We start from the raw sequence: 144,179 nt of genomic DNA, 5'->3' as shown, positions 1-144,179 counted from the left end.
CATATATTATGGGCAGTCTGAGCGGCAAGAAGATAGCGTACGTTTCTGCTTATCATTATTCTATTTCTGATCATTTGAAGAGACGCGATACTAAAATGATAAACAAATCATTTTAGACTTTGCATCAAGGTACATGTACATGTACAAGTACATGTATACATTCTATATACTATTCAAAGCTTTACAGCTAGGTACATGCACACATTCTATAATTATTAAACACATATTTCCAAGCGTTGTCCCAAAGTGCAAGGCATTTGCAACAAGCCCGACCTTCAATTATAGACGAAAATAGGCATATTTTTATATCGCATGAGTAATATATTTTAAATTTTTCCGAAAAAGTGACATATTGGCATTGTTCACTGACTATATAAAGGAGCAGTTGTTATAATACCGTAGAATGTCACTCCAGATTTTACCTACGATAAAAATGAAGTAGCCGAGGACGCATGCTTATCTTCTATGCCGATGCCGCAGTAAATGATCTTTGATACTTTAATGTCTATAGCTCTCGCAGACTGCTTTTCAATATCACGGAAGACCGGATCTCGGATAATTGTTTTTTATTTTCCAAAATTCCCGGCGGAACAGCCAAGGCACTTGATGCCAAATGCAATATGAATAACATATTTAACCATATAAAAACAGTAGGCGCATGACATACAGGCTATCGCCCAATGTTGTGTCATTTAAAAGGATATTCGGAAGAATGAAACCCCACGGGAATCCAGCCTAAACAAAACTTCCAGATATCATTATAGATTAACAAAAAATGACATATAAAGTTATGTATATCTTGACCGACAATGTCATTACAATTTTTTCAAATTATGGATGACAAAATAGATTATATCAGTCAACTATGATAGACAATGAAAATCGAAGTTAGACATTATAAAATACATGGTATATATCCTACAAATGCAAAACCTATTATCAGTTTTAAAGTCATACAAATAGATCTTAACTAAAAGATTCTGTAGACAAGGAGAGAAGTCCAATAGAAACTGCCATATTCAATAAAACAAGACGTGAAATAACTTGATTTATTGGGTATAAAATTCCTGAAACCGATGTATCGACTTTTTCGGTGGGACTTTAATTTGCGGACAGATTTTAATGGTAAGCTTTATGAAAAATCTGAGATTTCGTTGGGGTTCAATTTTATGAGACGATGAGCCCACAAAATCCACAAATATATGTTTCCCCTACATCCCTTTCCTACTCTTCTATGAACGTAACTGATGTCACAGTATACGTGTTTCTTTGATATTTAATATTAATATAGAAAGACACAATATCTACAGGCCGAATTCATCTAAAATATAGATTAAACCTAGTTTCTTTTTCTTCATCATAGAAATTGGTTCGAGCTAAAAAATGCCTGATAAATAAATTGTTGATAAAGTCTGAAAGGTGTATGCTTTAATTGTATCCCATAATGATTTAATCATTGAATATACCATTCGTCTGTGTCCGACAATATCTTATAAATGTATTATCATTTCGTTATATCGTTATAATTCTTGGTATTTAATTGTGCCAATGACTGGTATGGCATGTGATTAGATTTGCATCTACCTTCGATGCCAAAATAAACTAATGCCAGTTAACATCTAAATACTTTTTGATTTCCAATTGGCATTTAAACATGCGTATTTCAATTTCCAATATGTGTGTTATCTCTCACATGGCTCTCTCACAACCCCTACATATTATTCCTTACAGTCAGTCTGGTAAATAAGTTTATGATGCGTAGATTGTGTCTCAAAATTTCATTCAGTTCAACTTCGTATATGTTCAACCTGAACTGATATAATCGGAATTTCCATTTAAACCTTCTTTATTTGATGTATATTGATTTGATATGTAAATATTATTGTTGTTATAGTTGTCAAACGTTACAATGAACTATACTATAACAGAATCATGGTTTTTCGTTCCAGATAATTTCTTAAACTTTGATATTTTTTAGATGAAAAAAAAATGCATAAACCCAGATTACTTTGAAGATTTAATCATTGAATAAACCATTTGTTTGTGTCCAACAATATTTAATAAAATTTATTATTATTTCGTTATAATGCTTGTTATGTAATTGTGTCACTGTATGGTATGTTTGTGATAAGATTTACATGTGCCAGCGATACCAAAATAACTAATGCCAGCTAACCTTTGAATACTTTTGAATTTCCGATTAGAATTTAAACATGCATAATTCTATATGCGTGTTTTCTCTCAATATAAATCTGCAACCTCTACATATTATTCCTCGCAGTCAAAACAATCCAGTAATGCGGAAAGTAGTTTATGATGCGTAGTACTGTCTCAAAGTTTCATTCAGTGTAACTTCGTATATGATAATCGGAATTGTCATTTAAAGCTTCTTTTTAAACGTCTATTGATTTGATATGTAAATATTATCGTCGTTATTGTTGCCAAACTTTATGGCGAAATATACTATAACAGCATCAAGGTATTACGCTCCACTCAAAAAAGATACTGGATTGCAGATCATTACCTAATCTCCGTTGATGATTTTAAAGTTTAAAAGATGAATACAGATTACTTTGAGGATTTATCCCTTCAATAATCCCATTCGTCTGTGTCCAACAATGGTGTAGAATGTGATTAGATTTACATCTGGCTGCAATCCAACAGGAAAAAATATCCTTCTAAGAACGCAGTGTACGAAATATCAATCCACTTGGGAAAAAGACTGGTTAGGCACATGTATATATTAACATAAATAAATGCAACTGTAAACAACCGTAAATAATAGGCATAAAGAAGGAACACAGCATGGAACGGCAGTGTAAGCTAGCTTACTGGCACCCAAATCTTACTGTTTAATCCCCACCATGTTCGTATATTAAAAGACAGTAAAGTGTCACCCTTATATGTCATTTGTGCAATTGATATTAATGCAAGGCATTTACCATGCCATTTCTCAGCATGAGTGAATAGGCGTGTGCGATTAAAGTCTGATGCAGTTGTAAATAATCAGTTTAGCCGCAAAGAAATTAAATACCATAAGTTGATATAATGAGATATTTGGCCTTCAGTTTTGTCTGAAACAGACGCTGCGTACCAATCAGTTTAAGAAACGTCAAAGAACCAGTATAACCATTTCAAACTTTACCAGAATTGATTAATGGTTTGTGAAGAAACAGACGCTGCGTACCAATCAATTTAAGAAACGTCAAAGAACCAGAATAACTATTTCAAACTTTACCAGAATTGATTAATGGTTTGTGAAGAAACTCGTCTGACATCTACTGCGTTTAATACGGTACATTTCACAATGCATAGAATTAATTCTGATTACTTCAGTTTAATGTCAAGCAAAATAAGCCTTGAAATGATATGGATTTTTTTATTAACTGAATGAATTAAATAAAATATAAAGTAGTATGACTCTCAGAGGAGGAATATCACACTCAACAATTTCAACACATACAACGACAATGCATAAAATGTAGCTTTTAATTTGGCAATGACTTACAGCGGTATGCGCTGTAACATTTACGAAAGAGTTGTATAAGGCATCTACGTCTGAGATCTGGTGCTAGGGTCTTTAGGGCTGTTGAACTGTTCCTCTCGTGAAGAGACTATTTTATACCGAGTCTGCTATCGTTTTGCTCGGATGCGTTCTACGCATCTGAAAGACCTTTATATAGCTTATTTTCAGTTAGATGTACATGTTGAGGAAAATGCTGGACCAATATTTACTTTCATCTACATATCAAGTTTATCATTGGACACAGGCTTTCGTGTCGTGTTAGTTTGTACAAAGTTTCTCGTAGAATGAAATCACTATAATATTTCGTTCGATATTCGCTTAAGCCTGTGCTAGGGGGCGTGAGAGGTGTTGCACGTGTCATTACCTCTCATGAACAGACTCAGTCAAATCGAGTCTGCTATTATTCTTCTTTTTTTTTTTTTTTTTTGGTTGCATTCTATGATAATAGGAAAAAGCTTGTTTTACTTTACAACCGGAAAGATGTACATGAAACATGCTATCGAAAATCCATGCATGGAGTCCCAGACGTCAAGAAATGTTTCTTAAGTATTTTCAAAAGTTGACAGGCTGTCTAACATGTCAGGCAAATTTTGAACTGGTCTGAATGATGATTATCAATTACACTAACTAAATACAATTAAAAATGACAAAGGGAGGTTTTGATTGACAGGAAGTGTAACATGTTTTGACGACTTGTCAGTTTCTCTTAAGCATGCAGTCATAAACTGGTAAGTATGATATTATCATATTCTGGAATGATTTAAATCATGTAAATGTTGGTCGGACAAATCCTCAATCGGTCAGATAATAACTGAACGTTTTTCTACTGAATATCAGTCAAGTTGTCAGAAATTTCCGCGGAACATGTTAACTAAACATGTTTTGTAGTAATAAAGGTCAATGTCAGATCATAGCCCTCCTGTTAAATAATTTGTAGGCTCTGCTTTCAGGTTTAAGCTTTTACTGTTCGCCTTTCAGTATTATCTATTGACTTTCTAGTACAGAGAAAGATAGATAAAAAGGATGAACAAGAAATGCTTCTTTTATATTGAGTATATAAGTACTAAAGTACAATAATCGCCTGTTATATATACTAGTTATATTTTTATTTCTAAATTTAGAGTATCTCATAATGATTTGCTATTATATTTGATTCATATAATAGTTTTGATCGTGTACCATGCCATATTAAGTAAGACTATTATAATAAATATGTTGTACTGTATATCCGCCGCCTTGATAGCCTAAAGGTAGATGGGCCGCTACTGATACGATAGGTCCTGTGTTCGCTCATACCGAAGAGTAACAAAATGGTACTGGTAGCTTCCTCTTTTGGCGCAACGGAAATGAAAAACATAGTGTAAATGAAAACCTTTACATAAATCAAAAAGATTAGGCTTCTCATGGCATGCAAGCTATCGTGTCTTGTATTTTCAGACGTTTGAAACCTTCACCGACGTCAGTTCGATGTAACAATTTGTGATAGTGTGTGGGATAAACATAAATAAGGAATATTTTTTGTAGATCTTGACAGACAAAATCCATTACACTTTATTTAGATTGTGACAGTGACAAACAGTACAGTTATTATGATCAATAATGCTAGACAATATTTATTGAAAGCAGACAGATAAAACGAATGGATTCCTGCAATAACTTTAATACAAATGTTTCCACACGCAATGCTTTAATCAAATTTGAAATCGACTAATTTGGAATATGAGAACACAAACCGTTCAAAGCTTTTGGCTGTTTTGTATCTTTATGTATGCCAATTTTAAAGCATGATGTTTATAATATTTGTACTTATTTTTTTCCAAACTTATCAGCTCGAAATCATCTTCTTCTTGTTCCGGACAATATATATAATATATATAATAGGATTATAAAGCGGTTCCTTGATCTGGAATGTTTTCGGCTCGAGTGGACTTTGCAAGGACATGATCCCACAAGTTGCTTGCGCTTAGTTTGATCTGGTCTAGCAAAATTCACGATAGCAAAAAACATCATTGCAAATAAAGGCACGGCTTCAATTTACCCTTATATGCAGATACCTATTTCAAGTATCAATTATTCCAGCAAAAGTTGTCATTAATGTAAGAAAAGCATTCGGTTAAAATTACATTCATGGTCAAGGCATTTGCGCACTTAGCAAACAGATACTAGTAGACCTCAAAGCGCAAACAAAACTAAGGTAATGAAGATCAAAGACACGACGGACGTTTCGGTATCGACCAGTGACAACCAGAAAAAGGAAGTGCAGGAATTCGTATACCTTAGCAGCAAACAAATTACAAAACTGAAGGAGGAATATTTCAAGAAAGTTTGAAGATGTTTTTTCCAGAATAGTTAAGATAGTTGACAAATATGAATTTTTTAGATCAGTTCCCTCGAAACTCACCTCTATACATCAGAGTCTTTGAGATTAACATAGTCTGTATGCAAGAAAGAGTCAATTATTCAACAAGGAGTCACAGATGCATAGTTGGCCTTTAACATATTTAAAAGAGGCATAATACTATCTCACTCCCGCAAGAGTTTCAGCTAGTCTGACGTTGTACAGAGGATAGAGAAGGCAGCAATACTAAGAAGACAGGGGCAGTAAATTTGAAAATTCCACAAATCTGTGCTGATACCAGTGAGAAAAAAAATCATTAAAAATCAAATTTTGAAAAATTCTAGGGAAGTATTGAACGGATGTATTGCATATACTTAGCACTTCATCATTTGACATTTTCAGCCTGCCGATTCTGTTGTTTCTGTGATAAAAACGAGTAAACCTCCGGTTGAAGAACACTAAATTTTGAGGCAGAAATGGCCCAGAATGCACAACTTGCGCAACCTTTACCGTAGTATCTGCACATTACTGACCTAAAACATATATATATCTTTAAAGCATATGACCAGACGAAAATAATTGTGGGAAGAAAAGTGTCTCATAACCGTTTACTTTTTCCGCAAATTTGAGTTAATTCTAGATGGATGGATGACCGTTTCCGTTTCGTCTGACTTCCGTTACCTCAGGTACGATTTTAGACCCGGCCGTATACACGGAGCTAGGATAATCGATTCATGCATATATTTATAATTACTCGTATGCAGGAATCCTTTAGTTCTATAAACATCATAAATAACTAGTCGAATATAAATGCCTTTAACCTTCAGTCTGCTGGCGGCAATAGCATTTGCCTTTGCGGCCAGTGCAGACCAAGATGCAGACCAAGATCATCCTGCACATCTGTGCTGTGTGATCATGGTCTGCACTGCTCGCTATTCAGTCAGTAAATTTTCGGTGAACACCCCTTTGATAATCAAGTGGTACTGCCTAAATTGAATAATGGACCGATCCATTTTAGAAATTTAGCATGGTAAAGGTTAAACTACATCTACCTATTTTATTTTTTTTAAAAAAAACATACACGAGCAAAATACGAAACTAGCCCCTGCCACTTAAACAGACGGAGAAATGCAGCAAAGATTTTTGCTAATGACCTTCCGTAAGTCTAAGCAAGAAGTATTTAGTTACCTCGCTGTCTGACAGTTTTTTCAGATAAAATTCGTCTTTTGAGGAACATAACTAACCAAACAAATACAAGAGCAGAGTGTCTGAACATTAAATTAACCTACTGCATGGAGATTATTACAAGTCGAATGTTTTTCATTTTCCGTGATTACTTTATGCTTAGGTTTTATTTCAGCGCTCTGGACAGACGCTCTAACAGACGCATATTTATTGAAGAAAAGACTTGTACCTTCTTTCAACCAGATTACTTTAAAGTTTTTTTTGGTGATGTGAAAGATGTGAAAAAAAGAACTTATAAATAAATATCTACATCGGAAAAGGACACTTTCCGTAATTTAGCCGAGGTCAGTTTTTTGTGTGGAAAAAAACATTATGAATAATTTTGTCAGATTGTAATATTTCATTAATTACTTAATATTTAAGTGTAATAATTTTTGTGGATAAGCATATTATGTATAAATGTACGGGAAGGCTTAATAGAATAATGAATCTCCTTACAAGTTTGCGAAAGGGCCTAAATAATTCACGTAAGGATTATTCACCTGTTTTGATCGGTCAAAACATTCGGTATGGTAAACGGTGAGATGTTGCGTATTAGTAATAATTTTGCCCTACTCTGATTTGAAATATTTTAATATTTTTCTAGTACCATCGTACAATCTTCTGTGTGTGTATTTTTCAACAAGAACATTTTTGTTAAAGAAACGTCATTGTTACAATGCATCTCTGTATTGTGAAAGAAAGTGATATTTCCGTTTACATGATATAACATCACATATGTTGAATGAAAGTCAGAAGAATAGCAGATTTGAATTAACAGTGGTATTTGCATATTCAAAACAGTTGATAATTTCTTGTATAAAGAGAGGTATATATTTCAAATTCGTTCGGCAGACAAACATATTAAGATGAGATATTTTGCACTTAAAAAGCCATATTCTGTGTTCGTAATACAATGCTTTTAACAAACAGATATTAGCATGAATTGTCTGTGATGTGTTTCTTTCATGTTTCCTTAATTAACATTTTATTATCTCTAAAAGACAGTGATCCAAACATCTGTAATTAACTACAGAGCCTCAGAAATCCATGTTTCAATAGACACGAACTTGTCAATGACTTTTCTAGTTTTACAATGGTTGTTTAGTTGTACGGGTAGAACAATGCTTCAACGGATTTTATACTTTTTATTGTGATGAACATATTATTTTAGTAAACTATTATGCAAGTTAATTGCAACATTGGAACTTTTTTCTCTAGCAATGTTTGCGGCATACAAGGGGATCAAATTAACGTTCATAAGTTATGTATTTAACCATGCGATGTAGCCATTTGTTTGTACTTTGAAGTATGGTTTCATTTCATTAAAACACGAGTTTCTTTTATTTATTTCATAAGATCAAACATATTATAATATCTTACTTTGTTATTCCAGTGACATTTAATCAAAGTTCCAAAACACACCAGACACATATATTAGTTTTGTATAGATCTACCTGAAAAAGGAGACGCTTACAATCAGTTACAAAATACGACTTTAATTCCCGTGGAACAATAGATAAAACACGTGACTAAGACAATAGAAAATATATAGATATAAAGGAGTGGCTTCAAAATTAATGAATATGAGAATGGGAATGAAATCTTTCCTGAATTACAAAGTTCAGACTTTCAGACACATTAATGCGTTTAAAAAATGAAGACAGTGATAAGATAAATCCAAAAATATTAATCAGAGAACATGTGGGTTATAATTGACTGAAATAATTATGCAATAGAAAATCGCTTATTACTTCCTCCTTATATCACAGAAGGTTTATACAGGCGCGTACGTATAATCTTGCTGCAAACGTTTACGAAATTTCATTGTTTATTTCAGATATACAAGATATTATGGAGACAAGAAATTAGCTTGCATGGCCAATGATGAATATTTATTACATGTAAAGAAATGATAAAATTCATTTTTCATCGAAATTAAGATGAAATACTGTTGAAAAACGGCGATAAACCAAAAACAAACAAACACTGACACATTATTTTTGATTATTCGTCTGCTGTAGAAGGCTAATAGTCTTTTGAAAATAGAACATTATACATTTCAGCCGCGCCATGAGAAAGCGAACAGCGAACAGCATGGATCCTGACCAGAATGCGCGGATGCGCAGGCTGGTCTGGATACATGCTGGTCGCAAACGCACTATGTTGGTTTTCTCATGGCGCGGCTCATAAAACACTGAGTCAAAGTACGGGGCGACTTTTTACAGCCACCACACAACACTTAAAGACTGCTGTTGTGACCTTTAATAAAATATGTGAAAAGACTTTTTTGGAAACATAGAATGCAACCAATCTATATAAATAGCAGACAGTGATTGTGTCTGTTCATGTAACATGTTATGTTTATCTTTAATGTTTTCTCCACACCACACCCTGGGCACATCCTGTAGTTTACATCGAAACTTTCATAGATTCTTGTTTCCGAGCTGAGTGCGGATACCGCACAATTAAAATTTAGCCGATGCGGACTTACACTTTGAGTTAAGCCAGGTTCTGAGCTTCTGAGACCATTCTTTCTCTCCTGCTATTAACCACATTCAAGACATATAAAATCTGCACGTCTACAAAATTGTTTTCTTTTTTAAAAAGTCAATTCTTTATTACTGTAACAACAGCTTTGTGTCCAGAAATGCCCTGCATGTTTTAATTTGTAAACACAGTATGATCTTTTTTATTTTTGTTTCTATGATATTCTTGAAAGTAGCGACTTGTTCCTGCCAATCGTTTTAACCCTTACCATGCTGAACACAATTGATTCTGCTTTTGCGACCAATGTAGATCATGATCAGCCTGCAGTTTTTCAGTCAGTATATTTTTGTATGCACCCCTTTTAATAGTTAATGGTACTGTTCAAATTGGAAGATGGACAAGTTCATTATAGAAATTTAGCGTGGTAAGGGTTAAAAAGCCTCATTACAAATAATGGATTATCTTATGCAAATGAAAAAGAAACATTTAATCAAAGATGTAAGGTACATTATTAAAGGACAATGTATATTTCTTGCTTAGTTTATTTATTTTAGTTTTAAAACATAAGAATATTAAGGAAAGGAAAACAATAAACTTTAAACGCAATGTGGAAGTTAAGTTGTGTAATAAAACGTCTATTTAAAGTATTCAAAGTACTGAAGCAATGTTTTGTTTACGGATGATTTATTTATGGTATGTATTTATATTAATCTCACCAGTTTCTTGACCTGGTCCCCAGAAGCAGGCGCCACAGATAACTCCAACAATAATAGCTAAAATAAGAACAGAAGTTATCTCCCTTCGGTCATCATTTTTGAGCAGCTTTTATTGCGTCTAATTCGTAGTCATTAAAGATATTTGCTGTAGATTTTTCATGGATGCTAAGCTATTATTCATTCCTTTAAAAAAAAAGCAAAGTCTATTACATGTGAACGTTTTTCGAAGTTACAGAGATAAAAAAAAAGCATGTTTTTGTTAAAAAAAATCAAGACAAAACAGGAACACCTGCCTGAAAGTTGGGCCAAAATTCAATCGCTTATTTCTTTTTGCTGAATACGTCTTGTCTTTTTAGATAATTTGATTTGCGACATATTTGTAATCTTTACAATTAGCAGTAAATGACGTATTTCAGTTCTTACATTTTTAAAGATTACTAATCGTGTTCTCATTAGATTTCTACATTATAACATTTTGACGCACAAGACCTTCCAAAACTCGAGACATGACTTTTCAAAAACTAATTTAGTGCCACCAAAATAATGGACAAACACATTATATGAATATTGATACTTAAGGTAGACCATCCCTAATGCCAACAGCCTGTTTTGAAGCCATTTGGAATCCTTGGACTTTATTGGGCCTTAGCCCCGTGGTTAAGCATCCGCCTCATAAACTTGAGGTCGCTGGTTCAAACCCCACTCTGGGCAGAAGTTTTTTTTCTCTCTTTTTGTTTTTTATTACTTTTTGATGATACCTTATAGACCATAGAGGACTTTTTGAAATGTTTTAGAAATTATTACCAAAGTTTTAGTGAATTTTGTTGAAAAAACATGGCTGATTTATGGGGTTTTATCAACTACTTATATTGAAATATTGTAGAGCGGCTTGAGGAAAATTGTGGCAATTTCATGTCTGATATAATAATGAAAACCATTAAATTGTGAATTTTCAGTAAACAGATTTATATATTTATGACTCTTATTATAATTCTCCATTGTCTACAGAACATTTTGATACCAACTATGAATATATATATGCATATTCAATATAAATTATTTTCAGTTCACCTTTGGTGGGTAGGGTGAACAAAATCTGCATTTTCTAAAACGGGGGTGGTGCAAAGTTACTCAAAATAACTTTTTTTCCGGGCGGTGAAATTCCTTCAAAATTTGTAAATAGATGAGATAGAAGATGTACTTTAAGAAAATAGTAAGTTTATCTATGTTTGGAAAAGTGCCCATTAGGGGTGGTCTACCTTAATTCAAGTATTTTCACGTGGATGATATGACCCTCTGCAATTAACACCTTTGGCATACGGGACAGACGCGTGCATTATACATACATATCGGGAAGGTCTAATAAGTAGTGTCGTTTCAAATCAAATATAGTAAATATTGTCAAAATGTATTATCAAATACCGTAAACGCAGGAGAAAGGTTGGATTTTGAAAACGGGTTAAGCGTTAAATTATTGCTAGGTTATTCTCAGTACGTTAATGAGGAAGGTAGTGTGTTAGGTAGAACAAATTCTAATACTATTTTCTGAAGCTTTTATGTAAGCCGTCTGTCAGTCTAACAAATGTCAACTCTAAATAATGTGACTCGTGGCAAAAACAAGAAATGAAACCTATCTAAAGAAACAAATAAACTAGAAATTGCTTTTGTAAAAAAGCGCATGTCTCCCCCAATGCAAAGTCCTATAGGCAAGAAGTCAATAGGGGTCAGGAGCGAAAGTCAAAGAGACACTGATGGTTGGCTGCAATAGAGATCATCTACTTGGCATGTCCAGTCATCCGGTAAGTTTCAACACTCTTGGCCTAGTGGTTCTCAAGTCACTGTTCAGGCTCCTGTGACCTTGACCTTTGATCAAGTGACCCCAAAATAAATAGGGGTCATCTACTCTGCATGTCCAATCATCCTATTAAGTTTCAACATTCTAGGTCAAGTGGTTCTCAAGTTATTTCCCGGAAATGATTTTAAATGACCAGACCCCTGTGACATTGACCTAAAAAATAGACTGACCCAAAAATCAATAGGGGTCATCTACTCCGCATGTTCAATCATCCTATGAAGTTTCATCATTCTTGGTCAAGTGGTTCTCAAGTTATTGATCGGAAATTGTTTTCCATGTTCAGGCTCCTGTGAACTTGACCTTTAACAGAGTGACCCCAAAATCGATAGTGGTCATCTACTCTGCATGTTCCATCATTCTATGAAGTTTCAACATTATGATCAAGAGATTCTCAAGTTATTGATCGGAAATGGTTATCAATGTTCAGGCCCCTGTGACCTTGACCTTTAACGGAGTGACCCTAAAAACAATAGGGGTCATCTACTCTGCATGAACAATCATTCATTAAAGTTTCAACATTCTGGGTCGAGAGGATCTCAAGTTACTGATCGGAAACGGTTTTCGATGTTCAGGCCCCTGTGACCTTGACCTTTAACAAAGTGACCCCAAAATCAATAGGGATCATCTACTCTGCATGAACAATCATCCTATGAAGTTTCAACATTCTGGGTCGAGTGGTTCTCAAGTTACTGACCGAAAAATGTTTTCAATGTTCAGGCCCCTGTGAGCTTGACCTTTAACAGAGTGACCCCAAAATCAATTGGAGTCATCTACTCTGCATGTTCAATCATTCTATGAAGTTTCAACATTCTGGATAGAGTGGTCCTCAAGTTATTGATCGAAAATGGTTTTCTATGTTCAGGCCCCTGTGACCTTGACCTTTAACAGAGTGACACCAAAAACAACAGGGGCCATCTACTCTACATGACCAATCATTCTATAAAGTTTCAACATTCTGGGTCAAGTGGTTCTCTAGTTATTGATCGGAAATGGTTTTCAATGTTCAGGCCCCTGTGACCTTGACCTTTGACGGAGTGACCCCAGAAACAATAGGGGTCGTCTACTCTACCAGCCCTACATCTTTATGAAGTTTGAAGGTTCTAGACCAAATGTATCTCGAGTTATTGATCGGAAATGAAGTGTGACGTACGGACGGACGGACAGGGCTAAAACAATATGAGAGGGGGGAGACATAACTATAATAATGGAAATCTTATTTTCTAATCTCTCTGACTAACAAATGAAATGTTAAACTTAGGATTCGAAAAATGACTTTAGATCGAGCATAAAACGTTTTTTCAAAAAGAGTGAAGAATAAAAACATGTTGATATCATACGAACTTGTTTCTTTTCTCTTCAACGTAATGACATTTCACTGTAAAATATCATTTACATGTTCACTTTTACAAGTACAGAACAACACTCGAATGCGGAAGAATAATGGGAACTTATTTCCCGAATATACTTTTAAAAATATAGATACACCGATACATGGATAAAATTATACCGTTACGATTCACGCTTTCAAAACGTAAAAGAAATCTATAAATGTCAAACAAATATTGATTTAAAAACGTCATGACATTGTGACGTCTCGACGTAATATATTACACTGTGCGGGCAATATAGACATAACTGGATTAAAACCATTAAAATACATGAAATAAAAGTGTTTTTGTTTTTTTTTAGATGTATGATAGAAAACATTTCGCTCATGTTCACAATATTGTACAATACTGTATAAATATTGCATTCGTTGCCCGGTGAAAAATATTTCAGTTAACAAGGCGGCGGGCCGAGTTTTGACATGACTGGATTAAATGTTCTTAATACATATGTTACTATATATAGTAACAAAAATGAATGCGTTTTAGCACATTATTTCTTTCACGCACTGATTATCACTTATCGACCCGGAACAAAAACTTATAATCATAATCGGACCGGTGAACACATGCGCGAAAACTAATGACCACATATAACATCATCATGGTCTGTGCTCTTTCAACATGTCGGGCGAGCGGACGTTGGAGTCGTTAGCAAACCGTTTGTAAAACTTGAATGCTGTTACATGTATAAGCGTGTCGGAAATGGACAATATGATTTTATCGGATTATTAGAGAGGCGAACCATTTAATGAGCTTGATAGATACTGGTACATAAATACAAATTTATGTACATTTCACTCCTTACCATCAAGAAAGTATTAACGTCAGGAGTTGTAATTACTCCCCTGTAATGCAATCAAACATATGTATTAAAGACATTAAAACACGCCATAGGCGGGCCGGGAGGTGATAATCGGCCCAGAATTCAAAATGTCCCTCGGGCCATTATTCATTTTCCGGGCCGGTTATCACCTCCCGACCCGGCTCTGTCGTGTATTAACCTCTTAGTAATGAATTTGCCCAGTCTGTTTATTTCTATGTTGGCCTGTTTAGTCAAGTTCTAAGTCCAAGTCTGCGCCACTACCTTTCTCTCCGATTTTATCATGAATAATGCTAGTAATACAAGCATAAACTAATGCATCGCCTAGTTTATCTAATGATGTCTCGGCTGACACCATTGCTGTTCCAGAGGAGTTGAAAGCTGTCTTGGAAATGTTTTCTCTGGTCATTTCCGAGGCAATGTTGACTTTGGTCTCACTAGGTGAAATACCGGTACTAGTAAGTGAAATGCTATCTTTGTTGTTCCCAAATAAAGAACCTTCGTTAGACTTTGAATAGTTTTCTTTGATTCTTCCAAAAGAATCGCTGTATGTTACATCTGAAATGTTTTCGTCCGTCATTTCTTGTTCAGTGCCGCATTTTGAACGTTTGTCATTAAGTTTGCCTATGCTTACTGGGTGGGTTTCGCACTGATTTATCTGAAAATTCTTTTCTTGCAAATCTTCAATAGGATTTACTTCTTCATATTTCCGAACGAAAACTTTATTTAAAAAATTTACTGTCCGTTTTCGCAAACGTGGATTCCTCTTAACCGTTTCTGGTATCTGTAGCATGGCATCCTTCCTTGTGAGCTACCATCTGATTAAATTCCTCCGATTCATTCTTAAGAGTCGAGGAAGTATGTAAAAGAGCATTCTCTCCAAAGGAAATACTAGCAGTTACGACATCTTTACTTTAGTTTCTTTCCATGTTATCAAATGAGGCCTCGCCATATTTTTCGTGTTTATGTATACGATTTCTTGTGTCCTCACAAACGTCTCCATTTTTTGCATTGCTCTCAGGAGAGTTTGAAGAGTAGTTTTCCTCCTCACCACGTGCTGTCAAAGGGATAGTCTCTTTTGGGGCAGCCGTTCCTTTTATTGATCGACGTTTTCTTACCTTATCAAATAGAAATTATTAGCTGCATTAAAATCATAATCAAATGTTATTTCAGAACATTTTTTTTTGAGTTCTGTCTTCTGTAGATTTCACTCTCGAAAAGAGTTTTTTTTTTCGATTTCTGCCATGGCCACACATTGTTTTGAATTGTTCTGCTTTACGAAGAAATTCCTGTTGAAATGGGCAAACATTCTTTCAAGTCTTGAAATCTAAGCATCATGGGTGACAAAAAAAATCAAAATTAAATCTTGATGATATACATATCGTGTTACAACAGTAAGTACCTATTTCGTAAATCTGCTTGCAACTCAATAAGAAACAGTGGCAATTTAAATAGTTATCTATGCGTTTGGATATTGATATGACAATCTTTAAAAGAAATACAAAAAAAAAATAGATTTTTCCATTATTATAATGAAAGCATAAGTAGAATAATACAAATTGAAAACTTGTGAAAGATTTACCTTTCTCTTCTTAAGAATAGGCTGACCGTCATATGCTAGAAATAGTGCATCAGGTTCCTTGTACTCGTCACCGAATTTCTTTTTGATGTCTTGAACCAGGTTCCTCCTAGCATGATCAGCGTACAGTTGAAGCGTTTCATACTGTGGATGCCTCAACACAATGCAACGGTCCTCCGAGTAAAGAAAATAGAATTTTTCATTTCTATTTGTTTCAAACGTTTCCTTTTCACAAAAGTCCTTATAAAAAAGAGATAATACTTTCATTCTAGGCTCACCTGTTTGTTTTATAATGCATTCAATAGTGTGTTCTAAATACACATTATACTGCTTGGTTTGAAGAAGAATTTCTGTGAGCGGCAGGTACATCTTAGTCATTTCTATCATGCTTTGTTTCATTTCGTGCAATTCTGAGTCGGTTTCTGCTTTGTACCCATTCTTACTACGACCTTTTGTCTATTTCCATGGCAACTCTATTTTGTCTTTTTTCCTCTGTTTCCTTGGTGTTACTTGCATTTCATCATTTTGAATATCTCTTGTTGACATCAGTCTTTTCCTTTTCCTGTAGATATTTGGATCACTCGATGACACTATTGAATCTCTGTCAGATGAACGCACAGTGGAACTACTCTGAAAAGAGGAGGCGTCTGTATATTGCTCTTCCATTTCCTGTATGACAGGACCACTTGTTACCATTTGTCTTCTGTTCTCAAATGGCGGTACCGCGTATTGCGGTAAACTTGGTAGCATAAAGGTCGTATAATTCGGTTGTACAAGAGGAACATATTCTAACGCCTTGTTATCTAGATCAGGTAACAGATCCAAAGAAACTGTGGACTGGCATCTACTTTTGCTTGAGATTGATGGCATCAATGGTGGATTTTTGAAAATATGCACGTATACAACTTTTGAAATGTCCTTTACATTATATGACCCTTCGTGTCTGAGTACTTAAGGCCACCGACCTAAAATCACTTGCCCATCACCAAAGAGAGGTCAAAACCACGCTCTGGTGTAGCGTTCTTCATAAGACGAAGCCATCCGATCGGCTTTGGGAAGGTCGGTTGTTCTTCCCTGCTCTGAGGGGCAAATGTTTTCTTTACTCTCCATCAAAAGCCGGAAAACTGTTTCAATGGGATTCTAAACCCAACAAAACAATTAACATTGAAACGATACACATGCTATTTTTTTTAAAAAAGAAGAAAAAAAAGGATTAATTTCCGATAGGGGAAGTTTCTTTCCAATAATATGTACCCCAAAACCGCATTTTCTCAAACACGCAATGGTAACAGTATGCACACGTATTATATTAAGAATCAAACACGTAAAGTTTATAAACTCTAGGACTTTAAATAAAAAAACAATCTATGCATTTAAAATAATAATGATAAAAGAAAATTTTCGTAATGAATGTATCTTTGAAATATGCATAAAAATATAGTTATAAACATGATAAGGGTGATAGTTTGTCTGTGCTAAACGAAGCGTGACTACCGCTCATGAAACTCATATTTGGGTAAGTTTTGTTCGGACATATGGAGATTCGGTAGTCGTGGTCGGATAAGAATATTGAATACTAGTATCCGTTCAAGTCGTTTTATCTTTAAGGTAGTTCTGCACGTTTGGATCGAACTTTTTTCTACAATGTAGAATCTGATTAAACTCTGATTTTTCAAAACTTCAGAACATACCTAGAAAATTCAGCAAATAAAAAGGATAGAGTCGTGTGCTTGATTTTTTTGCTAGACTGATTTGAAAAATTTGGACCTCGTGCAATTTTTCAGAATGGGAGTCTATGGGAAAATAGCAACTTTCATAACATTTTCGCGAATAGAAAATTTTCCACAATGTAGGTTTTAATGAAACTTCTCACAGTCGTAAATAAACATATGGCCTATAATATAGTGAAATAAAATGTATAGGTCCGTGAGCTTATTTCTGAGATATGTGGCCATGATTAAAGTGAACCGCCTATTTGTAGCTAATTTTAAGACATTATTTTGAATTATTTAACGTGTCAGATGTTTTAATATCATATTTTAACTTTAAATAGATAGTAACTGTTACAATATAACAAATTTATTCAAAGGTTGCCATTAATTCATAAACTGATTTTTATTTCCGCACGCCGAATACAGGCTTTATTCTACGTTTTCCGGATAAATGACGTTATGCTGTCACTTCCGGTTTATTAAACGTGCAGAACTACCTTAAAAGATAAACAAATTGACCAGTCTGTCCAATGATAGAAGGATAAATTCATTTTTACGTTGTAACATGCGTAATTTAAACGTTCACGTGGTGGTGTCAAACGGGGAACCCTAGAGATGCAGCCTGTCAAGTATAATTTCAGCGACTCTCACACCCCAATAAAATGGGTGGTTTTTTGATATTTTCGCTTCATAACGTATCAATAACAGATTTTGAGAAACGCCTACTTTAGAGAAGAATAAATGTCAATACTGATTTTGATTAATAGATCATATAATGTTGATAAAAATATTATTCATGAGTTTGATATCAACTTTAACATGTAACAGCGTTACGTTTTTATTAATGAGCGCTTTGAATTTTGTATAATTAGAATAACAGCACGAGCTACACGTGTACAGGTGACAACGGCCATGCTTCAAATATTACATAAGAAACCACCGTATCGGATCAGATTTTATAAATGATAATATGTGAATATATAAATGCTTGACTCAGTGATATATGCTGTTAGAATGAAATAATTGCCATATATGGATTAGGCGTTATTAAAATCCTTTAGTAGCAGAATGCAGAGCATCAAGAGAATTGAGTTCCATATGAAGCAGGTTAGAAGAGAAGTTTGTTTGTTTGTTTGTTTGTTTTTGGTTGGATTTAACGTCGCACCGACACATGATAGGTCAAATGGCGACTTTCCAGCTTTAATGATTGAAGAAGACCCCAGGTGCCCCTCCGTGCATTATTTCATCACGGGCGGGCACCTGGGTAGAACCACCGACCTTCCGTAAGCCAGCTGGATGGCTTCCTCACATGAAGAATTCAACGCCCCGAGTGAGGCTCGAATCCACATCGATGAGGGGCAAGTGATTTGAAGTCAACGACCTTAACCACTCGGCCACGGAGGTCCCTAGAAGAGAAGTATCAAAGCAGGTCAGTCCAAGCGAGTTTTAAGAACTGTCTTATGTCTGCTATGGAACTTTCCACCTGTCAAAAATGAAAGCGTTGCGTCCAAAAAGCCTGAACACCAAAACGCAGTGTCTTAAAATATTCAGGTTATAACCTTTTTCAGTAAAACGTTTAATTATTTTACCAAACACAGTTGGAAGGGTTTTACCACATTTGTTAATAACGTACATATAAAATATCTTGCAGAAGTGTGTATCAATCACTTTTCAATTTTGAAAACGAAATCAAAATTATGATAAATAACATTTAGTGAAATAGTTTCGCACTTCGATTTATTGATACTATACTCATTATACCCAAAGTCTATATTTTTGTAAACAGTATAATGCCATCTAACTGGAGTTCTCAAAAGAAAGCCATAGGAAAAAAAATATTACCTCATGAATGTTCTAAAATCTGCCAAAGCAATATTATGTGACCTTTCCTCCAGTGCTTGTTCAATGCATGCAATGTTTACATCGGGGCCCATTAACTGTTTCCATGTTTTGAAAAGCTCAAACATCAGTGTTTCAATCCCTCCACCATTTCTACGGACATTGCTTTCAACCCGACCTATGTTGCTTCCAATATCTGTTCCTTCACTTAGTAAAAGGTGGCAGTTACCTATGAATTAATATATAGGCAAAGTAGTTACATTAGGTGACATAAAATATTACACCAATATGGTACAAAATTCGTATCCCTACTACCTAGCTTATCCTACATCATCAAAACAGGTGAAACAAGAGTGCCAGAATGTTACAATATACGCCCGTCACAGCAAATTAGCAAATAGCACCAGTCCTGTATTTGCAAATGGAATCTTAATTTTGTGGTTGTTTAGTAACTATTGTAATTCTTTTGTTTTTCTAAGTCCACAAAAAAGAACACCTTACCAGGTAGAGATACCTTAAAATACACCTAAAATTTGTAACATCTATGTTGTACCACAGAAAAGTGGTCTTGGTTTTTCCCTACGGTCAAGTATAAAGAAGTTAAAATATAGGTTATTTATAAAAACAGCTAAGGAAAGTTAATCTTATTAAAAAAATAAAAATTAAGAAAAAATGTAAGTCCACACAAAAATCCTTACCAGGTAGAGAGGTCAAAATACGCCTCATCATTGGATGTAATATGCATGTTGTACTACAGAAAAGTGGTCTCGATTTTTCCCTACGACTTGTAATGAAAAAGTTACAATATAAGCTATTTATAGTAACAACAAAGGAAAGCAATTCTAAAGAAGGGAGTTGCGCATTACCCTTCGTCTCATGATGGTGTACAATTGTGCCAAGTAACATCAAAATCCCTCCATGCATGGAGAAGATATGCTCCGGACAAAGTCATTCTTTTATAGGACCTTTGACCTCTAAGTGTGACCTTGACCTTAGACCTAGGGACCTGGTTCTTGCGCATGACACTCCACCTCATGATGGTGAACAATTGTGCCAAGTTTCATCAAAATCCCTCCATGCATGAAAAAAATGCTCCGGACAAAGTTTTCGTTCTTGATCTTCGACCTCCAAGTGCGACCTTGACCTTAGACCTACGGACCTGGTTCTTGCGCATGGCACTCCGTCTCATGATGGTGAACAATTGTGCCAAGTTAAATCAAAATCCCTCCATGCATGAAGAAGATATGCTCCGGACAAAGCCATTCTTTAATTTCACCTTTGACCTCTAAGTGTGACCTTGATCTTAGACCTAGGGATCTGGTTTTTGCGCAAGACACTCCGTCTCATAATGTTGAATAATTGTGCCAAGTTTCATCAAAATCCCTCCATGCATGAAGAAGATATGCTCCGGACAAAGTCTGTGGACGCCGCCCGCCCACCAGCCTGCCCAAGGTCCTTAATTAATGTTAACGTTTAAAATATTTTTGCAGTGGAAGGGCGTTAACATTCATGCATGGAGGGATTTTGATGAAACTTGGCACAATTATTCACCATTATGAGACGGAGTGTCGTGCGCAAAAACCAGGTCCCTAGGTCTAAGGTCAAGGCAGGTTAATTTTAAACTTCATCTGACTTTTTTCAAACGGGCGTATAAAATAATATCGCCTACATACTGCAAGCACAATACGTCTGTTGTCAAGCAAAATCATGTTAATGTTTTTATGCTTGATTAAAAACGAAGGACAGACAGATATCACTCTATCAAGCCAGTCATGCAATTAAGTGCAGCGTTTCGCATTGGATAAAGAGAGAAACTACCAACAATTCGTAGATATGAACCTCTATAACCTCTATAAAGACATATTATGCCTTCCACTGCAAAAATATTTTAAACGTCATCTGACTTTTTTCATGGAAGAATCATTATGCTTGCAATTATAATTCTTATAGATAACATTGAAATACAGTTAAGAAGCTGACACTGTGTACCTTAAGTAGACCAGTATCGACACCTTTGAACATAAGTATAGTTTTAATATTATTATCAGTACCAAATTATCAATGGAAACGGGAAAAATAGTTATCACAAATCAAACTACCTATAGAGTTTCAATCAAGTATCTGCATTTAAAGTTTGAAGACAGTAACATGCACGCAACTAAGTCCAAAATGGGGGCATAATTTGGCCAAAAGTGCATGTCAGAGTAATGGGACTTGATGCTGTTATCTAGTTTTATAACCCCAAAGACACATGTGACGATTCAATTCAATATCTGCTTTAGTTTTGGAGATAGTAACTCACATGTAAAACTTTTAACAGGATTTTCTAATTTAAAAAGTCCATAATCTGGCCAAAATACAAGTCATAGTTATTGAACATGACCGAATCAGATTAGTTATTGACCTAGAAAAAGAAAAAAAAAGAGAAAAAAAGAGTTTCCACGCTACATGCCTTCAAATGATAGCCATACATTATGTACTTGCATGCAAAACTTTAACCAATAAGGTGTGATATCGACGCCGACGCCAGGGTGAGTAGAATAACCAGACTATTCTTCGAGTAGTCGAGCTAACGGTTATAATGGCTGTTTTAAAATAGCTCAAATAAAATAATGTTCAGCATTATATATTCTCAAGATATACTATTCCTTTTGCGCGGGATTTGGCACGCATCGTCACAACATCGATAAATTCATTTTAACGCTGCGTTTCCGCGGTTATTTATTCATCATTTCAATATAATTAAACCATTAAGTATCGGATCGGAGACAGGTTAATATGATTGTACAGAAGAATATATTCAGTTTGTCGTAAATTCTCACTTTAGCTTCCGGTCGGGCACGCGCACATGCAAACGTTTAGAACTACCTTCCTAATTCTATTGTTGGTACAACTACATATGAGCCGCGCCATGAGAAAACCAACATAGTGGGTTTGCGACCAGCATGGATCCAGACCAGCCTGCGCATCCGCGCAGTCTGGTCAGGATCCATGCTGTTCGCTTTTAAAGCCTACTGCAATTAGAGAAACTGTTAGCGAACAGCATGGATCCTGACCAGACTGCGCAGATGCGCAGGCTGGTCTGGATCCATGCTGGTCGCAAACCCACTATGTTGGTTTTCTTATGGCGTGGCTCATGTATATTGGCTACGTTACTCACCATATAATATGTTAAAGAACAATTGCCAGTCAGACGGTGGTAAATTTTTAGCAAGGTATCTGAAAACTGCGTCCCAGTTCAAATGAGGAGGTGTAACATCTAAAATTGAAAAGTTTGTACTTCCAGTCTTATATATAAATTAAAAGTTGAATTTGAATAACGTGCATAAAAGATTTTAAAGTAAATGAGGATTAGACTGCCCCCAAACCCCCTTTCAGCAATCCAGTGAAGGAATGATCGTGATACAGGAACTGAACTAAAAGTGTTATAAAGAATTGTAGAGAACATTTTCTTATCATTGATCGGTAAAGGTTATAGTTATATGTTGGTATAATATGCAGTTTTTAACGACCATAAAATGTAATTCATAACTTAAAATATTGTCCATTTCAAGTATTACCTTCTTTTTTCTCTTCTGCTGGCGCCGCTAATGGCCTAACAATAAACAATTTCACATCGTTGTCCCAAACCTCTTCCCTTTCCTGATATAATGTTTGTTCTTGTGCTATGTCTACCTCTTTATCGTAATTAGATAGGGCAATTCCATACTTCTGAAGAGGAAAACCTCCAAAGGCAGGAGAGTCTGACGATGGTTCTGTTATTGTTGTTGTTGTTGTTGTTGTTAACGATTTGTCCCTTTTAAGATCTTGAAGATCTATTTAAATGGTTTTCGGATTATTTTTGTGTTTTTTTCTGAATACAAATTGTGAAATTTAGTATACTTGCATTAATCTGCCTCTCGAATATTCTAGTCATTTTTTTCAGATACTCTCATAAACTATTCTGAACCGAAAAAAAAAGAAACTTCCGATTTCTATACATACCTTATTCAGTGTAACTTTAAAGACATCAACATGTCAAATGGCCTAGATAAGTTCGGGCGAACGATTATGTGTCAAACAGAACCAATTATAAACGGATTGTACGCATTACAAAAATAACTTGAACTAGATTTCCTTTCGCATGCGCAGACCAGTATATTTGGAGTATATAAAATCAAACCTTTAATTCTGATTTTATAAAATTTGTTTTCAATAAGAAAAAGACGTTGAACAGAAACAAACTGAAATTTATTCAGTTTTCTTTATTTTTTATTTGCCTGAAAGTTCACCTAATATGTGAACGTGCCATGCTTAATGCTGGTATGGCGGCGAATGAGATTGCTAGTATTGTTGGCAGTTCTAGCCGTGCTATTCGAAACATTATGCAACGTTTTCAATCAACAGGGCGTAAGGAAGATTTACCAATTAGTGGACGTCAGCGCGTCACGACGCATGTGTAAGACCGCTACATCATGAACACCAACCTACGCAATCGTTTCCAAACAGCCAACGTCATTGCTACTAACATCCTTGGTGCATATAACAACCGAATATCTGACCAAACTGTACGCAATCGTCTGCATGAGAGTGGTGTACTAGGACGTCCTGACGTGTTACGACGCGACGTCACTAGGTAAATCGTGTTAAATGGGCATGTACACACTGTCGGCGGTTGAGGCAACAACTGAATAGCGTTCTTTTCTCCGACGAGTTTTTTTTTTTCATTCATCGAAGTTATAGCAGGGCTCGAGTATACCGTAAAAGAAATTAACTTTCAACCGACTGCTGTGTACTGGAACGAGATCGTTTGGGGGCGGAGGTTCCGTCTTGGTCTGGGTAGGCACTGCGCATGGTCATCGCACACCTATCGTCGTGACCGATGGGACTTTGAATGCCCAACGCTACCGAGATGAGATTCTTGCGAGGCACGTCATCCCACTGAAATCCCACTGTTTTCAACAGGATACCACAAGCCATACCGCTAGAGATATTGTGCATTTCCTCATGGGGAGTAACATTGCATTTATTAATTACTGGCCCGCCAAAAATCCAGGTCTGTATTCCATCGAACACCTGTGGGATGATTTGGAACAGCATGATAGACGTCTCCCTATTCCACCGTCGAACATCAATGAACACTTGTCTGTTCTATTCGCCAACGATACAAGGCAGGCCTCGATTCTCAAGGTTGACATTACCACAGACACTTGGGGGTCAGAACCTGTCCCCCCTCCCAATCCGCCCCTGCCAACCTTCAACCAATATATTTTCGCCTTTTAAATCAAACTGAGCACATGTCTCGGTCATACAACAACTTCTGTTACCATTTCATTATGTTTAAAAAATCTCCCATATATACTATCAATGCTCAGAGGGAATTTTTTAAACATGTTGAAATGGTAACAAAAGTCGTTGGATGATCGACACATGTGCTCAATTTGTTTAAAGAAACGAAAATATATTGACTAAGGGTTGTCAGGGGCGGCCTGGGAGGGAGAGGGGTGCTGATCCCCATGTGTCTGTGGACATACCCGGTAATAATGTGTGACTTTGGTGTACGACCCCAATCATTTAATCGAACATTTTATCAGCCGGTTTTCCGTTAACGTAGAGCGACTAAATTTTCCATACATATTCACATTTAAATACTCTTGCAATACATATTTGTAGGTTATTAGACTTGTACCAAGAAATCTATGCACAAGTTATGCACAAGTTCTCCAGTCGAAATATTTAGCGACTTTAGGAAGGCAATATTATTCCGCGAAAGAACGAATGCATAGATCTGATGCAAAGCTAATGATCTTTTATTACATATTTACGCATCTACGGTTTAAATCACTATATAGATCTAAATGATAAATTTTTTTACTAAGCCCGAGTAAAACTGAAAATATTGTCGTTAAAGAAATTTTTAACGCGGCGACATACATTAAACTGACGTCAAAAATTACGTCACACCCGGTGTAAAATATGGAAAAATATTGACGTTTCAGTTTCCATTGAAACTAAACGAAGTTATTAAATGAATATGTATATCTTCACCTAAACACAGCGGAAGCCACTTATTTTGTTCAGTATATACTTAAATGTTTGCGGGCACTCATAAACGTTTTGCACACAATGTACTAAAGACTTTTGTTTTATAACGTACACCTTTAACGCTGGCAAAACTGTATCACACTCTATAACGTAATAACACGACACCACAAGACAACATGACACCGGATCGGACAACGTGACACTTTTCCGAGATTGTTTTCGTTTTGCAGTAAGTATTTTCAATTCTGTCTTTACACAATGTGAATTCCTGAAAACCAAACTCCTATCAGGTTTCGAGGATAGAAAGTGACATCTAAAGAAATGTTTTCTGAATCAAAACGACCACCAAAAAATCACACAGATGACTGATCAACGGCTAGATTTTCATTGTTTTGGATATTGAACCGAGGATTTTTCTCATTTCTAAGGCAACAAGCTTGACATTACCGTCAATAAAAGCCCAACATTCTATCTCTTTGTCTGCAAAATATCCCGGCGAAATCTCCATTACTTCCGAAAATACGTGGTGTTCAAGTCGGAAGGGTAGACGGATAGCTCAGTGGTTTGCACACTGGCCTTCCAATCCTGAGGCCGGGGTTCGATCCCCGGCAGCTACTCGGGAATTTTCAGAAACGCTTTTCAGTGTTTCCCACCCAACTAGAGGTGTACTGGTCAGGAACCCAGGCAATCCTTGCGTGTATCAGTGCTATACACTGGGCACGTTAAAGAACCAGGCTGTCTATTCGAAACGAGCTAGGTTAAGTTAGCCGGATAAGCCTGTATCTGATATCTGATCTCTCTGTCGTGGGGGCTTTGTCTCACTCGGTCCCTCTGGTCAGATCGCTCTGTGTCTGTACTAGTAGAGGATGAATTATGCGCCCTGTGTGGCTGCATTTGAACTATGTAAAGCGCCTTGGGCGCTATATAAATCTGGTATAATTTAATGTACAACGCCGGTGAATATACTATGTGTAAAATTAGGCGTTTAATCAAATAAAGCAGTTTCAGTTTCAGTTTCAGTAGACCACAAATGTTCTGTCTGACACCACATGATTCGCAGGGAAGGTTCTTACTGACACCAAGTTCTGATATAAGATTCAACATTCTTGCCTTTAGTTTGCTCGGTTTATAGTATTTTATCGAATTTACGAGTGTTTTCGGGTATAACTTGTCGTTTAATTCATTTAATAAGGGGTAGCAATTCACTGTAATCCGGTCGAAAATATGCCTTGGTGGTATAGTTGGAAGAAGCACCTATAAAATAAGCCCTCAATTTTCATTTTTTGGCACTTTTGAGTGTTAAATGGGGGCTTATTTCATTCGCAGAATGTATTGTCAATAAAATAAGATATATTTCATGTTAAAGGACATCGGACAAAATTCTAGAGAGTTTGCCTAAATTTAAATGCAATTTCATGAATAATTTGAATTAATGGCTTCAAATACTCATAAATAAGTTATATTTCTATCAAACTGTCACAAAAAAAAAAAAAAACAATATTTTATATTTGTTTTGTTGTAATTCTAGCATTTTGCGACTAAGAGTAATATTTTCTGTAAAATGTGCAATGCATATTTTCAGTGAAATAAGCATTTGTATCAAGATATGTCTATTATAAAATGTTTTCAAACAATAAATAAACTTTTACAATGCAGATTTATATCAGTTTTATTAACATTTTTAAAAAATAACTGAAAAGTGAAAGTGGAACAGAACGTTTGGTTACACAACTGTCATTTAGTTCTTTTCACCCGAGTGCCTATGATAACTATTCATACCTATTGTTTGTTTTCTATACATCTGTTGTTTTACTGTATTGACACATGCAGTACACATGTACAATACTGACCGAGTATTATAGTGAGTGTTTTATGCCATATACATGCATGTTTATAATGACCAGAAAAACACATAAATGTGCTTTGTGTTACTTCAATATAATATAAACATTCATCATAAATCTGTCTACACCCCCTATTCTTTCCCTGAAGAAAGAGAATATCGAACATACTAAGAAGCAATATTTATCCAGGATAAAAAGTTCTCCTAAAAGTAGGGTCAAAGACTGAAATGCTTTCTTAAAAGAAAGTCTGTCATCAATTCTGACAAGAAATGAATGAAGGTTTGGTCGACTGATCTGCACTATTATGTTTAATGTACGTTACCTGTAATTATATAACTGTAATAGAGTAATCTGGAAATACAAATTATGTTCTTCTTCTGTATATCATATATCATGTAGATACTAAAACATTGATAGAATGTGAATAGGTCAACAGTATATGAATAGGTCTTTCAGAGCTCAGGTGGTGTGAATGTTGAATATTGACCCTGACAACCCTATCAAAACGACTCCTGAGACCCCCCCCCCCCTCCCCGAGGTGCAAAACCCTCAGATTATTAGAGGTTTTACTTTCTCTACACATTTATTGCGTGACACCTTAAATCTTTTGTAATGTACAGGTTATATACCAATAAAACACTTCCCTTAGCGTTCTAGTGTAAATTTGCCACAGTTGATATCCATTTACTATACTTTCTAGAACTGCAATCCATAGAAACCCATATATCATCGTAACTACAAATAATAAACCAATGAAAAGAAAAGGGGTTGTAGACAGATTTATGGTGAAACGCCGCCAGATTGAAACCACTGACCTTTTCTCGGATCGCGTTGTTGACGGCGTCGCGCAGTAAACGACACTAATTTCGTTTTCCCTGTTAATCATTTGACACAAACACGCAATATTTAACGTGAAATTTATCTTATCTTACTGAAAATACATTCTGCGAAATAAGCCCCCATTGTACACGCAAAATTGCCAAAAAAAGAAATGAAAAATTGAGGGTATATTTTATGGGTACTTCTTTCAACCACACCACGAAGGCACATTTTTGACCAAATTACGGTAAAGTGCTACATTTAACCTAAACCCTTATTAAAACAAAATGAATTGAAAGACCCGTTATACCCGAAAACACTCGTAAATTCGATAAAATACTGCAAACCGAGCAAAATAAAGGCAAGAAAACGTACGGTCAAATGTTGGTGTCAAACATAACATCTTATAATCAGAACTTGGTGTCAGCAAGAACCTTCCCTGCGAATCATGTGGTGTCAGACAGAACATTTGTGGTCTACCCATCTGACTTGAACACCTCGTATTTTCAGAAGTAATGGGGATTTCGCGGGGATATTTCGCAGACAAAGAGATAGGATGTTGGTCTTTTTAATGAGGGTTATGTCAAGCTTGTTGCCTCAGAAATGAGAAAAAAACCTCACTTCAATATCCAAAAAATGAAAACCTAGCCGTGGGTTAGCCATCAGTGTGATTATTTGGTTGTCTTTTTAATTCAGAAAACATTCCTCTAGATGACTTTTTCTATCCTCGAAACCAGGTAGGAGTTTGTTTTTCATTGTTTCATTGATTTTCACTGTGTATACACAGAATTGAATATACTTACTGCAAAACGAAAACAATCTCGGAAAAGTGTCATGTTGTCCGATCCGGTGTGATGTTGTCTTGTGGTGTCGCGTCATCACCTTATAGAGTGTGTGTATAGTCATTTTCAAACAATTGCGTTGTTTGCAACATTCTTTCAAATACAAAGATTACTATAGGCATTTATCCACATATTCAGTAAAATAGAAAAGGGCGATTTTCACTGAGAGTGAGACTGTCGTACAAACGCCAGTTTATCATATCAAAATGTAATAATGAATATTCAATATCTAACTAAAAGGTAGAGCTAAAGAAAAAATAAACAACATCATACTAAAAAAAAAACAACAAAAAAAAAAAAAACAAAAACAAAAAAAGTATGCACTCACCAGTAATAGTTAAGACAATTATTCATAACTTATGATGTAAACAATATTTTCTAGGACCTTCATATATCCAAAAATGATCTTTCAAAATGTGAAATTTATGAAAAGTACTGTTTATATCAATAACTGAAGTTTATTCAATCTAAAGCTGTGACACAAAAAATAACAACTCTTACCTCATACAAGCAGAGATATCGATTAGTTTAATTCCCCTGCAATTACACAATTGGATGAATTTATACACAATGTCATAACTCATTTTTACAACAAAGACAATTAGGATATATTCATACGTGTTCGATTTACCGTTAAAGAACTATCAACAATAACAACAACAAAAAGCTATGCACTCACTACTAATAGTAAGACAAATATTCATAACTCATCATGAAAACAATATGATCGAGATATATCAAATAGTGTGCATCCTACTTTTTTGACCAATGAGAGCGAGTTATTTTTCAAAAAATGCGGCTTCTTATATCTGAAGACCAATGTGATTGTAGCAATAATTTTCGAAGAACAGCTCTACACGCTGAAGAGCGTCGACACGACTGACTCTGCAATTCTGATTGGACAAACGTAGATTTCACACTATGTCAGATAGAGTTTATGAAGAGAATTATTCGAGAAAAAGAAACCTCGGTCGGTCACTCCACTACGCTCCGTTTCCCTCACTATCGGCTTCTTTCTCACGAAGAATTCACTTCATAAACTCTATCTGTAACATAATATCTAGTTACAAAATGCATTGATGGAATGCATTTAAATTTGGTTACCGCCACCCAATTTGGTCAACACAAAAGTAGAAAATGTTATTTCTTTCAGAATATTTTCGTTGTTTCATTTAAGAGTTAAATGCTATTTTTGCGTTTGTACATGTTCGAACCACATTAGGGCTTCTAGCGGTTCTTGAATGATTTGCAAGAGGTCCCAATATGGTTTATTCCCACATAAACGCACACGGAATAGCATTCAATCCTTATATGTATTACAGTTCACTGCTTCAACAATAAGCATTTTGCTTTCCGTGAGTATCAGAAAATAAAAATAAATGTCAAGATCCTGGTTTTTATTTGAAATATCCTTTAATCCAGTGAAAATGCATACAGTCATATCGATTCAGTTTTGATCTTAAACGTCATAGGGTGCAGTTTTAGTTACGTTCTTTTTAAGATTTTCGTGTCCTACTTTGAAAGAAAATTTCTAACGAAATACACGCACACACCCAACTGAGAGAGAGAGAGAGAGAGAGAGAGAGTTTTAAAGGCTTATATGCCTGTATCATAGACCATTCGGAAGGATGTTAAGGATTACGTAAAAAGGCAGAAATTTTGTTTAGATGTACTTAAAACTCATCATTGTTTTAACAAAACGCTTATTAACGAATATGAAGTCAGGAGTATTTGTTTCCACTTAAGGGCGTATCTTCCCTTTTGATTTATATCCATCAGCATTACTAAACTCTATTGCCAAACCCTGTGGGTGCTATCGCTTGCCTTTAAATGCAGGAAGAACGTTATGGTTCTTGGTCTTCCTACTCCGCTTTATTGAGGACAAAAATGTGTAAGTTTCAAAACCAGAGTAAGTATTCCAGAAAATTGAAGTTAAGCAAAAACACAACCAAGAAATTCTGATCTTTAAGTTGAAAAGGCCCATAATTCTGACAAAAATGATAATAAAATATACAAAGTTTCAAATACAAAGTTTCAAAGCTATAGCTTATGATGACATTTTTCTATATCCACTTTTAAAGTAGATAGTTTTCGCGATAATCTGTATAGTTTTCGTGAAAAATTAAAAACCTTTAATGAAAAGAAACTCTTGTTCTAAGGGGGAAAAAACTTCACGATTGTGCTAACTACTGCATACGATAATAAATAAATAAATAAAAAAAAATTTCCAAACCATACTAAGTCTTGTTTTAGTGAAAAATGAATTATCTTGAAAACGTGTTTTCTCTGCATACGATAGTCTTGATAACATCATGAAAATCATATAAACTTTCAAGAAAAAAATAAACATACTGCGAAAAATTTAAACTTTACGCGAAAATTATCTGCTTAAAGTCATATGCGCCACTTACCAGTGTTTACGGCCTGTTATGAAATTTTGCCAAATTAAAGTTGATGGTATTTCTAACTGACTGGTAAGTTTTCAGTTCTCTTTTTTTCCATTTTGCAGCTGTAAATCTTCAAAAATAACCACTAACGTCATTTTATCAGCAGAGCGCAAAATGGCGAACTTGACAGGTTTTTAATTAGCATTTTATATACAACAAAAATACGGCAAAATTCTTTATTTCAAAGTTTGTATTAAAATTATCTCTCCAATGACATATAATTTGTCAGGTTTATTTCGTAAAACTGACGTCGAGGTTCACCCAAAATTTTGCGTAAAGACGCCTATATTTAAGAAACTGCCAGATAGTAAATTTGAACTAGCGGCACTGATAATTACACTGTATGATTCATGTCGGTACAGGATAATCCCATGTCAGTGTATTTTTATGTGTAGGTTACTAACCGAGTAGGAGGTGTTCATGAAATGAAAATACCCGCGCTCGTGCGAATCGTGAAACCGAGAGCGCGTAGCGCTCGAGGTGTTACCGCACGAGCGCGGATATTTTCATTTCATGGACACCGATCTAAGAGGTAAGTAACCGACTAACACAACGTCATTTTAATTTGTTAGTTTTTATTTATTTATTTATTTATTTATTTATTTATAAGTCTTTACTCTCCCAGTCAGAAAATAAATTAATTTGGGAATTACTTTAACTTCAGCTGGTAAATTGAAATACGTAAAATGATATTAAAAAAGTTGATGAAAGTTCTGCTAATTCGCCAATGTAAATGCATTTATTGTTTGTTAGGAGTTTTATGTTTTGTTTTTTTATCTTTTAATGCACAACTTCACACTTCGGTTGCATGTTTATAAAACATTTTTCATGATAAACTTAGTTTCGGACTCCGCATTTACGGTTTCGTCGTGGTCGTGGTCGTTATCATCATCATCATCATCATCTAACAACAATAATTAAAATGATTATTTTCTTCTTCTACTCCTCCCTGTTAAGTACTGAGCCGTGAATGTATCTTGTAGATGAAAACATGACGATCGTAATTCAAAGGACAAAATATACAATATTTAAAAAAGAAGTATACATGACTTGTGTAAATTCTACTTGACGCAGGTATTGTCTATTTTCCGTAAGTACTGACTTGGCACTCATTCATCTTCCCCAGTATTTTCGGGGGTTTCCATTATTTTACGAAATATTTTCATCCTGAAATAACCAATATAAATAACCAATGCCACGGTGGCATAGTGGTAGCTGTCTGACTGTCACGCACGATACCACGAGTTTAAAAACACCTCAGACCATTTTTTAATTCAATGTAATGTTATTATCGTTGTTACTTTTACTCTTACATTATCTGCGTAACACATTTTACGAAATCTGGTGGTTTTGTCTTGTAGATCTAGTATTCATTTTCAGGAAACGCTGGTGAGAAATACTTTGTCTTTTTATCTAAGATACTTTTAAATATGTATTATTCAACATTTTCCATAACGTTTATAGACCATAAGGTTTGATCAGATAAATATGGCAATATTTCTACCGATAAAATTTGGGGGGAAATGGTCAGTACGCTGGAGTTGAACCAAAAATGCAGTTCAGCAGCTAAAAGTTTTGTCGGCACAGCTATTTGCACATGTGACATTGTGAAAATTATAAAGAAATATATACGCAATATTTATATCGCTATTTAACTTCAGACACCGAGAATTAATTTACGGAAAATATACGGAATATTCTTGAGCGTCAGGTCAATACTTAGGAACAATAACATGGCATTAAATAAACATTACAGTTTGAACTCATCTAAAAACAAAGACAAATATCAAACAGGGAATGCCACGTACCAAAATCGCAGCCCCCCAAAACGTACATTCTTTTCACGTGCTCAGGTATGGTATGATACCTGTGCACGAGCGCAGGTATGGTATGATACTTGTGCACGCGCGCAGGTATGGTATGTAGGTATTCATTTTGGTTATTAACCCGCAGAGAACAATAGAACAGTTGTGTAACTTCATTTGGTATTTTGTCGAACGCAAGACAGGGACAAAGGGAACCGTTATAGAAAATAATACTGCACGTGAATTGTGTGCACAAGCTGGTAACTGGAGAGGCAACAAGCAAAAGTTTGAACTTCCTCGCCGGAAGTCACATCTGTTCATGTGACGAAGAACAGATGCATTGTAAATAAGAAAACGCAGAAGACAAAATTTCTTGGCAAACAAGTCAACAAATGATGATAAGCAAGTGTGAAAAGTATCAAGGCTGTAGCTGCTATTGTTTTTGAGAAAAGGTGGACATAAACAAAAAGTTACAATACTTGTTAGATATATGAAAAAATCAGACGAGCTAAAAAGGATGACCATTAACTTCATTATTGACATTTCTGAGTATTTTTATTGAAAGTAATTGGATAACATACCTTCTTCTTAAAGTGCAATACAGTGAAAAAATGGCCATCATCATAAATAGTACCACAGCTAAAGCTACTAAAATTCCTCTCAAATTCCATTTTGAGCTGACATTTTCTTCCATCAAATTGAAGGTTCCGTTCTTTTAATCGTATGTTTGTGATATATTAGAATGTCTTGAAGGATAATGATCATTCCATCGAACGTTTTTTTGTAGAAAATGTCTTTCAAATATTAGGACGTCTACACGAATGATTTTCATCCCCTCTGTAATTTTTTAAAACATAGCCCTGACAGTCAAACGAAATACATCTCTCATATACTCTTTCATATGCTGTTGAAGCAAACACTTAAAGTTGGCCATCACATTTACAAGCGTGAGATACAGTCATTGTCTGTGCTTTGAATTTCTTCCATTCTGTGTCTGAAATGGGTTAAAAAAAAAAAAGAAACTGCCTATTGCCAGCAATATTTGTATCATATCATTTTGTTACAATTAAAAAAAGTGAAATATCGATATAAAAGTACCAGCATTCAGTAGGATAAGCAACCACAGTTAGTTCATTTTCGTTTTTCGAAATAATGTAAGTGCTTCAGTTGGTAAGTAGTTATATGTACAAACTTAAATAAAATCGATTCAACTGCATCTTTTAAAATGTAAATCTCTAGGCGTTAGTAAGAACAATCGTATTGAAATCTTGAATAAATAACATGATATAATAACGATTCAGACGTTGCTATCGGCCTTTTGCATCCTACATACCTTTGTAAACGAAATGAAATACCAGTTCTGTAATAATTGCTTGTGGTGGAATATTTATATATCATTGGTTACAAGGCTTTTTCACGGTATGCAAATAGCCTGACTGTGATTGATAAAACCCTAGGTATGATATGTAACACAACTGTAATGTTCCAAGACTTCAGTTGCTAATGAAATTGTTACAAGAAATATGAAAACGTCTATAAAGTATCTATACTACAAATTCGACAAAAATTAAATACATCTTTTGAAATTATTAAACTGGCTTTACCGCTTATTTTCATGAAAGACAAAGTGTCCCGTTTTCCTGGTATAACGCCTTTTACTAAATCTGAAAGATTAAGTCATATTTAAGCTATAGCTCCTGTTATATTCTGCCTGCTTTTTTATCTTGAAAACAGTCGCAAAACATCAAAGACACATTAATTTTTTTTTTCGTAGTGTAAAAATCGATTAGACTTAGCATAGTTACACTTCTATTTACTTGAATTATTCGGTGAATGATACAGGTAAATATCAAATAAAAACATTTACAACCGGAATATATTAAGCCAAATCTGGCTGTCCTGACCTCTACACATAAAGTGCTCAGTACCATTTGTAATATCTTATATAGCAAATCAAGCGTTCACTGGAATGATTTGATGAAATTATCAAAGTACTGAAAGTATAAAAAGGTTGGCTACCACAAAACACTGGATGAAAACTGTGCGGGGAAACATGTTTGCAAAATCTTAGATATTAAGGGTTTTCCGTATCAAACTAAAAACAAAGAAAAATATCAAACAGGGAATGCCACGCACCAAAAGCGCAACCTCCTCAAAACGAACCCCCCAGCACGCAAACGCGTGCACCACACACACACACACACACACAAAACTTACACATCAGGACAAAACGAACAACACACACACACACACACACATACTGGTATGTAACGGAATGTCACTACATGTGGCATACCACCTGAAACTGACTACACCGCTTTCTAGAGGTCGTAGACTAAAAATAAATGCATCATGTGGCTACATTGTCAAATGTCAAAGTATGTAGGGGTCGAAAGTATAATATTTTCAATTTTGAAAACTTTGAAATTTCACCTGAAAGTCACTACAGTGTCACGTGATCAATCTGACACACAAAGGAAACCGACATCAAATGTGACACACACTTGCCTATCACTACAGTCGTTACACACGCGAAACTCACTTCTGTTTTTGCACACACGTGTAATTCACCACTGTGTTTTCACACACGACGGAAAGCGACGTCAAATGAAACACACTTGCCTACCACTACAGTCGGAACACACGCGAAACTCACTTCAGGTTTTGCACACACGTGTAATTCACTACTGTGTTTTCACACACGACGGAAAGCGACGTCAAATTAAACACACTCGCCTACCACTACAATCGGAACACACGCGAAACTCACTTCAGGTTTTGCACACACGTGTAATTCACTACTGTGTTTTACACACACGACGGAAAGCGACGTCAAGTTGCTTCTTGCCTACCACTACAGTCTTAACACAATCAAAACGCATTCAGTTGTTGCACACATATGTAATTCACCACTGTGCTTTTCTCGCACGACGGCACCGACGTAAACTGAAAAACACAAAAAATCACTTCAATTTGTTATTTAATTATGTGCGCGAATATTACCGTCTAGGTACGAATTATGCAATTAAAAAAAGAAAAAGAAATCTGAGTAAACTACTCGTGATTGAGGTGACTGAATGGACCGCAAGGAGAATTAATCGCGGCGTGCAATTTGGTTATTCCCAGGTAACACTATACATTTTTATATTGATGGTATCTGACCTACAGATTTTATTTCCTACTATATATATGACTTTAAAGCCAGCAGACATGAGTGTTAAATACTAAATACACACCCTGTAAACGACTGTACTCCCCTTCTTTCTGTTGCGACCGATCAAAACAATAAGCTGACCGCTAAAAGTTAAAAAGAGCTATTTAAAAGTGATTAATATGCTTTGTTGGTTTGTTTATTTATAGTTTATTGAAAGCTGAACATGATTTGTTTCTTTATATAATGTGTTGGTCTGATTACAGTAAAAATTATAGCAAAGAAACTCGATTAATCATTATTTTGTCCTGCAACTGTGCATTGTCGGAGTCAAAAGTACAATTTTTTGCTTGAAATATGATCTACTTTTTGTACATATAAGTCCCACTGTTTCGCGGATAAAGACAATACTACTTTGGTAAAATTAAATAGAACCATTGCTAAAACCTTCGATTTATTCATAATCATCAATGAAAGAGAATTCGGTGTGATGACCTGGTTGTATACATATTTGCTTGCATTACTGTACCAAATGTTTGAGACTTTCGTAAAAAAGACTGTGTGTCTGTTAGCAACTGACTAATTTAGTACATATCGGTTTTCCCTTGCTCCTGTAGTATGTCTTCATAATTATAAACCGCAAACGAAGTTTGAAGGATGGGGTTATACAGGAGTCATTATGCGGTCTTTCTGTCCTGTCTGTATGTGTGTCCTCATAAATTTTTTCCTGACAATACTACCTCTCTCAAACTTCACACACACACATACATAGGCAATGTATACCTCTTCCATACCTCTTCCTTTTCTTTTCTCTGTAAAGTCAATGCCACACTTCAGCGGTTAAATGTATAAAAAGGGTCCTTTTCCGTGACCTTGCCATAACTTTTGTATGCATTAAGGGATTCTGAAATAACTTGTTACAAATATTCACTATCATGAACTGACGTGTAGCCTATAAGACACAGACGGTCGCCTTATCAAACATAGTATGACTAAAATCGATCTTAGGTCAAAACTGTGATACATGTATCTGTTTTCTTGGAATATGGACACATTATACAGAAAACATGCTGCATGCCCGTAGGCCTACACATAAAATGTTGAACACATGAAATTGGTAACGTGTTTTGTTACTTGTATCAGCAAGTGTATTCAGACAAAATTTTGGTTGTACGATAAGGTAAGATGTTTGATAAGGCCACAGAATGAAAATAAAGAGTTGATTTTTCATGTCCGTACCATAACTTATGTTACTTGTTCACGCATACTGATATACAATTCTATAGCAATCATTGTCTCCAATTGTACTTTTTATGTTCAAAAATATGGTTGCCATTATGAATTGGTCAAGGATGGTGGAAGCAGGATGTTAATTTAGCAACCGTTAGACGGCAGCTCTAGCTTGTGGTAAGATAGAAATACGGTTTATAAGCGTACTTTTCCTGCCTTTATTACACATAAAATGGAGAATGCGCGTTATTGTAGAGGTTACTTGTTCACGCATACTGATATATAATTGTATAGCAATCATTGTCTCCAACCGTACTTTTTATGTTCAAAAATATGGTTGCCATTATGAATTGGTCAAGGATGGTGAAAGCAGGATGATAATTTAGCAACCGTTAGGCGGCAGCTCTAGCTTGTGGTAAGATAGAAATACGGTTTATAAGCGTACTTTTCCTGCCTTTATTACACATAAAATGGAGAATGCGCGTTATTGTAGAGGTTACTTGTTCACGCATACTGATATATAATTGTATAGCAATCATTGTCTCCAATTGTACTTTTTATGTTCAAAAATATGGTTGCCATTATGAATTGGTCAAGGATGGTGAAAGCAGGATGATAATTTAGCAACCGTTAGGCGGCAGCTCTAGCTTGTGGTAAGATAGAAATACGGTTTATAAGCGTACTTTTCCTGCCTTTATTACACATAAAATGGAGAATGCGCGTTATTGTAGAGGTTATATACCAGTGAAACACTTCCCATATGGTTATAGTGTAAATTTGCCGCAGTTTCACTTACTATACTTTCTAGAATTTCAACCCATAATATGAGCCGTGCCATGAGAAAACCAACATAGTGGGTTTGCGACCAGCATGGATCCAGACCAGCCTGCGCATCCGCGCAGTCTGGTCAGGATCCATGCTGTTCGCTAACAGTTTCTCCAATTCCAATAGGCTTTAAAAGCGAACAGTATGGATCCTGACCCGACTGCGCTAATACGCAGGCTGGTCTGGATCCATGCTGGTCGCAAACCCACTATGTTGATTTTCTCATGGCACGGCTCATATATCATCTCAAACTGCAATTAATAAGCTATCAAAATATGAAAGAAAACGGAGTGTTTTAAGATCTGTGGTGAAATGGCGCCAACCCTTTGTAGACCGCATTCTTGACGGCACCGCATAGTAAACACCGCTACTTTAGTTTTCTCTTTGTATTTGCCATAAAGTAGCACAATTTAACTTGAAACTTGCCTTATGTTACTGAAAATACATTCTTCAAATGAAATAAGCCCCCATTTTACAAGCAAAGGTGCCAAAAAATCAAAATTGAGGGTTTATTTTTTAAGTGTAAAATATGGGTGCTTGCCAAAAAGTTACTGACTGAATGGCGGACAGTGCAGAGCATGATCAGACTGCACGGATGTGCAGGCTGATCGTGATCTACACTCAGTCTAGTCGCAAAAGCAGAATCAGTCGTGCCCAGGATGATAAGGGTTAATGCCTTCCACACACGCAAAAACCTTCCGAATAGACCTGTGGTAATCTCGTGGATAATAGAGGTTATGGGAGACTACACTTTTATGCCATTATATAAATATTGCATTTCTGAGTCGGTGATATAAAAAATGTTAACCTCGAGATATATGAATATCGGCCAAGACGTAAGCAGAGGTCTATATTCATATTTCGAGTGTTGAACATTTTTCGTATCACCCTCTTAGGAATGCAATATTCGTTCTATTACACCGAAAACATATGAAGATCAAAATGTTTACTGGTATATCAACATAATGAGTTAAGGCTACACCAAATTAATTTCTTGGTCATCGGATTTTTTTCCAAAAAAATTAGGAGCGGACGAGCGAAATAAAAATAAAAATATTTTTCTTTGGACTTCACCTATTCTTGGAGCGGGCGAGGAGCGATTTGAAGAAAAAAATAAAATAAAAAACTTGTCGCATGAATCAACAACCACTGCCAAAACATATCAAAAAGGTTTGAAATTACATAAAAGGACAAAAGATCCTTTAGTTAAATATTGAAGGTTTAATGACAAACTGTCCCAGAAATGCATGACAGCCACTCAACACCGGACTCCAATATTGTTTTATGCTTACCGTGGCGCGCTACACTGTAATATTTACAAACATGAAGAGAAGTGACAACAGGCGGATACAGGAAAAATTGGAAATTTAACCATATATAGTGCATAGGACTTATGTGTTTGCTTAGTTTATTTCCTAGGCAAACCAGTGCCCTTGTCACATAAAAGAATAGTTTCTCCTTGGATTCTATGTCACTACATAAGAATAAGAAAGCTATTACTCCCATGTAGTGTATTGAGAGAACATATTATAGTGTTTGTCAACTTTCAATGCATTTTCTCCAGATACCTGGAAATCCATCATTCACAGATGGCCAATTCGCTTGTAAATTCATCTAATTTTGCAGTTTCTCTTGTTCTTTGTTTTAATATTTAACTTTGGCAAATAAGGAAAGACGTACTTTTGAGGTTGCGAGTCTTAACATAAATGCATTATCATCTTCAGTTTCTTTTTGATAAATAGATCTGATGATACCCATTAAACAAATCAGAAAAAAAAGATCTATAAACAGTAGCATAATATTCTTGTATTTCGACTCTACTTGGAAAAAAAGTAAACCTCTAATGCGTGCTTCTCGGATTGAGTTTGTAAGCTCTTTTTAGGAGTACTTCCCCATAATTAAGTTCCATGTGCATACCCATTCTCTGCCTGAAAATTGTGTTCATTTTACATAGCTGATAGAAGCAATGTACGATTCCTTAAAATCAAAGTTATGTCAACAATACATTATTTCTTCCAAGTTATGAGGGTAAACAGCAGGACAAGCATAAAATATCTTATGCGGCTTGCTCTACATAACATATGGAATAGGCATAACATATGGAATAGGTGAAAGTCAAAGGCTTGGACCCTAAATAAACTTTACAGCTGACGGATTGTATTACACAGACACATGTATGTGGTTCAACTGTCCTTACTAAATATTTGTCCTAAGAATGCACAAACAGACTACACAGCAGACTTGTTCAATTTTTATCACATGTTTTTAGGCTACGTGTTTTTACCCATTATTGGTCTCAAGGTAAAATATGCATATCATGGATATAGGGACTGATTATGGGTAAGAGATCTTTATTCTTCCCATGTGTACAAAAGGTATTAAAATTGTCGAAATTGGAATTCACTCGAAACCAATACATGCACAAAATCTGGAAAGTAGATCCCTCGGAAGCACCGAGAACAATGCAAACAGTGAAAATTGTAGACTCGGTTTGATTGAGTCTGTTTATTAACAGTAATGGAAAATGCAACACTGCCCACGCCCCCTAGCACCGGCTTTAGCAGTATTCAATCTTCATAAGTTTGATGGGCATTTTAGAATGAACAATCATGTAACAAGTTGAATGTGTCAAAATTGAAGTATACCACCTGGTTAACTGCTACCCAGTTATTGCTCATATAAGTGTATATTTAAGTATCGCAGCAAAACATTTTTCTTATCACTAATGATTAATAGATGACACTGTTTTAAATATGAACTTTCTAAGATTTGTTTACACAATCTAACTGTCATTTCGGCTGTCAATTTTGCAAACTAGTGCAATACAGAGCTTGAAACATGTTCTCGTGGTGCTTTAATGGACAATTATGATTAAAAGTATTAAGTTTTATTTAATTCATGTCGCTTAACAGTGAAAAAAGGCATATAAACAGTGAAAAAAAGGCCCGCTCTGAAATTTTGAAACCAGTCTACAAAAACTGAAGCGGGCGGAAGCTGATTTTCAAAAAAAATATTTTCTTTCATTCTGGAAAAAAATGGAGCGGGAAATCCGTTGACCAAGTACTCAATTTGGTGTGGCCTAAAAAAGATTTATTGAAATAATTATCAAAGGTAGATAATTAACATACAATGAAATAAAACGAAACCGATAGCAATAACATTCGAAAAACGGCGTTCTGAACGAAACATATAAGTATGAGCACTCATTTTCTTAGTTACATCATGCCCTATCCGATGATCATCAGACACATTGCCTTTTATCAACTCGTCACGGAGAACATACGCCCAGCCCCGAGATCGAACTCGCGACCCTGCGATCCGCAGACCAACGCTCTCCCTACTGAGCTAAGTGGGTGGGCTTAAAAGCTGATTGAAATATGGCTCCTGCACACCACGTAACATCGACCAACATTTGTTTAAAAGCAACTTAAAATCCTCCAAACCGTTCAAGTGACTGAATGCAAAAGACCTTGACCTTGAACCAAAATAAGGGGCAGACACAACAGACTCCTATGCCAGGAATAACACTTCTACCGAAATATGTGTTACTCGATTTTGCCAGTAAGACTAACGGTAGTACTGCATGAACAAATTTAAGAATTTGAGTTCAGAATAGTTCATAACCCTACCGTGCTGGACAAGATTGATTCTGCCTTTGCGACCAGTGTAGATCATGATCAAGCTGCACATACATGCACTCTGATCATGATCTGTACTGTTCGCTATTCAGTTAATATCTTTTTGGTAAGCACCCCTTTAACAGTTAATGGTACGTCAAAATTGAAAGATAGACACGTTTATTATAGAAATTTAGCAAGATAATCAAGAGAAACATCAATATCGGTCCGAGAAAACATACCAGAAGACATTAATCAAAGCAGCTCGTTCACGGTTGGCTAACAACAATGTTCATTAAGAAAGTCAAAATCTTACTTTGTGCAGCTACTTACTTTAAAATCAAGTAGGAAGAAAATATATAGTCTGATTCAACCTGCGGAGAGAAACTTGAGATAAAGTATGTACTCATGCCAAAGATATATCATTTTCCACTTACCTCTCACACAATACTTGTATCATCATAATCTGGTGTAATCTGTTAACAACACTCTTAATACCAGTTTTGTATGCAAATAGTTTAGTTTCTGATTTAGTCTAAAATTTAAAATGTGTCCATTCAGATTAAAGACTTAAACTTTGTTTTTTATGCTGCAAGAAAAGAACAACATGGGGAGACACTTGTTACGAGGATATTGTGGCGTTGTTTGTCTAGTGCCACTTTCTTCATTTACGAGTTTGCACCCTCTTTCTGTCATTACATTAAGCATTAGTTTTGTGGAAGAAAATGTTGCCTCATAGCATATATTTGGGCCGGACGACATTTACCAGGAGATATTATTAAAGCGGGCTTATATTGGTGGTTTCTATTCTGTCAATATGCAAAGAGGGTCACAAACTAACTCTGAATGGCTTACTTCAAGCCGGAAAAAAATGGACTGATTTAGCTCGTGGAAAGAATCTTCACTGAAAGAAAACGCACATACCAACTATTCATCATTTTCCATTAACTCTCTAGTACAGCATATAATATCATTAACGTATGTAATTTAGAATATTCCTAGTATTTTAATAGCATGCTTTAAAGCACTATTAATGCCATAATCGGATATGTAAACTGTTTAAATATCTAGAGTAGGTCTAAGACTTAGTAAGGGTGTTTCCCTTGTTGCATGCCTTCTGTTACCATTGCGTATGTAAGGGTTTCACCTTGCGGGAATAACTTTTATTTACTCAGTCCTGGAATAACTTTTATTTACATAGTCCTGTAACTTTGGAGAATGGTTTTGAAAGAGTCATGTTAGGTGCACAATAAACCGGTTTAAGATCCCCAGTGGTGGTTTGTCACTGATCGTTCCAAGGCGGTGCCCCAAAATGTTCCTCTATTTGTTCGTTTTGTCTGTGTTTGCGTTGTGTTCGTGCGTGTGTTGATCATGTGCGCGCCCACGAGCTGCGTTTTTGGAACGTTGCTTTCCCTGATGGATATTTGTCCTTGATTTTGGTGTAGCCACTCAAATTCCTCTTAAGTATATTGTGGTAAAAAATACGAACATACCGCAGCAGTATATTGTACACGTAACGTTATTTTTTTCGTGTCACTTTCTTGTTGTTTTTTGTTAGTTTGCTTTCTATCATCAAACTAAAATTCACTTTCGCGGAACAATAGATGCCTCATAATGTGTCAACTTTGAATTCATGCAATGATTATCCTTGAAAAGTTTGAATTAGATACTTTTGTTACTTTGACACTTGATCACGACTTCAACGCAGAAAACGGGAAAGAAAAAAGAAAGTAAAATAAAAGCAATTAAGTTTAAGTTATGAGACAAGTTGCATGGGAAATGCAAAAAAGTTTCTACAATTTCCTTATCTTCTATTCTGGCGAATTGTCAAACCCCAAGAGAACTTGAATATTACAACTCGACTTATACAGTAAGTAGAACAATGAAATGATCCAACCATCTCGTCGAATGTTAAAGTCATAAAAAATGTCATAAAAGTTTGAAATAATGACAGAAATGAAATATGGGAAAGCTATATAATTTCTGGGGTAAGATTTAATAATCATGTCAAAGTTATTGCATAATAAACTTATACCGTTCCGTTACCCTATTACAGGTGCTCCTACGATTGAATCCCACACCATACAATTGCTCCGGAGTGCCTTTCAACCAAGAAGAAGTGATAACTTGTTCTCCGAAGTAAAGGGAGTTATGTGTAAGTCGTTGCTGTAAACTTGGGACATGAAATAACCAGGATAGCTCGGATATGCATGTACACATTTTATAATGCATCTGTTCAGGGGACATTTCTTCTGTCGGTTTGATTATCCCTGTCTCTGCACTAAGTTCGAAAGTAATGGACGTGGGTTTGTATTTTCAAACTATGGTATTAACCTAAAAATGAGTGAATATTCTGAGTCTAGATTTCTCTTCTCGTCAGCAGCGGCTCCATATTCCATCTAAAAATGTGTCATATTAAGCCCATATGTCTCCGGCTAATGTAATGTTACTAGATATTCAGTTAAGAATAAAATATATCACTCAAACATTAAGGATTTTATCTTATATTTTTAATCAAATTCTTTTTACAAATATATCTTTTTAGAATATGTTTTTGAGATTTTGAGAAATTTCGTATTGTTTTTGTACGTATTCTAACTATACACATTTACAAACTTCAGTTTAAAGAATTTTTAAAATCAGATATAAAAACAGTAATGTTTTTTTCCAAACCATATGATATTTTTGTTTTTCATTCCAAAGTAGTTTTTTTTTTGTTTCCTACGAAAAAGACTTGCTTGGGCTTTTATATCTTTCTTTATTAGAGATGCTAACTTTTAGCGTAGCGAAAATGTCAACATTTAATGGTCTATTTCTTCACAGGTGTGCAGACAATTCCATTGGCAAAATTTTAAAATTGATTTCCAGAGACGTATTTACATAACTCAAAGTTAGGCCGTTACATTATGGAGCTCAACTACCTTTCTAGTCACCAAAACAAAGCGTCTGCATCAAATCAACCCGCAAAATATCCTTGATTATAAGTGGATATAACAATACCCTATTCCAACTTTATTAGTTAGACTCTAATTTGTAAAATTTCTTATTGCATTTTTGTGCAACTGTTATCAATGCAAGGTAATTACCATGCCATTTCTCAGCATGAGTGAATAGGCGTGTTTGATTAAAGTCTGATGCAGTTGTAAATAATCAGTTTAGCCGCAAAGAAATTAAATACCGTAAGTTGATATAATGAGATATTTGGCCTTCAGTTTTGTCTGAAACAGACGCTGCGTACCAGTCAATTTAAGAAACGTCAAAGAACCAGTAAACCATTTCAAACTTTACCAGAATTGATTAATGGTTTGTGAAGAAACTCGTCTGACATCTACTGCGTTTAATACGGTACATTTCACAATGCATAGAATTAATTCTGATTACTTCAGTATAATGTCAAGCAAAATAAGCCTTGAAATGATATGGATTTTTTTTATTAACTGAATGAATTAAATAAAATATAAAATAGTATGACCCTCAACACATACAACGACAATGCATAAAATGCAGCTTTATATTTGGCAATGACTTACAGTGGTATGCGCTGTAACATTTACGAAAAAGTTGTATAAGGCATCTACGTCTGAGATCTGGTGCTAGGGTCTTTAGGGCTGTTGAACATTTCCTTTTATGAAGAGACTCTTTTATACCGAGTCTGCTATCGTTTTGCTCGGTTGCGTTCTACGCATCTGAAAGACCTTTATATAGCTTATTTTCAGTTAGATGTAAGCGTTGAGCAAAATGCTTGACCAATATTTACTTTTATCTACATATCAAGTTTATCATTGGACACAGGCTTTCGTGTCGTGTTAGATTGTACAACGTTTCTCGTAGTATGAAATCACTATAATATTTCGTTCGATATTTGCTTAAGCCGGTGCTAGGGGGCGTGAGAGGTGTTGCACATGTCATTACCTCTCATGAACAGACTCAGTCAAATCGAGTCTGCTATTATTCTTCTTTTTTTTTTTTTGATTGCATTCTATGATAATAGGAAAAAGCTTGTTTTACTTTACAACCGGAAAGATGTACATGAAACATGCTATCGAAAATCCATGCATGGAGTTGTCCCAGACGTTAAGAAATGTTTCTTAACGCATACTTTTCAAAAGTTGACAGGCTGTCTAACATGTCAGGCAAATTTTGAACTGGTCTGAATGATGATTATCAATTACACTAACTAAATACAATTAAAAATGACAAAGGGAGGTTTTGATTGACAGGAAGTGTAACATGTTTTGACGACTTGTCAGTTTCTCTTAAGCATGCAGTCATAAACTGGTAAGTATGATATTATCATATTCTGGAATGATTTAAATCATGTAAATGTTGGTCGGACAAATCCTCATTCGGTCAGATAATAACCGAACGTATTTCTGACTGAATATCAGGCAAGTTGTCAGAAATTTTCGCGAAACATGTTAACTAAACATGTTTTGTAGTAATAAAGGTCAATGTCAGATCATAGCTCTCCTGTTAAATAATATGTAGGCTCTGCTTTCAGGTTTAAGCTTTTACTGTTCGGCTTTCAGTCTTTTTTATTGACTTTCTAGTACAGTGAAAGATAGATAAAAGAAATGCTTCTTTTATATTGAGTATATAAGTACTAAAGTACAATAATCGCCTGTAAAATATACCAGTTATATTTTTATTTCTAAATTTAGAGTGTCTCATAATGATTTGCAATTGTATTTGATTCATATAATAGTTTTGATCGTGTACCATGCCATATTAAGTAAGACTATTATAATAAATATGTTGTACTGTATATCCGCCCCCTTGATAGCCTAAAGGTAGAGGGCCCGCTACTGATACGATAGGTCCTGTGTTCGCTCATACCTAAGAGTAACAAAATGGTACTGGCAGCTTCTTCTTTTGGCGCAACGGAAATGAAAAACATAGTGTAAATGAAAACCTTTACATAAATCAAAAAGATTAGGCTTCTCATGACATGCAAGCTATCGTGTCTTGTATATTTGTAAAGCTTCTTCCAGACGTTTGAAACCTTCACCGACGTCAGTTCGATATAACAATTTGCGATAGTGTGTGGGATAAACATAAATAAGGAATATTTTTTGTAGATCATGACAAACAAAATCCATAACACTTTATTTAGATTGTGACAGTGACAAACAGCACAGCTATTATGGTCAATAATGCTAGACAATATTTATTGAAAGCAGACAGATAAAACGAATGGATTCCTGCAATAACTTTAATACAAATGTTTCCACACGCAATGCTTTAATTAAATTTGAAATCGACTAATTTGGAATATGAGAACACATACCGTTCAAAGCTTTTGGCTGTTTTGTATCTTTATGTATGCCAATTTTAAAGCATGATGTTTATAATATTTGTACTTATGTTTTTCCAAACTTATCAACTCGAAATCATCTTCTTCTTGTTCCGGACAATATATATAATAGATATAATAGGATTATAAAGCAGTTCCTTGATCTGGAATCTTTTTGGCTCGAGTGGACTTTGCAAGGACATGATCCCACAAGTTGCTTGCGCTTAGTTTGATCTTGTCTAGTAAAATTCACGATAGCAGAAAACATTATAGCACATAAAGGCACTGCTTCAATTTACCCTTATATGCAGATACCTATTTCAAGTATCAATTATTCCAGCAAAAGTTGTCTATAATCTAAGAAAAGCATTCGGTTAAAATTACATTCAGAGTCAAGGCATTTGCGCACTTAGCAAACAGGTACTAGTAGGCCTCAAAGCGTAAACAAAACTAAGGCAATGAAGATCAAAGACACGACAGACATTTCGGTATCGACCAGTGACAACCCGAAAAAGGAAGTGCAGGAATTCGTATTCCTTAGCAGCAAACAAATTACAAAACTGAAGGAGGAATATTTCAAGAAAGTTTGAAGATGTTTTTTCCAGAATAGTTAAGATAAATGAAAAATATGAATCTTTCAGATCAGTCCCCTCGAAATTCACCTCTATACATCAGAGTCTTTGAGATTAACATAGTCTATATGCGAGAAAAAGTAAATTATTCAACAAGGAGTCACAGATGCATAGTTAAGATCTTATGGCCTTTAACACATTTAAAAGAGGCGTACTACTATCTCACTCCCGCAAGAGTTACAGCTAGTCTGACGATGTACAGAGGATAGAGAAGGCAGCAATACTAAGTTGAAAATTCCACAAATCTGTGCTGATACCAGTGAGAAAAAAAAATCATTAAAAATCAAATTTTGAAAAATTCTAGGGAAGTATTGAACGGATGTATTGCATATACTTATCACTTCATCATTTGACATTTTCAGCTTGTCGATTCTGTTGTTTCTGTGATAAAAACGAGTAAACCTCCGGTTGCAGAACACTAAATTTTGAGGCAAAAATGGCCCAGAATGCACAACTTGCGCAACCTTTACCGTATTATCTGCAAATTACTGACCTAAAACATATATATATCTTTAAAACATGTGACCAGACGAAAATAATTGTGGGAAGAAAAGTGTCTCATAACCGTTTACTTTTTCCGTATCTTCTTTCAGCCAGATTACTTTAAAGTTTCTTTTTGGTGGTGTGAAAGATGTGGAAAAAAAAAGAACTTATAAATAAATATCTACATCGGAAAAGGACACTTTCCGTAATTTAGCCGTGGTCAGTTTTTTTGTGTGGAAAAAAAACATTATGAATAATTTTGTCTAATTGTAATATTTCATTAATTACTTAATATTTACGTGTAATGATTTTTGTGGATAACCATATTATGTATAAATGTACAGGAAGGCTTAATTGAATAATGAATCTCCTTACAAGTTTGCGAAAGGGCCTAAATAATTCACGTAAGGATTATTCACCTGTTTTGATCGGTCAAAACATTCGGTATGGTAAACGGTGAGATGTTGCGTATTAGTAATAATTTTGCCCTACTCTGATTTGAAATATTTTAATATTTTTCTAGTACCATCGTACAATCTTCTGTGTGTGTATTTTTCAACAAGATTATTTTTGTTAAAGAAACGTCATTGTTACAATGCATCTCTGTATTGTGAAAGAATATGATATTTCCGTTTACATGATATAACATCACATATGTTGAATGAAAGTCAGAAGAATACCACCTTTGAATTAACAGTGGTATTTGCATATTCAAAACAGTTGATAATTTCTTGTATAAAGAGAGGTATATATTTTCGTTCGGCAGACAAACATATTAAGATGTGACATTTTGCACTTAAAAAGCAATATTCTGTGTTCGTAACACAATGCTTTTAACAGACAGATATTAGGATTAATTGTCTGTGATGTGTTTCTTTCATGTTTCCTTAATTAACATTTTATTATCTCTAAAAGACAGTGAACCAAAACATCTGTAATTAACTACAGAGCCTCAGAAATCCATGTTTCAATAGCCACGAACTTGACTTTTCTAGTTTTACGATGGTTGTTTAGTTGTACGGGTAGAACAATGCTTCAACGGCTTTTATACTTTTTATTGTGATGAACATATTATTTTAGTAAACTATTATGCAAGTTAATTGCAACATTGGAACTTTTTTCTCTAGCAATGTTTGCGGAATACAAGGGGATCAAATTAACGTTCATAAGCTATGTATTTAACCATGCGATGTAACCATTTGTTTGTACTTTGAAGTATGGTTTCATTTCATTAAATCACGAGTTTCTCTTATTTATTTCATAAGATCAAACATATTATAATATCTTACTTTGTGATTCCAGTGACATTTAATCAAAGTTCCAAAAGTAACAAACCAGACACATATATTAGTTTTGTATAGATCTACCTGAAAAGGGAGACGCTTACAATCAGTTACAAAATACGACTTTAATTCCCGTGGAACAATAGATAAAAAACGTTACTAAGAGAATAGAAAATATATAGATCTAAAGGAGTGACTTAAAAATTAATGAATATGAGAATGGGAATGAAATCTTTCCTGAATTACAAAGTTCAGACTTTCAGACACATTAATGCGGTTAAAAAATGAAGACAGTGATAAGATAAATCAAAAAACATTAATCAGAGAACATGTGGGTTATAATTGACTGAAATAATTATGCAATAGAAAATTGCTTATTACTTCCTTCTTATATCACAGAAGGTTTATACAGGCGCGTACGTATAACCTTGCTGCAAACGTTTACGAAATTTCATATGTTTATTACAAATATACAAGATATTATGGAGACAAGAAAATAGCTTGCAGGGCCAATGATGAATATTTATTACATGTAAAGAAATGATAAAATTCATTTTTCATCGAAATTAAGATGAAGTTAGACAGTGCGAAAACTTGTGCTCCTTGCATTGTACATAAAACTCATGAAATGCAATCCACAGTTTAGTATTAATCGTACAAAGCAATATCTGTTTAAACAACGATGTTGCAGAAGAAGAGAAGTCTCTCGTGTTTTTGCACGTGAACATATGATACTTTATTGAACTTCAAAATATATAATCAGTCATACTTTTATACCAATTGAATACATTTAAATCACAATTGTGAAAAGAAAACAAAGTCGTTACCTTCGTACTATTTTTTCAACTAAAATATTTCTGCAAGTATGTCATTATATTGTATACTGAATAAACATGCTTTTTGCAAGAACAAAAAGTGCCATATTTTCTTGTGTGGGTTTTAACACAAACTGTAAAACACTTTTCCCAAGCTATAGAAATGTAAAGATCTTGCATCTCTATCTGTCAAAAGGAAGAATACAAAATTCCAGTTTTCAACATATCACATATTACTTCTTTTTTTTTAACATTAACACGCCCGTTTAGCTCAATAGGGAGGGCGCAGATCTACGGGTCGCGAGGTGGTGGGTTCGATCCCCTGGCGGATCGTATGTTCTCCGTGACGATTTGATAAAAGACATTGTTTTTGAGGTTTGCACTGGTACAGAATCCAGGAGCACTGATTAGGTCAAATGTCCGCCGTTGCATTAATGAAATACTGTTGAAAAACGGCGATAAACCCAAAACAAACGAACACTGACACATTATTTTTGATTATTCGTCTGCTGTAGAAGGCTAATAGTCTTTTAAAAAATAGAACATTATACATTTGAGCCGCGCCATGAGAAAACCAACATAGTGGCTTTGCGACCAGCATGGATCCAGACCAGCCTGCGCATCCGCGCAGTCTGGTCAGGATCCATGCTGTTCGCTTTCAAAGAAACTGTTAGCGAACAGCATGGATCCTGACCAGACTGCGCGGATGCGCAGGCTGGTCTGGATCCATGCTGGTCAAAAAGTCACTATGTTGGTTTTCTCATGGCACGGCTCACGTATAGAATGGCTTCCTGGTCAATTGTAAAAGCTATTGCCCGTGGTCTGAAGGACAGGGGTCAATAAATGTGTCTATTGACTGGCAAGTCATTCAATAAGAGTTGTGTTGTTTGTTTGTTTTTTCAATTGTTTTACTTATTAGCCCAGTAAACATATGTTGAATATAGGAAAAACGATGTACCGCATATTTATATAAAAGACAATAATCTTAAATGTACTGTAATAGCTGCTTGACAATGTAAACAAGTCCTATATATTTCATAGTTAACTAGAATATATGCCCTTGTTGCTTTACAAATTGTGGCAAATAATTTCCGACATTAGTGTTGCCATATTAGGAATCATCAGTCTTTAATACATAACTTGTTAGATATCATTGGCAATTATGAAACCTTTTTCTAAAAATCGAAAACTTCTAGTTTTACGAACTGTTCTCGCGATAAATCAATAGCAATTTTCTTTACTTCGTTTTCGGATTGATCCAAACAACTTTGGAACCAGTATACCAATAAATGATTCATTTTGTTTAATGTCTTAAACCACTAATATTACTTCTGTTATACTGGAAAGGGTAGAAGGGTTGCTAATTAATAACTAAATAAAATCTTTGAAAAGATCCTTTGGAAGCATAAAACGCAACCAAGAAACACAAAAGCAGACTTCTATTACAGTACGAATGATTGTACTCCATCATCCTATTAAAATGACCAGAAAATATGAGCCGCGCCATGAGAAAATCAACATAGTGGGTTTGCGACCAGCATGGATCCAGACCGGGCAGGATCCATGCTGTTCGCTAACGGTTCCTCTAACATGTGTCTAATTGCAGTAGGCTTTGAAAGCGAACAGCATGGATCCTGACCAGATTGCGCGGATGCGCAGGCTGGTCTGGATACATGCTGGTCGCAAACGCACTGTGTTGGTTTTCTCATGGCGCGGCTCATAAAACACTGAGTCAAAGTACGGGGCGACTTTTTAAGCCACCACACGACACTTAAAGACTGCTGTTGTGACCTTTAATAAAATATGTGAAAATATTTTTTTTGGAAACATAGAATGCAACCAGTCTACATAAATAGCAGACTGTGATTGTGTCTGTTCATGTAACATGTTATATTTATCTTTAATGTTTTCTCCACACCACACCCTGGGCACATCCTGTAGTTTACATCGAAAACTTTCATAGCTTCTTGTTCCCGAGCCGGCACAATTAAAATTTAGCCGGTGCGGACTTACACTTTGAGTTAAGACAGGTTCTGGGCTTCTGAGTCCATTCTTTCTCTTCTGCTATTAATCACATTCAAGACATATAAAATCTGCACGTCTACAAAATTGTTTTCTTTTTTAAAAAGTCAATTCTTTATTACTGTAACAACAGCTTTGTGTCCAGAAATGTCCTGCATGTTTTAATTTGTAAACACAGTATGATCTTTTTTATTTTTGTTTCTATGATATTCTTGAAAGTAGCGACTTGTTCCTGCCAATCGTCTTAACCCTTACCATGCTGGACACGACTTATTCTGCTTTTGCGACCAGTGTAGATCATGATCAGCCTGCACATCCGTTTTTCAGTCAGTATATTTTTGTATGCACCCCTTTTAATAGTTAATGGTACTGTCCAAATTGGAAGATGGACAAGTTCATTATAGAAATTTAGTGTGGTAAGGGTTAAAAAGCCTCATTACAAATAATGGATTATCTTATGCGGTCTGGTACCGTATCACTACATATTTACTACCAGTATTCTGAGATGTCTTTCATTCATTATTAAGCTCACTAGGAGAGGCAATTCAGTTCTTAAGTTACCAAAAATACAATATATTCCATAAAAACTTTACACATTTATCAATTCGAGGAAAGTAGATTAGCTATAAGTACTTTGGTGGAGCTAAAAGAAGTCGCACATTTTGCACAATAGTTAAACCGAACTTCACTAATAACATCAAATTCTACTGTTACTACTAATATGTTGAATTTGTTTGAACGATTTTACATCAAATTCTACTGTTACTACTAATATCCTGAATTTGTTTGAAGGATTTTCCTTTTATTCCTGTAAATGAAAAAGAAACATTTAATCAAAGATGTAAGGTACTTTATTAAAGGACAATGTCTATTTCTTGCTTAGTTTATTTATTTTAATTTTAAAACATAAGAATATTAAGGAAGGGAAAACAATAAACTTTAAACGCAATGTGGAAGTTAAGTTGTGTAATAAAACGTCTGTTTAAAGTATTCAAAGTACTGAAGCAATGTTTTGTTTACGGATGATTTATTTATGGTATGTATTTATATTAATCTCACCAGTTTCTTGACCTGGTCCCCAGAAGCAGGCGCCACAGAAAACTCCAACAATGATAGCTAAAATAAGAACAGAAGTTATCTCCCTTCGGTCATCATTTTTGAGCCGCTTTTATTGCGTCTAATTCGTAGTCATTAAAGATATTTGCTGTAGATTTTTCATGGATGCTAAGCTATTATTCATTTCTTTAAAAAAAAAAGCAAAGTCTATTACATGTGAACGTTTTTCGAAGTTACAGAGATAAAAAAGCATTTTTTGTTAAAATAATCAAGACAAAACAGGAACACCTGCCTGAAAGTTGGGCCAAAATTCAATCGCTTATTTCTTTTTGCTGAATACGTCTTGTCTGTTTAGATAATTTGATTTGCGACATATTTGTAATCTTTACAATTAGCAGTAAAAATGACGTATTTCAGTTCTTACATTTTTAAAGATTACTAATCGTGTTCTCATTAGATTTCTACAGTATAACATTTTGACGCACAAGGCCTTCCAAAACTCGAGACATGACTTTTCAAACATTTTTAAAGATTACTAATCGTGTTCTCATTAGATTTCTACATTATAACATTTTGACGCACAAGGCCTTCCAATACTCGATACATGACTTTTCAAAAACTAATTTAGTGCCACCAAAATAATGGACAAACACATTATATGAATATTGATACCTAATTCAAGTATTTTCACGTGGATGATACGACCCTCTGCAATTAACACCTTTGGCATACGGGACAGACGCGTGCATTATACATACATATCGGGAAGGTCTAATAAGTAGTGTCGTTTCAGATCAAATATAGTATATATTGTCAAAATGTATTATCAAATACCGTAAACGCAGGAGAAAGGTTGGATTTTGAAAAAGGGATAAGCGTTAAATTATTGCATGACATTGTGACGTCTCGACGTAATATATTACACTGTGCGGGCAAAATAGACATAACTGGATTAAAACCATTAAAATAAGTGAAATTAAAGTGTTTTTGTTTGCTTAAATATATGATAGAAAACATTTCGCTCATGTTCACATTATTGTACAATACTGTATAAATATTGCAGCCGTTGTCCGGTAAAAGTTATTTCAGTTAACAGGGCGGCGGGCCGAGTTTTGATATGACTGGATTAAATGTTCGTGGGCTTTGGTCTCACTAGGTGAAATACCAGTACTAGTAAGTGAAATGTTATTTTTGTTGTTCCCAAATAAAGAACCTTCGTTAGTCTTTAAATAGTTTTCTTTGTTTGTTCCAAAAGAATCGCTGTTTGTTACATCTGAAATGTTTTCGTCCGTCATTTCTTGATCAGTGCCGCATTTTGAATGTTTGTCATTAAGTTTGCCTATGCTAACTGGCTGGGTTTCGCATTGATTTATCTGAAAATTCTTTTCTTGCAAATCTTTCATAGGCTTTACTTCTTCATATTTCCGAACGAAAACTTTATTTAAAAGTTTACTGTCCGTTTTCGCAAACGTGGATTTCTCTTAACCGTTTCTGGTATCTGTAGCATGGCATCCTTCTTTGTGAGCTACCATCTGATTAAATTCCTCCGATTCATTCTTAAGAGTCGAGGAAGTATGTAAAAGAACATTCTCTCCAAAGGAAATACTAGAAGTTACGACATCTTTACTTCCGTTTCTTTCAATGTTATCAAATGAGGCCTTGCCATATTTTTCGTGTTTATGTATACGATTTCTTGTGTCCTCACAAACGTCTCCATTTTTTGCATTACTCTCAGGAGAGTTTGAAGAGTAGTTTTCCTCGTCACCACGTGCTGTCAAAGGGATAGTCTCTTTTGGGGCAGCCGTTCCATTTATTGATCGACGTTTTCTTACCTTATCAAACAGAAATTATTAGCTGCATTAAAATCATAATCAAATGTTATTTCAGAACATTTCATTTTGAGTTTTGTCTCCTGTAATGCTTAGATTTCAAGTCTCGAAAAGATTTTGTTTTTTTCGATTTCTGCCATGGTCACACATTGTTTTGATTTGTTGACGGTCTGTTTTAGGAAGAAATTCCTGTTGAACTGGATAAACATTCTTTCAAGTCTTGAAATCTAAGCATTACGGGTGACAAAAAAAAATCAAAATTAAATCTTGATGCTATACATATCGTGTAACGGGAAGTACCTATTTCGTAAATGTGCTCGGAACTCAGTAAGATATAGTGGTAATTTAAAGACGCTCGCTACAGTTTCGTATTTTTTTTCTCAATAATAGATTTTGATGAAATGTTTTGTATTAAAAGATCATGTTAAGATATATTGAAAAATGAAATAAAAATACTAGGTCACCAGCTTTGTTTTAATTTAATTTGCCCCTAGATATGGTGCTATTTTAAACATTTTTCAAAATTTCTGTAATCCTAAAATATCTTTCAGTAAAGTACAATAATCAGCATAAATTAGATTATATAAGCATTTTTATAACGGAAAACAATATATCTATTTGAAACATGCTCTGAGAAATCAAAATAACATGATTTTTTAAAGAAAGGAATACTTGTTCAGCAGACCCAAGGGCTATTTTTGCATATTTTTGTCAGTTTTATGTTAGTACTTCTGCTATTTTATCGAGTTTCACACAATAGAATTTAATCAAACTCTGCACATACCTTTGGTTATGTCTACCTAATCTAAAACAAAAAGAAAATTGATAGGTCACCTTATTAGATTTCGCTTAAATCAAATTACAACGAGGTGGGGTGTGGCGGGCATTTATACAACGCAGGTTGGTACAAAATACTCTTTCAGTGTTTGAGCAAATGACTTAGAAATATATATATATAATTATCAAACGGCAGATTTCTTAATAAGCGGATTTTAAGGTTTTTCTGAAGCATTTTGATAGCATAGAACGATGAAAGTTTCCGCCTTTTTTTTAACAAAACCTGTAGTTTACGAATGTACGGTACTGGTACGGTACGGGATTAGAAACAGCTGTGACTCAATGCAGAGTTTGAACGCTGGTAATAAATAACAGACTCCAGTATATGTCGGATTGAAGCAATTTGAACTAAAGGTATTTTAAATGTATATATTTTGTAACCATGGTGATACTTACCCTAACCTTTAGTCCACGGTGCACAATCACGTGGTCTATGACGTCATGCTATAGGTATCGCGCCAAGCATTTTTTGTCAACAAAGCGTCGATTCAAGAAGAAAATTCGTCGTAAGTATTTTATTACGAATTTTTGTAAAATGTCTTTAGAATGTTGCAAGTCCTTTTATAGATGCGTACCTCCGATCACACAGCATCTGCCCGTGTCTGCTTTAGTTTGGCTGGAAAACGGGACAAACTGACCAAACTCTCAAAATCGCTCTTGCTATTGCTCCAAGCTGATTCCAGAACCGCATTAAAACCAGCTTTCTCTTGCTGAAGTCTTCAGATGACCGTTTTGGTTTGGTACTTTCTGTCTCAAAACATCCGCTGATTGATTATTTTTCACGTTAAAGGTGTTATTTTCAGGTAAAACCAAAGATAAAAAGATGTGCTATTGCGGCAAGTTCTGGAAGATAAATGATATCGCAACAAGCTGAAACGATAATCTTATTTTAAGTCCGTTTTCCCATCAGTTTTCATACGTAAATCAACGCATATCACTCTTTCATCTAAACACGATCTGTCAGTCGAATTTATCTTGTGTATAATGCGAGTTTATAGGCAAAACACGGAGTAAAAAAAAATATGCTATCGCGGCTAGTTTTAAAAGATAAATGATGTTACAACAATCTAAAATTTTAACTTGGAATTTAAGGCATTGCTCCCATTAATTTCCACAATTACCGCTTGGTACTCTTTCATTGAAATACAGCTACTGGAAATAAAATTTTTAGGCAAAAACAGGGAATTAAGATTATGCTACTGAGAAAGATCAATGATATCGCTACAGGCTTAAACCTTTCTTAAGCCAATATTGTCATATAAATCAAATCTCGCATAGAAAGTAATGTACACATTATGACAGATTTCAATGGCTAATCAATACATCTGAGAAAATAATTATTTTAAGATACATGTATGGGGTCCCAAAAAAAAACGAAACTGGTTAAATGATAATGCAAATGCTAAATTAAGTATTTGATACTTTTATTTTAAGAAAATATAAGACATTGGATTATACGAGCTATTCTTGTTTTACAGGTCCTTTTACTATCGAACTAGCCGGGAGACTGTTTTCAAGCTGGTGGACAAATATGGGCGACGAGCAGATGACAGGTCCATACAACGTGTGTCCATTTATAAACTTTGTATATTGGAAGACAGGTAATACAATGCAACCTCTGTAAAGCAAGACCCTTTGGATACAAATATCGACTGTTATGTAGAGGTTTTTGTTCTGGAGAGGTAAATTTGATAGTATATTTCAGCTGAGGGAAATCTGATATGTTGTTATAGAGGGGGTTTTGCTTAACAGAGGGCCGCTCAGGAGAGGTTGTACTGTAACCTATAGTCATTTGAAAATAATAACTACAATAATAATAATGATAATAGTAATAATAATACCATTACCAAAATTATTATCTTAAATGATAATTATAGGGGAAATTCTAGTCTGTAAACTCACTGACATAACCTTTGCACCGGCAAAACAAACAAACTTCATAGGAAACGGCGTCATAGCACAAAATAATTGAATAAACTCTGAAGAGACCAGTCGAAAGCAAGACAAACAAAACCAACACTAGATTTGAGTCTGTTCATAAGGAACTATGAGCAAAACAAAACTATCAACGCCCTTGGCAACGCCGTAAGCAGTACATGTATGTATCCATTTGCTTTGGGATTAAATGCGTGGCGACATGTTATAGCAGGCACACGACACGTCACATCTGCATTTATAATAAGTCTTATTTGAATCATATAAGACTTACCAGTTTTTGTCTTTACTTTTTTGCTTGTTACAGGGACCACGACTTTGATCGCTCAAAGAGAACTAGGGCCTTGTGCATAAAAAGGGTAGCTACTATGAGCATAGACAGGAATGCTGTTAAAAGGATCCCTTGGTGTTTCGTGGGACAGCAGTGCAAGGCGGAATGAAATTAGCGTAAGAATTGGACTCGACAGCTGATGAAACACAGCATGTTGGCGTGTTAATTGACATTTCTTCTTTTCGACTAAAAATTCAGACTGCTGACATCAGAAGTTTCTTTCAAAATTCTATTTCAGACATTATCATGAGTCAACAGACAAAATTTGAAGAATTTCTTTATGTTGAAAATTTTAGTTATTACACAGTTAACTCTCTAAAGCCTTTAAGGCCATGTATCATGATGTAGATTGAACTTTTCGTTTAAACATTTGTAACATTTTACAACTAACACATTCCAGAACTGTCAGCTTCAATTTTATTATTTTTAAAGACATGTAACTTCATGTATAATAATACGTAAACAATGATTGTAAAATAATGTATTATGTCCCGAAAATTCAGAAAAGTCAGAAAATTAGATAGTAACAGCGATATTTGACTTTATCAAAATCTTTAACCAAAACATTCTTAGTTGAAACGGACATAACTCTGTCAAATTCAAACAAAGTAGCAGGAATTGTTTCATTGGTGTAGACTTTGATAGCAAATAACTATTTTATGTTACAAGTCAATGGGTTTGATAGTAACAGATATTTGAATTTGAAAGCCGCTTAAGAATAAAAAAAATAGAGAGGCACGAGGGTTGCATCACGCCAAAAATGCTATTTGACACAATGACCAGAATGCACCACTAAAAATTCGAGATCAGCATGTCTTCATCAATTTTTCAAAGTATTCACTGGTTTAAATTACACACACATTCCTGCGACGTTGCCTTATATCCCGATTCAGGAATGGCCTGTGCTTATTCAATGCACCACATTGTATGCAGGCAGACTCCGGTTGTCTTCATGACTGCGCATGTGCTCGGTGAGTTCGTAACGGGTCACCACCAGATAGCCGCAAATGTCAGAACTGAAAGTCCGAGGATTGTTCCCTTTCCTGTCGTGAGCGTTTAAGTGTGAACTTATGCTCTCTTCATCTGAAAATTAATAGAAATAATGCTGTCGTAATTATCTGCATATTTGGGAACCATGTCATAGATACATACCAAAATTATAGTCATTTTCTTCAGAATTGTTGTATTCACAAGAGGAGAGGCCAAGAGCTTGTATGGCGGCCGTCCTCTGAATGTTGCTGATGCTGATGCAATTGAGCATCGGATAAACAGATCAAATATTTCGTAAATACACTCAAAACACATAAAGGATCAGTTGATAATTTTCCATTGATTTACAAGTAAACTGTTTCATTTTTAACCAGTTGTAATCTCACTATTTATTCTCCTGTAATAAACTGATTCATACACTACAGTTCTTCCGTCGTTAAGTTATTCCTACATGAGTTTAGTGTGTCACACGTCTTCGAGAGTCCAAGGTATAAAATCTATAAAGTTATAATTTTAAAGAAAATGCACATTATTTTCAAAAGCTTCTGAATGTTATCAAAACTAGACCCATTTTCTGTCCATTTGCTACACAGATATAAAATTACAGAAAATAATTACCAATGCCTATCGAGAGCTGAAACCCCTAGGGAAACGTTTCTGTGTGACTTTTCTCGAGCGTATGCAAATTTCGCCTCTGGCGGAAAGCCTTGCCACGCTGGCTGCACACGTTTGTCCTAGCTTCATCAGCCATTCTGCATTTGAATCTGCAAATAAAAAACACCGTTAGCCATCTTATTTATTATGATTGAGAAAAAAAGCTAATTTGGAAACTGAATACTAAAGCTGTAAACTGGGTTGATTTTGCGTAGGTATTTTTTTCGAGATTTTTAAAATTTGAATATTTAGCGGTGCGTTAAGCAAGAAATAATTATTACGCTTGTGTCTTGAATGTGTGCTTAAGTGAAAATCGCGTATATAAAAAATATAATAGCCTCGCGAATATACGGCTCTATATTACGCATAAACATGTTTATTATGCTTCAAAGCCTTTGTTTTATCCTGAAAAACTAGCTCAAACCTTTCAAGCCACCGTCATTGCGCATAAAAGTTTCAGCTTGTTGCGATAGCATTTATCTTTTAGAACTTGCCGCAATATCATATTTTTTTATCCTTGGTTTTTACCTGAAAATAACACCTTTAACGTGAAAAATAATCAATCAGCGGATGTTTGAAGACAAAAAGTACCAAACCAAAACGGCCATTTGAAGACTTCAGCAAGAGAAAGCTGGCTTTAATGAGGTTCTGGAATCAGCTTGGAGCAATAGCAAGAGCGATTTTGAGATTTTGGTCAGTTTGTCCCGTTTTCCAGCCATACTAAAGCAGACACGGGCAGATGCTGTGTGATCGGAGGTACGCATCTGTAAAAGGACTTGTAACATACTAAAGACATTTTACAAAAATTCGTAACAAAATACTTACGACGAATTTTCTTCTTGAATCGACGCTTTGTTGACAAAAAATGCTTGGCGCGATACCTAGAGCATGACGTCATAGACCACGTGATTGTGCACCGTGTAGTCAGTATATTAAACATATTGTACATTAAATGCATGCGAACACACAATAATTTGCCGTACGCGACAATAGATAATCACTTCCGGGCATGCGCAGAAGATCGCACCAAGTCTGCAGTGAGCTACATCGAAACCAAATTGGCACGGTGTTGCGGTAAATATCGATCCGTCTGGAAAAACTGTAGCGAGTGCCTTTAAAAAGTTATCTATGCGTTTGGATACTGAAAAGATGAATTTGAAATACATGTATAGCGGTTTGAAATGTTACAATCTTCAAAAGAAATACATAAAAATTAGTATTTTCCATTACTATCATTAAAGCATATTAAATAGAATGATACAATACAAACACACTAAATTTTACATGTTGTAGAAAACTCGTGAAAGATTTACTTTTCTTTTCTTAAGAATAGGCTAACCGTCATATGCTAGAAATAATTCATCTGTTCCTTTTACTCGTCACCTAATTTCTTTTTGGTGTCTTGAACCAGGTTCCTCCTAGCATGATCAGCGTACAGCTGAAGCACTTCATACTGTGGATGCCTTAACACAATGCAACGATCCTCCGAGTAAGGAAAGTAGAATTTTTCATTTCTGTTTGTTTCAAACGTTCCCTTTTCACAAAAGTCTTTGTGAGAAAGAAGTAATACTTTCATTCTAGGTTCACCTGTTTGTTTTATAATGCATTCAATTGTGTGTTGTGAATACACATTATACTGCTTGGCTTGATGCAGAATTTCTGTGAGCGGCAGGTACAGCTTAGTCATTTCTATCATGCTTTGTTTCGTGTAATTCTGATTCGGTATTTGCTTTGTACCTATTCTTACTACGACCTTTCGTCCATTTCCATGGTAGCTCTATTTTGTCCCTTTTCCTCTGTTTTCTATGTGTTTCTTGCTTTTCATCATTTTGAATATCTCTTGCTGACATCAGTCTTTTCCTCTTCCTGCAGTTATTTGGATCGTTTGATGACAATATGGAATCTCTGTCAGACGAGTGTATTGTGGAACTACTCTGAAAAGAGGAGGCGTCTGTATATTGGTCTTCCATTTTCTGTATGGTAGTTTCTTGTAATCGTTTGTCTTATTCTGTTCTCAAATGGTGGTACTGCGCATTGCGGTACACTTGGTATCATAACGGTCGTGTAAGTTTGTTGTACAGGAGGAATATATTCTAACGCCTTGTTATTTAGATTATTCAACAGATCCAAGGAGACTGTTGACTAGCATCTACTTCTGTTTGTTATTGCTGGTAACACTGGAGGATTTCTGAAAATATGCAAATATATACAAAGCTTGTAACATGTCCATAACTTTTCATTTGATAAATGCTAAAATATGGGCGTCGTTTGCCCAGTGGTTAAAGTTATTGATCAAGAATCGCTTGCCCCTCACCGTTGTGGATTCGAAACCATACTGGTGGTGTATTGTTCCTAATTACAAGACTCCATCAGGCTGACATTTTTAAGGTCGGTGAATCCGTGCTGGCTGATCATGCTCTGCACTGTTCGCCATTCAGTCAGTATCTTTTTGGTAAGCACCCCATATAATCGTTAATGGTACTGTCCAAATTGGAAGATGGACAAGTTCATTATAGAAATTTAGCAGGGTAAGGGTTAAAGTACATTGTATCCTGGCTGTAATATCTTTTAATCAAACATTTCTTAATTTTACCCAATACGATTGGAAAACAGCCACGACGTTTGTAAATAACGTCCGCGTAAAATCATGTTTTGATTTTATTGTCGCAGAGGTTTATTACTGTTAATTTTGAAAAGCAAATCTGAATTACGATACTAAATGAGGAACATGTATCCCAAAAGAGGATGCATGGGGTACATCATGTCTACAATAAAAAAAAGTTACCTCATGCATGTTCTAAAACCCACTAAAGTAAGATTGTACGACCTTTCCTCAAGTGCTTCTTCAATGCATGCGATATTTACTTCGGAACTCATATTAACTGTCTCCATGTTTTGAAAAGCTCAAACATCAGAGTTTCAATCACTCTGCCATTTCTACATTGTTTTCAACTCGACTTATGTAGCTTCCCATAACTCCACCTTTACTTACTAAATTGCGACAGTTACCTATGAATGAATACATAGAAAAAAAAACATTATAGATACATTATGTTGCCTTAGGACAGTAAGGAATGCAAAATAGTGTACAAACAAAGTGCTTGTGACGCTTAATGCTACATTATGGTAAAAGTGATGAAATAAGAGTTTTGTGTACGTAGCCTATTACGTCCCGTCTGACAAAAAGACACCAGTATCTTTATCAGCTCTAAAACTTGGGTGAAAAAAAAATATGCATTTTGTCTAGGTTCATTTTATTGTTTAGGTACAAACACATTATAAATGTCACATAACTATACCGGAATGAATACCCCTTACCTGTCCAATGCTCGGTCAAAAAGTCTGACAGACATAGCTTGAATATCATATGACAACGTCATTATAGAAATTCTGTGATCCATAACATAACATTTTATTAAAATGTAAAATAAAACATTTAATGGAGTTAAATCTTACCATTCTTCTTTTTGTTCTAAATTGCTATTTGATACGGCTGCCACCTTTAAACGAATTGCGTTGGTTTTGTAAACATATATCCTCACATAGGATTTATTACAAAATAACTCAAAAACATTTGGTGGCTGATTCCTGCTAGGTCGTGTTGACGTGTTGATAAATACCATTGTTGTCGTGTTTTAACGATTTCGCCCCGCCGACAAGAAAACACGACAAATGTCATATTTTTTCGAGGTTTCTTGTTTTCGTTTTGGGTTCTTTCGTTAGACATGTGCAGAACAATTACATCTATGCAAGACTCGCTTAGAGACAGTCAACAAAGCGGAAGTATTTAAGAAAACGGCCCACCTAATAAGATAATAGGTAAGGGTAAATTTCTCGGAAGCACAGAGCACCAAAAACACAGCCTCAGAGCCAAGCATTTGCAAAGAAGGCCCACAACAAAAATAAAGCTGTATCGGAAAAAATATTACAGGCGGATTGCTTAAAAAATCCAACACGTACATTTAAATTTTATGCACAGATAGAGGGGAGGGAAAGAGGTAAGTACACAGCCACACCCTTCTAACTAACATAGATAAACAGACAAGTAAGATACAACAGCACTGTAGGGCACCGCTTTAGACACAAGCACACAAACGCACACATATAAGTAGGAAAACACAGTCGTGTATTGACTTAGGATTCCGGCAGCAAAATAAGTGGGGGGGAGGGGGCTGGGGGGGGGGGGGGGGGGGCAAAATCAAATAAATAGTAAAGCGGGAAGGGGTGCCAAAACAAGGGAGCGCACTTGCAAGGGGAAAAAAGGGAGAGGCGGGGACGATAAGGGAAATGAGGATGAGGAAGGAAACGCTAACAACAAACAACACAACATACGCAACACAAAATATAAGACAGACAGAAAACCAATTTAAAATAGGGGCACCGCCTTGGAACGGTCAGTAACCTATATAAAGGAAACTGGGGGTTTAAACGCGTTTAGGACATGCCCAGCCAGCACGACTATATCGGCCCGATATAGGTATAATGTCGGAATGTCGGCAAATTGTGCCGATGTTAGGCCGACATCGGGCCGTTGTAGTGCCGCAAAATATTGAAATCGGTAGAGCGACATCAATCATTGTAACTATTTCGTACGTCGGATTGACATCGAGCCGATATTGGATTCTCTCATATAACTCAAAATATTTTTGATAAACGTGAAAAGTAATCTAATTGTTTATAGGTGCTAACTGATTAACAAAAATATATGCCAGAATTAATCAAACTAGATTCCAAACAAAATTTGTAGACGGTATTTATCAAATACTTATATGTAATAAAGGGAGGTAATAATTAAGATGCATTTTATTTTTTATGTAAAATACCGCCATGGAAATATTTATATTTACAAAAAAAAAAAATGAAAATAGAAATAAGTTTAAAAGTCTAACTGAACAATTTTAATAGTGTTAAGAATATACAGAAAGCTTACGTAACTGTATAAAATATTATATCAATAAAATCATACAAGCATCATACACATGAAGCGAGACACATCAGTTCTCAAGAAAACTACTCTGAGAATCTTTGAAGTGTATATTTTAAGAAAACTTTGATAAAGCAATGCGTATTACACTATTTCGCGACCACGATATGATCTGCCAATATCGGGCCGATATCATTTTGATGATGGCCAAATATCGTTTGCCAATATCGGACCAATGTCATTATGATGTTGACCCGATATCGTCTACCGACGTCAGGCCGACATCATTCCTATTTGCAGCCGATATTAAAGCCGATATCGGGCCGTTATAGACAACGACGTCGCTTTGATATCGAGCCGATATAGAATGCTGGCTGGGTGCCAACCTCGCTTTTACCCTATTTTCAAAAAGTTAGACTACACAATGTAAATAAAATCCCCGCTGAGAAAGGCTCTAACATTAGCGAAACAATTCCAGATCATTTAAAGAAAACAATAAAATTAAGGTAAATTTAAGGTATAATTACACCAATGTACTCAAAAACTTGTCTGAAGTCGGAGCACCAAGAGCTTAACTTTTAAGGGCAAGACTACGAAAGCTGCAAGACAAAATGCCACTCCCTCTGTCCGTACATGTAGGATTTAGGATATGTGTATTTGACATTTTAAATTAACAGTCAGTCATCGCCATACTAAATGCCAAAACTTAAATGATAACGTAAGATACAGTTTATATTGTTATTTACTTGATAAGTTACAAGATTTCCCGATAAATTTATATCATTCATAATTAGGTAGTGTTAACTACCAGTTTGAATCGACTGCTTTATAAAACTGTTAAACACACTACTTCAAAATTTAACTATTGATTTTTGTGACTAATTACGTTTGTATAAAAATTATCTTTTGTAAAGATTTTTGGGTGAAGTCCAAAATGTACATTAGACATTTGCGAATTAAAGCTCATTATATATAGATTCACCTTTTTTGCTTTGGAATCGCTAGGGCTTTCACAGATGCATCAATCTTTTATCAAATTTTGTAGGTGAAAATTCTTTCGTAGAAGAATAGCAAAGTTAAAATGAAACTCACATGATACTGTTGATGATATTCATTAATTGTTTTTGCTGGTTATTAATCATACAAAGGCACCGAAGTCGATAGACTGGCATCAGTCATTCAAAACAAATACCTCTACCATGAAATTCTCTTTAACAGCACTTGCTTGAAAAATTTACAATATCTCTTAACTCTGACTTTAACGACTTGTCAAATGCAACCTTAGGCTTGCATCAGTCGTTAGTCACCTGGCCATAAAATCAATCCTCTCTAATAGGAACTTTCTGGAAACAAATACAATATCTCTTGCCTCTGTCTGGAGCCTAGAGAGAAAATGGTTTTCTGAGAAAATATCAGTGTCAGTATGAAGAAAGAAATTAATACTATTATAAAATATTTGATCTCAAAAGACTTTGTAAGTCTAATGCGATCTGAACACAGGCAGAATTCCACCGGGCTAATAATCACCTTGAAGTCGGAAATCATTGCAAATTTGTTTATGATGTAACATAACCTCCAGTGCCAAGAATCAATCCTTAACGGCCTTGACAGTCTGTATAACAAAGTTCTTGTCAATGGGTACTTTTAACTACCAGACGAATAGGAGAGGTACATTTGAAACCTTTCATAATTTTGTAAGCTTTTAAATGTAAATAAGATACAAATGAGTAATCTTTAGCATGACAAAGTTCAATGATTTAAAACAAGAAAACATTAAAAGTTTATTGTTATGTAAAAAAAAGCTTTAGAAACAATTACAGTATCAATATCAATTGTGGTGCTACTAATGAACTTTGATTATTGAAACGACATTCATTTTTCTGTGCGTGCTATCATGTGAAGACATGTGATACGTAGCGATACGTAGACAACGTTAGCAAAACATGAAAATTGCGCACCCACATCGTCAAAGTAATAAAAAACCTATCTAATTTAATTATTTACATGTCACGGAAATGCCATTTTTACAATGGTTGAAAGAATTTACATTTTTGTGTCAAATATTTAACCTGTGTAGCTCTAGCTCTTTAAATATATCATTTGTAAAAAGAAGTCTCTGATATCCAATACAATCTAAACATAAAGTGTATTTTAAACATATGTCATATTTGTCTTAAATTATCTGTTATTACCATTGTCAATAGTTTAATAATCAAGGCTAAAATCTTAATAGTATGATTTCATGCGTACGTTATACTGAAGAGTTATACCAAATGAGTATATTCTACTTGTCAAAGCTAAATCGATTCATCGATATTCATTTACTTCATTAGCGGATTCCGGGGTAGGGGTGGGGCACCGGCGCCCCCACCCCCAACCTCTAAAATCGCCGGTGCATAGTTAATTTATCTTACGTTCTTGGTAAATAAGTGCAAAATATACATTTTTTTTTCTCGCTCGCTACGATCGCGTACTTAATTTGTCTTTTCTGACTGAAGAATATAAAATATGCATTTTCTCGCTCGCTACGCTCGCATTAATAATTCATCTTTTTTCTGGGTGAAAAACATACATTTTTTTCGCTCGCTACGCTCGAATATGTAATTTGTCTTCTGTTCTGGGTGAAAAATATAAAATATGCATTTTTTTCTCTATCGCACAGGTAATTTGTCTTTGTTTTTGGTGAAAAGATATGCAATTTTTTTCTCGCTGGCTATAATCGCACATTTAAAATCTGACGAAGTTTACATGAACTCCCATAAAGTTCTTTACAATTTTTATGTTAATCCTAGGTAAACCGTCCCCATTAAAATCTTCAGAAATCGGAGTAAGAAATTCCGAGATACTTGCACTTGCGCAAGAATATTTAGTCTGACAATTCATAAAACGTGACTATAGCTAGCATGTTATTTGTGTTGATTTTGTCACAAAACCTGTCCTTTGTCAGTAGCAAATAAAGTACCCCAGAAACGCCCAAAATGCACCAGATGGATCCATTGTTTTCAAAATTTGGAATTTGAAAAGTGGATCATGGCCCCGGATCCCACTACTTGCTCTACACTACAAATACATTACGCCTCCTCTAACTACAAATCCTGAACCCGCCCCTGTACTTCATGTTTGATGGACATCTGCCAAAAATACTCAACTTTTGAAGTAACCGTAATAATATGACAAAAATCAATAGTTAATTTAAGTGATATTGTCATTGTGCACAACAATTTCATTGATCAGTCAATTTTATATAGTTTCATTAACACTACCTTATTTTCTAGTTTCAGACATTAAAATGAATATCGTTTTGATATTTTTGTTTGGTTCAAGTTGTGTTTTATATGGAAATGCTATGATACAAGGCGAGTATAAATAACTTCATTCTTATAATGAATTGAATGCATTGAAATTAACTGTACATTAGTTAGACTGATTTTCGGATGACGCTATATGTTATTATTATGTCATTTGTTTATCATGATTTGCGTGTGTATAGATATACCAGCACATTTATGCTATGCGGCAGTCAAATTTGTATCAAACCTCGATCATTAGATAGAATATTTTTTGTTCGTTATTCTTTATATACAAACAGACAACACTAACCCATGGTATATTATGGTAGTAAAAATGGTGGCCATTATGAGTTGTATTGGTACTTATTAGAAGAAGAAATAGCAACGGCGGCGATGGTGAGTTATTGGTGGCTGCCTCCACCAGTGTTGTCAAAAAGACCAGTGTCAAAAAGAATACTAAGGTTTAGAAATTGTTTCAGATTTTACGACCATCCTAACAACCAAAAAAGTTCCAGGCTTTAAAGGGAAACAATTATCTACACAACGTGCAGAAAATGCAGTAATACAAGGTATGCCTTAATACTATTCTAATGTAAATTCGGCGACTAAAAATCAACATTACACCGAAATAAACGTTTAAATTAAAACAACCACGTGTATGAATACAAATATGCAAATTTATGTTCACGTGAATAAACGATGACCTCATTTCACCTGACCTGGAGCGATGATTTTTAGGTATTGGTTCTTCCCTATTATCGTATCGCTGTCCTAGAGGTCATGTAGCTTATAACGTAGAAAGGGTGGAAACCTAGCGTGGGAATCCAGACTGACAATTCAAGTTCTGATCTGAAGAAACTTGTTTCCTAACCGCAATGTCACATGTATAACACCCGAAATAGTTTGATAGCAATAATCCATAGCTAAAAATTAGAAACGTTATTTTAACGGAAAAGACACATCACGGAGGTTTCCGAACATTTCCGGTCCATAGACAATACCAGTTTGTACGTCCCATAGCTTTTCAAGCAAGTTGTAACAATTTCTAAATATGTCAAAATAAACTTAAATGTTCGTCATTGCTATCAAATTGTAAGAATGTATTTAAATGCAACGCTAATGATCTAGAATGTTGCCAACACACGACAATATGACCACATGGTAATTATGCTATTTATAGAAAATCGATTTAGCAGCCAGTCGTTGATACTGCCAATTAACCAGCATGCCTCCGATTTGGCTAAATATAATCTTTCTTTCAAATTGAAGTTTTGGTCATATTATGAACATCAGAATATGAATTTTTGTTTCTAAAATATTTCAAAAATTCCAAAGTCAAGAAAAAAAGATGACCGCGTCGAAAATCGAACCCCGGACCGCCGCGGCAATAAAGATGTTTTCCCGTCGTCGTAACCAATAGCGCTATTGCTGAAGTAGTGAATAATGACTTCAAAATGTAGATATCTTTAATCGAGACAGTTTTCCTGGAGTAATAGCATGACAAACGCTTTTCGATTTTCATCGTAGAAAGTAGTAAAAACAGCAAATTCTCCTGTGTTTCCCTGACTAACTTTCCTAACGTAAAGTTTGTCAGTAATTAAGTATTAAAGCCTTCTTAAGAAATATAGTTTTTTGTTGTTTTTTTTTGTCGGAAGATCTGTAGGCATGCCGCTAAGTAGCGCAAATTTATTGAGATTTTTTATGCATATATGTATTAGGTATAATTTCGTCTTACTAACGTGGAAACCCACAGGTCGCCCAAACCAAAGAGTTATAAAAATTAATAAAAATAAAATGCATTTTATTCTTCTTTGCCCAAACTGACATTGATGTTGCAAGCTCGCTTTGACTAAGTAGTACTACTGTCTCACAATTTTATCAACTTGTAAGCTCGTGAAAATGGGTCGTATATGAACCTGCAACGATGATATTAATACTTTCCTTTTTGAAACGGCAATCTGTAGCAAGTTGTCGGATAACAGATTTGATCAACTGGAAAAAGATCTTCAGATCTAACTAAATTATAAACTTAATATCCCGTGAAAAATTGACGATACTAAACAAATACATGTTTCGTCCTCACATTATTAAAATATAACTGATTTTTTTTTTTTTTTTTTTTTTTTTTTATGGTTAGATGAAAACCTTTATTATTTAACGGCTACACTTTTTGTCTCAGATGTAAGAAAAATCTCATAGATATTAACGTTTCTTGACAGTGGTGTTAGATGTTGGATTTCTCTCGGTGTAAACTTCTTTCATTAACCTTATTATAAAAAATGATTTTAAATTTTAACAGTTCAGTGATTTTTTCCTCAAAATATGAACATTTCAATTTCTTTCAGCCTTAACATGAGAAATAAAAATTCCTGCCTCCATACGTTTTCTCATTCATAGAAATATTGAAACATTCAAATTGTTTTAAGCCAGATTTTGCTCACTTTAGCTAAAGTCATTTGAGTCGCACCATGAGAAAACCAACATTATAGTGCATTTGCGACCAGCATGGATCAAGCCTGCGCATCCGCAAATTTTCTAGAAGGATATGTCTGGGTTGATACAAATATATGTATCAAAATTAAAACGGTTTTGTTTCGCCAGTTACATATTGTTCGATTTTTTTCGGTCTGACTAAATTGACTGAATGTCAAGCCTTTTTGTGTAGCCAGCTGTTATGTATAGCAGACTTCGAAGTATAAGAGATGGAGTGATAATTAATGCAGCTGTCTGATAAGGACTAAATCAGTGTGTAAATAATAAATTGCAGGCACTGTCCGAAAGCTTTAGAAACAAATCTTAAAAGCTGAATGAATGGTTTGGAAAAAATGCTTACAATATTCCTTTATAGTAAAACACCATTGATGTAATTTATGTTGTAGTTTTCATCACAACTAAACCAAAAGGACCAAAAAAATTTTTCGTTAAAGACTGAATCAGTGTGTATGTAAACAATGACTGGCAGAGAAAAAAGATTAATTTTGAAACAAAATCTGAATATTTTGCAATATATGTTCTTCTGGTTTATATAAAGAATTCCGCAGATGTCACTTTCTTTTCAATATTTTACACACTGATTAGCAGGCATCATCAGCGCTTTGAGCGCTTTGATTATTGTAGTTGTAGTAACGGTGGTTATGATGAGTTGTAATAGTTTTTATGGTAGTTGTACAAATGGCGGCGGTCTAGAGTTGTAGAAGCTGTTATTGTTTTAACAGTAGTAATGACGACTGTAATGAGTTGTAGAAATAGTTATTGTGGTTACAGTAGCAATGGCGCCTGTGATGATATGTAGAAGTGATTTTCGTGGTAACAGTGGTAATGGCGCCCGTGATGCGTTGTAAACATAGTTATTGTGGTAACAGTAGTAATGGTGCATGTGATACGTTGTAGAAGTAATTTTCGTGATAACAGTGGTATTAAATGGCGGTAATGGCGCCTGTGATGCGTTGTAAACGTAGTTATTGTGGTAACAGTAGTAATGGTGCCTGTGATGAGTTTTAGCAGTAATTTTGTGGTAACAGTAGTGATGGTGTCTGTGATGAGTTGTAGAAGTAATATTTGTGGTAACATTAGCAATGGCGACTGTGATACGTTGTAGAAGTTTATTTCGTGATAACAGTGGTAATGGCGGTAATGGCGCCTGTGATGCGTTGTAAACGTAGTTATTGTGGTAACAGTAGAAATGGTGCGTTTGATGAGTTTTAGAAGTAATTTTTGTGGTAACAGTAGTAATTGGTGTGGTCACAGTTGTAATACCGACTGTGATGACTTTGAAGATATTTTTGTGGCGACAGTAGTTATTGTTCCTATGATGACTTGTAGAAGCAGTTTGTGTGGTAACAATAGTAATTGCGCCGTTGGTGAGTTGTAGAAGTCATTATTGTGGTAACAGTAGGAATGGCGCCTGTGATAATTTGTAGAAGTAATTTTTGTGGGAGCAATAGCAATGGCGCCTATGATTAGTTGTAGAAGTCATTAATGTAGTTACAGTAGGAATGGCGCTTGTGATAATTTGTTGAAGTAATTTTTGTGGTAACAGTTGTAATGGCGCCTGTGATGAGTTGTAGAATTCATTATTGTGGTAACAGCAGGAATGGCACCTGTGATAAGTCATAGAAGTAATTTTTGTGGTAACAGTATTAATGACGCCGGTGATGACTTGTAGAAATCATTTTTGTGGTAACATTTGTAACGGCGCCTGTGATGAGTTGTAGAAGTCATTATTGTGGTAACAGTTGGAATGGTGCCTGTGATAAGTTGTAAAAGTAATTTTTGTGGTAACATTATTAATGGTGCCTGTGATGAGTTTTAGAAGTAATTTTTGTGGTAAAAATTGTAATGGTGACAGTGATGAGTTGTTCAAGTACTTTTGTGGTAACAGTGGAAATGGCGACTGTGATGATTTGTAAAAGAAGTTATTGTGGTAACAGTAGCAGTGGTGGCCATGGTGAGTTTTTGAAATAGTTATTGTGGTAACAGTAGCAATGGTGGCCATGATGAGTTCTTGAAATAGTTATTATGGCAACAGTAGCAATGGTGCCTGTGATTAGTTGTAGAAGTAATTCTTGTGGTAGAATTAATTTTTGTGGTAATAGTAGTAATGGCGCCTGTGTTGACTTGTAGAAATCATTTTGTGGTAACAGTAGCAGTGGAGACTGATGTGAGTTGTAGAAGTAATTTTTGTGGTAAAAGTTTTAATAGCGACTGTGATCAGATGTAGAAGTAATTTTGTGGTAACAGTAGTAATTGCGACTGTGATGAGCTGTAGAAGTACATGTAGTTATTGTGGTAGCAGTAATAATGGCGCCTGTGATGAGTAGTAGAAGTAATTTTTGTGGTAACAGTAGCAATGGCGCCTGTGATGAGCTGTAGAAGTAATTTTTGTGGTAACAGTAGCAATGGCGCCTGTGATGAGTTCTAGAAGTCATTATTGTGGTAGCAGTAATAATGCCGCCTGTGATGAGTAGTAGAAGTAATTTTTGTGGTAACAGTAGCAATGGTGCCTGTGATGAGCTGTAGAAGTAATTTTTGTGGTAACAGTAGCAATAGTGCCTGTGATGACTTGTAGAAGTCATTTTGTGGTAGCAGTAGTGATGGCGACTGTGATGAGCTGTAGAAGTAATTTTTGTGGTAACGGTAGTAATGGCGCCTGTGATGAGCTATAGAAGTATTTTTTGTGGTAACAGTAGAAATGGTGCCTGTGATGAGTTGTAGAAGAAATTTTGTGGTAACAGTTACTGTAGTAATGTCGCCTTCGATGTGTTGTAGAAGTAATTTATGTGGTAAAAGTTGTAATGGTGACAGTGATGAGTGTACAAGTACTTTTGTGGTAACAGTGAAAATGGCGACTGTGATGATTTGTAAAAGCAGTTATTGTGGTAACAATAGCAATGGTGGCCATGATGAGTTGTTAAAATAGTAATTGTGGCATAAGTAGCAATGTCGGCTCTGATGAGTTGTTGTAGTAGTTATTGTGCTAATAGTTATCATAGCGGAGGATCATTTTGTTGCAGTAGTAATTGCTGTAATGAAAGTAATGGCGGAAGGGATGAGTTGTAGTAGTAGTTATTATGGAAGTAGTGGAAAAAGCGTTTAGTACAAGTAGAAATTGCGGCGATCGTGAGTAATAGTTATTGCGGTAATAGAAATGTAACACCCGTAGGTGCTAAGTCAGTATTGGCAGGCGGAAGTAATTGAAGTCAACACAGTTTAAAGTTCATGGAATATTTGTTTTTTCTTCTGGATCGGAATCTTTTTGTTTGCCAAGTCCCGAAGTTGTTGACGCTTTGGATGCAACTTTCGCTTCTGAGCCTCTGATAGCACTCTCCCGCACAGTTGATTAGATCTTTAGGCGCTTCCCTGATTAGTTTTTTCCTAAATTGAGGTTGTACCTTGCCTAAAGCTAATATCATTGCCCCATGTTTCTTGATCAACGGCGTTTTACGTTTTGCCATTCTTTTGCATGCCATCTTCATGACTGTCACAACAACAAATGATGTTGTTTCTGTGAATACTTGAATGGGCTTATAAAGGCGACGGGGCATCAAAAGCTGTTTTTGCTCCATCACTGATCAAACCAGACCTAAGCGTAGATACTTGTCGATTCAGTGGTGAAAATCGGGCCAACATTCCACTCGGATACCCTGTAAATGAGGAAGAAGGCGAGCTTGCCCAAGATGAAATTTTAGACTAAGTACTGGACAAAAATGATCTTGGGGTTGAGTTACGGGACTGAGACGAGACCGAAGATTTTCCCGGAGTTAATTTGCTTACATTCCATTTACCGTTTGGAGTCAAATAGGTTAAACCATCATGTTGATTCACCACCGCGTAATCAGATCTTGACTTAGGAGTATTTAGAACAGAAGGTGGGGTGGTACTCTCAGATCTCGATTTCATGGGAGTTTGAAATCCAGACATGATACTGATAGATGTGAGAGAAAATGATCTGACTGGTGTTGTCTGATCAATCACATCAGAGACTCGATGCATAGGTCTCAAAGGCGAGTCCTGTCTTGGTGAAGATTTTCATCTTACAGTCACAAACCGAACATCAAGTTTCCTCGTGGGTGCTGGAAGTGTCCTCCCTGTGGTCTTGTCTGATTTCTTGATGTGTATTTTTACTTTCAACGGTGATTTACGTTTCTTGGCCGGTGTTTTGACAGATCTCTTTTTGCGTTTCTTGGCTGATGGCGTTTTGACAGATCTCTTCTTGGCAGGCTTGTCAAATTTTCTCAAAGTCTTTTGGCCGTCCCAACAAAGTAGTCAAATCATAACACCTCCAAGAAATCCCCTGCTTCCTGGTTTAATATCAATTTACGTTTGGTGTCGGCATCCACATTGGCGTCTGCTAACTGTTCAATTTAGGCAGTTTAGGTAGTTGAATCTTTTTCTGTATGATGATCTTGGCTGCTAACGTAAACCATTTGATCATTTCATGCAACCACCCTTTATAAACTGTTGTCTTTTATGAAGATTTTTCTCCTGGCTGAGGGATTCCAAGGCTCTGATGACAGCTTTCGGTGTGTAATCCATGACGAATTGTCTTGAAGTGAATATACCTTCTTCCTATGTCTTTTTCTTTTATACTAGTCCCGTGTACACAACAGGTCCTCGATTCCCTCCAGTCACCCAACGATGAAAAATATCTGATCTCAGTCTGTCGGACTCGGGAGTTCAATGATGAAAATCAACCACTAAATATCCATGAGGGACTGAAATGGCATCTTGATAGGCTTGGAGTAAATGCGGCAATTTAATTTGACTTACCAATTCTTTAATTTGTCCTTTATCTCTAGTATTATGAAACAGAATCATGTAATGTGCATTTAGACCCATTGCTCTGCTTGCTTTGGATTGTTAAAACATGATCTGGGTGATATAAATCACACTGGAATTACGATGATCTCTTTTCTTGTAAACCAAAGTTTGATTTTTTCTTCATCTTTACCGCCGAGCATGTCGTCGAACACCACAAAATGAGCAACACTGCTATCGCTGACAATCTCTTCGTCGTCGTCTAGGATGCCATTAACAAACTTGAATATAAGATCCTTTTCTTTCTTGCAACATAGCGTTGGTAGACTGCCATTCTTTGTAACACCACACCACTTGTTGTGGTACAGTTTGAAACACATCCGTTCTAAACTCAATTAATTGTTTGACAAATTGTGTTTTACCAGATCCACTTGGTCCAGAAATGAAAATATTGCAATGATGTTGAAAAAGTAAACTACTTTCTTCCATGATGGTTTCAATAATAACGACAACATATTCTGTTTACTATCTACTATATACTAGTTGATGACAACAAACACTACAAACATCTTTTTCAAGTAACATTTTCTTCAGTGTTTACAAAACATATTTACAATAGTTAACAGTTCTTCAACAATGTTCACAAAAGTTTTTCACAAAAGTTTTTCAAAAAACATAGTCAATAGTTATTCAACAATATACACAAAATTTCGGTAAACATAGTCAATAGATATTTAACTATGTTCACAAAAAAAAATTTGTTCAATAATAAACAATTATATAAATTGAACAAAAACATGTCTTCTGCCTTGTCATACACTTTTAATTTAAAGTTTCCTTACGAATGAAGATATCCGTAAGGCACGGTCTCATACTGGTCCACCACGACACGTTTAGTATACACTGGACGGAAAGTCTTGGTCTAGAGTTCACTGGTGACCTTTCTATCTCTGTGCCTTTTGATACGGTATGGATACTCAATGAGTTCTGAAAAAAGATTCCCTGTTTTGGACAGCTTTTAACATACCGTTGAAATTGACTTTTTGGGTGGTATTGTAATCCAGGGTAATGCCTTTGACCTTGTACACTGTGAGGCATTCCCCATTGACAATATATTCGTACCCGTAGTTTTTTGGACCAAGGGCAACATACTTGACAATTCTTCCATTGGGTACTTCATCAGTCCACTTTCCCAACCGACTATCTGTAATGGGAATATTGTATTTATCAGGGTCGTAAATGTACATACAACTGTCTGTGTCAAAGTACAAGGCCCGATCATCTAAACGTTCCAGGACTGAGTACAGTTCTTACCTGGCATAGGCAGTGACAAAGGCTGCAACCACCACATTGGCTGCAGCATTGTGTTCTGACATGTCCATGTAATCGGAATAATTGATCAGAGAAAACTCGTCATGTTAAAAGAAATCAAAGTAGTGGACCTTCTTGGTAGGGTCAGCCATGATCTCGTATAACCTGGCTGGCTTGTCAATATACTCCGATTTGGGTAAGACATTGTTTTGGGCATTCTTTCCCCAGAGACAATTGAGCATGGTTTTGACCACGGCCCTTTTGCCTGGATTCTTTTTCCACATCTTCGAGGATGACACCTTCGGCCTGAAAATAGTCGCTTTTGAACTTACCTTTATCTGCCTGAGTTTTAACCCAGTTGGGATAACCACTGGTCTCTTGTTTCCTTTTCAAGTACTTATTAATGTATTCCTTATAGACAGTGCCGCTCTATTCCTTGAAGTGCCAGATTTGATACACTTCAATGACCTTGTAACAGAGATCTAAAGCCTTATTCAAATCCACCGAGTTCCAAATCCCAACCAAAACCCTTTCCTCCTCTGAACGAGAGCAGGTCTGAAGTTCTTTCTCTGCACATGTACGGCACAAGGTGTACACCATTTTCCTATTGCAATTCATGGGTAGGACGGGTAACCATAAATTCTGAGGGGGGTGGGGGGGGGGTGCGGGGAGCACCTTACACTTGACCAAACCCCTGTATTTCTTAAGGTTTGTGATATCAATTTCTTCCTGAATTATAATGACAGTGTGATGGGATACCCTTTGTATTTGTTTACGTAAGGATACAGTGAACAAATATCAGCATACTAGATCTCTTGATTGGTACTTTCATCTACTTCTTGGTATAGGGTGACTGCATTGGTACGTCCGCCATACAGAGCATCACTGGGTTCGATAGGTTCCATATGGGGACAGAACCGATCAATCAAATTCTTGTACTCAGGGGTTTCCTTGTACCTTTGGTCAAAGTTACATTCCCAAATGTATTCAATGTGGTACCCTTGTTTTTGCAAAGTTTTAAATCTTGAAAAGGTCTCTAGATAAATGTATTCATGGTCTTTAATGAGTAGGGATTCTTGACCTCACGCTTTGGATAGCACTTTTCACACCCATGAGTCCAACACCCTAGAAACCCATACACCGTGTTGGTCTCTGCATTGTACCCATCAACAGAATAGGGACATATACGGACTTCCCCACAGTTTAATGCATGACGAATGGGTTTTTAGCTTACCTGAGCCAAAGGCTCAGGGTGAGCTGTTGTGATCGCTCACCATACGGCGTCCGGCGTCCGTCTGGCGTCCGTCCACACTTTCTTTTAAACAACATCTCCTCCTAAACCGCAAAGCCAATTTTGATGAAACTTCATAACGATGATCCTTGGATAGTCTTCTTTAAATATTGTTCAAAGAATTGAATTCCATACAGAACATACAGAAAAGGAAAACTTCAAAAATCTTTTTGTCCAAAACCAAAAGGCGTAGGGCTTTGATATTTGGTATGTACCATCATCTAGTTGGTCACTACCAAGATTGTTCAAATTATCCACCTAGGGTCAAATATGGCCCCGCCCCGTGGGTCAAATGGTTTATATAGACTTATATAGGGAAAAACTTTGAAAATCTTCCTGTAAAAAAAAAAACAGCCTAGAGCTTTGATATTTGGTATGTAGCATCATATAGTGGGCCTCTACCAAGATTGTTCAAATGATCTCCCTAGGGTGAAATATGGCCCCGCCCTGAGGGTCACATGGTTTATATAGACATGTAAAGGAAACAACTTTAAAAATCTTCTTGTCTGACACCACAAGACCTAGGCTTTTGATATTTGGTATGTAGCATTGCCTTGTGGTCCTTTACCAAGATCGTTCAAATTATTCCTCTGGGGTGAAAAGAGGACCTGCCACGGGGTTTCCTAGTTTTAAATAGACATATACAGGAAAAAGTTTTCAAAATATTCTTGCCTGAAACTGCAAGGCCTATGCTTTTGATATCTGGAATGTTGCGTTGCCTAGTGGTTTAATACCAAAATTGTTCAAATTATGCCCCTGGGGTGAAAGAGGACCTGCCCTGGGGTCCCAAGTTTTACAAAGACTCATATAAGAAAATACAAAAAACATCGTCCTGTCTGAAAGTTCAAGGCCTATGCCTTTGATATTTTGTATGTATCATTGCCTAGTTGTCCTGTAACAAGATTGTTCGAATTATATCCCTGAGATGAAAAGAGGCCCCACCCCAGGGATCACTTGATATATGAGTTATATACTAGCAAAAATACTTCAAAAAATTATCAGATCATATTTCCTAGACTGTTTAATTGTATTTACCTGATGACCCCAAGTGATAACGGTCACTCGACTGTGACCTTGACCTACTGACCTACTTTCTTGTTTTTAGCTCACCTGAGCTTAAGGCTCATGGTGAGCTTTTGTGACCGCTAAATGTCCGTCGTGTGCCGTGTGTCGTGCGTCGTGTGTCCGTCAACATTTTCTAAAAGAATCTTCTTCTTGAAAACCACTAGGCAGAATAACACCAAACTTCACTGGAATGATCCTTGGGTGGCCCCCTTTCAAAATTATTCAAAGAATTGAATTTCATGCAGAAAGGAAAAATCTTCTTATCCCAAACTACAGGGCCTAGGGCTTTGATATTTGGTATGTAGCATCATCTAGTGATCCTCTACCACGATTGTTCAAACTATCCCCCCTAGGGTCAAATATGGCCCCGCCCCGGGAGTCACATGGTTTATATAGACTTATATAGGGAAAAAATTGAAAATCGTTTTGTACAAAACCAGACGGCCAAGGGCTTTAATATTTGGTATGTAGCATAATCAAGTGGTCCTCTACCAAGTTTGTTCAAATTATACCCCTAGGATTAAATATGGCCCTGCCCCGGGGGTCCCAAGTTTTACATAGACTTAGATAGGAAAAAAACTTTAAAAATCTTCTTATCTGAAACCACAAGACATAGGCCTTTGATATTTGGTTTGTAGCATTGTCTTATGGTCTTCAACCAAAATTGTTCAAATTATATACCTGAGCTGAAAAGAGGCCCTTCCCTGGGGGTCCCAAGTTTTACATAGACTTATATAGAAAAAAATCTTCTTGTCTGAAACCACAAGACCTAGGCTTTTGATGTTTGGTATGATGCATTTTCTAGTAGTCCTCTACCAAATTTGTTCAAATTATATATTTCCCTGAGGTTAAAAGAGGCACCGCCCAAAGGTCACTTAGTTATTATATGAGTTATATAGGAAAAAATACTGCCTTGAAATTTGGATGACATGTATACAGTTTTGCATACTGATCTTAAAACATACTTCCAGTGACCATGCATGTGACCAACTGACCTACTTTCTTGTGTTTTTTTTTTTTTTAAGATACAGCCTTGAAATTTGGATGACATGTACAGTTGTGCACACTTATTCTAAAACTGACTTTCAGTGACCATGAATATGACCTACTGACCTACTTTCTTGTTTTTGAAAGTTAACAAAGAAATTTGTTCAGGCAGGCAATTTGACTCAGGTGAGCGATATAGGGCCATCATGGCTCTCTTATCCTGTGATAGTTGCCTCAGCCTGTGACCATCGTACACCTTTAATGGAATAACGGGTCTTGTTTGGATATTGAGCCAAAGTGACACATTCGGTAAAAGGTTTGATTCCGTCACTGGCCAATAACTCCTCAAAAGATTTACATCTGATCGACAATACTTTTCCATCTCTTTTTGGAACTCAAAGATGGAACCTCTTTTGACCTCTTCCTGATGCCATTCTAAAAAGGCTTCATGGGCTTCGGGTTTCATGCCGCCAGGATGATAATACTCTGAGTCTAAGTAAAATCCCACATAGTTCTGGAATTCAGCTTTGTTTGCCCAGTGTGGAAAATATCCTTTAACCATTCATTTCGGTTGGACCAAACATTTTGGGGAAAGGCTGACAATGGCATACTGAGAAAGCTCAAGGAATCAATCATTCTCAGTCCATTACATTTGAGGAGAATAAGTTTGCTTCCATTCATGATTATGGGTTTGGTTGTGGTATGACTGACCATATACCGTAAGATAAACTGCCCGTCATAACCTTGAAAATTGTGAACTATGACTGTGAATACTTTGTAGGTGGGTTTAAATAACCAAATACAAAATTCAGCCACGATATTCAGGCCCCTAAACAACATTTACCTGGGTTCAGGTAACGTGTCACAATTGTTGCACGGTTCCGTTATGTCTTTACGGATACATTTATCGCGAAAACGTTGAGCACAACAAAAATTTTGTTGTATCGATCCGGCTCTCAAAATCAAAAAAAAAAGATGTAATCTGAAGGACATTCAGATTCAGGCGAAACATATTTCGGTATGTGACATTCGTGATTAGGTCCAACAATTTTCTTACAATACCTACATTTCTTAGACCCTGAACAAGCATGACTCTTCTTTGTACCTACAACAATACCATGACATGTCTGACATTGCCATACATCTGTGATCTGTGGTTTGTTTATGCTTTTGATAACATTCAACACTTTTAAAGGTAATCCTACAGTCACTACAACTCACTGTCTGCCAGGTTCACAGAGTTCCGTTGAATAACACTGACAAATGTTTTTACACTTGTGCTGTTCTAGATTGTTATAGCCAGTGTCACAGTATCTACAATAATAACCATGTCCATAGAGTCCCCTGATTGAAGTGATGGTGTCATAATGTCCTCCGTGATGGTATACGTATATCACTTTACTCCCTTTCCTCATGGTGGGTGGGGTAAACAAAAGTTCATCTTTACCGTGTTGGTGTTAACCTTGATAATGTAGTCTGGGTAGAGCTTGGTCTGGATTTTCTGGTACTCCTTTATTCCGCACGGCTAGTCACTGTCCAATAACGTCTGAGCTTCCTTCTTTTGTAAAGATTTCTTTGCTTGACGCATCAAATGCCATCGTTTTTTCCATTCCTCGGTATTTGATTTTTGTGCATATACCTGCAACAATGGATTGTGCCAAGCACATGCTGTCATTAGGATTGTCAATTTGTATGGCACTTTGTTTGAGTTTTGTCATGTTCCCTATACTGACATGCGATCCATGATGCATATTTCTTCTGGCTTTGCCGGATCCTTGGGGCATGGAGATTTAGAAAATATTAGGTTACTGTCTGATAAATTTAAATTTATTAGGCGAGTTGAAGAAAATATATTAGGCGAGGCTCTGCCGAGCCTAATATATTTTGTTGGGTTTTGTTGGGTTTTGTTGGAGGAAGGTGTTCCTTAGTTTGATAAAATTTTATTCAAGAATCAACAATGTTAAAATATTTCGTTTCCAAGACGTTAATGCATTGGGATCAGCATTCTCACGACGACACCATTTAACACAAAAAGTTTCGATGGATTCCGCAATCTGACCACGACAAGCATCAAAACCAATAGTTGAAGAAATTCTATATTTAGGTCCTTTAAAGAATAAATTACGAATACGTTTGTCTTTAATAATATCAAAATTACCAGTGATGACATGACCTGCATCTGAATAGCAAATTTTAGAGATTTTACATTCGCAGTAAGAAGGGGTATTTGTTTGAACATCTAAGTCGGAAACAATTTTATTGTAATTGAATATAACATTTCTTATAACAGATAATAGGAACTTCGGAGTTTCTGAAATATTTAGGCACAGAATCAATGACACGTTTATCACGAAATATACTGGGTACATCGATGAAGTCAATACCTTTATTCGTGAAATAAATTTAAAGAAAATGTCTCTCATGGTCAGATTGGGTGTCAATATGTGGACGGAGAACGTGTTGTGTGTAACTTTGAATAAGATATGATACAGTGTAAAACGGATCTGTTTGAATAACACACTGGTCTTCTTCCTCGTCTAGCTTTTTTAAGAGATCGAACAGATAAAGATGTGAGACGAGAAAGCATAGAATGTCTACCAGAGTTTGAAAGAATTAAATCGAGGTCTGCAACAGACATATTGACTTTAGATTTACGCTTAACATTACCATTTCGTCTAATTCCATGAGACCTCGATTTACGTTTCCTAATATTTAAAATAGAAAAGATATCGATATCAGGGTTTTTAGAGATATTACCTTCCAGATAAATATTATCATTTAAGCCCAATGGAAAAGGTGACTGTAAATTTTTAATCCATTTGAATTTTGCTACATGTCTGGCTTTAGTTTTAAAACTAGATGTAGAATTTGTATTATATACGAATTGCTCTACTGGCTGCATTGTTACCTGATCAAATGTATGGTCAGATTTATGAAAGTGTTGGTATAAAGATGTAGTAAACTTGTTCCGACTACGCATTTTGTATGAATGTTCACGGAAACGAATTTTTAAAGAACGCCCAATTTGGCCAACATACTGAATACCACAATTTGGTGCGTTTCAAGTTAGTACATATATCATGTGGGACGTATTTCAATCAACATCAGAATTAAGTACCACATTAAAAGTTTTGCCGTTAACGTTTGAGGTAATTGTAGACCTGTGCGATAAATGATTACAACAAGAGATATCAACATGTTATTATAAAGATCATTTAGAAGAAAAATACAGCTTTAATACGAGAGTATTCTCTTTTTTCTGCGACAATTTCTTGGTTCTTTATCAGCAGCGCTCAAGGTCAATATTATTATTGTCAACGCATGGAGCTACTGTACTCTCAAAGGACTGACTTTTTCCTGACTAAACCATACTTTTCACTGAGCAATACCACCATATTTTTTCGACCTTCTACTCCCCTACAGCCGTCCTATCCACGCTTTTATATTTATTCTCCTTCAGATATAACACATTTTCATGAAGAAATACAAAGAAAATCAAAGTTAACATAAAAACGAAATGGATTCAAACACATTTTAAATATGTTTATACACAGTTACACCAAAAATACAAATAAATACTTCTGTAGACTGGCATAGCTACTGAACATTTTAAAAATCAACCCAGAATTTGATTTTCCCCTGACTTTTCTAGAATTTCATTTTACACTGACCATTATCAAGATTTCCCTGACAATTCACTGGCTTTGAAAAAAAAGTATTTAAAAATAAATTATCTTAAGTAATTATCAAATCTTAAAAGTTTAGCTGTCACGTGCCGGTGTTTATTTCAGGCTAATCATCAAAACGTATGTCGTTAATTGTATAGCCTGATAGGAGGCAATATTTTTTTGAAAAACGTAATACTGTAAATCCAAAGTAAGTAGATTTACTGATCGGAAAAAATGTTTTAACTGATATTGGATTTGTTCATGTCCTTTTCTGCAAGCTACAAGATATTGTTTTCAATGATAATCTTTTAGGTCGTCATCACGCCCAGCTTTTGTGTCATTGGTAAATCCCAAATATGATCCCATAATGTCATGTCTCAAAAGAAAGCACTTCATCGGGCTATTTTCGGAAAAAAAAATCTACTTTCAAATGCAATTATTTTAGGATAATGCTTACATGAGCAAACTTGGCTTAATTTTATATCAAGGTAGTTCTGCACGTTAGGATAGATTTTTTTTCTACTACGTAGAATTTGATTAAACTCTGATTTTCCAAACTTCGGAATATACTAAGAAAATTCAGCAAATAAAAAAGATAGGGTCGAGTGCTTGATTTTTTGGTAGACTGATTTGAAAAATTCCGACTTCACGCAAGTTTTCATAATGGGTGTCTATGGGAAAATCGCAGCTTTCATAACATTTTCGCGAATAGAACTTTTTCTACACAGGATTTTAATGAAACCTCTCACAGTCGTAAGTAAATATATGACCAATAATAAGATTATATAAAATGTATAGGTTCATGTGCCTATTTTTTAGATATTTGGCTATGAGTAAAATGAACCGCCTATTTAAGGTTAATTCTAAGACATTATTTTGAATTATTTAAAGACAATAAATTCTTACGCCGCCATTTTTTCCTAGCATGCGATAGGAACATGCCGATTTCGATAGAATGCAAAGTGATACGCGTTCTATTATATTGGAACAAAAGTTAAGCAATCCCTTACTGAGTCATAACCGAATGTGTAAAAACTCGCAGACTGTCGTTATATGAACACGCCTTATTATTAATAAAAGATGATAAACGAATATAAAATCATAAAATCTAATACATAAATTCTATTGTTATCCGAATATAATTATAATAACAGGATAAAACCGTTATTTTAAAGAGTCTAACAAAAAACAGACACAGTTGGTTGATTACAAGTATATAATTATATGAGATACACAACTACATTATACAAATATTACATACATCTTAAACATTATATCTTTGGAGAAAGGGGGCAGCCCCACTCGGTCCATCACTGCAAGCTGGCCAGCCGGCTAAGGCCATCACGACTGCAGGCTATGACGCTTGCGGATCATAGTAGGCAGATCCTGACCAGTGTAAAGGTACAGGTGATACTGCCGCAGTTCCTGGAACCAGTCTAGGGTTCGGACAGAGAACTGGAGTTCCCGGTGAACCAGACTTTGGTTAACAGCCCGGGAACAAGAAGCCATGGTGAATGGCTCAGAGATGGGTCGGCCACTGTTCGAGCGAACAGGACTATAACATCTCTGGTAGTTCATGATTTATCTTCCATGAACTGAATGACAGATGATGATGATGTTCATCGAAACAGTCAACAAAGTTGAACTGCAGGCCAGTCGTGATGCAAGGCATACAAGCCTGAAAGGTTGAATGGCAAGTATGAAAATAGTTTGGGACGATAGACGGCTGCATATATGGAAATAGCGTATCAGAACCACATGGGACTCATAAACCCGCAGACATGGCATATTTTGACGTTTGTTTCATGGTTAGATTTGCTATTTCTGAAGGGGGCCATATATAACAAAGTTATATATATGGTCATATATTGCCTTAGTAAGTGATTGACCTGTAGGGCATACTCCAGGTGACAGAACTTGGAATGTAAGAGCTGGTGGTGGGGAGGGATGGTGGTTAGCGAGTTAGGCAGCTGCAGCAGAAAGACTGAATGCATTGCTAGAGTACTGCTTGTTATAAATGTAAACCAGTGAGTCATACAAAGGTATCAGACAGAGAGTTTCATACACAGTTAACCCCTAAAGGGTATATAGCATAACTATTGTTAAACTCTTTAAAACCTGATTAAATCCAATAATATTTAATCACCACTTTAAAGAGTCTAACAAAAAACAGACACAGTTGGTTGATTACAAGTATATAATTATATGAGATACACAACTACATTATACAAATATTACATACATCTTAAACATTATATCTTTGGAGAAAGGGGGCAGCCCCACTCGGTCCATCACTGCAAGCTGGCCAGCCGGCTAAGGCCATCACGACTGCAGGCTATGACGCTTGCGGATCATAGTAGGCAGATCCTGACCAGTGTAAAGGTACAGGTGATACTGCCGCAGTTCCTGGAACCAGTCTAGGGTTCGGACAGAGAACTGGAGTTCCCGGTGAACCAGACTTTGGTTAACAGCCCGGGAACAAGAAGCCATGGTGAATGGCTCAGAGATGGGTCGGCCACTGTTCGAGCGAACAGGACTATAACATCTCTGGTAGTTCATGATTTATCTTCCATGAACTGAATGACAGATGATGATGATGTTCATCGAAACAGTCAACAAAGTTGAACTGCAGGCCAGTCGTGATGCAAGGCATACAAGCCTGAAAGGTTGAATGGCAAGTATGAAAATAGTTTGGGACGATAGACGGCTGCATATATGGAAATAGCGTATCAGAACCACATGGGACTCATAAACCCGCAGACATGGCATATTTTGACGTTTGTTTCATGGTTAGATTTGCTATTTCTGAAGGGGGCCATATATAACAAAGATATATATATGGCCAAACGAGGTGAGTGAATAAGCAATGAACCGAAACGAGTGCCCCCCGAAAGTGTTAAATAGCAATCTTTTGCAAACTTGTTGCTGATATAGAAACTCTCCTGCTGCTCTTAACATCATAACATCAGCTTTGATAGTATATCCCATTTAAAATATAACACCTTTTTGAAAGTTCACAGATATTTATAACATAAAACAACAGAATAATGTCAATAATCTGCAGCTGTGGGAGCAATTACATCCCGCAGTGAGATAAAACATTTACATGGCAGTTATAATAACAACAAAATCAAGAGGCATTGACATATCCTATCAAGTTTAGATTAGACCAGAGTATCACCATTAATCAGTGGTAATTGCTTGTTTACTCTGCATGGGGAATGTCCTGAACTGAACTCAGTAATTGGTGATTAATGACAGACATAAAAATGCTCCACAGGGTGAGCAAGCCATAATTAAAGTGGCTCTGTGTCTAAATGTTCTTAAAATGAAAAGACGATTTTTTTTGATTTTTTTTTTTTTTAAATGCTTTAAAGTACACCAAATGATGTCAGTAGTGATTATAGTCATATTATTGAATAAAAGGAACCATTTTTAGTTTCACATCACTTAAGGGGTTCTTAGCACAGGGGTGCTTTAATTGCAACAGATAGCATATCAGTGACAGGCCCCTCTAAGCTACAGGCCAATTAGCTTTCAACAGGAATGAATGTTATCATAACAAGGAGAAAATACAGAAAAACAAATCCCATGTGGGACATTAATTGTGGCTAGACAATAAAGATCAGCAGCACTGATTAAATTGAGTATGGAGTATGAAATTAGGCATACTAATGGGCCTGGAAAGAGATATAGCTAGAAGATACTATTAATTACCTTCAATGATGAAGGTAGATATTAAAAATTTAAAATACATTTGCAGCAAAATAAGTAGATCATGATTCATGAACTGCTTTCAATAGCGGAAAACACTTTGTGTTATTATACCTATTATATAGTTTAATCAGTTCAATATTCCCAATGAATGACACTACAGTGATACCGGAACAAAACACTTGTAATTGAGCTCCAATATTTATAATAAATAGCGAGCTTGTCCATAATCAAAAAATTGAAGTAAGACAACAAAGCATTGGGAAGCATGAGCTTCCTGCGGTGTATGATAAATTAACAGACATGATAGAGTACTGATGATTGTTGTTTTTGTTTTGTTTTTTGTGTGTTAACCAAGAACGAAAGTGCAAAGGACACTCCTGGTTCCAGTCTTATATCTACAAAGCAGTAGACTAAACACATATACAATGTACGTCTATTAGATTGCATTTATAGCTCCATTGTGAAATAATGAATTGAACCTAACACTGACTTTTGAAAGCATTACAAACACTCATGCTTTCTTCCTAATACTGGCATAGCAGAAGACTAAGAACACTCGTACTTCTGCTTGATTGCAATTACAGCTCCATTGTGAAAGAATGAATTGCAGCTGACGTCGTTACACTATTGTGCTCTCTGAATAATATTTACGTAGTAGAAGACATATAAAAATAAACACATATACATCTCTTTGCAGTTATAGCTCCATTGAGAAAATATGAATTGAACCTAACACTGACTTTAGAAAGCATTACAAACACTCATGCTTTCTACCTATTAATGACAAAGCAGAAGACTGAAACACACAGGTACATCTACTAGACTGCAATGATAGCTATTTCCTATGGGCTTGCACAATTGCTAAATCACCCTTGGATGATTTGATAATTAAAGGCCACACATAGCTTTATGTGCTTCCTGTATAAGAGCACCATCAGCTCTGATGTATTTTGTATAACAATCGGATGACCATCTTCCTAAGGTTCTGATCAGATGATCAGGGACTTGAAATCGCGCTGCTGTTGTGGCAGCACCAATTCGAAAGCTGTGGCCAGAATAGAGTTTGGTATCCTTTCCAAGCAGTAGTAGTTTGTGAATGCTCTGAATGAAGAATTCCCTCGTTAGTGTTGTTCCCTTGGAATTAATGAATAGTGGATCAGTCGCACATGCTCCGCATTGTCTTCTCTAATTAAGATATCTGTCCATATGTGTCACAGGACAGGTTGAAGAATTTGTAGCTGTGATTGTTAGTTTGACTCCTGATCTAAATATGTCTGCTTTGGAATTTGGCAGAAATAATACATAAGAACTGTTTTTGTTTGAGAACTGGATATTTTGCAGAGTTAATGGTGCATTGCTTCTCTTTGACCTTTGAGCATGCACTGTGAACTCTCCACATCTCAGAAATCCAAAGAATGCCATCGTACATGCAGCTGCTAACATTAAAACTGTCATAAAGGCCAAGATACCTACAATTTAGTAGGCTCACAAATTCTGTCAAGATCTCATGTGTTATTGGTAACCGTTCCTGTGATTTATATGTTATCCGCGTCGTTTTTCAGCATTGTATACACTTTGAAAATCAGCGAAGAATTTTCAACAGATATCAGTTTACTCCAGTATTTCAAAATAATAATTTTTCGGAATACGTACAACGGTACTCGGCCGAATTCTCCATATAGGACAGAGGTAGTAGTTGAGCCTAGCATACGTCTTAGAAATTTTAGGTGTATCAATTCTATACCAGTTGCATAATGTGACCCCCAAATTTCTGAGCAAAAATTTAAGATTGACCCTACTAACGTATCAAATAAATGAATTCGTTTAGATATTGGAAGTTCAATTTGTTGAAATATTGAGAACAAATTATGTAATGAAAATGAGGCATGCTGAGCGATCAGTTTTTTGGGTTCGAGCCCAGTTTCCATTTTTTGAACAGATTAACGCCTGAGTATTTAAATGAATTAATGTTCTCTAACTTAGCTCCGTATATGTAAAAATCAGCTGTTGTGGGACGACCTAGTTCGAAAATCATAGCTTTAGTTTTTTCTACATTAATTTTCAAACCCCAAACATTGCAGTAATTTTCAACATCCTTAAGCATTGACTGCAAAGATTCCGTGACAATGCAAATAAGACCGTATCGTCGGCATAAAGTATTAAGAATAATTTCAAGTCATCAATACATATAAGATCATCAATATTTGTATTAATATTTTGTATTATATCATTCACGAAAAACATGAAAAGTTATGGCGAGCTCGGGTCTCCCTGTTTTAAACCGACATCTGAGTTGAAGAAGTTAGAAGTATCCGACTTAAATCGCACACACGACTTAACTGTAGAATACATCGCGCGTAATGCTTGTACAAACTTTCCACTGACATTTCATTTAATAATTTTTGCCATAGATGCTGTCTGTCGACTTTATCAAAACATTGTTGATAGTCAAGAAATATACAATAAACCTTTTGTTTTACACTAAGTGCTCTGGCTATAATTGCTTGGAGAATAAATATGCAGTCAGTAATGGATTTTCCTTTTTGAAAACCGAACTGATTCTTTGACAGTTTGTCATATTTCTTGCTCCATTTATTTAGCCTGTTTAACAGAATTTGGGAATAGATCTTTGCTAATATATTTATCAAGGTGATACCTCGGTAATTTCTTGCCATGTTAACGTCGCCCTTTTTAAATATTGGTGTAATTATACCTTGTCCCCATAAGACTGGGTACTCCCTACTCCCAAAAATCCTGTTATAAAGGCATTTTAAAAATGGTGACAGTAGATCAAATACTGATTTAAATATTTCGGCTGGTAGATTATCTATTCCTGGGCTCTTATTATTGTTTAGTGAAAAAACCGCCTCTCTGATTTCGACCTCAGAAATTTCTGCATCTAGCTCTTGATTATTTAAATTTGAATTTTCGTTAATTGGCTCATCATTCGCCGAGGATGTACCCCCAAACATTTCTTTAAAATGGGTAAACAGATCTTCAGTTGTAAGTGATTAGAAACTGGAAGATATAATAACACACCCAGGGCTCAAAGAATCTGTAAATCTTGTAATATGAACCAAATTGAATCAGAGTTCCATTTCCTATTAGTTTGTCCGAAATATAGAGATTTAAGAAAGAAGTTCTTCAAACCATATTTTGTCATTGGCCTACCTTGTCAAAATTTGATTTACTGTTAAGTTCTACCTCTAAAACGGTTCTTAATAACCTCTCAAAATATATATACTTTGCAAACAAATCTAGAATAGCCATTTAAATAGATATTTAGACCATTTTTGTCATGTGTTCGTTTCACCTCGCTTTTTCACTGTTGTAAATGTTAATTACTTTACCTTCCAGAAAATGTATTTTTGCAACTGTTAACTAAATAACTATCTCACTCTTCAGAAAATGTATATTTCATGTTTTCTCTCTTTGAATAGTATTTGTATTGCTATAAACATTAATGTTTTATGCGAATAAAATCTTTGGTATTGGCATTGGTTTAATGTTCACTTGTGACTTTTTACACCTCTAAGAATAACTTGTAGCTGGTGGAGTTCTGATCCGTTTGAGAGGGGTGATTGAACTTTATTCTTCAAATAGTGATAACAAGGTCCTGACATTGCTAATTGTGGGATATTTTAAACCTCTCTCAGTACAAAAAGCCACAAAATAAATCAAAGTTTGTTCATCAATTGCTGGAGGTATACTGGTATTTGTAAGCCACAGAGAGTTTTGTTCCATGAAAAATGTAAACAATTTAAATGCAGTTATACAAATTTGTTGTACCAACTTCATGAGCTGCATTCCACAGTTTTGCTACAGTATTCTCTAACCAAGGTATAGCTTGCATAGGGGTGGCACTTTGGTGGGATATTTGTCCGCGTCTGGTGCTAGTCTTCGGAACCGTTGCATCTGAATCTGAGTTGTCCTTTCTCTTGGAAAGTTCAGCCAAAGTAACCTGCATTTTCAACATTTCTTCCTGTAGTTGTGATAAGTTTCCCCGGAATGTCTGCCATAGCATTTACAACTCCTTGTGCATTTGTATCATGTTTTGAATTGACCACATTGTCACTGTTTCTGTTCTGGATTTGCTGGTACAGTTTCAGCAATGTTTTGTGAGGTGTATTGTTGGGTAAAACAATACCTTCCGCTTTCAACTTTTCTTTTAGCATTGCTAAGGTCCAGTTGGCAGGATTTGTCATATTAAGTCCATTTAGAGGGGATCTGCTTCTTTGTCTCTGTGTGTCTTCAGAGGCACGAGACACAGCCCGGGAGCGCACTCTACTGTCTATCCCAGACCTTTCCTGGGCTCTTCCCCTCCTACGTGGCATTATTTTATTTTATTATATTTATTATTTTTTATTTAATTTTTATTTATTTATTTATTTATTTTTTTTATATCACTTCTGCAGTCTTGTTTGTACTAATCCTGTACAATGTCCAACAATAATTTCACAGCACAGTTGAATCAAGCCTAGATACAGTATATGACTAAATAATTCTTTAAAACATCCAATAAGTCACTGTTAATTCATATAGTCCAAGACACAGAATATTTCAAAGTAGTTCCTAGTAATTGTAAAATAATTTTACTCAAATTATTATATTAGCGAGTTAGGCAGCTGCAGCAGAAAGACTGAATGCATTGCTAGAGTACTGCTTGTTATAAATGTAAACCAGTGAGTCATACAAAGGTATCAGACAGAGAGTTTCATACACAGTTAACCCCTAAAGGGTATATAGCATAACTATTGTTAAACTCTTTAAAACCTGATTAAATCCAATAATATTTAATCACCACGAAATGTACCTCTATACACATTCAATAAATTACAAAAGAAAACTATAAAGACTGTTAATTAGTATCATTTTACACTGATGCGGTGAAACCCTATAATGAATCTATAGAAAAATGTTATTACAATACCCTGTACCATTGTTCAGTATAAAATGCTTTTCATTTTGAATAATAATTTAAAAATATTGGATTAATAAACGAATATTTGAATTTATATCACCTTAATATAAAACCAATGTGTAGAAAAATAGACAATTGAAGACCTGCTCCAGTCCTACCTTTTAACCTTAAATTGTCACTGAAAACATGAAAATCCTGACTATGAACAGTGACGTCTGTCAAAATAGTCTATTGTACATGTTTATAAAATTCTATATAAAATACCTGTGGTTTTGTGTGCTAAAGAGCGACGCGTGGCCGTTAATTGTTTCCTACGGTGTTTCGTTTGGACAATCGTGACTTTTTATTTAATATTAAACCGCGATTCACGATGGTACGGTGATGAAAACGCGATGGCGCGATGGCACGATGATGAAGCAACGATGGTACGATGGTGACAACGCGATGGCACGATGAAGAAATCGTGATGGTGCGATGGTACGATGGTAAAATGTCGATGTAATATCGCGTTTTCATCATCGTACCATCGCATTTTCACCATCACACCATCGTGCCATCGCGTTTTCACCATCGTACCATCGTGGTTTCACCATCGTGCCATCGCGTTATCATCATCGTACCATCGTGGTTTCACCATCGTACCATCGCTTTTCCACCATTGTACCATCGCGTTTGTATCAAGCCTGTATTTCACTGACACATATACTGTACCATTACGCATGCCCACCGGAAGGCGATGGTACGATGGTGAAAACGCGATGGTACGATGGTGATAACGCGATGGAACGATGGCGAAAACGCGATGGTACGATGATGAAAACACGATGGTACGATGGTGAAAACGCGATGGCACGATGGTAAAAACGCAATTATACGATGGTGAAAACGCGATGGCACGATGGTACGATGATGAAAACGCGATGGTACTATCGCACCATCGCGATTTCACCATCGTTCTATCGCATTTTCACCATCGTACCATCGTTGTTTCGTCATCGTGCCATCGCGCCATCGCGTTTTCGTTATCGTACCATCGTGCATCGCGGTTTAGTTGTAAATAAAAAGTCCCGATCGTCCAAACGGAACACCGTAGTTTCCTATTGTTATCATGGGTTGTATACACACAACACAATTTGAATAGCCGTGGAGCAGGGCTTTTAATAGAAATTACACCCGGATATTGTGAATCATTGAAAAGGGTGAATCGACCATTCGATATTTACTGAAATGAACGCTTACACGCGTCGTCTGCAGGCATTACACCGTTAACTCAACGCCCGACTGATTTCAAAAATTGACTGCACCAACCCAAAAATGGCGGCATATAAAGAAGGAAAATAATGACTCCACAAAAACAAAATGGCGGTTTAAATAAACAAAGAAGGAATCGGACTACTTGGAGTGCCAGCTCTAACTACTTTTAACTTCAGAAAGATAGTAACAGTGCCATTTTAATAAATTACACACTGGTTGCCATTAATTCATAATCTAATTTTTCCTTTTTTCCGTACGCCGAATCCAGACATTAGAGAGTTTGAGATTTCAACCTTCGCCTTCCCCTTCAACGTCTCTTGCGAAGTTAACGTATGAAGTTGAAGTTTGATTAAAATTCCTTGAGATTTCAAACATAAGAATGAACCTTACTTCTTTTAATCCGCCTATTCAATTTATCCGTAATTATGATCGTTTTTTTCGTGCATTTTGATACCAATTGTCCGAAAGGGCAGACATTTTACAAGAGGTTTTAAAAATGAAAAAAATGAAAATTAAATAAAAAAAACATTTCAATAAATATAATCATCGCATGGATATTAGAGCGATTACCAAAAAAATAAATAAATAAATAAAAAAAAAAAACAAAAAAAAACGATACAACAATGTGAACAATGTAAAAACTCGTTAGTGTTGCTCCAAACATTTAGGTTTTATATAAAATTATGTCAGTATAGTCAGTATACAATGCACGATTACAAATCATACATGAGAGGAAATAAAAATGATTATTACATACCTAAAATTATTTTCCATCGGGTTTCAATGGACCGCGATCGTGCGATTTCCATATCATGACGTTGAGCGCTTTCATATCGGACTAGTCCCAATCCGTGACTCTAGTTACCTCCCCTGACGGTCCGTCCATTGCGGATCTCATTTCTTTAGATTTTTGTTGCTATTGTGTGTTTGTTTAATTTGTAATTTATGCAATATTTTATTTACTTTTACACTTTGATTAATCTGACCTATTAGATACTGGCACGTAGTAATTTATCAGACTGAAATGAAATGAAAGTTATAATTACGTCATGAGTTTGACTAATATAGGACGTGGAATGTTTTCTTAACGTTGTAATGGAAAGAATCGCGTGACGTCCATGGCGTCCACGCGCACGTTGCGACAACAAGTTGACGTCATTTTCGCGGAAAATATTAATGCGCGTCAGTTTGATTTGTTTATTGCATTTTCGGAGAATTATTTTCTGTATTTTTTCCTGTCTTTCGTGACAGAACGATAATTTAGATATAAATTAATCATTTGATAGTGGATATGTAATAAAAAAGGTTATCAATTTTGTATGTTGATGTATGCACTCGTTCTTTCGCGAACAATATTGTGCTCCTAAAGTCGCGCAATATTACCGCTGCAGAACTCGTGCATATATCCACATACAAAGTTAATAACCTATAATGATCATATCAACGCGATAATGACACTCTGTATGACTCTGTATAATGCCAAACTCTCAGACAGCACAATTAAGAAATAATTTAAAGCAAAACAATGCTTTATCACTATTTATACACGAGTGTATAAATAGTAATAAAGCACTGTGTGCTATAAATTATTTCGATTCTAATATGTTCTTTATGGTAAAATTTATATCAAATATGATGGAACTGTTTCTTCGCGAAAGCATGGCGCCAATAGTAGGTATTTGTCAAAACACGCCAGAACCGGAAACGGTAATACGTCTTGCGGCAGAATTCAGTTCGAGCGAAAATTATTGCTTATTATTCTGCAAAGCGAATAACTAATTCAGCATGATTATAAATTAATCAAAATTTTTGTGCAATGTGACATCTCGTTTAAAACATGTTATTAAGTAAAATATTTCATGAAATTTTAAAGCGCTATTTCTTGATGCTTACTTGGCGCTAAATACCACATTGACGTGACGTCAACATAATATCGTTGTGATGATTAAAGCATTGTTAGCCATATTAGAATATGATTTTAATATAATATTTTATAAGTAAAGCATCTGCGGAACCAGGAATTTTGGTTAAAGGGACACCAACATTAAAGAGGGGATCACCTATTTCAGGGGGGGAGGGGGTAGGGGTAGGGTAGGGTCACACCGAGTTTCAAGACCGACTTTCTTTGTAAAATGTAAGAATCAAAGGGGGAATTAACCCACAATGTCCCTCTGCCAGGCTCTGGTTCCGTGCATTTAAAGAATGGAGTTATCCAATACGGCTAACAGGAAACGTCTCTCATCATGATATCATAGATCTGAAATTGTCCGATACTTCAGAAGAATTTTCCGTCTTACTAGTACCATTTTATGTTTATAATTAAAACGCAATTGTCGTATTTAAGTGTCCGACAGAAAAAGATTGATTTTATTTGGATGTGAAAATAAAATGTTCCACCAAATGATAATCGCACGTAATTATTTATTTTTCAAGTAAAATGACTGTCATGCCATGTGTCTCCATCCAGATTTCAGTCTTTGATGCCGAGTATGTGGACAGAGTAGATGTAAAAAGAATGAAGTTTCAACTTTCGTGATATCACGTCTTCGGACGTTCAAAACTTCACTTCATACGACAAAAAGACCCATCTGGTATAATCGATACCGCCTGGGGACACAAATATGCCGTAGAAGTTAAAGTTTGAACAAAATCTCAAAGTTTCTCAAAATCAGTTGATAACTTCATACTTCCAGGTTCAATTCAATGTATTTAGTTAAAATCATTAGCCATACAAAACTTCATTATTCTTATACCTATTGATAGTGTTTCGCATCAAATTTAGTCTAATTATATATATGGATAATAAAATAACTTAATAAGCAGAAATCCTGAAACTAAGCTTTTTATTTCGCATAGTAATAAAGAGAAGTCTTAGGCTTACGTGATATTACATGGAAAACTTTAGTAGCAACGTTGATATAAATAAAAAACACGCATATCGGTGACGTTTTACCCAAAATATATATGAGAGACGTTGAAGGGGAAGGCGAAGTTTGAAATCTCAAACTCTCTATTATTCTACGTTTTACGGATAAATGACGATACGTTCTGACTTTCGGTTTATCAAACGTGCAGAACTACCTTAACAACCACTGAACTTTTAGTGGTCTGATGAACCAGCTAGCTTTCGGGATTCACTGGTCCGCCGTCACTCGTTCATCGGACCACAGTTTGTTTGTCGATCCCTGCATTTGTCGTTTAAATTCGTTTCGGCAAATTTTGTTTTACGAAGAATCATAACCACCTTCGAAGAATCATAACATCATCAACCGAATCATAACACGTAAGAAACTGCAGCATTTTTGTCCTAAACAACGTTCTCGCACGTTTTTGTAGGGATAAATTGTAATGTTTGTTTATCATTGATCGACTGTCACTATTTGCCGCAAGAAAACGTGTGTGTCTGAAAACAATAGAAAAACACGGTACGTACAGAACCGCTGCCTTTCGAAAATGTCATCATTGGTACAACTTCTAAAGTTGACAGGAAGAAAACAGTTGGTCGCTGCACGGAAAATCTTGTATGTATGTAATCGTTGTTCGGAAAGAAAACGTAAAAATTCCTTACCTATTTTACAGTCGAAAATGTTAAAATCTGGTTAGATTTAACCCTCGGGGTTGTACTTAAATATTGATATTAACCCTTTAAATACATTCAGCGGCCTTCGCAATGACCAGATGAGCCAGTTGCCAATTCGTGACATGTTTCAGTAAATACTTGCTTCAAGCATACAAAGATAAAATCAATTTCACGCTTAAGTTGTTCTTAAATATCAATATCAAACACTTTCAATACATAAATCTGTCTCAAAACATCCAGGAGAGCCAGTTGCCAATACGCCTGCGAATGACCAACTACCTACTGGCAAGCAGTTGGTTATTCAATATTTTTCAGAAAATTAGTTTATCAGTCGGAAATGATAAAATAATTCAACTTGCTCTTAGATATTAATATTCAACACGTCCAATCTATACAGCAGTCTTCATAAAGATCAGGAGAGCCAGTTGCCATTTCGCGTGTGAATAACCTACTACCTACTGGCAAACAGTTGGTTATTCAACATTGTTCAGAAAATAAGTTTATCAGTCAGAAATGATAAAATAATTCAACTTAACGCTGGATTTGCTCTTGGATATTAATATTCAGCACGTCCAATCTATACAACAGTCTTCATAAAGATCAGGAGAGCCAGTTGCCATTTCGCGTGTGAATAACCAGCTACCTACTGGCAAGCAGTTGGTTATTCAACATTGTTCAGAAAATAAGTTCATCAGTCAGAAATGACAAAATAATTCAACTTAACGCTTGATTTGTTCTTGGGTATTAATATTCAGCACGTCCAATCTATACAACAGTCTTCATAAAAATCAGGAGAGCCAGTTGCCATTTCGCGTGTGAATAACCAACTACCTATTTGCAAGCAGTTGGTTATTCAATTTTGTTCAGAAAATAAGTTTATCAGTCAGAAATGATAAAATAATTTAACTTAACGCTGGATTTGCTCTTGGATATTAATATTCAGCACGTCCAATCTATACAACAGTCTTCATAAAGATCAGGAGAGCCAGTTGCCATTTCGCGTGTGAAAAACCAACTACCTACTGGCAAGCAGTTGGTTATTCAACATTGTTTAGAAAATAAGTTTATCAGTCAGAAATGATGAAATAATTCAACTTAACGCTTGATTTGCTCTTGGATATTAATATTCAGCACGTCCAAGGTATACAACAGTCTTCATAAAGGTTAGAAGAGCCAGTCGCCAATTCGCCTGCGAAAAACGAACTGCCTTCTAGTAGGCAGCTATTCATTTGACATTTTTCCAAAAAACAAAAATCTGTCGAAAATGTTAAAGTTATTCAATTTAACCCTTGTTTTGTATTTGAATATTAATATTTAACCATTTAGATGCACTCGGCAGTCATCGCAACGAGCAGGACAGCCAGCTGTCAGTTCGAGGCATGTTTCAGAAAATCTTTCTTTTAGACATAAAAAGGATAAACTCTTACAATTTAAAGCTTAACTTGTTCTTAGATAACATTTTCGAACACTGTAGGGATAACGCAAGCTTTTTCGTGTTATGACATCTGCAGAATCCCGAGGGAACCAACGATTTCCGAGGGATTCTGAAGATGTTATAATACGAAAAGAACATACGCTAACGCTATTCAAGCGTAAAACACGTAAAAACTAAGTAAATTAATATATTGTCCCTCAACGTCATTAAATTTCCACGGAATGCGCATTAAAATTCACGTTGTTTTTTTTTTTCACGTTGACGTCATTTCCTTTTGCATTATCCGTTATGGGGCCGTAATACGTTTACGCTTTGCCACGGAACGCGCATATATAAAAAGGTGATATAACAGCATCTGAGCGCGAGAATCTCTCTGTTAACACACGTTTTCTCTCCTGTTAAAACACCCCTAAAAAGTGACAATAACAGCAGTTTTATGCTAAAATTACTTTTTCAACTCAAAATAAAACACAGTCTAGCAAACATTATAAGTTTGGAGGTATAGGCTTATCAGATTTTATTTCGCACGAAAAAAAATCCGTATCTCTTTTAATAAATCATTCCAGTGAACGCTTTATTTGCCATATAAGATATTACTACTAGTATTCAACGCTATATGTGTAGAGGTCTGGAAAGCCAGTTGCCGATTTGGCTGATATATTCGGTAAATGTTTTTATTAAATATTTTTCTGTAACATTTACCGAATAATTCAATTAAATAGAAGTGTAAGTATGCTAAATATACTAAATTTCTACACTTCGTAAAATAAGTTTCTTTGATGTTTTGCTTTTGTTTTCGAGAAACTAGGCAAAATATAAAATGAGCTATAGCTTAAATATTACTTTATCTTTCACGTTTAAAAATGGTCTTTGGACAAAGCAATCGAGACATATCCGTTTTGCTTCCTGAACACGTCTTCGAAATAAACGGTAACGTCTGTTTAATTATTCCAAATAATGTATTTAATTTTCGTCGAGTTTTGTAGAAAAGACACTTTATAGGCGTTTTTATGTTTGTCGTAACAATTTCATTAGCAAATGAAATCTCGGAACTTTATAGTTTTGTTACATATCACGCCTAGGGTTATATGAATCACAGTCGGGTTATTTGCTCACATTATGTTCCGTAAAAAAGCTGTATAACTAATAATATATAAATATTGTACCACAAGCAAACTAAAGGTATGTAGGATGTAAAAGGCCGGCCGATAGCAACGTCTAGTGTTATAATTTCATGTTATTTGTTCAAGATTCCTGTATGTAAAATGTAAAAGTCAGCATTATTCATACTAACGCCTAGAGATTTGTTTCATATATTTTATATTTTTTCATGTGTTAGTGTTTCATAATTAAATACGTAATAGATACAATCGAATAGATTTTCTTTTAGTATGTACCTATATCTTCTTACCAACAGAAGCATTTTCATTATTCCGAAACGGAAACGAAATAAATGTGGTGGCTTATCCTACTGAAGGTTGGTACTTTTATTAGCTCACCTGTCACATAGTGACAAGGTGAGCTTTTGTGATCACCCTTCGTCCGTCGTCCGTCGTCAGTCCGTCCGTCCGTCCGTGCGTGCGTCCGTCCGTCAACAATTTCTTGTCTGCACGATAGTGGTTTCATTTATGATTTTATTTTAACCAAACTTGCACACAACTTGTATCACCATAAGATCTCGGTTCCTTTCTTGAACTGGCCAGATCCCATTATGGGTTCCAGAGTTATGGCCCCTGAAAGGGCCAAAATCAGCTATTTTGACCTTGTCTGCACAATAGCAGCTTTATTTATAATTTGATTTTTACCAAACTGGCACACAACTTGTATCACCATAAGATCTTGGTTCCTTTCTTGAACTGGCCAGATTCCGATATGGGTTCCAGAGTTATGGCCCCTGAAAGGGCCAGAATTAGCTATTTTGACCTTGTCTGCACAATAGCAGCTTCATTTATGATTTTATTTTAACCAAACTTGCACACAACTTGTATCACTATAAGATCTTGGTTCCTTTTTTGGACTGGCTAGATTCCATTATGGGTTCCGGAGTTACGGCCCCTGAAAGGGCCAGAATTAGCTATTTTGACCTTGTCTGCACAATAGCAGCTTCATTTATGATTTGAATTTAATCAAACTTGCACAAAACTTGTGTTGCCATAAGATCTCAGTTCCTTTATTGAACCGGCCAGATCCCTTAATGGGTTCCAGAGTTATGGCCCCTGAAAGGGCCAAAATTAGCTATTTTGACCTTGTCTGCACAATAGCAGCTTCATTTATGATTTGATTTTAACCAAACTTGCACACAACTTGTATCACCACAAGATCTTGGTTCTTTTCTTGAACTGGCCAGATTCCATCATGGGTTCTAGAGTTATGGCCCCTTAAAGGTCCAAAATTGGCTATTTTGGCTTTCGCAGCCATATAGAGACTTCATTTATGGTTTTATTTGATACAAACTTTCAAAATATCTTCAACAACAATAATCTTGGATTCCATGGCAAATCAGATCCAATCGTAGGTTCCAGAGTTATTTTATATCTGATTACCTCCCCTGATTGTAATCAAAATGGATTTATATCATTCAGTAAGTACTTATAGGACTTATTTGAAATTTCATTGTTGTCATTAGTTGGACTGAGTCAATCAGGGTAGATAACTATGGACTGATTTTATGTCTAATTACCTCCCTTTATTTCAAATTAAAATGGGTATATCTCCGTAACTAATGAAGATACTGATCTGAAATTTCATTTATGTCAACAGATTTATTTGGCAGATCCTTCTTTTGTTCCCTTACAATAATTTTCTTTTTAATTACTTCCCTTTTACGTTACTATAAATAGCTTATTTTTAGTAACTTTTTTATTATTGGCCGTAGGGAAAAACCGAGACCACTTTTCTGTGGTACAACATGGATGGTACCTCCAATATTTAGGTGTATTTTGACATATCTGTACCTTGTAAGAATTCTTTTTCTTTTTGGTTAAATTTCTTTTCTTTGTTGTTCCTGTCCTTTGGACTTAGATATTTTTTCTGAGGACCTTCTTGTCCTCAAGTGCAATGATAACAGGTGAGCGATATAGGGCCATCATGGCCCTCTTGTATTGATATTTCACTTTATTTGATTGTAACAAAATGACATGATACAAATATTACAAACTATAGTCAGTTTCTTTTTGTTTTGTTAAACTCGTTTCAGACATGATATGGGGGCTAACCGGAGACATAAGCTTTATAGACACATGGAGGAACCACGAAATACAGACAAACGACTTATTCGGAATTTCTAGATTTGGTGACTCAATTTTAGAAGATATACCTTTTTGCAAGAGAGAATATGAGACATACATTTCGTTATATCACAATACGGCACCCAGCAATTTGTTAGATGAACATCCTTCAGAAAATGGTACATGGGATGAAAATCATTCGTCTAGACATCCTTATATTTCACAAACAGTTTCTACAAAACATTCTCATATATCACAAACATACGATTCCAAGAACGGAACCTTAAATTTGATGGAAGAAAATGTCGGCTCAAAACATATTTTGATAGTAACATCAATAGCTTTGGTACTATTTATGACGATTGCCATTTTTGTACGGTATTGGTTTTTAGGAAAAAGGTATGTTATCCAATAACTTTCATTAAAAGTATTCAGAAATGTCAATAATCAAGTCAATGGCCATCCTTCTTAGTTTGCCTGATTTTTTAAATATATCTACGAGGTATTGTCGTCACTTGATCGTCGGTGTCGGTTAAATTTTTTGTTTGTGTCCACCTTTTCTCAAAAACAATAATAGCTATAGCTTTGAAACTTTTCACACTTGTTTACCATCATAAGTTGACTTGTTCGCCAAGAACTATAACTAAGCATTTTGTCAAAATACCGCCCCACCCCACCCCACTCCCCCGGTTTTTTTATTTTTATTTTCTTGGTATATTTTTTGTTTAGGTCCACTTGCACATTTGTTTATCATTATAAGATGTGTAACCAGACCAAAATCCACAACTATAACAAGTTTTTGTTAGAATAATGGCCCTTTTGTTTAGGGAGAGAGAGTTTGAATTTCCTTTTTTTAAACTTTGTGTCCATAACCATTTTACTTCAATGCTATAAATACACTAGCTTTGAAACAGGCTTGTTTATCAATGACGACCAAAAGCCATGTTTGACTTGCAATTTGTCTAACTTGTGGCCCGTTCGTATAAAATTTGAATTTTATTTAGGTCTACTCTTCTTGCATTCTGTAAGAGCTATAGCTTTGAAACTATGTATACTTTATTAGCCCCGTACTGGTTATAAACCAGTTTCGGGGACTATAGGAATGCGCTTTTCAGTCCGTCCGTCCGTCATTCCGTCCTTCCTTTCGTCCGCAATTTTGTGTCCGGCACATGTTACTTGGCACAAATGTACCTCATAATAAGACAATGTGTGATGCACAACTTTCAGACCACTAGCTAAAAGGTCGAGGTCACACTTGGCAGTTAAGTGTTAACATGGCATGAACAGGGTCTGTTTCGTGTCCGGTCCATAACTCTGTCATTCATAAGGGACTTTAATATCACTTGGCATAAATATTTCCCATAATGGGACAACGTGTCATGCGGAAATTGCGGAGCCCTGGCTCAAAGGTCAGTGTCACAACTGGAGGTCAAATGTCAACAGGGTTTTTTTTTAACTGTCTGGTCCATAACTCTGTCATCCTAAAAGGGATTTTAATATTACTTGGCACAAATATTCACCATGATAAGACGATGTGTCATGCGAAAAACCCGGACCTCTAGCTCAAAAGTCAAGTTCACAGTTGGAGGTCAAATGTCAATGGGTTTTTTTTTCTTGTCCGGTCCAGAACTCTGTCATCAGTCAAGAGATTTTAATATTGCTTGGCGTAAATGTTCCCCATGATAAGACGACGTGTCATGCGCTACACCCAGAACCCTAACTTAAAGGTAAAGGTCACACTTGGAGATCAAAGGGTATGGAAAATATTTCCTTACCGGTGTATAACTTTGTCATGAAAAACAGGATTTGAATATCGCTTGGCCCAAATGTTCACCACTATGAGACGGAGTGTCGTGCGTAAGAACTGTGTCCCTAGGGCGAAGGTCAAGGTCATACATAGAAGCCAAAGGTCAGATACAAGAATGACTTTGTCTGGAACATTACTTCTTCATGCATAGAGGGATTTTCATGTAACTTGGCATATATGTTCACTAAAATGAGACGGATTGTTATGCGCGAGAACCAGGTCCCTAAGTCTAAGGTCAAGGTCACACTTAGAGGTCAAATGCCAAATTCAAGAATAACTTCTTTCCGTTGCATTTCTTCTTCATGCATGGAAGGATTTTGTTGTAACTTAGCACAAAAGTTTATCACCATGAGGCACCATTTTTAGAATTATGTCCCTTTGTTGCTACTATAAAAAGCTTATATTGTTTATATTGTAACTTATTTATTACAGGCCGTAGGGAAAACTTGAGACCATTTTTCTGTGTAGCAACATGCATGTTACATCCAATTTTTAGGTGTATTTTGACCTATCTCTATCTGGTAAAGAGTTTTATGTGGACTTATGTAGAATTTTGTTTTTACTATAAATAACTTATATGATATATTTTTGATAATTGGCCAAAAATGCTTTATTAAAACAACTATAGGTTTTTATATATACAAATTTTAATCCAAGTGTTTTGTTATAACATATTGTATATGTAGTACAATATTGTTTATACATAATTGACAGATGTCATTTCATTATGTTATACTACAGTAGAGAAAATAAGGTGCCTTCCAGTAGGGGATTTGTATTGCATGGCAATATTTCGTTCACTTGTTATCATTAGATTAGTAAGCAGGTCAAGAACTTTAACCCTTTGTCAGAATTATGGGCTTTTCTAACTGAAAGATCAGAATTTCTTGGTTATTTTGTTTAACTTCACTTACCTTGAATACTTACTATGGCTTTAAAATTTCGTACATTTTTTACATCAATAGAGATGAGTAAGAAGACTAACAACCATAATTTTCTTCTTGCATATTAGTATTGTCCACCTCTTAAGACGGGCGATGGCATCCTCGATATGGTCAAATGTATATTGCTTATATCTTCTGCAAATCATCCAAGAATCGCTAGAAGTCCTAATTTAGTTCAAATCTGTACAAACGCATTTTCTACATTTGTGTTGACCAAATTGGGTAGCAGTAACCATATTTAAATGCATTCAATCAATTAAGTGACCGTTGTTACACCTCCGAATGGTAGCAACGCATAGTAGTCACTACCAAATTCGGCCGAGTATTGGTAGCGACAAAATGCATTGCAAGGGTACATAGGTATGAAGTGTTAAGGATCACGGAATGGAACGTATTTTGATATTTTTTTCTACATCAGTGGCTGTGCTCATTTTTGCATAACGCTCAAAAGAGAGAGATAAAAGGATGAATGTCTCCTATGACAGTGGTGGTGGAGGAGGTTCGGAGTTCCCCTCCCGAGTTATAGTTTTCGTATAAAAACAACCAAAATCTAGATATGCCTGAGCGTGTGAAAGGGGCCTCAAACGACGCTTCCTTTGCAATAACATTGTATTGCTGTTTTAATTGTCGGAGGGATAGTCCAACGAGATTTTTAGAGCACGAAAAAATTCAGTTCTGTAAAACGAAGTATAAATGTGAGGATGGCACGTGGGTCCTCCACCTAGATATTTTTAAAATCCCACATAAACATAAATGGTGAATTCTGTGCGTGATTTAGGGGTCTAAGATAAATATTTCCGGCAAAAAAAATACACATTAAAGGTGAGGGGTTTCGAGAGTCCACCACAGATATTTTTAAAACACAACGTAAAAGAATGGTAAAATATGGGCGAGGGCTTACTCGAGTAATTTTCCAAAAACCAAATTCTCCGTCGTTAGATTTAGATTTAGATTTTGGTGTACACATGCGAGTGGTATTTTGGGGTCCTCCCCGGTCAACGCATGGAAATGATGGGTTCTGTTTGTTTAGATGGGTAAGAAATATATATATGTGGTTCTCATCCAAGTCGCACATAAAGTATTTATCCTAAATATTCAGTTATAATAACAAGTCTCATGTTTCCAAGGCACCAACATTTAGTCGAGTAATGGACAGACTCTTATCAAAATATGCCACTGAACCTTAACTTTAAAACAGATGTAACAATTTAGGAGCGTGTATTTGTGCATTCAACCCAACTGCAATCCTACGACCCGGGGTGTAAGATAAGTTATTCTAACACCGGGTGAAAATACGAGAACGTTATGTCCGGTATTCAAAAATATAGTGGACGCAACTTGACCCCGATGGTTGACCTTTGTATTATAATACATAATGAGGCACAACCTATTATTGAAAAGGAGTGCATTGTATACAAACTTACTGCATATAAATATACATGGATACCCTTTGCACCCCTTATTCATACTAATGAAATAATCGATATGGATAATCAGCCTATGGTCAACCATCGCGGTCAAGTTGCGACTACTATACGAGTGCCTGATATTTACTTGACCAACCTCGGTAACTCTCACTGAATAAATTAATCGTTAACTCTCGGGTTGGATCATTTAATTCTATTTCACTATATTAAACAACATTGAAATATTCTACGGAGTTTTGGCGGATAAAGGTTGCATGTCTACCTTGCATATACCTTTAAAGGTATTATACAACCCGTCTTATGTGACCATTTCTGATGAATCTCCTGAATTTTAATCTCAAACAGTCTATACTTAGAACCTGTCCCGAGGTCATGCGAACGATGCATCAAATAATTGTGGTGAACAGTTGTGCCAAGTTCCTTCAATATCTCTCGATGTATATCAAAGCTAGAGTTGCAGGTTTGTCGTCTGAACGTTAATTTCTTCTACGATATACTCGAACCCTGCCATCACTTCGATGACTGAAAAAATATCGACTCGTCGGAGAAGAGAACGTCATTCAGTTGTTGCCTTAACTGGCGATAGTGTGTACGTGCCCATTTAAATCGATTTACTTGGTGACGTCATAATACAGCCAACGTAAAGTCCTCTTACACAATGCTCGCGCAGTTCCTTCAATATCTCTCGATGTATATCAAGGTGAAAGTTTCATTGACCTCTCTCAAGTGTGTCCCAATGTTCCAGCTTGACTGAATCTAGAGGGGTTATATTTTCAAGGTCTAAAGGTCAGTGTCGGATGAGCGACTAAGTACCGTCATGACTCTTTTTGAAATGATATTGTTCATTCGTGTCTACTTGTAGCAGTGAGCACAATGCCCAACTTTATAGTGCTGCTTTACTGGAATATCACGCCGTAGACACGTGACATGATATCTAATCTAGTCACATTATACTGACACAAGGGTGATGGGAAGGTCCTGGGTTCAGGTCTGGCGATAATGACTCCGAGTATCACTGAAAAGCTTAAGCTGATTCAGAATCAATCAGTGTTATGAACATAATATGTATATAATGTATTGTTTTACAGACTGAAGAATTCTACCTTGACAGTGCTAGGACCATGGTAAAGGGCAGGAATGTACCTGTAATTCATTAAGATTGAAACATCTTGTGTTTTGTCTTTTAATATGCACAGTGTAATCAATAGAAACAGAGAGATGATGAATGTATATATTTTTAAGGGGAAACGTCTTTATTTTCTGCAAGATGGGCAAAATTTTAAATTAGGCCAGAACAGGTAAAATTTGTTAAGGCATAAAACAATCTTTGTTTCCAGTAACATGCTTAAAAACTAGGATAGGTAGGTCGATTTTCTTTTTGGGGTGAGCTGCCGTCTTCACGCTTTGTCCGTCTTCCGTACGTCTAGTCTTCCGTGCGTCAAGTCATCCGTCGTCAACAATTGTGTTTAAACGACATCTCCTCCAAGCCCACTGAATGGATTTTGATAAAAAATTGGTATGGATGTCGTTTTTTTGAAGTTGTTTAAAAGGTTCTGCTTGTTGCACATGGGGGAACCAGCCAGAGCTAAAAACAAACAAAAAATCTTCAAGCGACATCATCTCTTAAATCGATGATCTGATTTTGAAATAATTTCACACAAATGGTCCTTATGTTCCCCTCTACCAGGAATGTTCAAATTATACTGATTTGTCAAAAACATGGGCGCCAGGGGGCGTGGTCATTTACCATGTATGTTTATAGAGGAATTTTTAATAGTCTTCTTTGGTGAAACTGCTAACCCGATTTTAAAACAAGTTAACACAAATGTTTCTTTCATGTCCCTTTAACAAGATTGTTCAAATTATACCAATTCGTCAAAACACATGACCGCCAGGGGGCGTTGTCACTTTTCCCTATATGTTTATAGTGTAAAGTTAAAAAATCTTCTTGTGTGAAACTGCTGACCCGATTTTAAATCAAGTTTACACATAATTTTACTGGCGGAAAACACTTTTTATGCTGAAAACATATCATGCGGTAAATCCGATGATCAAATAATCAATTTAGTGTGGCCTGATTCTTAAAATCTTTCTGCTAGATGTGCAAAATTTAAATCAAGCAAGAACAGTTAAATATGTAAGAAGTAACAATGTCAGAAGAACCTATTGGAAACGTAACGTTACAGTTACATACAGACAATCGGTTATATTGTAATTCCTTTTAGTATATAATACACACTTAGGCACATTGGAAAAAAAATAACACAACAATATGATTATGTCTTCTAGAGTGCTTTCTTTAAACAGATTTTACTAAATATAGACTTATCCCCTTAAAATATATCTAGATAATATTGTTGACTTATGAATAATTGTCTTTACTATTACTGGTGGATGCATAGTTTTGTTTTGTTGTTAGTTCTTAACAGTAAATCGAACACATACGAGTATATCCCCATTGTCTTTGTTGGAAAATGTGTATAAGTTCTTTCCATTTGCAACTCAATTGTTTAATTGCAGGAGACGTAAACTATTGCATAGTCCTGTTTGTTTGAGGTAAGAGTTGATATCTTTGTTTCAGAGCTTTAGATTAAATAAACTTCAATTAATGATATAAACAAAACTTTCATGAAGTTTACATCGTTTGGTTATTTGAAGGACTTAGAAATCTATTTCTAGACTTAGAAATCTATTTCTAGACTTTATTTAATGTCTTTCTATCTTTAAACATTTAAGGTTCCATCTCTAAAATACATATGGACAATATTGTTTACATCATAATTTAATTTTGTCAACATTTGGTCGTAGACATATTTAACACTCAGAACTTCCAATGATAAAGATACGCAGATTCCATCATGCAATATGTGCGTGACAGATTAGATCGTTTATTAAAGTTTTAATACGAAAACTAGTTTTGGTTCTCTATTTCTTGTTTACCTGTACTGATAATATTGTAGAAGGGTACCTTTATATCTAAAAGTTGTGTCTAACTAGAATAAACCACAAAAACGAGATTTTGATATTTCTGTACGACCCGTGGTTACGATGAAGTATTGGGTTACACGTACATTTTCATCCTAAAATATTTGTAAAACGAAAATGGCATTTTGAAATTCAGAAATATGAGCGTTACACAGACATAAATTTGCAAACAAATTGTTAACATATCTAGTGTTTGTCTTTTACAAATTTATTACGAAAGGCCATTGTCTATAGCAGTAGTCTTCATATAGGCAGTGGAAGTAAAAATATAAACTAAAAGGTGTCACTACCTATTTTATATATAGTGAAAGTAACTGCATCAAAGTACACAGTCAGAAAAAATAAATAAAATTTCATTTTCTGAAAAGAAGAGTTATTTGATCTAAAAATGATCCTGGGTAAAATATTTTTTAAAAAATGGAGACAACTCCGCTAAGACTTTATTTTAGGCTTAGGTGACTTTTGACCTAGTACCTCATTTAAACTATGCAAATTTACCACTAGGCATGGAAAAGTATGCAAAATAACTACAGTCTGAAAAGAAACTAAGTAAAGATCAAGCCAGTTTTGGCACTGGGGAAATTGTGACCTTTATTGTTTCGAACGATTGTTTAGAAAACGTCAAAACCCACAGACTTTCACAAGGTGAAATATGTATAAAAAAACTACTGTTGGAAAGAGAACAATCCTTGCAACACATACATATACGTAAAAGTATAGGAAAAAATGTCTAGAAATATGAGAAAATCAAAATCAAAGAAAAGAAATTCAGGAGGGTAAATTGAACGACTTTGTTATCATGCATATGTCTATAACATAGATATTTTGCTTTTCCATTGCCTTGATAAAACATTGACAGGCTATATTTTGACATACGGTGTTCACGTAACAATTTAACTGTATTAAACAGATTGTTTCCCTTGTATAAAGAGGGTTTAGGGTAAGTATCTTCTTCATATCTAAGACAACTGTAACGTTACAAAATTATGTCCCAACAAATGCTTATAACAAGACATTTTATCAGTACTTCACTTCCCCTTGACTTATGATCCGGTAAAGACATTTGTCTTCACGAGATAAAGTGTCAGAACTGCCTTTACGTTTAGTCTATCAAACTAATTGTACAATACACAATCTGAGGTATTCACTTAACAGCAGAAGTTGTAATATTTTAGCTGTTTTTATCTGAAATATCGCCAAAATTCATGCGTATTCTATGTCCTCCATCGTGCTTTGGTTTTATGTATGGCAAGTTACAGTAGGAGAAGCGGCGGAAAGTTTCGCAAATCTAGCCGACGTAACGAACTGCACTCAGAAACCAAGAAAATCTCATATTACCGGAGAATTGAGAGAATTAATCGACAATGAAAACAGAAAAAATACAATAAATGCTGAAATTACTGGCAAGTTAGGACCATTAGGCGAACAATATCCTGGTGGACTTCTTGAACCGAAGAAATGGATTTTGATAACTGAGGAAGCAGGAAAGTCATTATTGCTTTTCCCTGATGACCAAGTTGCGAAGTCACTACATACTCTTTCGTTTGGTGAGAGCTCCCTTAAAATAACGCTAGATCAACAACCGGAAAATTGTCTGAATAGAAATTATTCTCTAGATCAATTTCTAAACACGATCCGATTCTACGTTCTTCGCAATTCTACCGAAGATGGAAGCGATGTGCCTGATAACTTTGAAGTTTGTAGCCGGCAAGTTAAGAATATCATCCAGATAGCGTGATGTATAATTAAATGCAGTTATAATATCTGCCTGCGTATCTGGAGAAAGGCTCAACATAAAGTCTCTTTCATAACAATATAAAAACAAATCTGCGTCAAGGGGTGCACAATTTGTTCCCATGGGAATACCAGCTACTTGTCTAAAAACTGCATTCCCAAACCTGATGTAAATGTTGTTCAATAAAAAGGAAAGGGCTTTACAGACTTCATCACAGGTCCACGTTGTATAATGTTTAATAATATTGCTAGTAAAAAAAGCTTTATCAAAATTGCAAGCGAGAAATGTAGCATTCTCTCTGGCAAAAGACGTTTGAATTAGGGCAGTTAGTTTGTCATTTATTAAGTTGTGTGGTAAAGTGGTATACAAAGTAGAAAAATCGTATGTACTGACCGTAGATACCTTGTAATTATTAATTTTAAACTTATCAAGGATTTCGCCAGAATTTTTAATCGACCAAAATAAGTGTTTACCAGTTTTCGTATACTTTATCGCAGTATCTTTCCACGTGGGCTTTCACAGCAGTTAGACATGATGTTAATAGTTTTGAAATATTTGTAGTTGTACAAGAGCTTGAATTAGCGATGAAGCGAGCTTTATGTGGTCGTTTATGCAATTTAGGAATCCAGTACATGGTTGGTACTTTAATTTGTTGGTCGTCTATACGAACTTTTAAATTAGAAACTTCAGTGATGTGATCAGTGACCAAACTGTTTTCAACAGAAGGACTCAATGTATAAGTTTTAGTGCTATTTAGTTCGTTTTGTAAAACATTAATATAATGTAGGCGTCAAATGATGATAATATTGTTGGCCGCCTTGTCTGCTGGAACTAAGACATACTTAGAATGAAATTCTTGGATTTACTTTTTCAAATGTCTTAAAGTAAACTTGGGTTTTGGTGGAAGTAGGTGTTCATTAGTTTGATAAAATTTTATACGAGAATCAACAATGTTAAAAATACTTCGTTTCCAAGACGTTAATGCATTGGGATCAGCATTCTCACGACGACACCATTTAACACAAACAGTTTCGATGGATTCCGCAATCTGACCACGACAAGCATCAAAATCAATAGTTGAAGAAATTCTATATTTAGCTCCTTTAAAGAATAAATTACGAATACGTTTGTCTTTAATAATATCAAAATTACCAGTGATGATATGACCGGTATCTGAATAGCAAAATTTTGAGCTTTTACATTCGCAGTAAGAATGGGTATTTGTTTGAACATCTAAGTCGGAAACAATTTTATTATAATTGAATATAACATTTCTTACAGGTGTTTTATACTTATAACAGATAATAGGAACTTCGGAGTTTCTGAAATATTTAGGCACAGAATCAATGACACGTTTATCACGAAATATACTTGGTACATCGATGAAGTCAATACCTTTATTCATGAAATAAATTTTAAGAAAATGTCTCTCATGGTCAGATTGGGTGTCAATATGTGGACGGAGAACGTGTTGTGTGTAACTTTGAATAAGGTATGATACAGTGTAAAAACGGATCTGTTTGAATAACATACTGGTCCGCTTCCTCGTCTAGCTTTTTAAGAGACTGGACAGATAAAGATGCGAGACGAGAAAGCATTGAATGTCTACAAGAGTTTTAAAGAATTAAATCGAGGTCTGCAACAGATATATTGACTTTAGATTTGCGCTTAACATTACCATTACGTCTAATTCCATGAGACCTAGATTTACGTTTCCTAATATTTAAAATAGAAAATATACTGATATCAGGGTTTTTAGAGATATTACCTTTAATATCATTTAAGCCCAAAGGAAACGGTGACTGTACATTTTTAAACCATTTAAATTTTGCTACATGTCTGGCTTTAATTTTAAAACTAGATGTGGAATTTATATCATAAAGTGTATCATTGAAGGTTCCATGTGCACCGCTGTATTAACACATCTGCTGATGTCTCTAAATTATTTTTGTACTTGTAGCATGTGCAAATGTTGAGTTCTGCTCAACCCGGGGCTAGAGGGCGTGGACGGCAGCATGCATTTCCACTACCGTCCATAACAGGCTCAATCAAACCCAGCCTGCAACATTTTTGTTTTTGTCGTGTTGAGCGACCTGTGGAGTCTTCACTTTTTCTATTTCAATTTTCTCGATGAAAAAGTTACTAAACTTCTCCGCAAGTTCCTTTGAGGCTGAGGTAGATGCACGGTCGGCGTCATGACTGTCTCTTAGAAGATTTTTTGTTACCTTGGCCAAATCTTTGTGGTCAGTGCCACACGACTTCATCTTGTCAGAAAAAAGTCCGTTCGGGCCTGAATTAAGAGTTTATTTACAGTAGGACATTGGTTCCTATAAAGTTGATGGTCGGTTGGTAGTTTATATTTACATAACCTGTTGAAGTTCATCTGTAAACCACGGACAGCTAGGACGAAGAATAATAGATTTTGTGCGTAAGGGAGCATGTTTATATATAAGTAAGGATAATCTATTTGAAAATGAACTCACTAGCTGATCCATGTATGTGCCTTCTGGGAATGTATTTAGTTCAAGGAACGCTGTAATATCTTGTTTGAAAGAACTTACGCCAATAAAGCATAATTTCCGAAAAGAAACCGTCTTCCGCACCGAAGCTGGTTTTGTGGCACATGCGTTGGCACGGTAATACATCGTACAGCGGTTATAGCTAGTTATTGGGCTGTAAATAATGGCGTGTTTTGAAAATCTGCATAACCACTGGTAAGATTTAACATTATTTCAACACCTTTAAGATAAGAATGATGTAAACAGCGAAATTTATCAAAAGTGGAATGATTCCTATGCCCGAAAATACATCCATATAGCTGGTAACGTGCACAAGGGAGTTTATAAATAGGCTGATGTTCCGTTTGCTCACTGTCGAACCTTTATTTTTGTGCATATTTTAGTAAAGTAGATCGGTAATAGACGATTCATCGAAATTCTGAATCGCAATTCTCTTTAATTTTCTATTGAGTATTTATACGAAAAATCCTGGATATCTGACTATAACGGTTTCTTTGTATTACCCAAATGAATTTTGACACGGGTGTACGGGGTATAGACATTTGCAGTACGGCGTATAGACCGTTTTCAAAAATATCCTGTACGGTTTATAGACTGGGAAATTGAGATGTACTGAAGGTTTCATTCAATAGATTACTTAAAGTTAATGCTGCTAACAGAACATTTAACCATACACTTTCTTGGTGGTTTTTCAGGATTTGTCGTCACTATTAGACCATTAATTGCAGCTCATGTGGTCGGTAAAAGTAAGACAAGTGCTATGTTTCTGATAAGTGTATGTCAGCTCTAAACAATATTTAAACCAAACTTGTTAAATGAAATAACAATGCTGATAAATACAGAAATCATGTTGTTTGCCCAATCAGTCTTTACGGTGTTCCGTTTGGACAATCGTGACATTTTATTGAATCCTAAACCGCGAGGTACGATGACGAAAACGCGATGGCACGATGGCACGATGATGAAACAACGATCGTAAGGTGGTGAAAACGCGATGGTACGATGATGAAATCGCGATGGTGCGATATTGAAATGTCGATGTAATATCGAGTTTTCATCATCGTACCATCGCATTTTCACCATCCTACCATCGCGTTTTCATCATCGTACAATCGTGCCATCGCGTTTTCACCATCGTGCCATCGCGGTTTCAACATCGCACCATCGCGTTTTCACCATCGTGCCATCGCGTTTCACCATCGTACCATCGCGTTTTCACCATCGTGTCATCGCGTTATCACCATCGTACCATTGCGTTTTCACCATCGTGCCATCGCGGTTTCACCATCGTACCATCGCGGTTTCACCATCGTACCATCGCGTTATCACCATCGTACCATCGCATTTTCATCATCGTACCATCACCTTCCTGTGGTCATGTGCAGTGGTACAGTATATGTGTTAGTAAAATACAGGCTTGATACAATTTCATTTTCACATTGCACTATGTACCTTCTACATCCTAACAAGAATAAGCAGAGTTTGAATAATATCATATGACTATTACACCCAGCTTTTTATTTACATTCATGCATACATAAAATACAAAGGACATGGCCTTATAGAATTTACACAGTTTTAATGAACTGAGCACTAAACATTTTGTAAAACATTTTGCAAAACAGCTTAATCTAAATAGTAAATTTCATTGAGATACATTCATCTATTTTTGACAAAAATACATGTGCATGGAACTACCATTTCTAACCGGAAGGTGATGGTACGATGGTGAAAACGCGATAGTACAATGGTGAAAACGCGATGGTACGATGGTGAAACCGCAATGGTGCGATGGTGATAACGCAATGGCACAATGGTGAAAACGCAATGGTACGACGCTGATAACGCGATGGCACGTTGGTGAAAACGCGATGGTACGATGGTGAAAACGCGATGGCGCGATGGTGCGATGGTGAAAATTCGATGGTACAATGATGAAAACCCGATATTACATCGACATTTCACCATCGTACCATCGCAATTTCATCATCGTGCCATCGCGTTTTCACCATCGTACCATCGTTGTTTCATCATCGTGCCTTCGCGTTTTCGTCATCGTACCATCGTGCATCGCGGTTTAGTATTAAATAAAAAGTCACGATTGTCCAAACGGAACACCGTAAATCTTAGAGTCTAAAATTTCGTAGGTTTTGCCACAGATCATTGTCAGTATATTTCCATTTTATCTTTTGATAATGTCAAAAATGCTGTACATATGTGGAGACAAAACACGAAGCTTTAAAAAGACAATGGAACATTATTTTATGAAACCTCATTTCATTTCTTAAATTGATATGCTTATTCTTTTTATTAATAGTTATGTATCTCTGCATAAAATTGTGATACATTATACAGTGAAGAGGATTTTGTTGAAAGTCTGAACTCGAGCAAAGTGTTAAAACCGGGAGGCCCTCATCGCCATGTTGACAATTTAAGTGTAAGTGACATTCTTTGTGAAACTAACTCTGTTCTGTTTCATGACGACTCGATAAATGATAGAGTTTTTTATTGAAAAAAAACTGAAAACATTAAACTGGACAGTCGTAAAACATCACAAAATTTAACTCCCTGCACAACAACTTCGCCAACTAATTCTTGTCCGGAGTCATCAGTATTACAAAAACCAGTCATTATGGCCACATCAACGGGTTCCACCGATCGCAAGCCTGATGATGAATTAAACAATAAAGTTATCCAATTATTGGCTGCTGTATCTGACATTAAAAAGAGTCAAAATTCATTGATGAGCAAAGCGGATAGTAAATATTGGACAAAATTAGAAATGACCTCATGCAGAACCTCGATACTAAAATTTAATCGCTGAAAGATGAACTTGTCCTTGACCTAGAAAAAGAGTCGAGGTGAATTGATGAACTCTTGACAAGTGTTCAGTCTTTAAAAACACGTGTTACGGCTATAGAATCCATAGGACCTGCGGCACTTTCATCGATGGACGATAACGGGACATTTGGTCATACGGCAATTTTCAACCAGCAACAAAATGATGACGTCACGATTATTGGGTTTAATATACCGTACGATGAAGGAGAAGACTTGTTGCATAAAGCAAATGATATAGTGCGTGCTTTGAGGAAAGAAGTTGCCAATTTTTCAAAGATTTCCGCGGTATCCCGCTTGCCGCCCAGATATCATGATAAACCTGGATTGGTCAAAATCAGCTTCAAAAATAGTGACCAAAAAGTGAAAGTGCTCAGAAATAAAATAAAATTGCGACATACTGATCTTCAACACGTGTATCTGAAGGGTGTCAAATCTCGTTTAGAACGTTTAATTGAAAGTCATGCACGTGCAGTACGACGCGAATTGCCCCAAGGCAACTCGTATAGGGTGAATTCGAACGGAAAGACTCAACCACGCGTACCCAATAGAGCAAACGTGGATACGGATGGTGGACGATAGGAATACGACCGATCTGATGTGCCTATTACAGTTGGTCACATTAATATTTGCGGATGGACGGAACAAAACAGTGAATTACGAATCAATTTGATTAATAATTGTGGTGCCGATATTTTGAGCATTAATGAAACTCACCTGTTGTATAATGATAGTTTACATATTCCTGGATGGAAATGGGTAGGGTTTAATCGAGCATTCACTCATATCCGGGCGCCAAAATCGTCAAGGGGAGTAGGTTTCTTAGTAAAAGACGGCATTTGCAATGATTTTGAAATGACGGTAATAGATAAGCAAATTGATGGGATACTTGGCTTGTCGTTTAAGTCGAAATCAACAGACTATCATTTTATATTATTCAGTTGCTACTTACCGCCAGAACGCTCAAACTGGGGACGCGATGCTCAAACATGTTTTGCCCACATACTTTCACAAATTTATATTCATTGCGATGCGGATGCAATAATGTTGTGTGGGGGTTTTAATAGTCGGATAGGCTCTATTTCGGATGTTTCTAGTGATTTTGATGTCATTCCACAGAGAGCTATAATAGACTTTGTAACAAATCAATATGGCCACGAGTTTTCAGAATTTCTGTCTGGTGCCAAATTCTGTGTTTTGAATGGTAGATTTGACCCTAACAAAGATGATTTTACGTTTATTTCAAGTAGAGGCCGTTCCGTTGTAGATTACATGTGCGTACCACATGACGTTTTTCCTTCTTGCACCAATTTCAGAGTTATTCCGTGTCAGGATATTGTAGACAATTACAGTTTGCATTCTTTGTTGGGTAACCACTCCAGAATACCAGATCATGCCTTTTTGCTCTCTGACATTAAGATTACGTATAATGTCCATGGAGAAACAGGTGACAATACGGGATCTGAGACTAAGAAACGTTACATATTTTCACGAATGCCGGACAACATGTTTCAGTCGGAAATTAGCAAGTTAGCACTCTAAGGTATTATTCGAAGTATTGAACTTAGTCGTGAAACTCAGACTGACGTGGATAATATCTATGATAGATTGTGCGACGTGATTTTATCAGAAATGAGTGAAAACATTCCAAGCTATTAGCCGAACCGAGCAACGCGCAGACGATATAAACACGCGAAACCCTACTGGAATGAAGAGCTTTCCCAGCTGTGGCAAACTATGCGGTCTAGAGAAAAAGAATTTCTAAAAGCAAAATCCCGTAGCACAGCTTCCGAAAAAATGCGCCAGTTTAGGTTAACGCGAGATCGATTTTATAAACGTTTGAGACAATGTGAACGTGAATGCCGAAAGTCTTTGGCGGACGAAATAGAAACTCTTTCTAAGGAAAATCCAAATGACTTCTGGCAGAAAGTAAAATCTTTAGGTCCCAGAAAATGTTCGAGCAGGTGAAATATGCTATGACGAAAATTTGGTTTTTGAAAAGTGGAAATGTGACTTTACAAAATTGTACAATGGCGATCAAAGTGAAGATTTTGACAAAATCTTTGATAATCAGTGTAAGCAATATAAATCTGTGATAGAGAATGAAGTGATTGATCCTTTGCATTTAAATAATATGCGTTTAAACCACGACATTTCAATTGAAGAATTATCATATGTGATTATGTCTGCCAAAAACAAATCTTCTGTTGGTACTGACTCGATTCCATACATTGTACTCAAGTTTAATAACGTCATCATGGTGCTGAAGGAGCTATTTCAGTTAATATTTGACTCCGGCATAGTTCCTTCTATATGGAGAAAAGCGGTTATATTCCCGACCTTGAAAGACCCCTCATCCGATAAGCGAGTGCCGATGAACTACAGAGGAGTGAGTTTACTTTCGTGCATTTCGAAACTGTATAGCAGTCTTCTGAATAAAAGACCCAGTACTTATTTAGAGAGCAGTGAGATAATTGCAAATGAACAAAACGGATTCCGAAAATCTATCTCCTGTGAAGTCCATATTTTCACTCTAAATAGTATAATAAGAAACAGGGGGAATGTTAAGACAGCCTTCTTTGATGTAAAAAATGGCGTTCGACTTTGTAGACAGAGACCTCTTATTATATAAATTACTTCTCAATAAAGTTGATGGAAAGTTTTATCATTCGATCAAAAACATGTATACTGACACAGTATCATGCATTAAGATACATGGGCCTTTGACTAACTGGTTCCAGTGTTTTTCAGGGGTTCGTCAGAGTGATAATTTGTCGCCCACATTTTTTCCGTGTTCGATCTGGCCACTGAAATAAATAGGTTGAACGTTGGGGTCGAACTTGGAGCTTTTAAATATTCATTACTGTAATATGCTGACGACATTGTGTTCCTAGCTGAGAACGATCAAGACTTACAATTGATGTTAAACACAATGCATGAATGTTGTAAACGCTGGAGGCTATTAATTAATACAACAAAATCGAAAGTCGTCCACTTTAGACAACAAAGGCGGCCTCGCACTGAATTCATATTTACCATTGGTGACAATATCATTGAAACAGTGGATACCTATAAATAGTGAGGGGTAATTTTTCATGAAAAACTGGACTACTCGTGTACAGCAAAAATGCTTTCAACAGGCACAGGCCGCGCACTTGGAGGCATTTGCTCAAAAGTCAACAACGTTAAGAAATTTGGTTTTGAGATTTACGAAAAATTATACAATGCATGTGTAATTCCAATACTAGACTTTGGCTCCTCAGTGTGGGGGTTCAAACCCCAGTCATCCATTGATTCGGTCAAAAACAGAGCTGTTCCGCTTTTCCTCAGTGTGCGTCGGTTCACACCAACTCCAGCAATAAACGGAGATATAGGCTGGTTACCAGCTACACAGAGACGTTGGCTAAATATGCTGAAACTATGGAATAGACTGCTTGCATCTGATGATACAAGAACTACAAAAAGAGTTTCTGACTATGATTATGAAAATGTTAATATGAATAGTAACTGGTGTTCAGCAATTCGGCAAGTTTTCGAACATATCAGTTTCACTGAAAGTTTTGAGAATAAATCCCAAGTTGATATTTCTGAGGCGAAACGAAGATTATTTAGATTTTATGCTAACGAGTGGCCGGAAAATCTGAATTATTCGCCGAAACTGAGAACCTATAAATTGTTCAAACGTAATTACGAAACAGAAACTTATGTTAAACTTAATTTATCCAGAAGAGAACGCTGAGTCATGGCACAGTTTCGTTGTGGAGTCCTAGCCCTTAGAGTGGAAACTGGCCGTTTTATTGTCGAAGACCTTAATAATAGATTATGCAAATACTGTACAAAAAATGATATTGAATATGGAAGGCATTTCCTCTTAAAGTGTGACTTATATAATGATTTAAAGCAACGAACATTTCAAAGGATTATCTCAGACTCTGGGCAAAACTCTTTTTCAGATGTTGATTTAATGAAAACATTATTTAATTTAGTTGACTTTCCAAGGAAAACGGCTTAGTTCCTGTCATGTGCATTCGACCGTAGAAAATCGTTAACATTTAGATGAATATGAATACTGTTTACTAACATTAAGTCTAAAAATGATCCGATGTTGGAATCAGCCATCTACAGACTTTTTATCCATGTCGAAATTATTTAAAGTTATAAAATAGTGACTTATAGGCCCATTGGGCCGGTTGTACTGTAAAATAGTTATATTTTGCTGTTGTATTTATTATGTTGTACAAATGTCACTGTAATAAAAAAAAAACATCTATCTATCTATCTCTCTATCTAACTATTTTATACAATGATTTGTCAAAAGAAGCATGCTGCAAACATTTAGGGGTCTTTCTAATAAAGTTATATTTTGCTGTTGTATTTATTATGTTGTACAAATGTCACTGAAATAAAAAAAACTCATCTATCTATCTATCTATCTATCTAACTATCTTATACAATGATTTGTCAAAAGATGCATGCTGCAAACATTTAGGGGTCTTTCTAATAAAAGTACTTATAATGTTTTTAGTACTTACATTCATATCTATTCTGCTACATTCATTATGAAAAATAGATCATATGATTTTAGATATCAAATAATTCATTTTTTTCAATTATGCATTTATAATTGTCCTGTGTAGGCATGTTAACATGTAAATATGGGTACTTGTTGTCCATTATTTACATCAGAACTATTGCTCTTTATACTGTAGAATGTTAATAAGCTGGTGAAGATACCCACCTGAAGTTTTGCTTTTGCAGAAAAGTTATGACCTTTGAGTTAGTACTTTTGGTTATTTCTAAAATCTGGTTAAAATTCCTAACAAGTTTCCTTTGAAGACAATATTCCAATTCATCAATGTCTTTATAGAATAAGCAGCTGTTATGTTGCATTTGCTGGAAAGAATCCTATTTATTATAATTAAATCTTGCACAATGACTAAGGCATACTAGTATATTACAGACTATCACTCTCATCTAACTCATACACTTTAGAAATTGCAAAACAGCTTTATTCATGAAAATATTGAAACACATAACTTTTGGGTAATGAATGAGGCTCTTACTTTGTACCATAGACCTTCCAAAATTCCATAGGCAATAGCAATATAACTTTATTAAATTATATTCAAAATGTTTTACTATCATGTTATAAGTAGCCTGAAACTCTAGACAAGCATGACAGCTTATAAAATACCTGAGTTTTCAAGTAAACTCGCCATTGGGTAAAACGCATTCTTTAAATTATGTTCACTCTATATAATTTCAAGGGGAATTTATACATTTGAAAACACTCTTCTACCCATTTTTAAGTATACATCTGAATATTTTTCACCAGAAAAGACAAAGGATGATAAAATAACAAGATTTTATTTCAACTGTTAAATTGGAAAACTTAATCACAAATAAGTAACAAATCACAGCAGTGTAACTTTTTCATTGTAATTATGATTAGAAGTACATCTCTTTATAAATTTGTCTGAAATGAGATTTTTGTCAAAAAGATAACTGAAATAATTCTTTCCCAAATCTAACCTTATTATAAGTTAAACCATAACCAATGAAAAAATAGAACCACTTAATTTCTGAGAAGAATCCAATGTATCAAATTTGTAAGAACGTTTTAGTCTAAACATAAAAGAATCAACTAAAAATATAAGTATGTAGTATAATTATGATACCATTTTTGCAACTTCCAGTAAGAACAAATTCTAATCTATACTCCGTATAGTTTAAAACTATCCCCCTTACAGTATAGAGGCGAGAGGAACTATACCCTGTACAGTCCATTCAAGCGATTGATGTTGAATTTCTCTGCAAGTTGAACACGGAAAGCTCCAGTATTTGGCATGGATTGATTTAAGATTACAATGAACAAATTGTTCGATTCACATTTTTGGTAATTGATGCAGTTACGTTTCTAAACGAAAGAAACTTTGCAGGTGTGCTCAAATCGGCGGTGAGCATCCGAATTTAACACAGTTAATTTCGTCTTTTCGGCCATGGCAATATGCTTTAAATGTTCAACATGCATTGTCGATACACCCTAGCTATTTGCAGAAGTTTGAATGTAAAAGGCCTTTATGATAAAAGCATAGAATGTGGATTTAAATTCAAATACCTCGACGATCTTTTTGTTTATTTTGGCTCACTGGACCAGCTATATCCGCTGTACGATGTATCACCGTGGTTGGAGTGAATTGCATAATGGTTTTGTTTTGTAACGTATTACCATTATTGTCACTAAGACCTGGATCGATGACCCCGACAACAGATATTATTCTGCTGTCGTCCCTGGTTGTAATAATATCTAATGTATGACCGCGGGCATGGGTAGGTTCATTCACATGTTGATGCATACCGCATGACTGAATTACACTCAGTAAATCTGACACCATTTCGGTCTGATGGAAGATCGAGATGGAATTCATGTCTTCCACAACGATGATGTTTTTGTAAACTGTAGCATATCTGCCCAGGAAAGCAGGTCATTCTTCCTCTAGAAACACACTAGTCTTTAAACAGTTTTGTTTTGCTGGTGGTGTTTTATATATCACTGCCACTCGTGCAAAAATCCATTGATACTCGAATTACAATCCATGTATTCAAATTGTTTAAAATCTATCTTTGCCACGACTAGATAATAAATATTATAAGATAAGTATAATAATAATAAATATAATAAAATAAATATCATATGGCACTGGTATTGTCAACCCGAGGGCAGAATGTCACCCGAGGCGAAAGCCGAGTGGTGACATTCTGTTTCGAGTGTTGCCAATATCAACTTCACACACGCTACAATATGATATTTATTTTATTTTATTTTATTATACCGAACAATGTTTAGTACATAAAAATGTTTAAAAATGTTTTCAATAGGAGAGATGATGTTTATATACAAATCCGATGTATTTTCTATTTTTAGAACTGATAAGACATCGATCGGGTGGGCAGACGCCGAACGCCCATGTTTTTTTGTAAATAGTGATGTTTTTCTAACGCCCTAAACTTTCTTAAAACATTTATTCATCCCATACACAAACAATGTAAAACATTTGTTTTGCCCACCACCAGATAAACAAGTGGTAATGTAGGGATAATACACGTTTTTGTGTATAAACATCTGCAGAAACCCGCGGGATTGTTTGTGATCGAGACCAGATGGTTAATTACTATTCTGTTGTTCTTGGAAACGGTAAACATGTTTTAAATATCTATAACCAGGGCCCAGAAATCAACAACACATCAAAAAGCATGTAATGAAGGTTTCTAACCAATTACCTTTATCTGTCATTATTACAAATATAAAATTACCTACATTTTTGCATATCACTTAAAAATTTGGTAAACAGGAACACTATTTCAAAAGTAATAAATTTACAATCGAATTATTTTGAGTACGAACTCATTTAGAGCACGAATGAGTACAAAAGTAGTGAAAAGCTTTCAAATGTTTTATCCGAATTCTTCGCGAAATTAGATAAAAACATTCCCACTGATTCGTACAAAAAGCAATAAAATGTTTCATAAATATTTCATAAAAACAAACAATTGCACAAGTAACACGCAGTTCTGATACATTCACGGTTACTAACAAAAAAAAGAATTGACTACGACTTCTAAAAGGGGTGTAAACAAGGGCTGGAGCGAGTATGTACATTTTTAGGGGTAGTGCGTTTGGACGCAGATACCAGATGTCAACCTGCGCAGAAATACATGTACATTCCTGACAAAGCATTTCAAAAATAAAAATCATGCATTAACAGCACGTGAATTTCCTTGTTTGCACACGATTATTCTCCCGTTAATACATAGGCGGATCCAGTTAAAAAGTAGTTTTTATGCAAGAATGCGTGACGTCAGGACGATCTTTCCTATTCATTCAATCTAACAGTTTCATAGGGCGGTAATCTCCTGTGTACACACGATAACATGTCAATCATTGTGTGTGAAGAGAAATCGATCGTGAAATTCAACGTAATTCTGAAAAAAAGACACAAATGAATACAATCAAAATGCAAATGTTTAACAAAACTATTTATATCAATCTCCTCACAATCAAGTAATACACACACAAGACAACTTTCACATCTTTATAGTGTAGTAATTCTAGTGAAATAATCAAATAAATGTCAGCAAAATGAAATGCAGCCTACACTTGGCGCAATAACATAACGAAAATTAAGTTTATAATGCATTGTTTATTTTCATTCTAACATCCGTAATAAATTAAAGATAAAACGTATTCTGAAGTAAAGTAATTCAAGTATTAACTGAAGTATAGTAATACAAGTAGTTATGAACATTGTGCGACTGTTTGACGGCATAATTGACGTCATAATGTTCCTTTAGCTGTTGTTAATTATAGAATTTACAACGCCCAAAATCTTTCTTTGTTTAATTAAGAGAGTAATTGAGTTATTTTCAAATTTATTAACACTAGTAGTGGGTTTGAAGTGTTCTGCTTACCAAATTAAATTTTCAACGCAGATCAACAATCATTTATGACGGGAATTTTACGTTCTATTGTAACAGTAATTATCTCCCCAGTTGTAATATTGTCTGATCCTCTGGGGTTATTGTATTCATTGATTTATTGTTCCTTCTCATGAGAAGGAACACTTATGGTGAACATGTCACACTTGACTGAGCAGGTAATGAATACAAGGGTATCATCAAAGGCATCCGAATTCCATTAGGCGCCGCCATTTTGTACTCATGCGTATTCATTAGAAATAGCCTCTTTGCCAATGTGTTTTACGCATCTTTAAGTCAATATTTAGTGAAATACAATACGTAATAAACAGACCTACAAAAAACAATAATTTAGTTTAAACTATCTTACTGCTAAATCTTACATGTCATATTGTAGAATCGAGATTAACTAAATGAATATTCATCATCTAAAAATAGACTCCCGCCCAAAAATATCGTCTACTATTATTCTTCTCGGCTGCATTCTTTACTGCTTCCAGAGGTTCTTTTTACGATTTTATTTCATACCAACTTTATTATTTTGACATTTTAAGTATAACCATCAAAACATACTGTACTAATAAAGTTATTCGAGATTTTTTACTTGTCTGTGAATGCTATTGCACGATACGTACCATCAACGGATAACAACATTTCAGTTACTTCCCTTGTTTTTATCTAGAACTGTATAATGCATTTCTTCACGTTACTGAGCTATAAATATTTCGAACTTTGTAATTTCATGCCTTTTGATTAATTGTTTTCTAATTTTTAAGTTGTGAACTTTTTGTACGCACTTTTTTCAAATCCGTCAGTTTGTACGTGCCGACTTATATAAAAGCCCCTTTTCTGCTGGTTTAATGGTTCTGGAGCTGCATCCATTCATGCAATGAAATAACTGGCATTTTCTTCCACTGTATAGCTAACTAAAACGGAAACATATGACTAAATTCTGATCTGTGCCACTAGCACAGCTGTCGACATTGATACCCGAAATTTTGACAGAGATATGGTATTTATTATTGTACGGTAGGATCGCTCATCAAAAGGTGTTTTTTTTTTTGTTGTTGTTTTTTTAAGTTAAATAAATGTATGTGTGAAATAACTTTAAGTATTCTTATAATGAATAGATAAGAATGCACGTAAACTAGCAAAACACAATTATTTTATTAAAGATCCCTTAAAAAGAATATTTAATATATGCGCTAGAAGGAACCTTTTGGTAAGCTAAATCTTGTCTATATGATAGCCATCCTTATAATCCTTTAGGATACGTGTTGGGTATTGTACATTGTATTATCTCCCATGAACAAACTCAGTCATACCAATTGCGTTTATCTCTTATTTGGATGAATCTTTGATTTCAAAGGATCGCCTTGTAGCTTTTATTGTATTTTTGAACCTACCTGCTATATTTTGTCTTGCATCTAGATCTATTTATATATTTAAGCCACAAAGGTCAGCACATTTGGCAGTGCAGTATGGCTTCTTATCGATTGTTTTTCCAGTCGCTCTAACTGCTCTTTCAGCGTTCACTTACATATGGATATTGTATTAGTAGATAATAGAGCGGTTGAGATTTCAAAACACGTAAGGATACGTGCCATGTAGGAATAGACTATGATGAAAGCATTCAGTTGAATTCACATCTGAAATTCACCGGGCTCTAGATGAACCACTTTATTTTGAATTCTCGAAATGACTCTGATTTCTTAATTGTTGATTTAACCGTTTTTCAGTTAAAGGATATATAAAAACAAATATGTTAAGCGTTTTGTTAAAAGGAAGCAATCTGTTTTATCTTTTTTTGGCATATAAAAATTGTTTTTACCGGGTATGGTACCGTGTAAACAGTAACAATATGGAACTCTAGAAATTGAATCGGCCCCAGGCTTCTGCAGACGTTAATACATACAATAAGCATGCAAGGTCGCTACTTGCATTAAATTCATGACACGAATACTATATTGTTTTCGCAGATGATAACGTAACGTTTCCGGTACAACTTTTAATTACCATTCTGTTGTTTTTGGAAACTGTCGACATGCTTTACATATCTATAACCGAGACGCAAGAATTAACAACACTTCCAAAAGTATATATTATATTTTTAAATAATTAGTTTTATTCCTTGTTATTACAAACATGACAGCATATTTGAGAACGAACTTGATGACCTGGTTCTAAGTAATATATGAATTATGTGAGGTATTAAACAAAAACGCACCGCATCTTACTTCCCATATTTTTGATATGAGTTCTTGAGAGAAACAAGCGCGGTTCAATGCATTCACGATTTTTGACGAAAATTGAAACGCCTTCTTCTTTTCTAATGCTGATTTTGAAAGAGAGTAAGCAGAGAGAGTAAGTAAATAAGCAAGCGCATACAAACGGGTGATGACAATGCGTATTTAGTTGTTAACGACTACAACAAACTTTACTATGAATAAGATTGCATCATTTTAAATATATGAAGAGGTTTTTTATAGAAGAAACAAGACGCAGATACAAGATGATCATCCGCGCAAAAATAGGAAATATGGCAACTGTCAAAAATTCTATGTTAGCATTACGTGGATTGCCTTGTTTGTACCAGATTTTTCCCTGTTGATATATACAAGGATCCGATAAAAAAGAGTTTTAATGCAATAATTTATTGTAGCAGTGACATCTCATTTTCTGGGTTTAATAAATTGAAAACATTAACTAAATGGCGTAGAAATTAAATAAATATAATGAATAAAATTTAAAACACAAAATAATGAGTTTGCGAGTTACGTTGAAAATGTGACATCGTGCATAAACTCGGACAATACAAAATTTGATCCTTAATATTTTAGAAGTGCAATTTCACAACTTTTTTATGCTAGCCACACCAAAACCAGAAAAACAACACTTTTTACGGATTTCCAAATGCAGATTGAATAATGAATATACATTTTGCATACGCAACAGTAAAATCGTTTTAGCTCGACTAATCGATAAGTGTAAGGAGAGCTATCCTACTCGATCCTGCGTCGGCGTCTTTCCTCGTCCCCGCCTTGGTTAAAGTATTTTTACACTTTCTCTCTTTTTTATTTTACTTATCTCTGTAATTTCTTGATGGATTTGATTCCAACTTAAAATGGTTATTCCTCATCATCACCCACATCATCTGACCTAAAGACCATAACTCTGGTACAAATATTTCATGATTTATCCCCCTTTTCACTTAGATTTTCAGGTTAAAGTTTTGATGCTCTTTCGCTCTATCTCTGTTAATACTGAATGGATTTAATTCAAACTTAAAATAGTTGTTCAACATCATCATCCTCATCATATGAAGCAAGGTGCATAACTCTGGCACAATGTTTTCATGAATTATTCCCCCTTTTTACTTGGAATTTCGGGTTAAAGTTTTGATGCACTTTCATTCTATCTCTGTTATTACTGAATGGATTTGATTCGAAATTGAAATACTTGTTCCACATCACCACCCTCATCATATTAAGCAAGGTGCATAACTCTGTCATAATTTTTTCAAGAATTATTTTCCCTTTTTACTTAGAATTTCAGGTTAAAGTTTGTATGCACTTTCACTCTATTTCTGTTATTACAGAATGGATCAGTTTCAAACCTAGAATAATTGTTCAACATCATCACTCACATCATATTACACAAGGGGAATATCTCTGGCGCAATTTTTCATGAATAAAGCCCCTTTTTACTTAGAATTTAAATTAAATTTTGATGCATTTTCACCATATCTCAGTTATTATGAAATGTATATTTAATTCAAACTTGAAGTAGTTGTTCCACATCGTCACCCACATCATTTGACACAAGGTGCGTAACTTTTGCACAAATATTTAATGAGTTATGCCCTCGTTTTGCTTAGAATATACTTAGAAAGTGTTTTGATACACTTTATCTTTACCTATCTTATTACTTTTTTTTTGACTCAGGCTATTGTGCAATATCTTCATCCACCATTGGAGTCACTCCAGTGACAGCTCCAGTTTCCTCAGATGTGCCCAGTTTCAATATCCAGCACCAAAATAGTCGAGCGCGCTGTCTCCTGTGACAGCTCTTGTATATATTGTATCTTATCTTTTTTCTCTTTTTGAGCTGGATAACGTGTGGAAATGACGACAGTTTTGCAATTCCCACAGAAGATCATTATGCAAGAAAACAGAAATCAAACGTGCAGACAGAACAACATCTATTGTCAACAGAGTTGAGATCACAATTAGCAAAGTCCTTAGCATCTTCATGTAACGACAAAGGAACACAAACAGCAACATTTCTGGAATTAGACATTTCTCACGCCTCAGTTAGAGAGAACACTGTTCAAATAGTTCCTACCAATGGAAAAAATCATGTGGATGCTGACATATTACGAAAGAAGCAAACATCGAATGTGCCTGTAGTGACAGCCGATGTGTATCTTACACAAACCCAGAGAGGAAATCCATCCGTAGAGCCAACATATATACACACGTGGAATCCAAAATTTAATATTCATCGAATTAAAACCGTGCATTTTGATTGGATAAAGCCATCAACAAACATAAAATACGAAAAGACAGTTGAAAAACACAAGGAAGTTCAATTCTTTGAAGCTGATGTGCCATTTGCTGTCGTACAACCTCTTACTACCAACGACAAAAATGTCAAGGAGAGTCAGGAGCAGGAAGAACAGGCAGTAGAAATTTATGAAGCAAAGCGGAAAGAAGGTAAAATATTCAGATTACATGTATCTGAATTCAAAATAAAGCATAGAGTAGCTTACATTTATATCTTTTGCTTACACGTACCAGAAAACTTATTGCAAACCCAGAGGTTAAATATGTATCAGTTACGTCGTTTTGAAATGTCCTTGAATAGTATAATGCTAAAACGTTTAATTTTAAATGAAATATATAGTGTTTCCATTTACATACTTATAACAGAAAATATCTCTTTCAGATTTTGATAGTTCTAGACTAGATTGGAACAAGATCTTTGGATTTCTCACCAGAAATTTGCCTCCCACTGAATGGAAACTATTTTTCAACAACTTATATAGTACGTATTATTTTCTGTGTCAACATAATATTTTAAAGTTGAATAATATTACATTATGGCATATATCCACACGTAGAATCCGAAACAGCATTTGAGCCGTGCCAAGAGAAAACCAACATAGTGGGTTTGCTACCAGCATGCTTCCGCACAGTCTGGTCAGGACCCATGCTGTTCGCTCTCAAAGCATATAGCTTTGAGAGAAACCGTTAGCGAACAGCATGGATCCTGACCAGACTACGCGGATGCGCAGGCTGGTCTGGATCCATGCTGGTCGCAAACCCACTATGTTGGTTTTCTCATGGCACGGCTCATTTATATTTTGCCCAGTTATGATCAGAAATTGATTGTTGGGAGTATTTTCGTAGATGTAGATGGCGTAACAAATCAAATTCTACATTATTATGTTTTATATACATGCATGACAAATAAACTTTCGTTAACAGCTGCCTGGGGCATGCACTAATTCTCTTAATCTTGAATTATCTTTATACTTAAAAAATGATGTGAATTCACTTTAAATCAATATAATTGTATTAATCTATAACATTCTTTTACCATAATAATAGACTATGGACAACACCTGATTCCACTTGATGTGTCAATAGACCGAAGATTATGTCAAATAGAGGCTGACGTTCGAGGAAAATGGGGAGGCATAACATCGCTTATATACGAGGTTTTCAAAGATTGGAAAGAGATGATGGGTAGAGAAGCATCTCACTTAACTATTGAAAGAGTCCTGCAAGATATGGGATATAATTCTCTGCTAGCAGATTTCAAGGAAATGATGCAGTCAGTATTTCAGTTACACTTAATGTAATTAAACACTTCCTAGGGAATATCTTTTTTTGCATATTTTTGTAACACTGTTATACCTTTATCGCAGTAACTATACATCGTATCTTGTGTCGTGTATGCAACAATTACGAAGTGTTTCTAAATGCACTTATTGCATTTATCAAACTTTTTTAAGACTTCAGAAGATTAGTCTCACAGTATTGCTGATGAAGTACAATTGAAACTTGAAATTCAAAATTTCCGAAGACATTTTCAAGTTCCGTCATCCCTTCTCCCTTAAATAAACGTGAAAAATACATCATTTTGAGTCGAATTTCGGTTATCTCAAAGTAAAACGCTCGATCCCTTGGAATTCGATATAACGGGTGTCAACGGTATAAGAGCCGTGTCATGAGAAAACCAACATAGTGGGTTTGCGACCAGCATGGATCCAGACCAGCCTGCGCATCCGCGCAGTCTGGTCAGGATCCATGCTGTTTGCTAAAGGTTTCTCTAATTGCAATAGGCTTTGAAAGCGAACAGCATGGATCCTGACCAGACTGCGCAGTCTGGAACCATGCTGGTCGCAAACCCACTATGTTGGTTTTCTCATGGCACGGCTCATATATCGATCTCTATTATTTAGGTAACTGACGTATCCACATAATATATAAGGGCCGTAGTCTTGTTGTTTTTTATACTCGTAGTCATTTAAATAATAGTGTTTTGCATACGTTGGAGCTCAGGGCCTGAATGATGTTGCATATTTTATTACCTCCCGTGGATAGACAAATCAAACCGAATCTGCTATCATTGGTACTTTAATATTTTCAAAATGAGGATTTTTCTCGCTTAGTGTTATGAGCTTTTTATTTAAGGTGACATCTTAAGACTATATGCAATATATTAACCTTTACTCTGCTATATTTCTAAAATGGATTGTTCTGTCATTCAATTTGGGCAGTATCACAAATGAAGAATCAGGCTAAAGGTTAAGTATTGTTACTTTAGATTAATCTAACATTTGAATTTCATAAGGTTAGAATTATAAGTTTATATTTAAATACAATCTTTACACAAAAGTATATAACTTGTAAAGAATCACCTAATGAAATTTTGTATGTCTTCCTTTTTTTTTAATTTTTAGAAATATGCCACTTCTACCAGAGACAAAAGCAGTTCCTACAGGATATTTAGGTCTACAAACGAACGTCTGCAACATTCTGCCATACTCTGCTGAAAATGATAGGTCAATGAATATTTACGCTTTGCACAATAGTAACACTCCAGTTACAAATAGTCGCAGTTTACTTCAGTATCACGAGGAAAGAACCAGGACATTATACAATGAATCGTTGCAACTACAAGATGTCGCGTCTTATAAATCTCTTTCAATCGGTCCAGCCGGAAGTGAAAGGAAACGACCAAGTACTGACCATGAAACGGATTACATAACTGATGCTTTGGAAAGTAAACGGAGAAGAAAAAATAAAAGTGGAAAGGAACGACGGACCAGCAGTACAAGGCGAAGACAATCTACACAGGAACCTAAAAGCCGCTGTGGAAGTTTAGTAAAGTTTGAGGACTTTGATAAGGAAGCTATTGTAGACTTAATAAAGAGGTTTCTGCCGTCTGAAAATCAAGTATTAAAAGCACACGAGTTCAATTTATTTATGGATCACACAGTTTCACTAGTAATAAAGAAAACTGGTGAACCAGAAACGGTTATATTGTCAATGTTAGAGAATGATTACTTAGAAGTAGAAAAAATCGAAACAAAGAGAAAAGATAAAGTCTATATAGTTTATTCAAACAATACGTGCTTAAAACTTGGCCAGGACGAATGGCACTGTCTTGAACTGTACGCAGAATACGCGAGAAAACGTGTACTTAATAGACTGAAAAAGCAATCTGCAAATGGATTTGTTCCAAGCAAACTATTATTCATCAAATTCGACGGCCAACCTGTACTATATAACGTGAAAATAATCAATTGTTTGCTGTATGTAAGAAAAATCCATATATATATACATGTGCTATGTTTGGAGACAAAACGCATTACAAAGTCGAGATCCAACTATACATTACATGAGCCGCACCATGAGAAAACCACCATAAAGCGTTTGCGACCAGCATGGATCCAGACCAACCTGCGCATCCGCGCAGTCTGGTCAGGATCCATGCTGTTCGTTAACATTTTCTCTAGTTGCAATAGGCTTTAAAAGTGAACAGCATGGATCCGGACCAGCCTGCGCGGGTGCGCAAGCTGATCTGGATCCATGCTGGTCGCAAATGCACTATGATGGTTTTCTCATAATGCGGCTCAATTATAAATATTCACCAGCACATACTTTCGCTTATAGATTTAAAATTATCTTTCTACTTACATTTGATATAAATTCTAATTTAGCTGCATTTTTAGTTCGACTAGTCGAAGCATAGGTAGAGCTATTGGACTCGTTTGTTGGCGTCGGCGTCCTGATTTAATAAAGTTTTTGTATGTAAGCTGGAATCTCAGAAAACAAATGCGGGAACGGGTTGAAACTTATTCACACATTTGCTCACTGTGATGATCTGACTTACATCGCACGAGTTCCATTTGTAACTATATTGTTTTTGTATTTTTTACAACATTATACCCCTTTTTCGACTTAGCCATTTTTGGGTAAGTTTTTGTTTGTATGCTTGTATGTCATTAAGCACTTACATAACTGTACATAACTCTACAGGTACATTTACAAACTTTTCCCCTTTTCTTTAATTAGCAATATTTGCTTCGGTTGTAAGCTTGTATCTCAGTACCCATTAGTGGGAATGGATTGAAGCTTCAACCTCTTGTTCACTGTGAGATGGCATGCATTGTACAGATTTCATTATTTCTGTATTATATTTTTACAAAATTATGCCCCTTTCGAGTTGTATTTTCATTCTGTTGACAAGGCTACTGAATAGTCAAGCGCTGTTGTCCTCCAAGAGCTCTTGTTTTTTAAATACAATACTGTCATTTCTTTCTGTAACCAAAAATTTAGCAATATATTTAACTTCATTTTATAGATCCAAGAAGTAGATGAAGACCCAGAGACAGGTATATATGATCTACCATCAACACCCGGCGTAGGTGTACTCGAGCAAAGATCGTTGAATGACAAGTGTATTGGTACCACCGATGACGCTTCCTGCGAAACAAACAGATCTCCAGGACATGAGGTTGTTCAAAACCGCAATTTACAATGTCTGCGAAATAACAAACCAAGCATTGAACAAGTTACAGAGCTTCTTCCAATACTATTGGTGGGAATAGTGTTAAATGATTTTTCCAGCGTGCAAGGAAAAACTGTTAAGGAGAACGTGGACACGGGAAGGAATTTTGTCACTTATCTGGAAAGGCGTTATTCAGAAATTATTGAGCTTGATTGACAGTCGTTCGATATTATTTTAATAAATTATTGAAGGGTGATCTTTAATGTAACTTTATTACATGTATCATTATCACTCGTACATGTATTCCTTCTTGAATTATTTTTGCTATCACCGCTCGATGTTGTTGTTGTTGTTGTTGTTTTCGTTGTTATTTTTGTCCTGGCAGTACATTTGAGTCTCCGCGGCATGAACTTTCTTTGTTTTTTTTTGTTTTTTTTTTTATCGTTTTGGAATATTTACTTAAACCGTAATAAATTACAACAGCACCTACGCGTAACAGAACTATCTAACTAGCTTATGTAAAAGTGTGTTCTTAAATAACAGATGAACAGGAATTGTCGTAACTTCAACGCATACTTACTTAGCAAGTAGATGTCGTGACTCGCCGACCGTGTTTTAATTACAAAGAGTTTGTGTGTGCCAGCATTAACTGTTCACTAAATTAAAAATTACAAATTCCACACCAGGATACGGACAAAGATAAGGCAATACAAGATGCAAGTTGTAGGTATGCCAGGGAGTGACAGTAAATCGGCTGTCTGTAGATGTATTCCCAGAGTTTTGCTGAATCTCAAAGCTACCCGTGATAAAATCAAGGTAAACATATCTCGGACAAAAATTTGCATTAATCGGAACATTTAAGCATGGACATTATATGAAAAAAATAAAATGTTTACATCCATTCTACTTTCATTAGACACTCGGTATACAAATACGCAAAATACTGAAAATAAGAATAAGTATCCATGTAAAGTAAAAAATCTCTTATTTTCAGTATTTTGCGTACATATATATAGAGTGTCTAATGAAAGATAATGGTTGCATGTATGTCAGAAATGATTAAAGAAATAAACAGTCAATCTTACTTTTCCGAATATTTAGTTCTGTCGTCAATTTTTTATGTCATTTAAATCATACAAACATTTTGTCATTTTCCGTAAAATTAAAAAAGGTTTCAATTGAATTTAAATGTCTTGTATTAAAAAGGCAGAAAACATAATTTACATGAAAACGAAATGAAAACAAACAGTAAATAAACATTTTATTTCATATGATATCTAGGCTTAAATGTGCCGAATAAGGGTCGCGATATTTTACCTCAATTTGATGTAAATTATGTTTTCTGACTTTTTAAAATAAGACATTTTAGCTTTTGAAATGCTGATCTGTTTCGGAGTCTACAGCTCCGCTATAAAACTGAGGAAATGCGACGACGCCTTGCAGCGCCGTCAATAGAGCATCGAAACAGTTTCCCGAAGTTTTGGTCTCAAGTCCTGATCTGGCTGCACAGGTGTTTCCCCTCGTGGCATTTGGCGCTTAACCCAGGCCCGTTACCACTGTGCTTTCCTTAATCCCTGTAAAATGTTCTATGACGGATAAGAATTATCGGTGTGTTGTGTAAATGTATAGAATGTCTGCATAAAATCGGGGTGAATTTTGAAAGCGGCGAAGCTTCAGAACGATATTCCAAGACTTTCTTCTTGCTGCACTTCTTTCCCACCGTGTGATATTTCTTGCCTGCTATGGTACCGTGCCTGTATTGCTTGGTTAGTCTTACGACACTTTTAATTCAACGTACTCATATAAATTCGAGGACGAGTTTAAATAAGGTGGGAAAGCATGTCACGATTTCAGACTTGATTAACAAATTACACGAGAAAAAAAAACTTGTCAGTAACCTAATGTTTTTTATATGTGCGAATCACATACGAGTTTGCTTTCCAGAACACCAAAACTAGCTATCAAAGACACTCAATGGAAAGTATAATGTTTATTCCATACGCAGTGATCTCCCCTTACAAGAAAGTGTCATCTGCCGTAACTCCCATTTTATCAAGATATAATTGTGCTTTTTTTATAATATAATATGAGGTTTTAGTTTTAGAAATTGGTTTGTATGTATATCAAAGATTAAAGGCTAATGTGAAGGATAAATGAAAAATAAAGGTCATAACAAAATAAAATTTTGCAATGTCTTTAAACGGCTTTTCAAGGTAACGTTGTATATGTGACGGCTAAAATTAATGTAGTGATAGAGGAGGTAATCGCTGTGGGCAGTTTGGTTTAAATCGTGTATAATTTCAATAACACAAACCTTGACCATATGTGACATACATGACATCATGATATATATTACCGCGACAGTGCCAACCGGACAATAGACAGTTGGCAATCTAGGAAAAGAGGCCTGCTTAACAAATCCATATGTATTGTTTAGTATACCTCAAAACGTTTTTATTGTCTCTTCTATTCATTGACAACCAGGTTGGTTACTTGGCTCATAAATCTATTTTTGAGGCCCCAAAAAGGGACAGGTAGTTGTTTCTCCATTTTAAGGGAAATTATTGAACATTTTAAATTTTATCATTAATGGTGAAATGTGTATCTGTTTAATATTAAGTTTATTGTAATATGAATAATTCTGTTCATCAGATTAATTTTTTCTTTGGAAATCGGGGCCCTTTCAGGGTTTTTCAAACAAAAATATTTTGAAACTTTAGATAGGTAAAGTAAACAATATTTATAAAAGCTCCATGACAGTAAGATTACTTATTTAAGGTTCAGGTGGATAACAGACATTCTAGTATTCATATTAACAAAAGAAGCATTAATATGGGGGACATTTTATCGTAGAATATTTGATATGAAAATGTTTAAACAGTTATTTTTTACGTCAAAAAATCTTTGGTACATTGCTTTCTTTCGTTATATGTAGTAAACCATAAAATTAGCCAGCATATTTTCTTCAACAATAAAACATTAAATTTTGTTCTTAGATTATTTTGACCGAAAAATAGCTACTTTGAGGCTCGAAAGGGGTTCAGTTTTTCACATTTCATAATCATTCAAATCTGGACTTTGGAACATGGCTGGGGTAAGAGTGAGATTAGGTGCACCATAAACAAGTTTAAAATCCTCAGTGGTGGTTTTGCCAAGGCGGTGCCCCACTGTGTTCCTATATTTGTTCGTGTCAAAAATTCAACATTTAATTCTAAACATGCAGATTAGATATAAATGAAAACTATAGTTTCATTATAACACTCAGCTGAGACTGAACAATTTTGTGAACACGAGGCCTGGACATAGATAAAAGTTGATAACTAAGTGTCCAGAAGAGAGTGCGCTCGACTTGTCAGCAACTACTAAGTTAAACAAAGACAATGACTGGGCAAGACTTACGAAACTGTGTTTCAAACGATTACAATTTTATATAAATCAATATTTATTATGGTAATGACAACAACTTGCATTCAAAACTTTAACCAAATTTTCTAAGTCAAATTAACACCATATTTTGAATAAATTTCAGCCAGAAGTTCGACATCTTGACGTGTGATTTCAGATAAGTCAGATAAGTTCACGGCGTAGAAAGTATTAAAGTATTATGTCACCCTCACTTTGAATCACTCGACCAACATTCCTTAAAACGTTTGTACCCACGTTAAAACAAGTGCCCTGTTAACATTTGACTGACTTCAAGAATTTTCCATTTCTCGTTTTGTTTGTGAAGAAGTCGTACCGCGACCTACACGCTTTCTGTGCCGCGAACTTATCTGACGTCTCCATTTCTCAAAATGCATGCGACCTTTACTTTCAAAATTACATTACTATTTTAACGTAAGTGATGTCAAAGACTTGAAACCCAGATAATTATGCGCCACACGTCGCCGATAACGACAATATAAATTGTAATCCTGTGAGATGTATATCGGGTAAGTTACATGAGTTTAAATGGAAGCAATTTATTTGTAGGAGGAAAACTGAGCGTGCGCCGACTAGCACTGACTACCGTCCATTATTTAAAAAAACTACTCAAATAATATGACAGATACTTAATTTTAAGCTCTATTGTCCTGTCGGACATACTTTGTAATACAAGATTTAGCTTACCAAAAGGTTCCTTCTAGCGCATATAAAATATTCTTGTTAAGGGATATTGTTTAAGCATAATGTTACAAATGTTTAATAATGCAGTAAGAAAAATATGTTCTGTCATTTTTGGTGCAAAGTTAACTATTTAAGTACTAATCTAAGTATTAACATTTTTATCATAATCCAAAGTTGTTGTTGTTGTTTTTTTTTAATGTAAGAAAGTGCAGTACATATTATGCTATTTGGAAGCATCTGTCTTGCAGTCTGTATTTCAATTCCGGATGTTTTCATCACGCGACTTACTACACCAGCGAGTAACTGCACACTTAACTCAAAGAAATTTCATACATGCATTTACGAGTCGAAAAAACAAATCAGGAAGAGTAAAAAATGTACGCAAAAGAAAGTACTTGCTAATCTGAAACGTTAGAAGCTAAAACATCACGTGACCAGGGACAATTTCATTACGTAATTTTTTTTTTGGCGGGAGTCTATTTTTAGATGATGCATATTCATTTCATTAATCTCGATTCTTTACTATGATATATTCAATTGAGAAGTTACATGATTTAAACTTTATTATTGTGTCCTGTTGTTCTGTTATTTTAGTTAGTTGTATTGCACTAAAGACTGAAATAATATGATTATGCGTCAACACATATTGGGCTAGAGGCTATTTGTAATGAATATGTATGAGTCCAAGATGACGGCGCCCTACGCGAAACGGATTCCTTTGACGTTACCCTTGTATCCATTACATGCTCAGTCAAGTGTGACATGTTCACCATAAGTGTTCCTTCCCTTGAGAAGGAACAATCATCAGTTAAATAGATATTTCATGCGTCGCTTATTTTCGAAACAATAAAAAAAGTTTGCGATTTTCTGGGACAACACTCGTATGATAAGTTTTAATCAAACACAATTGTTGCTGAGTTATGTTCTTACATGCAAATCTTTAACCAAAGTGTTGATATTAACAAAGGCGACGCCAACACCAGAAAAGTGGTGTTTCGTTTTTCAGTATTCCATAATTGAGCAGTTGGACTATATTTGTCTCAAAATTTGGTACAGTATCATGAAACCAATATTGTACTCACTTTTATTGTAATAACGATTAAACGAAAATAATGAAAATGAAAAGCAATGAAGTGACATGAATGTGTAATATATTTGCTCTACTTAGATGTGTCGCTGAATAAATCATTGTTTGGAGTTCAGATGCAAAGGAATTATATCAGGAAGGCGCAGCCCGAGTGATATAATTATACGCATCTAAACGACAAACTAGTTTTATTCAAGAGCAACTCGTTGTATGAGGTATATTATTTCGATTCTAACACGTTACCAAGGATTTTAAAGTATATACTTGATGAAATTCATTAAATATTTGCCCGTTTTCAATTGGTTTCTTTTCCAGCGCGCCGCTATGCCGTTTCATGCTATGACGTAATAATTGTGACGACAGAAAAAATGAATTGTTGTATAATAATTCACTGTAAAATGAATCGGACTGGTCCATCTTCTAACTTTGACAGTGCCATTAAACATTTGAAGGGATGTTTACTGAAAATTTACTGACTGAATTGCGAAAAGTGTAGACCATTATATATAGATCTTGGTCTACACTGGTCGCAATGGCATAATCAATCGTGTCCAGCATGGTAAGGGTCAAGAAATGATTTTTTATGGTTCGTGCGAAATGAGTGACAATACACGATCGACAAATCAATGAATCAGCTCCCCGGTCATTCTGTTCACCAGACGGAACAACTGCGGCATCATCTACGGAACGTTCTCCCTGACTATACGCGGACGTAGTCAAAACAGTGGCTAAGAGTTGTCGTAACTTTAGCGCCTTTCCTTTTGTTGTTCATACAAAATGGAAAAGAATAGGGCGAATGTAAATATATTAATAGTACTAAGCTGATATGTAGCATCCCCACTTAGATTGTAACTTCCCTTGCGGCCCCATGAATTAAAATAGTGTTATCAAATGTACACTGACAGAGACCAGCCTGTCACAAATTCAGTGATATCAATAAACTATTTCTGTTTACAGGTAATGAAAACCAAACCAAAACTGATTTCAATTTCATTCATTTCTCTGAAAACTATTGCAAGTACTTGTATAAAAAGCTTGAGAAGATATTTATATTCTATGGGGAAGTGTTTACCCCGTCGTGGAAACCGGTGACAAACGATTTTACTGTCTCACTTAAATCATATGAACTGTTCACATGCAAACTACACATAAATCTAAGAACAAACTAATGGATTTTCTATTAAACTTTATGTAAAACTGTCTTCGAGTTACCTGAGAAGCTTTAATTTAACTTGAAGTGCAGCCGAAATGCGGACCTTGTTTCCGTGAGTCACAACAAACAACTAATTTACCCAAAGTCATCCTGAACTAACATAAGTATTTTGCAATACCATTATCCATGCTTAATACCAAAATGTATCTTTTCTAATGGTACAGGACACACAATTACAACAGTTTCCTAGTTAAATCGGCTTACGCATCTAAGTTTTGTACGGAACTGGAATATCAGCGTCGTGAGACTTGCGGAACATTTTCATTGGTCGAGAAAATCCGTAAGTCGCGTTCATTGGTCGGACTCGATTAGACTGTTTACAATTTACGGAAATTAATGCTGCAAAGGTTATAAATACAGCGTTCCCCTTCAGATGGCGGCTTTCCATCCGTAAGAACGGACACTGGGTTAATCGCATGTTTGATCCGCAAGGTTATTTTCCGTAAGTTACGAAATCCGTAAGTGGACAAAATCCGTCAGTCAACAACAGTATAATTATAGTATTCTATACAAGTAACAGTTATAAATACTTACGTTTTCCGTAAGTCATAGAATCCGTAAGTGGATAAAATCCGTCAGTCAATGACAGTATTTATAAATGCATACAAATAGCAGTACTATTATACTAGTATAGAATATTAACATTTTCCGTAAGTCATGGAATCCGTAAGTGAATAAAATCCGTCAGTCAATGACAGTATTTATAAATGTATACAAATAACAGTACTATTATACTAGTATAGAATATTAACATTTCCGTCAGTCAATAGCTTACGTTTATTTTGGTAAACAAAGAACAGTACATATATATACTAGTACATAATACTTTACGTTCTTTTTAAATACAAGTAACTGTAAAAAGAGTACAAAAGTTTTTAGCTTTTCATATAACTGTAATCGTAATTATTAATCGGCACTGGAGCAGCGTACCACCAATGAACGTTATCAACCTTCACCCCTCCAAAGAAAATATTAAACAGCAACACATGTACAAATTATCATAGAATCTAGTTAGTTGTGTTATCATCATACAGGAAGCTTTAATCTATCAGTTTGATATTAATTAAAAGTTTATTTAACGTTAACAGCTTTCACTGCTATTTTCTACTTGTGGTATTTTACCGTTCCGGCCATTTCGGTAATTAATACCTGATTTAAGTCTAAGTCATCCCGTACCTTATACCGTAAAATATACGCCTATGTATAGCTTACAATATTAAAATTCAAAGAAAATGGAATGGGATGTGTCTTAGTTATATATATGCACTTGATACTATGGAGGGTAAACATCCCTTCCTTAAACACGAATAAAACGTAAATTAAAATATACGGAGGCTGATCCTCATATTATACATGTCGACTGGTAGTAAACTCCCAATTTACCTGTACGAAAAAAGGACCTGTTTTACAGCTGTAAAACGTCTGTAAAAGACCTGTATTTTGAAATTACAACTGTAAAAGACCTGTAAGTAGAAAAATGATCAGAAATACAGTTGACATTTTCAGGTGTAAAATAAGAAGGTCTCAATTTACAGCTGTAAAAATTTTACTGTTGAAAGTTACAGCTGTAAAATGGTCATGTCTCAAAATTACAGCTGTAACATTTTTGGAGGGAAACATGAGCATTGTCAACCATCTTTAATGCATTTTGGCGGGATATAACTGAAATTCACACAGACATCATATCTTAAACATTTTGGAATTTAAAGCGGTTTAGAGTAAGTACAGATGTTTAATTATCTATGATAGCTGTAAAAGGAAATGTATAAGTACATACATTAACTATTTACTCTATACTAGAAGCCGATAAGTTTAAAAGAAATAATTACAAGATTGTCATATGTTTTCATGACTGACAAAGAAAATTATATAAACAAGATCTGCATATGTTCTACTTTGTATCCTTCTCTTGAATTTTGCTGTTTCTATACTGTAATCATACCACATGTACTTTACGTACTAGATAATTTCTTTTGTCATTTTCATAGTAATTGCTACCATATCTAGAGAATTGCAATTCATCCTAAAACCTTTTGCACCTCTACTTTCGTCCCTTAAAATAATGCCCTATTTTTCAACACCTATAATATTTTTACAGCTCTTTTTTTTTTCATTTTTACAGCTGTAACTTTTTTTACAGGTGTAGCTCATTTGCATATTTCGAACTGTTTTAAAGTCGTTTGACAGCTGTAAATTGAAATCTACAGCTGTAAAATCAATGTTGTTATATAAAATCTACAGGTGTAAATTTGGAATAAGCATGACTGTTATTTTGAACGAAAATACAGGTCTTTTACAGATGTAAAATTTCGTATAGGTAGGGCCTCTAAGTCTAATTTCAAATGAAAATTACATTTTATCCTTAAATTATATTAAGTAGTTGAATGTTCCCACTCCATTTACATATTTAAATCAGATTTTACGTTTGACTTTAATTTAAACAACATTTTAGGGCCTCATGCAACCTTAAATCAGGATATTGCAACCTGGTATCCACCTGACTGATTTCCATTTACCCTAACGAACATTTTGATGCACGATACCTTATTGTACTGAAAATGCCTACAGAGTTTTACTTGGGGCTTTCACCGACTGTACTGTTTAAATCATCCCTTAAATCGCGACTTTTTGCTGCTTTGACATACGAACGGCAAGGCATTTTTCATTTTTAACGGCAGCTGCAGGTTGTGCCATATTATTGCCTATATAAGCATGCCAATCAGGCCTGATCACGTCTATTGAGATCTGTATTTTGCTGTGCAAATATGAGGCTCTTGATTTGCGTTTTGCTTTGCGCTCTTGCTTTGGACGCAGTGCTTGCTTACACGGCCAAAGAGAAGAAAATTACTCGTTTTGCAGTTAGAAAACTCGGACGTGGATATCATTTGGTGAAGATCAAGAGCGTGCAAAGACAAGTGAGTCTAAATTTATATTTCATAAACGTCTAGATGAAAGGGGCACATCTTATTTATGCCAGTTTATTTAAAATGTTTAAATTTTGTTATTGGTTGAGTGGTTGTAAACAAAAACAACAACCGAAATATAATCGTTCATTGACAACACGATACATCGTATTTATAAAACCAGTCTGTCGACAGTAAACTTTGAAAACTACGAATGTAATAAGTCAAAGTACAGTGCTGTGTTAATCACACAGTAGAACATTGATGCAAAATAAAGAATGGCGCTATACTTAATATCAGAACAATACTGCTTTATAGTTTTCGATGTTTTATAATAGTTTTATATATATATATAAGGTGTTACCAATGGTTTGTTTACAAACAAACATTTCATTTCTTGTAGTGGCTTGGCTTACTAATACATTCATCACAACTAGTAATATATCACTAGTGTACATAATGTAATTCTCCAGTCATTGCAATTTATTTATATTTACTAAGATGTACATTTGAAATACATAAGCTTTCAAAAGTTAATAACTGCATGCAAAATAGTTTTTTTCTTTTATTACATTGGTAATCTAATGAAAAACTCTTAATGTGATTTTTTCAAGAATTTTGGCTGTTCATAAATTATTTCGTGGTGGAAGACTCCTTTCAACCTTTCCAAAGGTTGAAGCCTTTCAACCTTTCCAAAGGTTGAAGTCCGATTTATGTACATTATAGATGTATATGAAAACCCTACGTGTTCCCTTACTTGGTAAGTGTTTAAGGAATTCAATCTGTGTTAAAGCCTTATTCTGTAGTTTTCGTATATATACACTGATTAGATATGAAAACGCAACAAATATATGCCTATATATTTTACTACAATTAGCATCACCCTAAAATGTTCAACACAAACATATCTCGATACTCATTTCCCATTGTGTTAATA

General features: G+C 35.4%; 2 protein-coding genes across 2 annotated transcripts; both read left to right on the top strand.

Annotated features, from left to right (window-relative positions):
• The first annotated feature begins 68,957 nt into the window (after positions 1-68,957).
• On the top strand, positions 68,958-109,373 carry LOC128547244 (uncharacterized). Its single transcript, XM_053519321.1, has 3 exons — positions 68,958-69,034; positions 102,148-102,577; positions 108,877-109,373. Exons 2-3 carry the CDS (start codon positions 102,150-102,152, stop codon positions 108,914-108,916), a joined length of 468 nt encoding a protein of 155 aa, XP_053375296.1. The 5' UTR covers positions 68,958-69,034; positions 102,148-102,149; the 3' UTR covers positions 108,917-109,373.
• An 18,571-nt stretch (positions 109,374-127,944) lies between these two features.
• LOC123534211 (uncharacterized) lies at positions 127,945-132,968 on the top strand. The gene is made up of 4 exons (XM_045316343.2): positions 127,945-129,623; positions 129,856-129,954; positions 130,521-130,746; positions 131,879-132,968. The coding sequence occupies exons 3-4, from the start codon at positions 130,652-130,654 to the stop codon at positions 132,951-132,953; spliced, it is 1,170 nt and encodes a 389-aa protein (XP_045172278.2). The 5' UTR covers positions 127,945-129,623; positions 129,856-129,954; positions 130,521-130,651; the 3' UTR covers positions 132,954-132,968.
• Positions 132,969-144,179: the final 11,211 nt, after the last annotated feature.

This window comes from Mercenaria mercenaria, chromosome 12 (assembly GCF_021730395.1).
Source record: "Mercenaria mercenaria strain notata chromosome 12, MADL_Memer_1, whole genome shotgun sequence".
NCBI lineage: Eukaryota > Metazoa > Mollusca > Bivalvia > Venerida > Veneridae > Mercenaria > Mercenaria mercenaria.
This window is presented reverse-complemented; position numbering and strand designations above follow the sequence as displayed.

Excerpts from the sequence above, each read along its gene's own strand:
- LOC128547244 (XM_053519321.1), top strand. The coding sequence starts at position 102,150 with ATGATATGGGGGCTAACCGGAGACATAAGCTTTATAGACACATGGAGG. Across the intron at positions 102,578-108,876 it reads TATTGGTTTTTAGGAAAAAG|GAGACGTAAACTATTGCATA; the intron begins GTATGTTATCCA and ends GTTTAATTGCAG.
- LOC123534211 (XM_045316343.2), top strand. The coding sequence starts at position 130,652 with ATGATGGGTAGAGAAGCATCTCACTTAACTATTGAAAGAGTCCTGCAA. Across the intron at positions 130,747-131,878 it reads GATTTCAAGGAAATGATGCA|AAATATGCCACTTCTACCAG; the intron begins GTCAGTATTTCA and ends TTTAATTTTTAG.